This window comes from Thalassophryne amazonica, chromosome 3 (genome assembly GCF_902500255.1).
Source record: "Thalassophryne amazonica chromosome 3, fThaAma1.1, whole genome shotgun sequence".
Taxonomy (NCBI): Eukaryota; Metazoa; Chordata; class Actinopteri; order Batrachoidiformes; family Batrachoididae; genus Thalassophryne; species Thalassophryne amazonica.
Window position 1 is genome coordinate 17,746,677 of NC_047105.1, and position 144,179 is coordinate 17,890,855.

Sequence of the window (144,179 nt, forward strand, 5' to 3'; positions counted from 1 at the left end):
GGACGGTGATCACCTGGGAATTCGGGACTTGGCGGCTCCAGTATTCACCAGGTTCTGTGGCGGCGGAAATCGTGTGGTTCCGGCTCTTCTCAGGACAGACGTCTTCTATCCTCGAGCCTGCCCACACGTCACCTTTGTGGATGACTGTAATTATATTCTGAGATTGTCTGTATGTTCGTTGTGCACATTTCACAACATTAAATTGTTACCTTTTGGCTCATCTATTGGCCGTTCATTTGCACCCCCTGTTGTGGGTCCGTGTCACTACACTTTCACAACAGAGCCTTCAGCTTTCAGGCTCCTCTCCTGTGGATCCAGCTCCCAATTCGGATCAGGGAGACAGACACCCTCTCTACTTTTACGATTAGGCTTAAAACTTTCCTTTTTGCTAAAGCTTATAGTTAGGGCTGGATCAGGTGACCCTGAACCATCCCTTAGTTATGCTGCTATAGACTGCTGGGGGGTTCCCATGATGCACTGTTTCTTTCTCTTTTTGCTCTGTATGCACCACTCTGCATTTAATCATTAGTGATTGATCTCTGCTGTCTTCCACAGCATGTCTTTTTCCTGGTTCTCTCCCTCAGCCCCAACGAGTCCCAGCAGAAGACTGCCCCTCCCTGAGCCTGGTTCTACTGGAGGTTTCTTCCTGTTAAAAGGGAGTTTTTCCTTCCCACTGTTGCCAAGTGCTTGCTCACAGGGGGTCGTTTTGACCGTTGGGGTTTTTCTGTAATTATTGTATGGCCTTGCCTTACAATATAAAGCGCCTTGGGGCAACTGTTTGTTGTGATTTGGTGCTATATAAATAAAATTAATTTGATTTGATTTGATATCCCAGCATGCCTTTACCCAGCCACTACACCTTGCTATTGAAGTGGGCGCCATTAGTGAGGTTTTACCTAGATTTTACAGAATTGAGAGTATCTCCTCTAGACATGCTGATGAACTTGTAACGTCAACAAAAAGCACAAAATGTTTATTTGATCCTATACCAACAAAAACTGTTTAAGGACCGTGGCCCACTCTTGGGCCGACTGTGCTGGAAATTATTAATCCTTCTTTAACTCTTGGATCTGTTCCTAAATTTTCAAATCTGCAGTGATTAACCATTACTTAAGAAACCTAATCTTGACCCTAGTGGTTTGAAAAACTATCGGCTGATATCAAGTCTATCATTTGCTCTAAAATTCTGGAAAAAGTGGTTGTCACGGCAGCTTATGGACTATCTTGCTGAGAATAATCTTTTTGAGCCACTCCAGTCTGCTTTTAGAAAATATCATTCCACAGAGACGGCTCTCACTAAAGTGGTGAATGATCTTCTGCTTACAATGGATTTGGACACCACTACGGTTCTGGTGCTGTTAGATCTAAGTGCTGCATTTGATACCGTGGATCATCATATTCTACTTGATAGGCTGGAAAATCATTTTGGGATCACTGGGAGTGCACTTGCATTGTTGACGTCATACTTGACCAGTGGTTCTCACTGTGTTTTGTGCAGTAACACTACCTCTAACCTTAGTGACATGAAATTTGAGGTTCAACAGGGACAAAGTGAGGAATCTTGGGGTCATTTTTGATCCTACATTGTCTTTTGACCTCCACATTAGAGATATTACGAGGGCTGTGTTCTTCCATTTGCGAAATATAGCGAGGATTCTTCCTATCCTGTCTATGGCTGATGCTGAGATTTTGATACATGCATTTATCTCTGTGAGATTGGATTATTGTAATGCTTTATTTTCTGGTTTGCTGCAGTCCAGTACTAGGGTTTTCAACTGGTTCAAAATGCTGGTGCCAGACTCTTGACATGAAGCAGAAGTGTTGCTCATATTACCCCCATTTTTGGCATCCCTTCACTGGCTACCTGTCTCTGTGAGGTCAGATTTTAGGTTTTGTTATTGGCCTATAGAGTTGTTCATGGACTGGAAACAGCCTATCTGGCTGATTTAGTTAAACCTTATGTACCGGCCTGGGCTTTGCGTTCACGGGATGCAGAACTGCTCTGTGTCCCAGGGGTGAGGAAAAGGTCTGCGGGATAGAAAGCGTTTTCATGCCATGCTCCTGTTTTGTGGAATGCCCTCCCGGCCTCAGTGAGACTTTCAGATTCTGTGGAGACTTTTAAGAAAAGACTAAAGACACATCTTTTTACCCAGTCTTATGGCTAGCATTGTTTTTAATTCTTTTAAGTTCTTTTACTTTTTACTGTGTTTTATTGTGAACTTTTAATTGCATTTTTGATGTTTTAATTTTATTTTACATAGTTTTTAAAAATTATTTTATATTGTTTTTGAGCTAATTTTACGCGAGGTGCCTTGAGGCGACGTTGTCGTGATTTGGCGAAATATAAATTGAATAAATTTAATTGAATTGAAATATCCCCACTTTTGTAATAAATTATTACATGTTGCTGTGGTCGTTACAAAATAGGGGCGTTGCATTTTTTGGCGAACATGTAATAATATGGTACATGATGTAATAATCAACAAAACTGATGTCTTGATTGGTCAAAAAAGCTGCAATGATATGACAATTTTAAAACTCAAAATTTGTTTTTAAAATAGTGATGTAAAATGATGTAAATGTACTGTTCATGCATCAGGTATTGTGCACTTTTCTGTAATGTATATAGTATATGTATTATTTTTATATGCACATGTGCATGGGCATGATATTACAGCTGCATCAAATGTTTTTTGAAACTCCCACATTTTGTAATAACCACTGGAGTGTGTAATAATTTAATGCCGGGAAATGTATTACACATTGTGTTGAGGTAGTTTTATTACAATATGTGTCAGATTCAGCACAGTCTCACATTTTTATTTCATGCTCCCGTGACGAAATGAGTCAAATTTTTGTGACGGGGCTTTTTTCTATTACTAACCCTGCTCCCACCCCCAACCCTAACCTTAACCATAACCTAATCTTACTTCTGTTGGAGTTATTATATAACAAAGTAAAAATTTATTAAATTTTGTTATGTAATTACACAATGCAGTGTTATTACATAATGCAGTGTTGGACCCTTCTGCTAAACACACTCAAAATTTAGTGATCGAAATGCAAACTCTTGTTCTATCAAACTTGTGTGCTGACACATCGTGCAGTTGAGGGGTGACATTCTGGTATTTCACTTCAGCCTTAAGAAGAAGTGTTGACGAGCAGCATCACAGATAAAATCCTGACTTTACAATATGTAACATTCAAAAATGATCAGTTCTCTCATAAACAACTCAGACACTCATCTAGTATTTTTTTCTGTAAACTGTTTATACGTGTGACATACAGCGGATCCACACATAGACCACCAATTCCATTTGCTCTATGAGTGATCAGCATCCATGTCAGCAACACACAACACTCAAAGAATGGGACTGAAAATCAGTATGAAATATCAGTGTCAAAGGTCACCAATTAGGATCAAAGACTAGATGAAATACAGGTGAATAGGATCATAGACCAAGTTCAAATGTCAACAACCAGGATCAAAGATCAGGATGAAATATTAGTTAACAGGATCAAAGATCAATATTAAATGGTAAATAAATGGTAAATGGACTGCATTTATATAGCTCTTTTCCATCTGCGTCAGACGCTCAAAGTGCTTTACAAATTATGCCTCACGTTCACCCTGATGTCAGGGTGCTGCCATACAAGGCGCTCACTACACACTGGGAGCAATAGGGGATTAAAGACCTTGCCCAAGGCGCCTTAGTGATTTTCCAGTCAAGCGGGGATTTGAACCGAGGATCTTTTGGTCTCCAGCCCAATGCCTTAACCACTAGACCATCACCTCACCATCGTCATATTCATGATCAAATTATTTTTTCTTCTGCAGGCCTCCTGTCTTGTGCCACCAGCATGGACTCCCAAAATTTCTTGTATAATTTCCTGTATTGTCTATTGTGTTGGTAGCATGGCCCATGCAGAGGGTCACCCCTTTGAGTCTGGTCTGCTTGAGGTTTGTTCCTCAAATCATCTGAGGGAGTTTTCCCTTACCACTGTCGCCTCTGTGCTTGCTCTGGGGGTTGGTAAGGTTAGACCTTACTTGTGTGAAGCGCCTTGAGGCAACTTTGTTGTGATTTGGTGCTATATAAGAGAAAATAAATTGAAAATTGACTAGAAGACGAGTGTGAAATGTAAGTAAACAGGATCAAAGATCAAATTGACATGTCAACAACCAGGATCAAGGATGAAATACAAATGATCATGAGAAGAAGAAACAGCAAGATGTGTGACGCTGGCAGCTGCAGGTTTGGTGATTAAAACGGCTGCCGTTTTTCTCTTTTCTGAAAATATATGTACTTATGTCTCCATATACATTTCTACACGCTTTACTTTTTCCTTGTTCCCCCCCTTTTTAATATTATTATATTTAAGTAAATATTGGATGAGTGGGGTACAATTGGTTATACCTAACAGCTAATGTTAGCTTATCTAGCCGGCGTAGCTTACAAAATAGTTGGTTCTTTGTGTTTGATAACCCACATTAATTCCTACTTTTGCCCACATTTATTTATATGTATTTGTTAATACGTTACTGTAGGTTTGAACTACGTTATTATACTTTATACACTAATTACCGTTTTGTTTATCATGTTAGCTTGCTGGGTATGGTTGGCTTATTCATGGCTAATTTAGCTCTTATACTATAACTAGCTTATTTTCACCATTTACAATTTTATTTTACATGGTGTAGATTTTTAATGATTCATCAGTTTATGTGTTCCTCTAAAGACATCAACATATAGTACCTAAGTTCTTAGGTTTCCATTTGATAGCATAATAATTATACTTTTTATTTTCCTATAGTATGCTAAGAGAGTTACTTTAGATAGATACCAGTACACTTACACACTCATAGCTTCTGCTTCTATAATAAAATACTAGATTTATAGCTTAGCCTACTAACTATATTTGATTTTACTACTAGTCTACATACTAAATTACGTATACTACAATCTTCTCCTGTGATGTCTTATCCTTCTTATGTCTTATTACTTATTATATTATATATACCTTTTTCTTGAGCTGCTTGGGTGGGTAGGGAGAGTTCCCATGGATAAAAAAGCTTTTTAACCTACCATCCCTGGTTCTCAAGACCAGGCACCTAACGTGGCTCTACTCTACTCTTTTCTACTCTCCTATTTACTCTTCCTTTTTAGATATTTAGATATACCGTTGTATACTGGCATAGTTTCCACCTTAAAACTGGAATATAATATATAGATATACCTTCTGAATTTTCATGATCATAGATCAGTGTCAAGGGTTAACAGTCAGGATCAAACACTTGGATTAAATATAAGTGAAGTGGATCAAAGATCAAGTTAAAATGTTAACAATTGCAATCAAGGATCAGGATGAACTATTAGTGAACAGGATCAGAGATGAAAGTTGGTGCTATGGTGGACATACAAGCTACCCGAGTGTCTTTCTCGTTTAATATTTTTGATGAGTTACCTCATGGACCAATATCTTTCAATAATGTTCATATGAGCCTTAAGGTGCTTTTGTTGAGAAAGAAGACAAATCCTGTTATTTTCCCGAAGCTTTTGGCTGTTGAGTAACTCTTATCAATGTTGATAGATAAAAAGGCCTCAGTTCAAGTTTGATCTGCAGGATAGTGTTTTTGGAGAAGCCCATATCAGGCTCACCAGTCCTTGCCTTCCAGTAAATTTGTCAAATCTTTGTTCTTTATCCGGGGGATTGTGTCTGAATCTATCTGCCTTCACACACACAGCAGCGGTTTTCACAGATAACACTGAACCACTGTGACTTTGTCAGTCAGTTTAATTTTAAATATTGTGACAAAAGGACATCAAAAATGGCACTGAAAGCAATTTGGTCACCATATTAATTCTTTTATAATGTCATCATGACAGTTATAAAAGATTTATATGTTCATACCAAATTTATACCAAAGCTTATTGTAACCTCAGACTCACATTAAGCAATCTTATATAATCAGAAGCATGGACCAGTTGCTAGGTTTGGCAGGATTACAAAAGGACTATGGTGAATGCAGAATGAAATGACTGGAAGCAGGAAAATGAGCAAGAATGATACTTATTATTTTGTAGGAAAGTAAAAAAATAAAAAAATATGTACAATAATTAACAATAATAATAAAAACAATAATGATAACAATACTAGCCTGGCATATCAAATAACCCCAGTCTGTTTGAGGTCAAAAATTAGTCAGTCTTTTAGTTAGTAGCAGTGGTGGGCACAGTTGCTGCTAATTCCACTAATTAGCAAAGCTAACTTTCTTGTTAGCGGATTAGCTTTTCAACTAACTTCAAAAACCATCAGCGGACCAATTACGTCTGATAAATTTAGGTTCAATAACTTTTAGACTGCTAACATTTTTTTTTTACATCATTAACATTTATAAACCCTGTGACTCCTATCTGCTATGTATTTTGCAGCCGCAAGGCAGCTGAGCTCAGCTGATTTACCTTGACAGCATACAGTGGTCTAGCTATGAGGCAGATGACTTGAAAAGGAAAGCAGGTTTGACTTATGGTTTGATTTATAATCAAATTAATCCGGAAAGAATAACTACATTAATGTCAACTCTGTCATTTGTACAAAGTGAAAATATAACAGATATCTTTAATTTAACATAATGCACTAATTCAGAAGTTTGAACATTTAGCACACACAGATGCCCAAAGGGATTATGGGTAAACTGAGCTGTTTCCCACTGCCATCCAGTAGATGGGTCAAAATGCATAGAACACTGCCATCTGCTGGCGCTTGGTTAACACACGGTTGTCAATTACAACTTAACAAACAGACTTTTCGGTTTTGTTAATTCCTTTTTTTTTACAAATGAAAAAAAAGTCATATTTTGCAAAAGCATTTATTTGTAAACACCAACACCACTTACATTAACTTCTGTTGTTTTACAAAGAATGAGTGAGTCAACCAATCAATGTAAGCAGGGGCTCAGTTTACCCATAACCCCTTTGGGCATCTGTGTGTTAATGTTCAAAACGTCAGAATTAGTGCATTATTTTAAAATTAACATATATGTTAATGCCTCACGAAGGGACCGCAGTATGCTGTCAAGGTAAATGATACTTCCCTATAGCAGTGGGCAGGGTGCATAAAGACAGAAGTGCTGACTCATTGGCTGTGTTTGGGTTTATGATTGCCTTTGATTCTATCAAAAGCGTTGGTGGTGTTTAAACTCAAAATCAGCTTGTTAGTACCTGAGAGTGTACCGGGAGACAATACTGAAGGTTAGCGGTCAGCTGTAGCTTCTGATTACATTTTTTGTGGTGTTAGCATTATAAAAGACAAACTTTTCAGTTAGCTGATTAGCGGTTATCGAAGATAACTTTTTGGTTAACTGTGCCCACCGCTGGTCAGTAGTCAAGTCAAAGTCTTTTGATTCCGTTCCTTTTCCTTTCGTGCATGTTTGAGTTGTTACCAATTTGGTGTTTGACACTGTAGAGGATGAGGTTCCTCAGAGGGTTCAGTTCAGTTCTGGGCACAGACTCACCATCTACATCCGGAGAGAATCCAGTAAACCGATCCAGGTTCAAATCTGGAAACAACTTAGCCAAGAGGAGGTATCCATGTGAGCACAGCAAAGGACAAAACCACGCTGCCTCTCCAGCTCATGCTTCCATCAACAAATCAACCCAAATCTCACAGCACAGACCGCCTGCAGCCTGTCTGGTTCATGTTCCGAGTTGAAAATTTAACTACACTGCCATCGTTGAGTCCATCATCTCCTCCTCCATCACCATCTGGGACGCTGCTGCCACTGCTAAAGACGGGAGCAGACTGCAGCGTATCATCCCTGCAGCAGAGAAGGTGATCAATTGCAATCCGCCATCCCTTCAGGACCTGTACACCTCCAGGGCCCTGAGGTGAGCAAAGAAGATAGTGGCCAATCCCTCTCATCCAGGACACAAACTTTTTGTCACCCTTCCCTCTGGCAGATGGCTGAGGTACATCAGGACTAAGACCTCAAGACACAAAAACAGCTTTTTTCCATCCACAGCTAGACTTATAAATAATGCCAGAGACCTCCGCCATTTACCCTGCCCCCCCCCCCCCCACTCCCACCAAGTACAGCTGGATCATCCCTGTACTGTTCATCTGCATGCCTGCACAGCCCCATTCTACTATGTGATATTTATCTGACAGTGAACATAGTTTTGCCCATTTTGTCTATTTGACTCCTTCACTTCTTACAGTTTTTTCCCTGTTATTTTTTATTGTTGTTTATGCACCAATTACTTCTTACAGAAGTATTTCTTGTGAGAATTTACCTGACAGTAAATTTGATTGTGATTCTGATGGTGATGTCTTCATGTTTGAGACATCTAATGTCTAAGACATCTAATCAAAAAATGAGGTGGGCTTCATAGATATTGGCAAAGCTTCTGGGGAAAACCTGGTCTTGTTAGGAGAGACGGCATCCATCCCACTTTGGATGGAGCAGCTCTCATTTCTAGAAATCTGGCAATTTTCTTAATCCTCCAAAACCGTGACTATCCGGGTTGGGACCAGGAAGCAGAGTTGTAGTCTTACACACCTCTTTGCAGCTTCTCTCCCCCTGCCATCCCCTCATTACCCCATCCCCGTAGAGACGGTGCCTGCTCCCAGACCACCAATAACCAGCAAAAATCTATTTAAGCATAAAAATTCAAAAAGAAAAAATAATATAGCACCTTCAACTGCACCACAGACTAAAACAGTTAAATGTGGTCTATTAAACATTAGGTCTCTCTCTTCTAAGTCCCTGTTAGTAAATGATATAATAATTGATCAACATATTAATTTATTCTGCCTTACAGAAACCTGGTTACAGCAGGATGAATATGTTAGTTTAAATGAGTCAACACCCCCGAGTCACACTAACTGCCAGAACGCTTGTAGCACGGGCCGAGGCGAAGGACTAGCAGCAATCTTCCATTCCAGCTTATTAATTAATCCTAAACCCAGACAGAGCTTTAATTCATTTGAAAGCTTGACTCTTAGTCTTGTTTCATTACACTAGAAGTCTTTCAGAAAGCGCTGTAATTAGGTTTAAGGATATGATTCCTTCTTTATGTTCTCTAATGCCATATACCAACACAGTGCAGAGTAGCTACCTACCGTGATATAACTCACAAACTCGCAGCTTAAAGCAGATAACCCATAAGTTGGAGAGGAAATGGCGTCTCACTAATTTAGAAGATCTTCACTTAGCCTGGAAAAAGAGTCTGTTGCTCTATAAAAAAGCCCTCCGTAAAGCTAGGACATCTTACTACTCATCACTAATTGAAGAAAATAAGAACCCCAGGTTTCTTTTCAGCACTGTAGCCAGGCTGACAAAGAGTCAGACTCTACTGAGCCGAGTATTCCTTTAACTTTAACTAGTAATGACTTCATGACTTTCTTTGCTAATAAAATTCTAACTATTAGAGAAAAAATTACTCATAACCATCCCAAAGACATATCGTTATCTTTGGCTCTTTAAGTGATGCCGGTATTTGGTTAGACTCTTTCTCTCCGATTGTTCTGTCTGAGTTATTTTCATTAGTTACTTCATCCAAACCATCAACATGTTTATTAGACCCCATTCCTACCAGGCTGCTCAAGGAAGTCCTACCATTATTTATGCTTCGATCTTAAATATGATCAATCTATCTTTGTTAGTTGGCTATGTACCACAGGCTTTTAAGGTGGCAGTAATTAAACCATTACTTAAAAAGCCATCACTTGACCCAGCTATCTTAGCTAATTATAGGCCAATCTCCAACCTTCCATTTTCTCTCAAAAATTCTTGAAAGGGTAGTTGTAAAACAGCTAACTGATCATCTGCAGAGGAATGGTCTATTTGAAGAGTTTCAGTCAGGTTTTAGAATTCATCATAGTACAGAAACAGCATTAGTGAAGGTTACAAATGATGTTCTTATGGCCTCGGACAGTGGACTCATCTCTGTGCTTGTTCTGTTAGACCTCAGTGCTGCTTTTGATACTGTTGACCATAAAAGTTTATTACAGAGATTAGAGCATGCCATAGGTATTAAAGGCACTGCGCTGCGGTGGTTTGAATCATATTTGTCTAATAGATTACAATTTGTTCATGTAATGGGGAATCTTCTTCACAGACTTAAGTTAATTATGAGTTCCACAAGGTTCTGTGCTAGGACCAATTTATTCACTTTATACATGCTTCCCTTAGGTAGTATTATTAGACGGTATTGCTTAAATTTTCATTGTTACGCAGATGATACCCAGCTTTATCTATCCATGAAGCCAGAGGACACACACCAATTAGCTAAACTGCAGGATTGTCTTACAGACTGTCAGATCCCGCTTCATACATAAGACCAGCTCTCCGTCTCTGGGGTCCGACCTTCGTGTCTCCGCGGGTATTACCCGGCGGGGCTGCACAAAGGCTGTTTAAGCTGGTGGCGAGGAGATTCGTCTAGCCGCTCACTGCCTCCATCCGGACGTCCACCCCGCTGACGCTGATCTCGCACCCCGGTCGAATAGCCTCCTTCTGGAACCAGGATACGAGCCGGCCACGCCCGTTAACGGCAGCTCTCCTCTTATGGATCAGGGCTCTTGGAATGTTGCTAGATTTTAAATTTAGTGACTCGTACAGCGAGTCCCCAGGATGCGTTAATTTCGTTAAAAACCAGACTAACCTTTTAGAGCACTTTTTGATGTTATACACCCAAAAAACTTTAACTTTTACACCTTAAGAAGAATCAATAAATCCAATGTCCGAGCCTTAACACTTTAACTGCATGCTTGGAAATTTATTGCAGGTTTTGCAAGTGCTGACAACATAATCAAAATCGGTTATATGATAATAATTTCACAACAGTAATTCAAATATAATCAGAATAATAATTGGCAGAGATTTTTGTTTTTGATTCAATAATGCTATCTGATCTTACTCTGACTGGACTGGATTAACTTCTCAACAAATTTTCTAGGAGTGAGGGAAGGAGGTTTTTTGATGTTAAAATCCCCAGTTCGATGAACTTGGTCTCCTCTTCATCAGCTTTTAGTTGTTAGCTGACCACGATCCTTGTGATGTTGTAATCCTTCAGGAAATAATCCACATAAGCGTTTATTCCTTCTTCAATCAACCAAAAGTTGATTTAATCCATTCTGGAAAGATGTGATGCTCCATGAGAGAGAAAACGTTGAAACTTCCCCACTCAGACTTAAGGCCAGTGATTATTCTCCAATGCTCTGCTACTCCATGACTGGACGGCCTGAGTGGGAGTTGAAAACTCTCTCAAATAATCTCTTATGTCTCCAATCCTCTCGCTCCTCGATTCCAATTGCAGCTCACAAGATGGTCAAGTCTTGTGATCTCCTCGTAGCAGCGGAGAAGTGACAACAGCACCTCTCCCTGGAAGAATAACCCCGTTTCCTGTTGTTGTACAGTTTTTATACGAAAACTCTTGTTGTTGATGAGGTGATCTTGGTTACCATGGGGATGATGATGAGTCCAAACCTCCTCCCTTACCCCCTTCTTTTACTGGAAGCCATCTGGAGAACATTTCCTGACTGACGATAACTGATGTCCCGATTGTCAGCAAATCTATTGTGCAAGTTTCCTGTTTTTCTGTTTAACACATCTTTTCCGAGAAACACATCTTTTCTAAGTCATGTTACATCAATCACATTTAATCATATTCAATCATTTCATTTCAACTCTTTTTCACATAAAAGCAATTCATATGATCATATACAACATTTCATTCATTATTATTCCTTTCATATCTTATTACATCTTAATGTTCTGAACAGTTATTTTTATCATCAGCTCTTCTGGCCTCACTTGCGACATCATCAACTTCCTTTTCTGTCTCTGCCTCTGCACAAAAACAACTTCTTTCAGTTCCTCTTTTCTCTGTAGCTGCACCCTTTATGAAAAACAACACTTTCCTCTTTCTTGTGACTGCATGAAAAACAACTCATATAATCATTCATTTTACTTATTTGTAACATACATTTTCTAATCACTCTTACTGTTATTACATTAATAGTTCATTTGATCATACTTTGTCATTTTAAAATCATCTTAGACATATTCCATCGTCTTCACCACTTAGTTCATCCCGTGGGCCTCTCCATCTGCAATGGAAAAGTCCGGTATGACCTCACTTACTCCAGGAAAGTACCAAACACTGTTCAGTTTATTCCAACAACGTGTGTATTAATCCAACGGCACGTATTATATTCCAAGATGAAAACAAGCTGAAAGCAAGCTTAAAGTCATCTTTCTTGACACCCCCTCCATGACTTGAAGCTCTGCCGATCTCTTTTACACTTCCATAAAAACATCCCCGTCGTCGTCGATAGGGTGAAGGGTGAGCACTTCTTTCTCATCCACCATCGGAGACAGAACAGGAGGCGCTGGAGTTGAACGACACTCGTCCAGCACCACGTACTCCTCCTCGCCCATCTGTAGATTGCTGTCGCCGTCAGAAGGCTGCTCCTCCATCTGCGATGCTTGTGATGGTAAATCCGATGTAGATGGTGTTGCCTCATATTCCTGAGATGATAATCCGTCATAGAACGATGGTGCACATGGTGAAGCGGGGGTTACAGGTGTATAACACGGGGTAACTGGTGTATTCGGTTGTGGTGGTGATGCATCCTTCGATTGAGGTGAAGCTGCAGCGTGAATATCCTCAGGCTCGGGCTGTTGAAGGTGGTCCTCCAGGAACACCTGCGTGAGGGCCTCCAAACACCAGTTTATATCCTCGGTCTGCACTCCAACCTCCACAGTGTGCTGTGGAGATGAACTTGGAACTGGTGGTAGTGAAGGACCAATGGCCACGATCCGGCCATCGGCAAGATGAGATGTGGAAAATCTTATTCCCGTAGGGTACATCCACATTTTGGAAAACACGGGGCAATCCGTATATCCTTCTGAAGACACTATAGTGTCAGCTCGTATTTGATCAACCACAAGGGAATGCCAAATCACGGTTGCCTCAGCCTCAATTTTCAGGTATGTTGCTGTTGGTACCTGGGGCACAAAAGATGTATCCTTCCGTCCCATTATTCCTCGTGCCACTTGGACAGCGAAGCTGTTGCTGTAACACGTCGGGCACCACAGAGTCGGTGTTACCTCCCAGAGGTAGATCGCTTGTTCCAGGGTGGCTTGACAATTAATACATCTTATATCCCCCTACAGTGTAAGAGGAAACATTAGTCTTTTAATGATTATATTGCAAGCAAGCAAAAGAGTTTGTTGGGATTATTCAGATGCACGCCAAAGCTGCCTCTTCCCATGTCATATGCCCAGCTCGTAATCCGTCCACACATATCACCACTCGCTGATGCTGGCGTTCTTTGGCCATGTCAATAGCTATTCCCAGAGTTTTCAACATTTTCTCAGTGTATTCGATTGAATTTTCTCTCCCTGGGTAGCTTTCAAAAGGCACATGTATGAGTGCATGATAATTCATTCGTGGTGCACTTGTTATCACCATCAATTTTCCCTCCAGATTTCTCCTCTTTATGTCTTTAAGCTCCTCTTGGTACTCTTTGCCTGCCTTCTCCTTGAGTTGTGCTCGGAATTTTCGGTTGGCAATTTTCAATTTGGGATTTGTGAAGACAATGAGACTATCTCCATCTATATCCCAAGGACTGCCGAAATAATGATATGCCCGTCCTCCATCTTGGGTCACCATCTTTTTGGTTCCTTCGGGCATAGGGTTCAAGTCTTCCATGTAGTCAGATTCACTGTATACATGGTGGGTTTTTGCTTTGGCTTTTCTAAAGATTTCCTGCGAGGGCCCTTCCTCTTTACTATGGTAACTCGGTCCGGGAACACATTCTTCAGATTTAAACTGTCTCAAGCTTCTGGGCCCACATTCCGGCGACCGACGGAATATCTGTCCAGATACTCCCTGAAGGCTTCTTCGTCTTTTTTCCTGTTCAATCAGGCGTTCTGTATGTTTTTTAACTGTTGAGGTTGTTCCTCTCACACTTCCTAAGGGCAATTTTTGCCACTCTGGGTCGAAGCTTGTGAGGAGCTGGTCCGGGCTTTTATCTTCTTGACCATTTATTCCAAAATTAGGACCTCCCTGGGTTGTTAATTCATCTTCACTTTCTTCTGGCTTGTTTTCCTCATCACTTGGTTCAGAGTTGGCCTGGGAATCTGTTTTGCTCTTGTCTCCAGTGTTGAGGATCTGACTTCCATCCTTATCATCCATCATAGGATATTGTTCCTTAAGCATTCTTCCTACCCCTTTTAGTCGTTCTGCCACGGACTTACATTCGGCATATACGGACGCTGCTTTTGCCTTAACATCAACCAGGACCGTCTCTACTCCCAACAACCCAGCTGTCATTTTTACTACGGGGTCATAACTTTTCTCAGGACTTATTAAAGTGGTGATTTGTCCTCTTTGCCACCCTTCTTCGAGAATTTTGCACCACCACTCAAGCCAATCTCTGGTCCCCGCCTTGTCTTTTGGGACTGGTGGGCTTGCCAATACGGCCAGGATCTGCCCCTCTTTATGCTGACCTGGATAATATACCCCTAATCTGTGTACTGTGTCTGCCATAGCTTCCTTGAAACTTTCTTCATCAGTTTCTACACTTTGATCTCTGACATAATTTTGAACTGTTTCTGCCCAAAAATCATATCCTCGTCCATACAATACTACTCTGTGTGGTTGAATATTCACTTCTTTTCCCCCGTCTGGTTCGGATCCAGGGGTTGCTACAGGTCCTGACTCTTTTTCAGCCATATTTTTACTGCTTGTTTTACACTAACCTTACTGTTTCGTAATGATTATCCTTTCTTTACTCTCTTGGTTGCTGAGATTGTCGATTCCACCACTGTCGTCTCCTTGACTTCAGCTATGGTCCTTGTCGTCTCGAGTCGTCTGCCTCTCAAAGCCTCTCTTGGCGCCTTGAGTCAGGGATGAGTGACAGACTGCTTGGCTATTCAGCGCTAATTCCGGAGGTTAACTCCAAATCAGCTGCTCCTTTTCCCGCTTCTCCCCTCAGGAACCTCACGGGTTGATGATCCTACTCTCTCTTGTAGATCACCATTTTGCACGGTATACTCTCATACCTGCTCTCTTTTTGACGATCCGATCCAGCAGGCTCCCTCGTCTGCTTCCCTTCCAACATTTCATTCATTATTATTCCTTTCATATCTTATTACATCTTAATGTTCTGAACAGTTATTTTTATCAGCGCCTTGGGGCAACTGTTTGTTGTGATTTGGCGCTATATAAGAAAAAAGTTGATTGATTGATCATCAGCTCTTCTGGCCTCGCTTGCGACATCATCAACTTCCTTTTTTGTCTCTGCCTCTGCACAAAAACAACTTCTTTCAGTTCCTCTTTTCTCTGTAGCTGCACCCTTTATGAAAAACAACACTTTCCTCTTTCTTGTGACTGCATGAAAAACAACTCATATAATCATTCATTTTACTTATTTGTAACATACACTTTCTAATCAACTCTTACTGTTATTACATTAATAGTTCATTTGATCATACTTTGTCATTTTAAAATCATCTTAGACATATTCCATCGTCTTCACCACTGAGTTCATCCCGTGGGCCTCTCCATCTGCAATGGAAAAGTCCGGTATGACCTCACTTACTCCAGGAAAGTACCAAACACCATTCAGTTTATTCCAACAACGTGTGTATTAATCCAACGGCACGTATTATATTCCAAGATGAAAACAAGCTGAAAGCAAGCTTAAAGTCATCTTTCTTGACATGGATGACCTCTAATTTCCTGCTTTTAAACTCAGATAAAACTGAAGTTATTGTACTTGGCCCCACAAATCTTAGAAACATGGTGTCTAACCAGATCCTTACTCTGGATGGCATTACCCTGACCTCTAGTAATACTGTGAGAAATCTTGGAGTCATTTTTGATCAGGATATGTCATTCAAAGCGCATATTAAACAAATATGTAGGACTGCTTTTTTGCATTTACGCAATATCTCTAAAATCAGAAAGGTCTTGTCTCAGAGTGATGCTGAAAAACTAATTCATGCATTTATTTCCTCTAGGCTGGATTATTGTAATTCATTATTATCAGGTTGTCCTAAAAGTTCCCTAAAAAGCCTTCAGTTAATTCAAAATGCTGCAGCTAGAGTACTGACGGGGACTAGAAGGAGAGCATATCTCACCCATATTGGCCTCTCTTCATTGGCTTCCTGTTAATTCTAGAATAGAATTTAAAATTCTTCTTCTTACTTATAAGGTTTTGAATAATCAGGTCCCATCTTATCTTAGGGACCTCGTAGTACCATATCACCCCAATAGAGCGCTTCGCTCTCAGACTGCAGGCTTACTTGTAGTTCCTAGGGTTTGTAAGAGTAGAATGGGAGGCAGAGCCTTCAGCTTTCAGGCTCCTCTCCTGTGGAACCAGCTCCCAATTCAGATCAGGGAGACAGACACCCTCTCTACTTTTAAGATTAGGCTTAAAACTTTCCTTTTTGCTAAAGCTTATAGTTAGGGCTGGATCAGGTGACCCTGAACCATCCCTTAGTTATGCTGCTATAGATGTAGACTGCTGGGGAGTTCCCATGATGCACTGTTTCTTTCTCTTTTTGCTCTGTATGCACCACTCTGCATTTAATCATTAGTGATCGATCTCTGCTCCCCTCCACAGCATGTCTTTTTCCTGGTTCTCTCCCTCAGCCCCAACCAGTCCCAGCAGAAGACTGCCCCTCCCTGAGCCTGGTTCTGCTGGAGGTTTCTTCCTGTTAAAAGGGAGTTTTCCTTCCAACTGTAGCCAAGTGCTTGCTCACAGGGGGTCGTTTTGACCGTTGGGGTTTTAGATAATTATTGTATGGCCTTGCCTTACAATATAAAGCGCCTTGGGGCAACTGTTTGTTGTGATTTGGCGCTATATAAAAAAAAATTGATTGATTGATCACTTGACCCAGCTATCTTAGCTAATTATAGGCCAATCTCCAACCTTCCTTTTCTCTCAAAAATTCTTGAAAGGGTAGTTGTAAAACAGCTAACTGATCATCTGCAGACGAATGGTCTATTTGAAGAGTTTCAGTCAGGTTTTAGAATCCATCATAGTAGAGAAACAGCATTAGTGTTGTGTGGGCCGCTGAAGAGGAGGTACTGCTGGCCCACCACCACCAGAGGGCGCCCTGCTTGGAGTGCGGGCTCCAAGCACGAGAGGGCGCCAGACCCAGAAGAAGTGACAGCTGTCACTCATCCTCTGCACCAGCTGTCACTCGTTATCATCACTACCATAAAAGCCGGACTGCAACTCCACCTCCCCGCCGAGAAATCGACTACCAGAACCAAGGTAATTTCTCTGCTGACTAATACGCTGTCTAACTTTGTTCTGTGTGCAGTCGCATTCCTGTGGAGACCCAGAAGAGGGACAAACAGGAGCTGCACGAGTGTGTGTGATTTGGAGGTGGAGGTGCTCCCTCCTAACGGTATCTGGACTATAGATTACTGAGTGTGCGGACACACACTCACACATCATATTTCTGCTTTCTGCCAGCAGTACCAGGGTCGACAGTCGAAGACAGAGGCCACCTGGGGACTCGGGCCTTGGCGGCTCCGGTGTTCTTCAGGCCGTTGGTGGTGGAAGCCGTGTGGGACGCGGCTTCTCTCTCGTCGGGCGTCTTCTATCTTCGAGCCTGCCCACACTTCACCTGGTGTTTATTGACTGTGAAATTAAGACACGTTTCGTTGTGTAATATCACAACATTAAATTGTTACCTTTTGGCTTACTCATTGTCCGTTCATTTGCGCCCCCTGTTGTGGGTCCGTGCTACGACACCTTCCCAACAGGATTTCTCGGCCATCGTCATGGACTCCGAGGGGCGTCAACTCCAGCTTGAACGGCCAATGGAAGAGCCAGGAGCGCAGGCGTCAGCGGGAGGCGGGTTGAGTGAGCTGCAGCAGATCTTAACCACCTTCAAGGCCCGGTTAGAATTAGTGACCGAGCAGAGTGTCCTCCTTAATCGGAGGGTGGAGGCTCTCACCGCCAGGGTGGAAGTGCGCGATCAGGGCGCTGCTGCAGCCATTCCTCTGGCTGGTCCTGGGCCCGTATTAGACGTTCCACTGGTCGTTCAACGAACCCCCCACCGTCCCCTGAAGCATACATAAGCCCTCCGGAACCGTACGGGGGCTGTGTCGAGACGTGCGCGGACTTCCTCATGCAGTGTTCGCTCGTCTTTTCACAGCGCCCCGTCATGTACGCATCAGACGCTAGCCGGGTGGCTTATGTTATTAATTTGCTTCGAGGAGAGGCACGCGCATGGGCTACGGCGCTTTGGGAGCAGAATTCACGGCTCCTAACGTCTTATACTGGGTTTGTACGGGAATTCAAACAAGTGTTTGATCATCCCAACAGAGGCGAGACCGCTTCGAACGTGCTGCTGTCGATGAGACAGGGGCGTCGTAGCGCAGCTGAGTATGCAGTGGGCTTCCGCATCGCGGCAGCGAGGTCCGGTTGGAATAACGTTGCGCTCCGCGCCGCCTTTGTAAATGGACTGTCCCCGGTCCTCAAGGAGCACCTACTGGCCAAGGAGGAACCGCGGGAATTTGACGGGCTGATCGATTTGGTTATACGTTTAGACAACCGTTTAAGCGAGCATCGTCGGGAGCAGGCCGGGAGGCATGACCGGGCACGAGTCGTCCCTCCCCCTTCCGGTTCCGACAAGGTGACGTCGTCCCCACGCTTCACTGCCAGAGAGCTCCGTGTGGCTACAGCTCCCCCTGCTGAGGAGGCTAGGGACACGAGTAGGGCCAAATTAAAGTCAAACATCAGACAAAGGAGGCTGGCCCACGGGGAGTGTTTCGTCTGCGGCTCTTGCAAGCACATGCAGAAGGACTGCCCTAAAACGGTCAAACTACAACGCCCGTCCTTAGAAACTGGGCTAAGGGTGGGTCATAACACGCACGCGGGAAAACCCCACAAATCTGCACGAATCCCAGTAACAATCCTTTGTGGGGATTTAACCCTTCATGCCCCAGCACTGATAGACACAGGGTCTGAAGGGAATCTGCTGGACAGCAGATGGGTAAAGGAAGTAGGGCTCCCTCTGGTGGCTCTGCCGGCACCATTGCAGGTGCGAGCACTAGATGGCACCCTGCTTCCATTAATCACACATCAGACACAACCAGTGACTTTGGTTGTGTCTGGGAATCACAGGGAGGAGATAGTGTTCCATGTAACACCTTCTACCTCCCGAGTGATTTTGGGCTTTCCATGGATGGTGAAGCACAATCCCCGGATTGATTGGCCGTCTGGGGTTGTGACGCAGTGGAGCGAAACCTGCCACCGGGAGTGCTTAGGATCCTCGGTTCCTCCCGGCACTACGGCTAATGAGGAGGTCAAAGTTCCCCCCAATCTGTCGGCGGTGCCAAAGGAGTACCACGATCTTGCTGACGTTTTCAGCAAAGATCTGGCACTCACTCTTCCCCCGCACCGACCGTATGATTGTGCCATCGATTTGGTCCCGGGCGCTGAGTACCCGTCCAGCAGGCTGTACAACCTCTCACGTCCGGAACGCGAATCAATGGAGACCTACATCCGGGACTCCTTAGCTGCCGGGCTGATCCGGAACTCCACCTCCCCGATGGGTGCTGGTTTCTTTTTTGTGGGCAAGAAAGACGGCGGACTCCGTCCATGCATTGATTACAGAGGGCTGAACGAGATCACGGTTCGCAACCGATACCCGTTACCTCTGTTAGATTCAGTGTTCACGCCCCTGCATGGAGCCCAAATTTTCACAAAATTGGATCTTAGAAACGCGTACCACCTGGTTCGGATCCGGAAGGGAGACGAATGGAAGACGGCATTCAACACCCCGTTAGGTCATTTTGAGTACCTGGTCATGCCGTTCGGCCTCACTAACGCCACCGCGACGTTCCAAGCTTTGGTAAATGACGTCTTGCGGGACTTCCTGCATCGGTTCATCTTCGTATATCTGGACGATATACTCATCTTTTCCCCGGACCCTGAGACCCATGTCCAGCATGTACGTCAGGTCCTACAGCGGTTGTTGGAGAACCGGCTGTTTGTGAAGGGCGAGAAGTGCGAGTTCCACCGCACTTCATTGTCCTTCCTGGGGTTCATCATCTCCTCCAACTCTGTCGCCCCTGATCCGGCTAAGGTTGTGGCGGTGAGAGATTGGCCCCAACCAACAAGCCGCAGGAAACTACAGCAGTTCCTAGGCTTTGCAAATTTCTACAGGAGGTTCATTAAAGGTTACAGTCAGGTAGTTAGCCCCCTGACTGCCCTGACCTCCACCAAGGTCCCCTTCGCCTGGTCTGATCGGTGCGAAGCCGCGTTCCAGGAGTTGAAACGCCGGTTCTCGACTGCACCAGTTCTGGTGCAGCCTGATCCTGATCGCCAGTACATAGTAGAGGTGGACGCCTCTGACTCAGGGATAGGAGCCGTGCTGTCCCAGAGCGTGGAGGCTGATAAAGTCCTCCATCCTTGTGCCTTTTATTCCCGCAGGTTGACCCCAGCTGAACGGAACTATGACGTCGGCAATCGGGAACTTCTTGCGGTGAAGGAGGCTCTTGAAGAGTGGAGACACCTGCTGGAGGGGGCATCGTTGCCCTTCACGGTTTTCACTGACCATCGGAACCTGGAGTACATCCGGACCGCCAAGCGGCTGAACCCCAGGCAAGCCCGCTGGTCTCTGTTCTTCGGGCGCTTTGACTTCCAGATCACGTATCGCCCCGGGACCAAGAACCAAAAACCAGATGCATTGTCCCGGGTACACGAAGAAGAAGCCAAAGCGGGGCTGTCGAACCCCACCGAGACCATCATCCCCGAGTCCACTGTCGTGGCCACCCTCACCTGGGACGTGGAGAAGACCGTCCGGGAGGCCCTGACAAGGAGCCCGGACCCGGGGACTGGCCCCAAGAACAGACTGTACGTCCCACCAGAGGCAAGAGCTGCCGTATTGGACTTCTGTCACGGGTCCAGGCTCTCCTGTCATCCCGGAGTGCGTAGGACCGTGGCAGTAGTCCAGCAGCGCTTCTGGTGGGCGTCCCTGGAAACCGACGTCCGGGACTACGTCCAGGCCTGTACCATCTGCGCCAGGGGCAAGGCAGACCATCGGAGGACGACGGGACTCCTCCAGCCCCTGCCGGTGCCTCATCGCCCCTGGTCTCACATCGGCCTGGACTTCATCACGGGCCTCCCGCCGTCCCAGGGCAACACCGTTATTCTCACGATAGTGGACCGGTTCTCCAAGGCGGCCCACTTCGTGGCCCTCCCGAAGCTCCCGACAGCCCAGGAGACGGCAGACCTTCTGGTCCACCACGTCATGCGGCTGCATGGGATACCATCGGACATCGTTTCAGATCGTGGTCCCCAGTTCTCTTCGCAGGTGTGGAAGAGTTTCTGTAAGGAGCTGGGGGCCACCGTGAGTCTCTCGTCCGGGTACCACCCCCAGACCAATGGCCAGGCAGAGCGGGCTAACCAGGAGTTGGAACAGCCCCTTCGCTGCGTCACCTCCGCGCACCCGGCGGCCTGGAGTCACCATCTGGCCTGGATCGAGTATGCCCATAACAGCCAAGTCTCGTCTGCTACCGGCCTCTCCCCTTTTGAGGCATGTTTGGGGTTCCAGCCCCCATTGTTCCCGCTGGTGGAGGGAGAGGTCGGTGTGCCCTTGGTCCAGGCCCACCTCAGGAGGTGCCGCCGGGTGTGGCGGACCACCCGCTCTGCCCTGTTAAAAGCCCGGACGAGGGCCAAGACCCATGCGGACCGCCGACGTTCCCCGGCCCCAACATACCAGCCCGGGCAGGAGGTGTGGCTCTCGACCAAGGACATCCCTTTGTGTGTCGACTCCCCAAAACTGAAGGACAGATTCATCGGACCCTTTCGTATCCTCAAGATCATCAACCCGGCCACAGTGAAGCTTCAACTCCCGGCTTCACTGCGGATTCACCCTGTCTTTCATGTCTCCCGTCTCAAACCACACCACACCTCGCCCCTCTGTACTCCGGGACCTACGCCGCCTCCTGCCCAGCTCATTGACGGGGAGCCTGCCTGGACAGTCCGCAGGCTCCTGGACGTCCGTTGTAAGGGCCGGGGTTTCCAATATCTGGTGGACTGGGAGGGGTATGGACCTGAAGAACGCTCCTGGGTGAAGAGGAGCTTCATCCTGGACCCGGCCCTCCTGGCCGAATTCTACACAAGACATCCGGACAAGCCTGGTCGGGCACCAGGAGGCGCCCGTTGAGGGGGGGGTCCTGTTGTGTGGGCCGCTGAAGAAGAGGTACTGCTGGCCCACCACCACCAGAGGGCGCCCTGCTTGGAGTGCGGGCTCCAAGCACGAGAGGGCGCCAGACCCAGAAGAAGTGACAGCTGTCACTCATCCTCTGCACCAGCTGTCACTCGTTATCATCACTACCATAAAAGCCGGACTGCAACTCCACCTCCCCGCCGAGAAATCGACTACCAGAACCAAGGTAATTTCTCTGCTGACTAATACGCTGTCTAACTTTGTTCTGTGTGCAGTCGCATTCCTGTGAAGACCCAGAAGAGGGACAAACAGGAGCTGCACGAGTGTGTGTGATTTGGAGGTGGAGGTGCTCCCTCCTAACGGTATCTGGACTATAGATTACTGAGTGTGCGGACACACACTCACACATCATATTTCTGCTTTCTGCCAGCAGTACCAGGGTCAACAGTCGAAGACAGAGGCCACCTGGGGACTCGGGACTTGGCGGCTCCGGTGTTCTTCAGGCCGTTGGTGGTGGAAGCCGTGTGGGACGCGGCTTCTCTCTCGTCGGGCGTCTTCTATCTTCGAGCCTGCCCACACTTCACCTGGTGTTTATTGACTGTGAAATTAAGACACGTTTCGTTGTGTAATATCACAACATTAAATTGTTACCTTTTGGCTTACTCATTGTCCGTTCATTTGCGCCCCCTGTTGTGGGTCCGTGCTACGACACCTTCCCAACAATTAGTGAAGGTTATAAATGATCTTCTTATGGCCTCAGACAGTGGACTCATCTCTGTGCTTGTTCTGTTAGACCTCAGTGCTGCTTTTGATACTGTTGACCATAACATTTTATTACAGAGATTAGAGCATGCCATAGGTATTAAAGGCACTGCGCTGCAGTGGTTTGAATCATATTTATCTAATAGATTACGTTTTGACCGTTGGGGTTTTTACGTAATTATTGTATGACCTTGCCTTACAATATAAAGCGCCTTGGGGCAGCTGTTTGTTGTGATTTGGCGCTATATAAATAAAGTTGATTTGATTTGATTTGATCTAGTTCCATCAATGTTGCAGCTGAAAATGGTTCAGAGGTTACATGGGTTATTCCCCCAAATAAAAGAATATCGTAATATTGTATAAAATTTGCCACTTTCTGATATATTATTACAGGGTCAGAAATTTTACTTTGGCCTTTGACCTTAATCAGTGAGTGATCCTGACCAAATCAATTTGCTCTTCCCTATCCATAGACCCAGTATATGTGCTGAGATGGATCAAAATCAGGTTTGGCATTCCTAAGACATCTTGGTAAAATACATACAGTATAAACATATTTACACAGAGAACAAAGTGATTAAAATAGTGTACACCTCTCGCCGCATTGCTAATTATGTTCATTATCGTATAATCTTTCCTTTTTCTGTGTCCTAACTATATGACCATAGTACATGGCACATCATGGCACCATGCAAAATGTACACCATAGGTACACCCCTGGGATCTAGTTTTTGTATGGCGGATGGCAACAGTTTTTTATTTTATGTTTGTGCAATCCAGAGGTGTGTCATGAGCAGGACAGAGCAATTACATCTCAGTCAGAATCACATTCAGTTTCAATCTGCATCTGATGCGCAGTTTAATAACAAGTGTGCATCTGGGTTATATTAAAATATGACAGTGTATTATATTGTAAATTATCAATGTGTTTTTATGCTTGTTAAATGCTCTAGGTTTTATATTTTATGTCTGGGGACTATGGATGAAAATTAGGATTATGCTAAATCTGGCATACTTACATTAAATTGTGTGCCATATATATATATATATATATATATATATATATATATATATATATATATATATATATATATATATATATATATATATATATATATATATGAGGTCTGTTAGAAAAGTATCAAACCTTTTTATTTTTTGCAAAAACCATATGGATTTGAATCACGTGTGATTGCATCAGCCAAGCTTGAACCTTCATGCGCATGCGTGAGTTTTTTCATGCCTGTCGGTTGCATCATTCGCCTGTGAGCAGGCTTTGTGTGAGCAGTGGTCCACCCCTCTCGTCAGATTTTTATTGCGAATAAATGTCTGAACGATTTGGAGCTTTGCTGCATCAATTTTTTCCAGAAACTGTGAGAGACCTCCAGGTGGACACCATTCGGAAAATTCAGATGGCTTTCAGGGACCATTTTATGAGGATTACACAGATTAAGGAGTGCTCCAGCCGGTTTAAAGACCGCCCACAGCGTCTGAGAGTGCGGCGCACTCCAAGCGCCGATCGACAGGCTGACACACCACTGAAACAACCAGATCATTTCCAACGTGAAGGCTTTGTTGATCCGGGACGTCATCTGCCTTCCACAAAAAAGGCATAAGGCGTGGACATCAGCACTTTTTCAGCACATTCCACTGTTACAGGAGTTTTTTTCATGGAAAAAGAAGCGGACGGATGTGCCACCGTGCCGCTAATGGCGCGGGACAAAACCACCTCCGTGTTGGTCTCACAGGACGGCTTTGAGATGGATTTTAGACGGCTGTCGCTGGGTTTTTAGTCGTGTGACTATCCAAGAAATTGTGCATGAGCTGGACATGCCCCAAAATGTCCTGTGAGGCTTCATCACGACGTTGCTTTGCACCATGCGGCTCCGCCATGACGCGCGGAATTCCTCCGCGTGTCTGTCTCAATGTGCCGAAAAAGTTCTGATGTCCACGTCTTCCGCAATTCCTGTGCTTTCCCGGATAAAACACAGCGTCCAGTTTAGAAATGAACGGCACATTCCACTGTTACAGGAGTTTTTGTCATGGAAAGAGGAGCGGAGGAATTCCGTGTGTTGCGGCGGAGCTGCATGGCGCAAAGCAACGCCGTAATGAAGCCTTACAGGACATGTTGGAGCATGTCCAGGTCATGCACAATTTCTCGGATAGTCACACGACTAAAAAGCCACCGACAGCCATCCTGTGAGACCAACACGGAGGTGGTTTTGTCCCGCGCCATGAGCGGCAAGGTGGCGCATCCGTCCACTTCTTTTTCCATGAAAAAAACTCCTGTAATAGTGGAATGTGCTGAAAAAGTCTTCATGTCCACGCCTTGTGCCTTTTTTGTGTAAGTCAGACGACGTCCCCGACGTTTCAGCGGTGTGTCAGCCTGTCGATCGGCGCTTGGAATGCGCCGCGCTCTCAGACGCTGTGGCCGGTCTTTAAACCGGCTGGAGCACTCCTTAATCTGTGTAATCCCCATAAAATGGTCCCTGAAAGCCAACTGAATTTTCCGAATGGTGTCCACCTGGAGGTCTCTCACAGTTTCTGGAAAAAATTGATGCAGCAAAGCTCCAAATCGTTCAGACATTTATTTGCAATAAAAATCCGACGAGAGGGGTGGACCACTGCTCACACAAAGCTTGCTCACAGGCAAATGACGCAACCGACAGGCGTGAAAAAACTCAGGCATGCGCACGAAGGTTCAAGCTTGGCTGATGCAATCACACGTGATTCAAATCCATATGGTTTTTGCAAAAAATAAAAAGGTCTGATACTTTTCTAACAGACCTCGTATACATATATATATATATATATATATATATATATATATATATATATATATATATATATATATACAAAAAGCACAACAAAAAGCACGTCCGTGTTGGAAACCATTCGGAAGATTCAGACGGCTTTCGGTGGCTTTTCAGTTGAGTGAGTATCCGAGAAATTGTGTAACAGCTGGGCATGTAACAACTTGTCCTGTGAAACTTCCAACACGGACGTGCTTTTTGTTGCACGCCATGAGCGGCTCCATCCCGACGCGCGAATTCCTCCGCACGTCTTTCATTACAAAATCTCCTGTAACAGTGGAATGTGCCGCAAAAGTGCTGATGTACACCTCTTCTGTTATGTGTCGGACGCAGGCGGAGAACCGACCAGCGTTTGACAGGACCCAGTATAAAATAAGCAGAGCACGGTACAAAGGATAACAGAATTTAATAACATAACAGTAAGTGCTATTAATAACAAATGAGTGCGCGGTCTGGCGAGGTGGAATAACGGTGCGCTCCCAGCAGCACACACGGTCCGGAGCCAGAACAGTTCGGACCCAAGGACCCCGCCGACACCCCCCAGGTGGCCGCGACCAACCGAGTCTGTCAAAGAAGAAACCATCATGTGAGTCCACCACTCCACACACAGAGAGACCACTCAAAGGTGGTCTCATCAACAGCAAACACTTCCTGGCTTAATCACCAATCAGCTTCCCACCCTGCAGGCATGGAACACCCAGTTCAATTCTCCACTGCAGTGGAAGCTGATTAAACAACTAACATAACAGCTCAATATAATAAGGTGTGAGGGACACCACATCTATTGACTGTACTCATGTTAGTCACAAAACCTAAAGTACCTCAGGAAGTGTGCTGACGAGCGTGAGACCTCACCCCCTTCTCTTTCACAGACCATGGCATCAAACCTGGTACGGTCTCTGCGTCCATGATGATGAGATGGTTCTCCAAACGTCGATCTCACCCGTCTGGTCACAAGGTCGGATCTCTGGCAAATACACACTGTGTACTCCAGACTTAAATGCAACCATGCCCCAATCCATAAAGATGCACCACATGTGTGAGTCCTGACGAGCTGCACATGACAAGCTTCAGGTGATCAGGGTGAGGTCCTAATAACTCAGCCACACATCCACTCAGTCCTGAACGCATGCCACCTGGAAGGAAAAACAAAAGACAGAGAACAGAAGACAGAAACAAAAGGCAGCCAGGCACCCCAGCCATACAACACTCTTCCACAGTTTCTCTGGTAGTCAGACGACGTCCCGGATCAACACAGCCTTCACTTTGGAAACGATCTGGTCGTTTCAGCCTGTCGATGGCCGCTCAGAGCATGGTGCGCCCTGCGCCGCTGTGGGCCATCTTTAATCCGGTTGTAACACTCCTTAATCTGTGTGACGCCCAGAGTATCCTCACCGAAAGCAGTATGAATCTTCCGAATGGTTTCCACCTGGCTGTCTCTCACAGTTTCTGGAAAAATTTGATTCAGCGCTGCTCCAATCACTCAGCCATTTTCCTGACAATCAAAATCCAGTGAGGGGGGTGAACCAGTGCTCACTCAAAGCCTGCCCACCGGCGAATGATGCAACCGACAGGCATGAAAAAACTCACGCATGCGCACGAAGGTTCAAGTTTGGCTGATGCAATCACACGTGATTCAAATCCATATAGTTTTTTAAAGAAATAAAAAGGTCTGATAGTTTTCTAACAGACCTCGTATATGAAAAATTGTAGACTCCAGGCTGTCACAAACAAACAAACAAAGAGACAAACAAACAAACAGGGGCGATAACATTACTTCCTCCAACTTCATTGGCGGAGGTAATTCATTTGGCCTCTCTTGGATACCACTTGTAGTCACAAACATGTGACTTGTCCAATCAGATGCACAAAACTGCAGTTCCAAGAAACGTGTGAAAGATCATCACATATCCTTTCCAACTGGAACGCCTTCTGGTCAAACCTCTACCTTCTGAAACAAACAAGGTACTTCTTTTTTTTTTTTTTTTTTTGTTCATTGGAGCTGTGGCTTCTAGCAGCAGCTGAATTTCACATAAAGTGGAAATTGCACTTCGACAAATGGAGGATATCACATTTTATTATCAGTGTGACTAAACTGATTGTGGTTTCTCGTAATCCAGCCACGCACCACAATGTTTTGTTGTTCATCCCAAAATATGTTGTGCGCACACGCTGTGTGTTCTAACCTGTTTCCAACAGCAAAAGGTCATCTATATCTCACGTTCCAACAGATAAGACGAAGTGCAGATAAGACACAAAATTGCTTGCCATTTATCATCAAAGAAAATATCCAGTACGAGGGTATACTGCAGTTTCTGAGGCACATTATGGTGTTTTATGTTCTTTCTTCTCCATCTGACCTAGTTTCCCACCTTTTGTAACAAAATGTGTGACCCTCACCCTACTCTATTCCAAAAGGAAAATTATTTACATTCAAGGTCAAAAGAATGGAACATGTTCGCTTTCCTGTTCCAGAGCACAGCGGTGTTTTGCTGTATCTGTTAGCTGTTTAATCTGCGCAGTTAGATTGATCTAGATACCTAGATAACGATTTGTTTCACAGTGTTATCTTCACGTGCCTTAACTAAAGCACTCCCTCTGCTGAATCACCTCTAAATTATTTACACGTTATTCACTTTGCGTGTTTTTAGGAATCCGCTAGCTTAGCGCAGCTACTAGCTCTTAGCCGGTTTAGCATGGCGGCTTCTCCTGTCTCTCCCGCACTTTTCTGCTCTGGGTGTGAAATGTTTAGTTATTCCTCGGCCTCCTTTAGTAGTAATGGTACTTGTAATAAGTGTAGCTTATTCGTAGCTTTGGAGGCCAGGCTGGGCGAATTGGAGACTCGGCTCCGCACCGTGGAAAATTCTATAGCTAGTCAGGCCCCTGTAGTCGGTGCGGACCAAGGTAGCTTAGCCGCCGTTAGTTTCCCTCTGGCAGATCCCGAGCAGCCGGGAAAGCAGGCCGACTGGGTGACTGTGAGGAGGAAGCGTAGTTCTAAACAGAAGCCCCATGTACACCGCCACCCTCACATTTCTAACCGTTTTTCCCCACTCTGTGACACACTCGCCGAGGAACAAACTCTGGTTATTGGCGACTCTGTTTTGAGAAATGTGAAGTTAGCGACACCAGCAACCATAGTCAATTGTCTTCCGGGGGCCAGAGCAGGCGACATTGAAGGAAATTTGAAACTGCTGGCTAAGGCTAAGCGTAAATTTGGTAAGATTGTAATTCATGTCGGCAGTAATGACACCCGGTTACGCCAATCGGAGGTCACTAAAATTAACATTGAATCAGTGTGTAACTTTGCAAAAACAATGTCGGACTCTGTAGTTTTCTCTGGGCCCCTCCCCAATCGGACCGGGAGTGACATGTTTAGCCGCATGTTCTCCTTGAATTGCTGGCTGTCTGAGTGGTGTCCAAAAAATGAGGTGGGCTTCATAGATAATTGGCAAAGCTTCTGGGGAAAACCTGGTCTTGTTAGGAGAGATGGCATCCATCCCACTTTGGATGGAGCAGCTCTCATTTCTAGAAATCTGGCCAATTTTCTTAAATCCTCCAAACTGTGACTATCCAGGGTTGGGACCAGGAAGCAGAGTTGTAGTCTTACACACCTCTCTGCAGCTTCTCTTCCCCTGCCATCCCCTCATTACCCCATCCCCGTAGAGACGGTGCCTGCTCCCAGACTACCAATAACCAGCAAAAATCTATTTAAGCATAAAAGTTCAAAAAGAAAAAAATAATATAGCACCTTCAACTGCACCACAGACTAAAACAGTTAAATGTGGTCTATTAAACATTAGGTCTCTCTCTTCTAAGTCCCTGTTAGTAAATGATATAATAATTGATCAACATATTGATTTATTCTGCCTTACAGAAACCTGGTTACAGCAGGATGAATATGTTAGTTTAAATGAGTCAACACCCCCGAGTCACATTAACTGCCAGAACGCTCGTAGCACGGGCCGAGGCAGAGGATTAGCAGCAATCTTCCATTCCAGCTTATTAATTAATCAAAAACCCAGACAGAGCTTTAATTCATTTGAAAGCTTGACTCTTAGTCTTGTCCATCCAAATTGGAAGTCCCAAAAAACAGTTTTATTTGTTGTTATCTATCGTCCTCCTGGTCGTTACTGTGAGTTTCTCTGTGAATTTTCAGAACTTTTGTCTGACTTAGTGCTTAGCTCAGATAAGATAATTATAGTGGGCGATTTTAACATCCACACAGATGCTGAGAATGACAGCCTCAACACTGCATTTAATCTATTATTAGACTCAATTGGCTTTGCTCAAAATGTAAATGAGTCCACCCACCACTTTAATCATATCTTAGATCTTGTTCTGACTTATGGTATGGAAATTGAAGACTTAACAGTACTCCCTGAAAACTCCCTTCTGTCTGATCATTTCTTAATAACATTTACATTTACTCTGATGGACTGCCCAGCAGTGGGGAATAAGTTTCATTACACTAGAAGTCTTTCAGAAAGCACTGTAACTAGGTTTAAGGATATGTTTCCTTATTTATGTTCCCTAATGCCATATACCAACACAGTGCAGAGTAGCTACCTAAACTCTGTAAGTGAGATAGAGTATCTCGTCAATAGTTTTACATCCTCATTGAAGACAACTTTGGATGCTGTAGCTCCTCTGAAAAAGAGAGCTTTAAATCAGAAGTGCCTGACTCCGTGGTATAACTCACAAACTCGCAGCTTAAAGCAGATAACCCGTAAGTTGGAGAGGAAATGGCGTCTCACTAATTTAGAAGATCTTCACTTAGCCTGGAAAAAGAGTCTGTTGCTCTATAAAAAAAGCCCTCCGTAAAGCTAGGACATCTTACTACTCATCACTAATTGAAGAAAATACGAACAACCCCAGGTTTCTTTTCAGCACTGTAGCCAGGCTGACAAAGAGTCAGAGCTCTATTGAGACGAGTATTCCTTTAACTTTAACTAGTAATGACTTCATGACTTTCTTTGCTAATAAAATTTTAACTATTAGAGAAAGAATTACTCATAACCATCCCAAAGATGTATCGTTATCTTTGGCTGCTTTCAGTGATGCCGGTATTTGGTTAGACTCTTTCTCTCAGATTGTTCTGTCTGAGTTATTTTCATTAGTTACTTCATCCAAACCATCAACATGTCTATTGGACCCCATTCCTACCAGGCTGCTCAAGGAAGCCCTACCATTATTTAATGCTTCGATCTTAAATATGATCAATCTATCTTTATTAGTTGGCTATGTACCACAGGCTTTTAAGGTGGCAGTAATTAAACCATTACTTAAAAAGCCATCACTTGACCCAGCTATCTTAGCTAATTATAGGCCAATCTCCAACCTTCCTTTTCTCTCAAAAATTCTTGAAAGGGTAGTTGTAAAACAGCTAACTGATCATGTGTAGAGGAATGGTCTATTTGAAGAGTTTCAGTCAGGTTTTAGAATTCATCATAGTACAGAAACAGCATTAGTGAAGGTTACAAATGATCTTCTTATGGCCTCAGACAGTAGACTCATCTCTGTGCTTGTTCTGTTAGACCTCAGTGCTGCTTTTGATACTGTTGACCATAAAATTTTATTACAGAGATTAGAGCATGCCATAGGTATTAAAGGCACTGCGCTGCGGTGGTTTGAATCATATTTATCTAATAGATTACAATTTGTTCATGTAAATGGGGAATCTTCTTCACAGACTAAGGTTAATTATGGAGTTCCACAAGGTTCTGTGCTAGGACCAATTTTATTCACTTTATACATGCTTCCCTTAGGCAGTATTATTAGACGGCATTGCTTAAATTTTCATTGTTACGCAGATGATACCCAGCTTTATCTATCCATGAAGCCAGAGGACACACACCAATTAGCTAAACTGCAGGATTGTCTTACAGACATAAGGACATGGATGACCTCTAATTTCCTGCTTTTAAACTCAGATAAAACTGAAGTTATTGTACTTGGCCCCACAAATCTTAGAAACATGGTGTCTAACCAGATCCTTACTCTGGATGGCATTACCCTGACCTCTAGTAATACTGTGAGAAATCTTGGAGTCATTTTTGATCAGCATATGTCATTCAAAGCGCATAGTAAACAAATATGTAAGACTGCTTTTTTGCATTTACGCAATATCTCTAAAATTAGAAAGGTCTTGTCTCAGAGTGATGCTGAAAAACTAATTCATGCATTTATTTCCTCTAGGCTGGACTATTGTAATTCATTATTATCAGGTTGTCCTAAAAGTTCCCTGAAAAGCCTTCAGTTAATTCAAAATGCTGCAGCTAGAGTACTGACGGGGACTAGAAGGAGAGAGCATATCTCACCCATATTGGCCTCTCTTCATTGGCTTCCTGTTAATTCTAGAATAGAATTTAAAATTCTTCTTCTTACTTATAAGGTTTTGAATAATCAGGTCCCTTCTTATCTTAGGGACCTCATAGTACCATATCACCCCAATAGAGCGCTTCGCTCTCAGACTGCAGGCTTACTTGTAGTTCCTAGGGTTTGTAAGAGTAGAATGGGAGGCAGAGCCTTCAGCTTTCAGGCTCCTCTCCTGTGGAACCAGCTCCCAATTCGGATCAGGGAGACAGACACCCTGTCTACTTTTAAGATTAGGCTTAAAACTTTCCTTTTTGCTAAAGCTTATAGTTAGGGCTGGATCAGGTGACCCTGAACCATCCCTTAGTTATGCTGCTATAGACTTAGACTGCTGGGGGGTTCCCATAATGCACTGAGTGTTTCTTTCTCTTTTTGCTCTGTATGCACCACTCTGCATTTAATCATTAGTGATTGATCTCTGCTCCCCTCCACAGCATGTCTTTTTCCTGGTTCTCTCCCTCAGCCCCAACCAGTCCCAGCAGAAGACTGCCCCTCCCTAAGCCTGGTTTTGCTGGAGGTTTCTTCCTGTTAAAAGGGAGTTTTTCCTTCCCACTGTCGCCTAGTGCTTGCTCACAGGGGGTCGTTTTGACCTTTGGGGTTTTTACATAATTATTGTATGTCCTTGCCTTACAATATAAAGCTCCTTGGGGCAACTGTTTGTTGTGATTTGGCGCTATATAAATAAAATTGAATTGAATTGAAATTGAATTGAATTTTTAGAATAACTGTGGATGAATGGTTGAACAATCAAAGTAATTTTGAAAAATTACACAGAATAGTGACTGTTGTACTTTTGTGCACTGATGTACCCAATAAAAGTCATTCAAAATGTTTATTTTTCTCTTCATTTTGGAAGGTCAGTCCTCTCACCCATCATCACTCTGAAGTACGGTTGGTTAGCATGCACAACAAATCCCGGCGAATGTGACATTTAGCAAGACGTGTTCACAGGTGGGTAATTCAACAGTAACACAGTTACAATAATAGCAAATTTATAACTGTTAAAATATGAGCAGTTATTGCTGTCATGAAATTGTGTTACTGTAGAACTGTCCAGGTAACCTGGTTCAACAACACTTGTATTATTTACGGCTACTCTTACAAAGGCAGTACTTACCCTAACCTACATCTCCGTAGCCTACTTTGAACTTGTGCAAGGTCTTATCCCGGTTGATCGCAACTCATGTGTAAGGTTTTGTTGACGTGACCTTGTTGACAAAGTTTCATCAACATTGTGGGCTCTTCCACAGTGCATCGTTCCTTCCCATTTAATCCCGAATAGCCAATCGGGACATGTTTTAAAGCATCATAGTAACTTCTCGATCCATCTTTGTGAATCTTGAACAAACTTGGTATACATAGTAGTTAAGACCATGATAGACTGTGCATGCATCATTAGTCACGGTTCATGGATTATCACATTGTTTCTGCTTCAAACTGCACTCCAGTCATCATATATCTCAGCAACAGATATGAAGCTTTGGTACAACAATCATTTCCACATAAATTCAGCATTATTTCATCAGAAAAGACAAAGGAAGTGATCAGAGCGCCACGGCTACATGAGCTGCTAGGTGATGTGTTCAATGCGAGTCGGTCATTTCAAAGTGTCACAGAGTACCGCCTTTTTTCTGGTTGAAACGGCCTTGTTTCTGCTTAAAATTGACTTTAGAATGATTTAAGAGGTTTTACCTTGTCATCTGATGGTTAATAATCCCATGAATCCATTTCATCGGTTTGGGTGTAGAGAGCCTGTCTCAGATGACCAACTGAGCTCCAAAAAGATATATGCGCAGTGGAGGCAGGGCAGACCGATTTTTAGATGGGACCGTTTGGTCTGCGACACCGGATTAAACTGTTTAATCCCATTTTTTTTTTCACTTTTTTGGATTGTGGGTAATCGCAATAGAATGGTGCCCAATGCAATAGGGGTGTTATATTAGAATGCCTTTGAGACTCTGCCCCCTGGTGGCTACAGTTAGAATTGAAACACAGTGTTTTTACTTGTCTGAAATCGCGAAGTGAAATTCTAGACCAAGTTTCACCTTAATATACAAAATCTTTGTTGAGATATTATAAACACAAGGTTTCCATGACTTTGGCCTCTGATGGCCACAATTTGAATTGGAACACACAGTGTTTAACTTGTGAAATTGTGGACCACGTTTCATCTTGATGTACAAAATCTTTGTCAAGATATCACATGTACGTTTCCTAGACTCAGGTCCCGGGTGGCCACAATGGATGATTTTCAAGTTGCCGCTAGAGCAGTGCCTACGTGCACGCGTGATGACGTCACAACTCTTTCCGATTAGCGAGACGCGGTTTCGTTCAACAACAAGAACTGTCAAGAATCTTTCTGGTCACTGTTTGGAGTTGTGTGGAGGTAGGAATAGCCTTTTGAATGCTTGAATAACGGTGTCAGTTGCACAAAGAAATCAAATAATAGTGAAAACATGTTCATTGCACCCAGAATACTGTCCTAGCTACAAATGTAAAACCCCGGTTACACAGCACTAATGAAGGACACCGAAGCCAAAACGAAACAAGAAATCTGGATTTACGTTGACTTTCGGAGACATCGTTTAACCCACGTCCAGCTTCGATCGATCAGCCGCTCCATGAGGCGTCATAACATCCAATCGATCAGCCGCTCCGTGAGGTATCATAACAACCGATCGGTCACCCGCTCTGTGAGGCGTCATGACAACCAGTCGCTCAACCGCTCCGTGAGGCATCATGACATCCAATCAATCAGCTGCTCCGTGAGGCGTCATGACATCCGATCGATCAGCCGCTCTGTGAGGCGTCATGACAACCAGTCACTCAACCGCTCCGTGAGGCATCATAACAACCGATTAGTCAACCACTCTGTGAGGTGTCATAACAACCGATTGGTCAACCACTCGGTGAGGCGTCATAACATCCGATCAATCAGCCGCTCCGTGAGGTGTCATAACATCCGATCAATCAGCCGCTCCGTGAGGCGTCATCACATCCGATTGATCAGCCGCTCTGTGAGGTGTCATAACAACCGATCGATCAGCCGCTCCATGCGGCATCATAACATCCCATCGTTCAGCCACTCCATGAGGCGTCATAACAACCGATCGATCAGCCACTCTGTGAGGCGTCATAACAACGATTGATCAACCGCTCCGTGAGGCGTCATAACATCCGATTGATCAACCGCTCCGTGAGGCATCATAACATCCGATCAATCAGCCGCTCCATGAGGCGTCATAAAATCCGATCGATCAGCCGCTCCATGAGGCGTCATAACAAGCTGTTGTTTCTAATGATGCCAAACACACAAGTGAGAGGCTCCCTAACCAGAAGTCTTGGTTTCAAGATGGCGCCGCAACTTGAAAATGGTCCATTAGAATCGACACATGCCTAACGTTGAACTTGTCTGAGATCTTAGTCCAGTGAAATTTTGTACCGTTTCACCTTCACGTGTAGAAAAAAGATATGGCATACACATTGTCACAGTGCATCAAGACAGTGATGGCGGCCAAGCTGTTACGTGTGCTTGTTTCCAGTCCTGGTTGAAACCCAACCTTACCCATTCTGCATGTAATAAGGATTTGTTTCAGGAAGGCAATCCAGCATAAACCTTGTGTCAAGTCAAAATGCCTATCTACCTCGGTCCTGCTGTGGCGACCCCGAGAAGGGAGAAGGAAAAAACAACATAAAAAAAAACAAGGTAGCAGCCAAAGGGGCCACTTATTCAAAGGATTCAAAAGGATTCAAAAGAATTTTATTGTCATATGCACAAAGGAACATGTTCCCTGCACAATGAAATGTGTTTACTGCATTTAACCCATCCTAATTGCCAGTTAGGAGCAGAAGTCGCCTTTAGGCGCCTGGGGACCAGTTCGTATGACCTGCCTTAGGTCAACAGCAGGGCTGAGCAAACCATGACCGGCCTCATGACAACAGACGACACACACAAACAACACACATAAGCCGGCCCGGTACATGAACACATATAAAAAGCACACACAAGGTAAATTTTCACAATATTTATATTTTAAAAATTATATAAATATAAAAACATTATAAATATAAATATGTATATTTATATTTTCACAACCACGGCCCCCTGGTGGCCAGAATCGGAATTGAAACATACCCAACTTACAAAGCACAACGTGCCAGAAACATTTTATAATTTATTTTTAAATCTTGTTTTCTTATTTGTTTTGTTTGTTTTTTATCCATCCTATGATGCTTTGACATGGGCTGTAGTTATCTAGTGTGGAATATATGCCTGTCTTAGTGAGACCCTAATTTGCAGGCAGAACATGGAGATGCAGGAGATCAAAGCTTGGTCCAAAACACATCAGCTGCTGTCCCCTATACAGTGACTCAGTGTGCCTTCTTTTCTGGGCCTGGGGATAAGGGGAAGAGATTTCTCTGCTTCATTAACAGCTGCCTGGAGTGGGAAAATAAAATCTTGAAATAGTTATCTATGAATGTTTGACAGGTGCATCATGAATCTCCAGTCCAATGTGAATGTGTGCCGATACAGTGGGGCAAATAAGTATTTGATACACTGTTGATTTTGCAAGTTTTCCCACCAACAAAGAATGGAGAGGTCTGTAAGTTTTATCGTAGGTACACTTCAACTGTGAGAGACAGAATCTAAATTCAGAAAATCAGATTGTATGATTTTTAAATAATTAATTTGCATTTTATTGCATGAAATAAGTATTTGATCACCTACCAACCAGCAAGAGTTCTGGTTCTCACAGACCTGTTAATTTTTCTTTAAGAAGCCCTCTTATTCTGCACTCTTTACCTGTATTAATTGCACCTGTTTGAACTCATTACCTGTATAAAAGACACCTGTTCACACACTCAATCAATCACACTCCAACCTGTCCACCATGACCAAGACCAAAGAACTGTCTAAGGACATCAAGGACAAAATTGTAGACCTGCACAAGGCTGGGATGGACTACAGGACAACAGGCAAGCAGCTTCATGAGAAGACAACTGTTGGCGTAATTATTAGAAAATGGAAGAAACACAAGATGACTGTCAATCTTTCTCGGACTGGGATTCCATGCAAGATCTCACCTCGTGGGGTAAGGATGATTCTGAGAAAGCCAAGACTACAAGGGAGGATCTGGTCAGTGATCTGAGGAGAGCTGGGACCACAGTCACAAAGATTACATTAGTAACACACAACACCGTCATGGTTTAAAATCCTGCAGGGCAGCAAGGTCCCCCTGCTCAAACCAGCACATGTCCATACCTGATTTGAAGTTCATCAGTGACCATCTGTATGATCTAGAGGAGGCATGGGAGAAGGTCATGTGGCCAGATGAGACCAAAATAGAGCTTTTTGGTATCAACTCCACTTGCCATGTTTGAAGGATGAGAACAACCCCAAGAAAACCATCCCAATTGTGAAGTATGGGGGTGGAAACATCTTTTTTGGGGGGACTTTTCTGCAAAGGGGACAGGACGACTGCACCGTATTGAAGGGAGGATGGATGGGATCATGTATTGTGAGATTTTGGCAAACAACCTCCTTCCCTCAGTAAGAGCATTGAAGATGGGTCATGACAATGACCCCAAACACACAGCCAGGGCAACTAAGGAGGGGTTCCGTAAGAAGCATTTCAAGGTTCTGGAGTGGCCTGGCCACGCTCCAGACCTGAACTCAATAAAAAAATCTTTGGAGGGAGCTGAAACTCCAAACCTGAAAGATTTGGAGAAGCTCTGTATGGAGGAGTGGACTAAAATCCCTGCTGCAGTGTATAAACTGGTTCAAGAACTACATGAAATTGCAAACAAAGGTTTCTGTACCAAATATTAAGGTCTGTTTCTCTATTGTATCAAATACGTATTTCATGCAATAAAATACAAATGAATAATTTAAAAATCATACAATGTGATTTTGTACTGGTGATCATGTTGTTGCTAGTTGTTCTATCAACAGCTGATGGTGGGAAACATTTTTGTGGTCACCACATCCAAAAAATAAAATGAAAGTGGCCTCTGTGTGTTTGTGTATCCGGAACATCAATTGAAATCCAGAAAGAGCCGACTTTTATCCTTTGGAATACTTACTTAATATGTATTTGTCACGACTATTCAAGTCATGAAAACAGCAAGGTGATAGGACCAATATTTTTTGAGAAATTGTTTAAAGAAAATTTGACTTAATTTTTGTCTAAGTAGAAAAATAGTCATGTCAATTTTTACATAAGAAAAAATGTCTCATTTTTGGGAAAATGTACCTCACATTTTCTTAAGTTTTTCCAACTAATATCAACTAATAGACATTTTGCTAGTTTTTAGAATTCTAACCAAGTAAATTTTTCTTACCCCATTGGCAGATTTTTTTTTTTTTGCTTAATACAAGACAATTTGGCTAGAATTTGTTTTATTTGGCTTATTTTGAGAGGGACAGTTTTTGCGGTGCAAATAACAATGTGGATCTGTTGTGGCGACCCCGAACAAAACAGGAGCAGCTGAAAGGACAGCAAGTGATGATATTATGCTGTCATTCCATGAATGAGCAGACTGCTTAATTGTGATGAATGAGACCCCCCCAACAAAAAGTTTCTTGATCTGCCCCTGGTTAGGATAGCCATATTCCCTTAATATCTCATAGTGTTAGTGTTGAAAAGGTGAATCGTTGTAGGCAGAAACACAAATCAAAACTCTTCTGACGATTTTGTGCACATGTGCACGCCACATTGCATTATGGGTAATGAAAAAACACTGGATTTATGAGTTGCCAAGGAGTCAGGCGGAGTCGGGCACAGTCTTTTAACATAAAAATTTAAAAAATGTCTTTAATTTCATATGACATCCATGTGCTGCTTGAAGCAAGGCTCATGTGCAGCGGAAGAAGAGTTAAAATTGCTCAGTCACCCCGAAATAGAGCAGTAATGCTTCAGTTCCCAACATATTAAAATCACACTGACACATCTTTCAATCAGTCCAAACCTTGGAGCTGTCAGTCTGTTTTACACTCTGTTTTATTCTCTTGTACAGTAAATCTTCTTTCCAAGCAGCTGAGAGAAATTGCTGCCTATCACAAAGGCTGTGAACAAAAGTGTTATCAGTCTTCTCGGATGCTCAGGCCATCTGTTAGCAAATAACTCCGCTCACACTTGTCTGACTGACACTTTTTTTTCCACGATGCTGATTTATTTGCAAACAAATGCACGCAGAAAATCAGGAGCTCAAGCAAATCTTGTGGTTTTTTTTTCTTTCTAAAGCCGCGATAAATCATCTGGCTCATGATTGAAAATGAGAGCGAGAAGGATGAATGAACCTGAGGTTAACAAAAAGGAGGAGGAGCTTCAGAATAATGATGCAGAGGAAGAGAGGATGATGTTCAGCTACACACACTCATCATGGTCATGAATGTCATGGCAGTTTTGGGCGGTTAATGATGCCGATGAACTGCCTTTTGTCAGGGTGGAATGATTGTGCAGCAGACATCAGTAATGACTATAAAAAAAAACAAGAATTGGGTGCAAACATTGAAATTTATTTTGGATCTTCTCTCATCTACACAGAGTCAAAATTATACATACATGCTCAAACATATACATGCATTCAGTTCAATCTTTTAATAAGTGGTGCAGAAGGTTCTCCATTGTTCTACAATGTCTTTTAACGTGACAAGGCCAAGATTTATTAACTACACTGGGTCTGGGAGAAGATTGAAACTGTCGCCCTCAGATGAAAGGAAATTGAAGTTTTACATCACTATGGACTGAGAGGGTGCAGATCAAGAAAGAAGCCCCTGCTGCAAAACTGACACCTTCAAGCTAGTCTGAAATTTGCAGCTGCCCATGTGGACAAGGTTTTATAGTCAGATGAGACAAAGATTGAGCTATTTGGTCACAATGACAAGAGGTATGTTTGGAGGAGTAAAGGCGAGGCTTTCTCTCTGTTTAAGGTGCAGCTCCATCCAGAGATGAGTGTGGTATTTGTGCTGGAGACCCTCCTGTCCTGTGCACCAACAGCATTTCCTGTATATTTGTTTTGTGAATTGTTCTGTAATTTATGTCTGTAGCATGGCCCAAGCAGAGGGTCACCCCTTTGAGTCTGGTCTGCTTGAGGTTTCTACCTCCTGGGGAGTTTTTCGTTACCACTGTTGCTCTGGGGGTTGGTACGGTTAGACCTTACCTGTGTGAAGCACCTTGAGGCAACTCTGTTGTGATTTGGTGCTATATAAATGAAAATAAATTGAAATTGAAATTATATGGCTATTATATGTATAAACACGTGACCTTACGGTATGGGCCGAATATGAAAGCTGCTGACGACTCATAGTAAGACCTGTTCGCTTTCTCCACCTCCATGAAGAACTTGCTAACAGATGCTCCAGTCGTGATTGTTGTGATTTGGCGCTATATAAATGAAAATAAACTGAAATTGAAATTCAAAGCATCATACTATGGCGCTGGTGTGCTGTCATTTGTATGGGTGCATTGCAGAAAGTTGACGGAATAATGAAGAAGGAGGACTACCTCCAAAATCTTCAACTTCACCTCAAATCAACAGCTTGAAGACAGTGATCCCAAACACACATCAAAACTGGTTCTGCTTTGAATAAAGTAGAAATCTGGAATGGCCTTCCCAAAGCCCCAAGGTCAGCCTAATTGAAAATTTGTGGGCTATGCTGAAAAGCCGGGTCATGCCAGGGAATCAACCTATTTAACCCTCTGGGGCTGATGCCATCATATACAGCGGCTGAGACCAAGTTTTACTAAATTATAAATAACTTTTTAATGATATGAGAAAGAAACTTACTTTTTTTTTTTTTGCTGAAAAGTTAACTCTGCGGACGTTCGAGCCAGCCGTTCATCATCTTTGTACTCCTCATAGAAGCTATGTGATGATGTGCACAATGTGAGCGTCCAATCAGGAATTGGTTCATCGTCACATGGTTTTCCAAAATCCAATTGTAGGGCAGATTTATCTCATGTAATAAACCAAAGATTGTTTTTAGGAGTGATGTTTTACTAGTTGGCCCATTTGAATAGCCCCCTGCCTCCTGGCTCCAATGTGCCCTGCGCCATTACAGACAGCAATCAGTGAAAGTGAGCAGATGGAGGGTCTATGATGACAATCTCACGTGCTCAAACAAAGAGTGTGTGAGAATCCGGATTGCTCCACTAATTTGCCTGTGAATGTTATTGGATAAGCCTGTGGCAAGCTCTCTCGCTCCGGCATAAAGCACTGTTTACCATATCAATGGAGCGAGGGGGAGGGTCGCTCCTCAGAGTGTAAATGGCACTCAAAGTGTGAAAAGCTGCTTTCAGAGCAGGAGAGAACAAACACACAGTCAACTTAGAAGTTTGTGATGAGACCTTTATGTAATAACAGACAGAAATTGCTTTGAGATGAAGACAAACAAAATGCATAGACCATTCTGTGTCTATTGTTCAAAATCTGCATTTGTGTTTATTGTTTGAGCCTTTTTGTTGTACAGTCTTTCACACAAGACTTCAAATTACCTTTATAAAGTGTCAAAACAGTTGTTTATTATAGTTTGCTGTGTGGTTTGAATAAATGTGTGTGGAAAATTAGTTCCTGCTTTACTTTTTCCTTTCTTATTTCTGATTGTAAACCTTTATTACACTTATAAAACACTACTATTGCATATATATTCTGAAAGTACAGGTTGTCCTGAAAAAAGAGACATAAAACTTGATTGTGGGATGTAGGGAGAGCTGTTAACAGCAATAATAAAACATTTATGGCAGGCGAGTGAACTGTCCGAAAAATGCCCTTGGACCCCATAGGGTTAAATAAACTCTACCAATTCTACCAAGAAGAGTGGTCAAATATCCAGCCAGAAGTATGCCACAAGCTTGTTGATGGTTTGCAAAAGGGTCTGGTTGAGGTACAGCTTGCTAAGTGACATATAACTAAATATTAGTGGGGTGTATGTATGTAGCCTTTGTTGTCATTGTACATATAGTACATACAACAAAATTTGTCCTCTGCATTTAATCCATCCTAATTACAGTTAGACACAATCCAACCACTAGGAGCAGTGAGCAGCCATAGTTCGGCGCCCAGGGATCAACTCCCAGAGACTGCCTTGGTCAGAGGCAGAGAAAGGAGCAGATCCTAAATAAGCATGTTTTTGAGCCTGTATGTATAATTTTGACCCTGTGTGGAATAGAGAAGATACCACATGAATTCAACACTTCTTATTTTTTTAAAGACATTAATGATGTCTGCTGTACAATCATTCCAAGGACATCATTAAAAGCCCAAAATTACAACAACATTCATGACCATGATGAGTGTATGTAAACGTCTGACCCCAACTGTATTTATAGAAATGTCAGAGTAGGAGAAAAAACATAAAAACAAAAACATTTTACATCAAAACGGTGCAGACAAGCTCAATTTTACTTCCCCCGTAATATCCTGTTCACCTATTTGTCTATATAGTATTTGTATGTATTACTTTAAACAATATACACTCAACAAAAATATAAACGCAACACTTTTGGTTTTGCTCCCATTTTGTATGAGATGAACTCAAAGATCTAAAACTTTTTCCACATACACAATATCACCATTTCCCTCAAATATTGTTCACAAACCAGTCTAAATCTGTGATAGTAAGCACTTCTCCTTTGCTGAGATAATCCATCCCACCTCACAGGTGTGCCATATCAAGATGCTGAATAAACACCATGATTAGTGCACAGGTGTGCCTTAGACTGCTCACAATAAAAGGCCACTCTGAAAGGTGCAGTTTTATCACACAGCACAATGCCACAGATGTCGCAAGATTTGAGGGAGCGTGCAGTTGGCATGTCAGCAGGAATGTCAACCAGAGCTGTTGCTCGTGTATTGAATGTTCATTTCTCTACCATAAGCCGTCTCCAAAGGCGTTTCAGAGAATTTGGCGGTACATCCAACCAGCCTCACAACCGCAGACCACGTGTAACCACACCAGCCCAGGACCTCCACATCCAGCATGTTCACCTCCAAGATCGTCTGAGACCAGCCACTCGGACAGCTGCTGAAACAATCAGTTTGCATAACCAAAGAATTTCTGCACAAACTGTCAGAAAACACCTCAGGGAAGCTCATCTGCATGCTCGTCGTCCTCATCGGGGTCTCGACCTGACTCCAGTTCGTCGTCGTAACCGACTTGAGTGGGCAAATGCTCACATTTGCTGGCGTTTGGCACATTGGAGAGGTGTTCTCTTCACAGATGAATCCCGGTTCACACTGTCCAGGGCAGATGGCAGACAGTGTGTGTGGCATCGTGTGGGTGAGCGGTTTTCTGATGTCAATGTTGTGGATCAAGTGGCCCATGGTGGCGGTGGGGTTATGGTATGGGCAGGCGTCTGTTATGGACAAAGAACACAGGTGCATTTTATTGATGGCATTTTGAATGCACAGAGATACTGTGACGAGATCCTGAGGCCCATTGTTGTGCCATACGTCCAAGAACATCACCTCATGTTGCAGCAGGATAATGCACGGCCCCATGTTGCAAGGATCTGTACACAATTCTTGGAAGCTGAAAATGTCCCAGTTCTTGCATGGCCGGCATACTCACTGGACATGTCACCCATTGAGCATGTTTGGGATGCTCTGGACCGGCGTATACGACAGCGTGTACCAGTTCCTGCCAATATCCAGCAACTTTGCACAGCCATTGAAGAGGAGTGGACCAACATTCCACAGGCCACAATTGACAACCTGATCAACTCTATGCGAAGGAGATGTGTTGCACTGCATGAGACAAATGGTGGTCACACCAGATACTGACTGGTATCCCCCCCAATAAAACAAAACTACACCTTTCAGAGTGGCCTTTTATTGTGGACAGTCTACGGCACACCTGTGCACTAATCATGGTGTCTAATCAGCATCTTGATATGGCACACCTGTGAGGTGGGATGGATTATCTCAGCAAAGGAGAAGTGCTCACTATCACAGATTTAGACTGGTTTGTGAACAATATTTGAGGGAAATGGTGATATTGTGTATGTGGAAAAAGTTTTAGATCTTTGAGTTCATCTCATACAAAATGGGAGCAAAACCTAAAGTGTTGCGTTTATATTTTTGTTGAGTGTATATAAGAAGTCCTATTCAGATCATGATCAAACTTGGCAGCAGGCTTGTAAAGCATGGTTTACACATAGACGGTTTTGTCGGCGGAGTACGTAGACCGAAGTTCGCGGTAGTTCCGGCTGTTTTCGCGGTGGATTGGGCGGAGCATTTCGCCGGCGTTTTGACCGCCGTAATAGCCGCAAATACGTGGATAAAACGCCCCTAAATCCGTCGAATAAAGCGGCGTTTTGATGCCGTAGCATCCGGCACACGTCAGGCAACGGGGGTTAATACCCAGTTCTGTCCTTTACAATCACAGGTTAAGACGCGCTTGAGAACGGCGGTGTTCTGCTGCTGCCAATAATGCCCTGTGTATCGCTGGATTTATCCAGGCAAATCCTGCATTACTCCAGGAACTTTTGCATATAGGCACCGCCCCCAGAGTATAATAGGCTGAAGCAGCAGGAATACATGCCTCTGTCACTGCAGGGGGAGGGAGATACTCAGCCTTTTCTTCTCTTTCCTTTTTCCCCTCCTCAACGTGTTGCTCCGTCTCCACCACAGGGCTACCCTCTGCTTCTGAACCAGACCTCTTGGTAAGTCCTTGCCGCTGCCAATTTTCTTAGGAGGCATACTGGAGCTTCTCTGCAAAAATATCTGGAGCTGGCCGCGAGTGAGAGGCCTGCATGCAGCGCGTTAGCATTTTTATATTGACTGCCGCCTATCGGCCGTTTGGAACGCCGGGAGGTGGCGTTTAGAACGGCGTACTGTCCTCTAGCGCCGCCATTTTGTCTGCCTCTGTCACCGGTTAAAACACCCTTGAGGACGCCGATGTGGGCTCTATCGCTGTTTTACACGCCGTTGATTAGGGATACAATGCCGGCAGCCAATTACGGCGGTGTAAACTGCGGCACTACAGGAAGGGGCAGGATGAAATGATGATTAAAAAGTATCAAACGCCGTTGTTCGCGTTGTCTCCATCGTCACGCGAATTCTCCGGGAGCGCTCCTGGAATTATTCGACATGTTGAATAATTTTTTCAACGATTCCCGGTAAAGCCGGAACTAAGCCACGCCCCCAGTGCTGGCGTTAACAACGGCGTGTGATCCTTAAGACGGCCAAAAACTCTTCCGGGACACTTCCGGGAGCTCCGTCTATGTGTAAACGGGGCTTAATTCTGCATCCTGTTTGCTGCCTCTCTTTAAAATTCACAAACGACAATGTCATGGTTAAGAGTAGGTATCCTCTGCCTCTCATCGCCACCGCTTTCGAACTGCTAGAAGGTGGTACGGTGTTCACTAAATTAGACTCACGCAACGCCTGCCATTTAGTGCGCATAAAGCAGGGAGATGAGTGGAAAGCCTTCAACACCCCTATGGTTATTATGAGTACCTAGTGACACCATTTGGGTTAACCAATGCACCAGCGGTTTTTCAAACCTTGGTTATGATGTACTATGTGAGATTCTTAACAAGTATGTGTTTCTTTATTTGGATGACATTCTGATTTTCTCACCCGATGAAGAGACTCACATGCAACACATACAAGCCGTGCTGGAAACCTTGTTACAAGACCATTTATTTGTTAAAGCAGAAAAATGTGAGTTCCATAAGTCTACAGTATCATTTTTGGGATTTGTGATAGTGTAGGGAGAAATCAGGATGCACCCGGAGACGGTTACGGTGGTATGAGATTGGGCTGTACTGAAAAATCGGAAAGAAGTGCAAAGATTTCTGGGATTTGCTCATTTTTACCGGATATTCACCTGTAACTTCAGTGCTATTGCCGCACCTCTTCACAACGGGTACTCTGCGGGTACTAAAGCAATGTTTCATAGCGGTCCCCGCACTACTTCTTCCTGATCCCGACCGACAGTTCATGGTTGAAGTTGATGCTTCCGACGAAGGCGTTGGAGCAATCCTGCCACAAATGAATCCAATTGAGGCTACATCCCTGTGCGTATCTATCCAAGAAATTGTCTGCTGCAGAGCGCAGCTATAACATTGGTGACCGGGAACTATTGGCAGTTAAATGAAATGATAAAAAATGCCAGATCTGAATATTTTCGTCAGCTTATCATCTTAAATAAGAAAAAAACCCAGGTGCTGTTTGACACTATCAGCTCTATTGTGTGTCCTGTTGCTCCATTAACACCTGTATCCTGCAAAGCTGAAAGCAATGGTTTTCTTAAGTTTTTTTGTCTGCAAAATTCAGGACATCAAAGCTAATCTCCCATTACACATGTACTGTGTCTCTGATGTTGTTGAGCCTGCTCCTCGTACATGGTCCTTTTTTAATCCTGTAACACAGGCTGATATCTCAGCTTTGATAACCAGGAAGAAGCCCTCTGTGTGTCCTTCTGATGTTCTACCATGTCGACTCCTTGTTAATGTGTTTGATGTCATTGGCCCCTGTGTTACCAAGTTGATAAATGTCTCCCTGTCTTCTGGTATATTCCCCAGCTCTTTTAAACATGCATTTGTGGAACCACTTCTCAAAAAGTCTAATCTGGACCCTCTGATCTGAAAAACTTCCGACCTATCTCCAAACTTCCATTCCTGTCCAAAGTCTTGGAGAAGGTTTTTTATGATCAGCTAATTTCCTTCTTAGTGACTTCCAACATGTTTGACACCTACAAGTGTCAGTCTGGTTTCTGCAGGCATCACTCTACTGAGACCGCCCTATTCAAAGTATCTAGTGATATTTTGATGTCTGCAGATTGTGGAAAATGCACCGTTCTAGTCCTAGGAGATCTCCGCATTTGACACTGTCGATCATAAAATCCTGCAAACAAGACTACGCAATTCGGTCGGCTTGTCAGGGACTGTTCTGGCCTGGTTCATCTCTTATTTGTCAGGTCGTAGCTTTAGTGTTACTGCAAATCAGATCATTTCTGACTCTGCCAGTTTGATGTGTGGTGTATCCCAGGGTTCTGTTTTGGGCCCAATTTTGTTTTTGTTCTATGTTTTCCCCTTGGGAAAGATTATCCAGGAGTTCATTGATGTTTCTTATCATTTATTTGCTGATGACATCTAAATTTACTGCTCATTTAAAGCCTCTGAGATCCAGAAATTGGACTCTCTACTGAGCTGCCTTGAGAAAATAAAACAATGGCTCGGCGCAAATTTTCTGCAGTTAAATTCGGATAAAACCAAGGTGCTGGTGGTTGCCCCTGATAATGTCATTCCGGGGATTAAACAGTATTTAGGTCTTTTGAGCTCATCTGCAAAATCTAGCCTGAGAAACCTAGGTCCAAACTCAGATCAACTGTTTCAAAAGATGATCTTGAGTTGATTATTCATACCTTTGTATCTTCTTGTTTGGACAACTGCAACAGTTTGTTTTCCTGTCTAAACAAAAAGGAGCTGTCCCGTCTGCAGCAGGTCCAAAATTCTGCAGCAAGGCTGCTGTCTTGCTCAAACAGAAGGACTCTTATTTCTCCTATTTTATAGTCCCTTCATTGGCTCCCAGTGTCATTGTGTTTCCATTTTAAAATCCTAGTGTTGACTTTTATTATATCTAATAGATTACAATTTGTTCATGTAAATGGGGAATCTTCTTCACAGACTAAGGTTAATTATGGAGTTCCACAAGGTTCTGTGCTAGGACCAATTTTATTCACTTTATACATGCTTCCCTTAGGCAGTATTATTAGACAGCATTGCTTAAATTTTCATTGTTACGCAGATGATACCCAGCTTTATCTATCCATGAAGCCAGAGGACACACACCAAATAGCTAAATTGCAGGATTGTCTTACAGACATAAAGACATGGATGACCTCTAATTTCCTGCTTTTAAACTCAGATAAAACTGAAGTTATTGTACTTGGCCCCACAAATCTTAGAAACATGGTGTCTAACCAGATCCTTACTCTGGATGGCATTACCCTGACCTCTAGTAATACTGTGAGAAATCTTGGAGTCATTTTTGATCAGGATATGTCATTCAATGCACATATTAAACAAATATGTAGGACTGCTTTTTTGCATTTGCGCAATATCTCTAAAATTAGAAAGGTCTTGTCTCAGAGTGATGCTGAAAAACTAATTCATGCATTTATTTCCTCTAGGCTGGACTATTGTAATTCATTATTATCAGGTTGTCCTAAAAGTTCCCTGAAAAGCCTTCAGTTAATTCAAAATGCTGCAGCTAGAGTATTGACAGGGACTAGAAGGAGAGAGCATATCTCACCCATATTGGCCTCTCTTCATTGGCTTCCTGTTAATTCTAGAATAGAATTTAAAATTCTTCTTCTTACTTATAAGGTTTTGAATAATCAGGTCCCTTCTTATCTTAGGGACCTCATAGTACCATATCACCCCAATAGAGCACTTCGCTCTCAGACTGCAGGCTTACTTGTAGTTCCTAGGGTTTGTAAGAGTAGAATGGGAGGCAGAGCCTTCAGCTTTCAGGCTCCTCTCCTGTGGAACCAGCTCCCAATTCGGATCAGGGAGACAGACACCCTCTCTACTTTTAAGATTAGGCTTAAAACTTTCCTTTTTGCTAAAGCTTATAGTTAGGGCTGGATCAGGTGACCCTGAACCATCCCTTAGTTAGACTGCTGGGGGGTTCCCATGATGCACTGAGTGTGTCTTTCTCTTTTTGCTCTGTATGCACCACTCTGCATTTAATCATTAGTGATTGATCTCTGCTCCCCTCCACAGCATGTCTTTTTCCTGGTTCTCTCCCTCAGCCCCAACCAGTCCCAGCAGAAGACTGCCCCTCCCTGAGCCTGGTTCTGCTGGAGGTTTCTTCCTGTTAAAAGGGAGTTTTTCCTTCCCACTGTTGCCAAGTGCTTGCTCACAGGGGGTCGTTTTGACCGTTGGGGTTTTTCCGTAATTATTGTATGGCTTTGCCTTACAATATAAAGTGCCTTGGGGCAACTGTTTGTTGTGATTTGGCGCTATATAAATAAAATTGATTTGATTTGATTTTAGAGCTTTGCATGGTCAGGCTCCCCCCTACATTAGAGACCTGTTGTGTCCCTATGCTCCCGCTCAGAGCCTGAGGTCAGTGGATCAGAACCTTCTGAGGGTCCCTCGTACCCACTTTAAGACCTGAGGAGATCGCTCTTTCCAGGCCGTTGCGCCGAGGCTCTGGAATGATCTCCCTTTGTCTCTTCGTTTGCTGGAATCTGTTGATGTTTATAAAGAGCAAACTTAAAACCCATCTGTTTCTCCAGGCATTCAAACCGTAGTAGTGAGAGGGCTGTTTTCTGAATACTGTGTGTGTCTTAGTGTTATTTTATTGTGATGTACATTGTATTTTATTCTCAGAATTTTTATCAGTGTGTATCTTTTGTGAAGACAAGTGACTTTCCTTGTCTGTGAAAGGTGCTATATAAATAAACTTACTTACTTACTTTACTTACTTACTTAAAGTGGCCTTGGAAGACTGCCCAGGAAACGTGCTCCCAGGTTCATTGGTTGGAAATGACTCCCCCTTTCCAAGATTATTAACCGTCTGCATTCGTCTGCATCTTCCAAGGTCCGTGAGAATCCACCCCACTTTCCATGTCAGCCATATTAATTCTGTCCAGTCCAGCCCTTTATGCTACACACATGCTACACATTTGATATGCACTCCCTGAGGTATGAAGATATGCAGAGAAGAAGGACCAACAATGTGACACTTCTGTGATATCACAGTTCTGTGCTTGGTGTGCTTGAAGTATTTTCAGAAAAGCCCAAAACAAAAACAAAAACTGTCCATATCAATCTCAGCTGTTCTGCATATGTAGTCAGGCGATGAATGTATTTGCCAATCCAATCACAGTTTCCCAGGGGGAAGACGGTTTAAAAAATAAAAATAAAAAAGAGTGCAATCCCCAAATGAGCGAGGTGGAAGTGATAAAGAGAAGGAAGAGCAGGAGAAAAAGAAAAGAACTTACAGAGCTCGGAGCCATGGACACCTGTGGCTCTGTGGACCTCGTCGAGCCGGGCCAAACACTTACAAACACACAGCATGGTGCGCATGTGGACTCACAAACAATTACATAAGCACAAGTAAACAAGTTTAAATACAAACTGACACAAGCGTGTGGCACAAACTGCGGTGTCGCACAGCGGCGTGATGGAATCCAAAAGAGCTGGGCTGTGAGCGGCGGCAGATTGTCTGCCTCCCTGTTAACTGACTCAAAGCAGAATCATTGTCGCAGTGCATTACAGCGGCTCACGTCACTTCACAACACACATATACACACGTGCACACACACACACACACACACAGGTGTGGTGTCGGCTCACAAGTACCTGCTCACAGGGCCGTGAAGCCCATGTTCTCTTCTCATATCAGCTTTCTATTCTCACAATAAAATGCCATTTTGGGAGAAAAAATATCTCAGTCGATCTGCAATATCTTTTAGGTTTCACTTATTTTGATAACCAAAGATGTTAAATTCTTGGAAAAGTCCCCTCCACAACAGACTTGCACACACAGTTCCCTCAAAAAGTGCTGGAACAAGTCATTTATCAAAAAGGTGAGTATTTGAACAGAGACACATTTTGTAATTTGGTCTCATGCAATTCCAGATCTTCACAGAGAAATAATCTAATGTGTGGCAGAAGCACACCGCTGATCAAAAGGGAAATGAACCTGCCTGGACCACACCTGCTGTGGGCTCCTGTAGTCCGGATGGTCGCACGCCCGGGTTGACTGAGGAACTCACGTGAGCCTCCTCTGTTGGCTGTGGACTCCTGTACATAATATAATTGCAAATATGTTAAAAATACATGAATGATGCAAGAAAGTGAAAAACACTTATTTCCTTTGTGGTTCATTTAAAAATCAAATGATAAAATAGAAGTAGTGATAAAATAAAATAATAATACTGATAATAATACTACTACTAATAATGATAATAATAATAAAGGATTATTATTCGAGTGCGAGGTCAGTACAGGAAAATATCAGACTGAGGTGTTGACAGTGTGAAAAACACAGACTGAGCAAGTGAGGTTAATAATTCATTAGCAGGCTGACCTCGTTAAATAGGTGGCTGGTGCAGTTTTGTAGACAGCAAGGCTTTAGCTTTACTGATAACTAGCCTTCATTCTGGGGCCGCTGTGACTTGCTGATGCCGGATGGCCTCCACCCTACTGGGGAAGGGGTCACCATCTTGTCTGCGAACATGGATAGAGCTCTACAGGGAGGGTAACATTAGGAATTTACAGAAAGCCACAGAGCAGGTGATTAGAGACCCTGCAAGGCTTATGACAAATGTGGGTATGGAATCCATTAGCGTAGTGGGGAAATTAGTGCAGAAAATCCAGTATGGTGATTTTCTGCACCCGGGAGGGAAATTCAACAAGTTGAGACTGTGGCCTGCTTCCATAGACGTGTCCATAAAAATCATAGAGGGATATGCTTTGCAAACTTAATACCCATTACTACACTGGATGATGTTGAAATTGAGGATGGCCCAATGGATGTTCCAGCAATATCAAATATTTCATGTCTGCTACCTACAATGCATGTGGAATGTCTCAAACCTAAACCTACTTCTAGGCATCTTATATATGCTACTCTGGAACCCCCACCTAAACCGAAACAATTCAACTGTCAACCCCACCGAGGTCCTTAGTCTGGGTCTCATTAACATAAGATCACTATCCTCAAAATCATTGTTGATTAATGATCTAATTATTGATCATCGCTTAGATATGATTGAGTTTTGTGAAACCTGGCTTAAACCTACAGCTGTCCACCCCTTAAATGAGGCCTACTCACCAGCATATACATTTAGTCATGTCCCTCATGATTCGAAGCAAGGCGGGGTGTTGCTCTTATTTATAAATCTAGGTTTAGCTTATTAGCTGTTGGGGTCACAAATATAACTCGTTTGAGCATCTGATTCTCTGCTCTGCTCAGGATATTATGCATTGCCAAGGTCATAAGAAAAAAATCAGCCGTATTACTTTTTGTCACTGTATATAGGCCTCCTGGCCCATATTCTGAATTCTTACATGAATTTGGTGTGTTCATCTCTAACTTGTCAGCTAGTGCAGATAAAATTTTGATCATTGGTGACTTTAACATTCATATAAATAGGCCTTCTGATCCACTCTGCAAATCATTTATGAAAATTGTGGATGCATTAGGATTTTGGCAATGCATTTGGGACTCGATGCACATGAGTGGAAATACCCTGGATTTGGTTCTCGCACGTGGTATTGCTGTCACGAATATTGACATCATGCCTCTTACATCAGTGATCTCTGATCACTCACTTATTAAGTTTACAGTTTTGCTGCCGTGTTTACCGGAACAACAACCTTGTATATCACTATGGTGATGCATCAACTCCTCAACTAAGACTGAACTTGAAGCTAGACTGCCTGATGTCTTAGCTTCACATTTGGCAAATAACCCAATCAGTAGACAGTCTTGTGGACAGTTTAAACTCAGTGCTCAAAACTACACTTGACATGATTGTGCCACCTTTGTTAAAACTGCACTTCCCAAAACACAGTCACCTTGGTTTAATGATTACCTGTGTGACCTCAAGCATAAGGCTAGAGTCTAGAATGGAAATGGTGTAGTTAAAAATTGGAAGTATTCCACCAAGCATGGCGTGATGCTATCTTATACTATAAGCATGCATTACTGGCTACAAAGCGGACTTATTACTCTGATTTGATCAACAAAAACAAGCATAACTCAAAGTTCTTGTTTGACACGGTGGCAACACTTATTCATGGACAACCACCTGTAGTTCACTCTCCTTTTACAGCACAAGATTTCCTGGATTTCTTTGAGAAGAAAATAGAAGACAGGTTAAACATATCCCAGCATGCCTTAACCCAGCCACTACACCCTACTATTGAGGTGGGTGCCATTACTGAGGGATTACCTAGATTTACAGAATTTGAGAGTATCTCTCTAGGCATATTGACGAAACTCATAACGTCAACAAAAAACACAACCTGTTTATTTGATCCTATACCAACAAAACTGTTTAAGGACCTGTGGCCCACTCTTGGGCCGACTGTGCTGGAAATGATTAATCTTTCTTTAACTTCTGGATCTGTTCCTAAATGTTTTAAATCTGCAGTGATTAAACCATTACTTATGAAATCTAATCTTGACCCTATTGTATTGAAAAACTATCGGCTGATATCAAATCAATCGTTTTGCTATAAAATTCTGGAAAAAGTGGTGTCACGGCAGCTCGTAGACTATCTTACTGAGAATAATCTCTTTGAGCCACTGCAGTCTGCTTTTAGAAAATATCATTCCACAGAGACGGCTCTCACTAAAGTGGTGAATGATCTTCTGCTTGCAATGGATTTGGACACCACTATGGTTCTTGTGCTGTTAGATCTCAGTGCTGCATTTGATACCGTGGATCATCATATTCTACTCGATAGGCTGGAGCTGGCGTGCCCAACTAGTCGATCAGGCTGAGTTCCAATTGATTGCATGAAAAAAAAAAATTGTCCCTGGACTCGAAAGGATTTAGTGCTGCGATAACAGACTGATGAAGCAGATGGCAGCAATGCACCAACAAGGACACCGGCTGCTGTTAAACGCCAGAGATGAAGAAGAGCTCTTCTTCTATGGTGGATAACAAACTAAAAATGATCATTTTCATCTTGGATTATTTTGTCATTTTTTTTGAATGGCAAATCCATCTGTCTTATCTGCAATGTAAATGTGGCTTTACTGAAGAAAGGGAATTTGGAGCGGCATTTCAGACGATTCACAAGAAATACGATGCTAACGTCTAATGCTAACCAGGCTAAATCCCCTCTGCTCGCTCTAAAAATCCAGGAATTGAAAAGTCGGCGAGCAGCACAATGATTCATGATCCATAAATATGAAGAGTGATGAATGTGGTGAACAAGATTTCAGTGTTCTGTTCTGGCCAGGAGTCTGAGGACGTCGCAGCTGGAGGAGACACACATATCCTGCACACAGACGTTAGGTGACTCAGCAGAGGTCTGGTGGCTGCTGTATCACTGTATTACGTTACTAAGCCATATATATTGATTTATAACACAAAACTGTCAAAATGGGTAATAAATATAAGTGTAAAGATGCTTGAATATATCATCAGAGCAGTAAATTGATCAGGCCGCCTGAACACGGCCGAGATTTCTGCTGCGTTCACGTACTCTTGGAAATTATAGCTTGTTTGCTTGGATTATTTTTTATGTGGGTGGGGGGTCTGCTTCACTGGTCTCAGTCACCTTATATAGGCCAGAATTAATACAATGATTTTTTTTTGATTTTTTTTTACAAAAAATAAAACAAAAATGACACTGTTATAAATCTATACATATATATCTATATATATGGCTTAGTAACATAATACAATTGATACAGCAGCCAACACGGCACACAGGTGGGTTTTTTCAGGTCTTCTGCACAGTCCTGTGAGCTTTTCGGCTCCTGCGCATCCTGCGCCTTTCAGTCCAGCCCGTTCTGGAACGGACTTCTGCCTGAAATTAAAGAATTTCTGAAACGTTCAAATAATGCTGAATATGCACAGCTTTTGGATTTGAAAGCAAGTTTAAAAGCAGATTACATGTGCTATCAAGCAGGTTGTAACAGTGTGACCTACAGAACTTTCCACACATGGACACAGAACTTAATCACCATGACAAAGACCGTGAAGCCTGAGAGTGCATGTTATGATGATCACGTGCAGAGCATCTTGTCAGAATTTGACAGGTGCTTTACTACAGTTTTCTCTGTTTTCCATTTGGGGAAAATATAGATGTGGACTGTATATCGTTCAAAGTGGCATCACTCTTCAGTTTGGATCCTCACATTGAAAAATGACATTGAGCTCAAATCCAGAGTAACACCTGACATGAATGTCCAAATCTGGAATCTAATGCAGACAGAGAGTGACTGAGTGTCTGCTTATGGCTGCTCTCAGCTCCTACTGTCCAGACTATGAGAGACGAGCTTCCTCCTCTCGGGGCCAGAAGTCCCACTAAGGCAGGGAACAACGTTTCCAACTTGAGACCAGTCCTAGGCCTACTTGTGCTTATTCCAGCATGCACATTTACTTCAATGATGCATAATTATTAAAACCTGCCAGAAAATTGTGTTATTATATTGGTGCACAACATATTGCAGCTACACTGTGGTGTTCCATATGGCTTGGTAGATCTCGATACAATGTCAACTTTAAAAGTAGATCTCGGTTCAAAAAAGGTTGGGTACCCCTGGGCTGGAGAATCATTTTTGGATTACTGGGAGTGCCCTTGCGTTTTTGACGTCATACTTGACCAGTCGTTCTCACTGTGTTTTGTACAGTAACACTACCTCTAACCTTAGTGACATGAAATTTGAGGTTCCAGGGGTCCATCTTAGGACCCCTGCTTTTCTCCCTTGTGCTTTGGGATTACCTTTCATTGCTATGCTGATGATCCTCAGTTATACATGCTGATAACTGCTGGTAATCTCATTCACATAAAATCCTTAGAAGATGGCCTTGCATCACTGAGAAATTGGATGTCTAGAAACTTCCTACTTTTAAACTCTAACACTGAAATGATGGTTCTTGGTCCAGTGAGACATCGGCATCAATTTGACCAGTTAACGCGTAGCCTAGGCTGATGTGTCATCCATTAGACTGACAAAGTGAGGAACCTTGGGGTAATGTTTGATCCTACATTGTCCTTTGACCTCCACACACAAATATTACGAGGACTGCTTTCTTCCACTTGCGAAATATAGTGAAGATTCATCCCATCCTGTCTATGGCTGATGCTGAGACCCTGATACATGTGTTTGTCTCTTCTAGATTGGACTACTGCAATGTTCTATTTTCTGGTTTACAGCAGTCCAGCATTAGGGCTCTCCAATTGGTTCAAAATGCTGCAGCCAGACTTTTGACATGAAGCAGAAAGTTTGACCACATTACACCCATATTGGCATCCCTTCACTGGCTTCCTGTCCCAGTAAGATCAGATTTTAAGGTTCTGCTACTAGTCTATAAAATTGCTCACAGACTGGCACCTCCCTACCTAGCTGACCTAATTAAACCTTACGTACCGGCTTGGGCTTTGCATTCTCAGGGTGCAGAACTACTTTGTGTCCCTCGGATGAATAAGACGTCTGCAGGTCATAGAGCTTTCTCTTATCGTACCACTGTTCTGTGGAATGATCTCCCTGCATCAATAAAACAGTCAGATTCTGTGGAGACTTTCAAGTCCAGACTTAAGACGCGCTTATTTCCCCTTTCGTATGGCTAGCATACTGGCATAGTATATTTCTATGCTTTTTACTCTTTTAATTCATTTTATTAGGAAACGGACTGTGCCGCGGCCTCAACTTTACATAAATTCTGGGTCTTTAAGTGAAGCTTAGGGCGAGTGGCCAGCAATCACCTTAGTATTTCCTGTTTTTTCTTGTTGTTTAATGCTGACAAATTATACTGTATTTCTTGTCTTTCTGATGCCTGATTCTGTTTTTTTCTCTCTGTTTAAGGTGCAGCTCTATCCAGAGATGGGTGTTGTATTTGTGCTGGAGACCTTCCTGTCCTGTGCACCAACAGCATTTCCTGTATATTTGTTTTGTGAATTGTTCTGTAATTTATGTCTGTAGCATAGCCCAAGCAGAGAGTCACCCCTTTGAGTCTGCTCTGCTTGAGGTTTCTTCCTCAGAGGGAGTTTTTCCTTACCACTGTTGCTCTGGGGGTTAGTAAGGTTATTTACTTGTGTGAAGCGCCTTGAGGCAACTTTTTGCAATTTGACGCTATATAAATGAAAATAAATTGAAATTGAAATTACGAATATCGTATATGGCTATTATATGTATAAACACGTAAACCTACGGTATCGGCCGAATACGAAAGCTGCTGACAGCTCATAGTCAGACCTGTTCGCTTTCTTCACCTCCATGAAGAACTTGCTAACAGATGCTCGGGTCGTTAGCTGGTAAGCTTTCAATGTGTGTGTTTCTTCCGATGCTGTTTAGATATTTATAGAGTATGTTAATGTCCAACTTGGTTTTTCTTATCGTGTTTTTTGCTTTTGGTTTGTAACAAATCTGATACGTGATCTAGACCGATTGTCATGGTAACCGTCTGATATGGGAAAATATCAGACTGGAACTCAGCCAATCAGAGCGCATGTAGCAATGTAGCCATATAATAATAGCGTGTATATGATAACACAAACCTATGCAGGGGTGGTGGTCAAATGTTTAGTGTGCTTGCTTTCAGTGTAGAAGGTTCCTGGTTCAAACTCCGCCCCTGCCACATTTCTCCATGTAATGTGGAGTTGCATCAGGAAGGGCTTGAGTTCTTCTAAAAAATTGTTGAGGTCTAAGGTTCTAAGAACATTCTAGACTCACACACCATTCCGACTCATTATAACAGAAGATTTGATTTGGACCGGCTGTCCCAGACTACACTTCACACTCAGCCAGTGCAAGTTTCTACAGCAATTTCACTTTTCCCGGCGTTGACTAGGAAAGCAGACCTTGCCCTTTTCTTTCAGTAATTCTCCTCTGATTCACTGCAGCACCTTTTTCCTCGTAACTTTTCACTTCAAAAATGTTCAGGCTTCCCTCTTCCTTGCCCTTATCAGCATTAAATATCACAGACAGTGTCGGCAGAAAAATTGATTTTAGAGTCCTGGTTACTTTTGAAGTAAGTTCAAAAGTATTTTACTGGTAAAAGTAAAGCACAGTAAAAGTAGAGGGGAAGTCAGGGAAAAAAGCACCTAGTTCTCTGTGTGTGTGGGGGGGGGGGGGGGGGGGGTGTTACGGTCATGAGGGGATCACTTCGAGACTCAAAATCTGCTGCCTGCCTGAAACTGTAAATATGTAGTACACACACGTTCATACATTCATGCACCAAAGTGCGTGCAGTGTGGACCTCCTGTTTATATACTTCTAATGATGTCATTATTTTGCCATTCATTCAGTCCTGTAAAAAGATATGTTCACTTTTTAGAACCCGAGTCATACTGATACGAGATTAGAGATTAGATTCTTTATTGATCCCTTGGTAAGACACCCTCAGGGAAATTGAGGTTCCAGCAGCATTGTATAGTAGCACCCAGGGTAAGAAGAACACGGAGCATCAAAAATGAAAACGAAAAACAGTTTGCAAAAATATAAATATAAATACAAGTACACAATATAAATACCCAACCTGGTCTCACGGCAAGTCGTGCTTCAGCAGCACGAAATATACATTAATCTATTGGTTCGTGATATTGTCACGAAAAGCGCCACATTTTTGTCACGGCAGCACAAATTCATTCTAATACCTTTCGTGATGGCTGCATGAAATTAAAAGTGAAGCAGTGGGGTGGGGGGGGGGGTATGGTTCGGACTGGGGGTAGGAGTAGGGTTAGGAATAGTGAGTTAAAAAAAGCCGTTGCGAAAATTTGAATCATTGAGACTGGGCTGAAATATCAGACATACTGATCAATACTGGTTTCCTCGCTACCACTGTTGTTCCTCTCCTTCTCCTTCCCGTCCTCTGTCTTCCTGTTACTCCTCCTCACTCCGAGTAAGGAGCTGTACAGTCTGATGGCCTGAGGGAGAAAGGACTTTTTCAGTCTGTTGGTCCTGCACTTGGGAAGGAGCAGTCAGTGGCTGAAGAGGCTCCTCTAGTTGCTGATGATGATGTGCTGAGGGTGACTGCAGTGTCCAGCAGTTTGTCCAGTGTTCTTTTCTCTGCCACTGTCACCAGAGATCAAATCAAGCCTCTGAGTACTACATTCATTTTGGATGTCTGCTTTGTTTGTAAGAAAAAGTGTGTGTGTGTGGGGGGGGGATCAGAAAAGAATGAATGAAAGTCAATTGGATTGACTTGTGTTGCAAAAATCCATCATTCATTCTAAAATAACACACTTTGTAACAAGTGGTTTCTTTGTGGTACAAAATCTGAATATACATGATTAGCCATCGTGTGTATTTTCTCAAATTCTGCAAAATATCATGTGTTGCAGTACAGCCAACACAGATCTTACATTTTAAATGAACTCTCATTGACCATGCACTATCACAAATACCAGGATAAAATCAAAATCCAGCTAAAATTAATAATACATGTCTCACATACAAATGTTGAGAACTGAAGTAGAAGTGACACTTGTTTCCGGTTAGCAAAACCAGGTAATACATAGATTAATTTTTTTCACATTATACTGAACAATGCTCAACAATTCCACAAATACTTAACAAGCCAAGTAATCAATGGATCAAGAAAACAAGCAGTATATTTACCATCCACAGCTAAGTGAGACAAATATGGCACAAATCAGACAGAAATTCAGTTCATTTTTTAATTTATTTCATTTATATAGGACCAAATCACAACAAAGCTGCCTCAATGTGATTCACAGAAATAAGGTCTAACCTTACCAACCCCTACTGTGAGCACACAGGCGACAGTGGCAAAGAAAAACTCCCTCTGATGATTTGAGGAAGAAACCTCAAGCAGACCAGACTCAAAGGGGCGAGCTTGGGCCATGCTACCAACACACTTGACAACACAAATATAGAGGAAATTTTGGGAGTCAAGTCCCCATTGATAATGCTAAAATATTTGCAAACAGTGACCTCTATTTTGTTAATAAAGAAATTAATAAAATCATGTGGTGAATATTTTGCACAATCCATGGATTTGTCGCTCGGGGTGAGTTTTGCAACAGTATCAACCCAGAATCTAGGATTTTGCTTGTATGATGAATTAGGGCAGCATGGTGGATTAGTGGTTCGCACTGTTACACTCACAGCAAGAAGGTCATGGGATCGATTCCCACCTGTGGCCTTTCTGTGTGGAGTTTGCATGTTAGTTGAGTTGGAAACTTTAAATTGTCCATAGGTGTGCATGTGGTTGTGAATATGTTTGTTTGTCTATATGTGGCCCTACGACAGACTGACGTCCTGCCCAGGGTGTACCCCACCTCATGCCCTATGACTGCTGGGATAGGCTCCAGCCCCCCATGACCCAATCTTGGATAAGCGGTTGAAGATGAGCGTGTGTGTGTGTTTTGAATTAATTTGTCCTACAATATCTCAGAGATCATCATGAGGTCAGGGACTCAGGGATTTGAATGTGTTTAACTGAGTCCAACAGATCCTTTAGTGCTGAATTAAGATTATCAGTAAGAATATCAATAAGCCCATCTGATAAAAGAGTGAGTCAAGAACATCTGGGATTCCAGTACTCAATTCTGTTAAGGCTGTGGGCCCAATTTATCATGTTGATGAGACAGCAGTTGCAACATTCATCAGAAAATAATGTTAAATTACAAATTTAACAACAAAATGATGAGAAAAGGCAGTTGTGACTACATAAGCAGAAACCTTTATATTTTAAGTCACCTATACCCTGAGACAAAATCAAAGTCCAGAGTGGGTCCACTGAGTGTAACCCTCCTGAAGCTGTATAACTGAGGATACAAAATGCAAAACATGTACTATGCACAATATCACAGACACAGAAGCCTATAACTTATTCTGAGTTGTCTGGGTGTCTTGGTGGCTTTCCTCACTCTTCTCCTTCTTGTAAAGTCACTCAGTTTTTGAGATCTGTCTCCTCCACACAGATTTACCATAGAGTGTCATACTGTTTGCATTTCTTCATAACTGATGTAAATAAAGTTCAGTCATAATCAGTGACTTGGAAATGTTCATGTATCCATCCCCTGACGTGTCTGAAGAAAACTGGCAATTAAACTGATTATTTACAGGTATTATACCAAAGGGGCTGATTACTTATGCAACCCATCATCTTGGCTTTTATATTTTTAATTAATTTATATCAAGAAGGAGAGATTTACTTTCACTTTGAGTCTAAGGAAGATAATTTTAGAAATTTTTATATTGATAAGTCTGATTTACTTTTTGTATTTGAAATGCCATCAACAAATTAAAATGTGTGAAATACCAAGGGGCTGAATACTTTTGCAAGCCAGTGTATCCAGCTGCTACAAAAGCTTGACAAAAAGGATCAAGTGATAATTATGTTCCTTAAAATGATCCACAATCAGAACCTTTTCAGTATGTATCAATACTTCCCAAACAAATAACTTCAATAAACCTCACATAAGGCTCACATAATTTAGAAGTCATTAAAACAAAATCTGAAATGAGCTGGAATTAAAACCCAATTTAGCTGCTATGCAGAACCCCAACCAGTAAATCACAGCCATTCCTCCATCTGGCCTTGTGTCTTCGGCAACCTGAACACAACAAAACCATTTGAGAGGCCTCATTAAATGTTTAATACACATTGGACATCGACCATATCTCACATGAACGTATATGGTGCATCCCTCCGAATGAACAGTTGTACAGTCTGATGGCCAAGGGGAGAAAGGAGTTTTTCAGTCTGTTGGTCCTGTACTTGGGACGGAGCAGTCTGTGGCTGAAGAGGCTCCTCTGGTTGCTGATGACGGTGTGCAGAGGGTGACTGGCATCGTCCATAATGTCCAGCAGTTTGTCAAGTGTTCTCTTCTCTCCCACCATCACCCGAGAGTCCAGCTTCATGCTAACTACAGAGCCAGCCCCCCTGATCAATTTGTTTGTACAGCCCCCGCAGCACACCATGGTGTAAAAGAGGACGCTGGCAACTACAGACTGGTAGAACATCCACAGGAGTTTCCTCCAGATGTTAAATAACCGCAACCTCCTCACAAAGTACAGCCTGCTCTGTCCCTTCCCGTACAGGTGGTTGCTGTGGATAACTGGACTGGACAACCTTTGTCAGCAATTACAGCCTCAAGTCTTCTTGAATATGATGCCACAAGCTTGATGCACCTATCTTTGGGCAGTTTTGTCCATTCCTCTTTGCAGCACCTCTCAAGCTTCATCAGGTTGGATGAGGAGCGTCGGTGCACAGCCATTTTGAGATCTCTGCAGAGATGTTCAATCAGATTCAGGTCTGGGCTCTGGCTGGGCCACTCAAGGACATTCACAGAGTTGTCCTGAAGTCACTCCTTTGATATCTTGGCTGTGTGCTTAGGCTGTGTGCTCATTGTCTTGTTGACAGATAAACCGCTGCCCCAGTCTGAGGTCAAGAGGGCGCTGGAGCAGGTTTTCATCCACGATGTCTCTGAACCAGGGATGTCGGTAACATGTTACTTTGTAACGCGTTACTCTAATCTGACTGCTTTTTTCAGTAATGAGTAATCTAACGTAATATTTCCAAATCAGTAATCAGATTAAAGTTACTTCTCCAAGTCACTGTGCATTACTATTATTTTTGTATCTTTGTATAGTATAAATCAGGGGTGCCCAATACGTCAGTTGTGTTCGACGTGGGCAGAGCAGCTTTGAGTTGAAAAAACAGTTGTCGTCTCGGAAAACGCGGTAATAGCAGCACACCTGCACTGAGCCATATGACATTTTTACAGTTTTTTTCTTTAAAACTCTTTGCCACTCTGTGAGTCTCCACGCTCAAACCAGCTGAAGACCCGCGCGATGTATTAACAACAATTTCTAACACTCTTTTTCCACCCAAATCCTCTTTCTGAGGATGACATGAGGTAAAGAAATGCAGCTAAAACTTTCTTACCTGTCAATCTGGTCATGCTTTCTGCATAAATACATGTTACCCATCCTTGTATAATACATGTCCCCCCACAACACCCTTAGATTAAAGGTCCACTTTTGAAGACCTTTTTTCATACTACTACTATTACTACTTACAACCCAAATTCCATTGAAGTTGGGACGTTGTGTAAAATGTAAATAAAAACAGAATACAATGATTTGCAAATCCTCTTCAACCTTTATTCAATTGAATACACCACAAAGACAAGATATTTAATGTTCAAACTGAGAGCCTTTGTTGTTTTTGTGCAAATATTTGCTCATTTTGAAATGGATGCCTGCAACATGTTTCAAAAAAGTTGGGACAGTGGTATGTTTATCACTGTGTTACATCACCTTTCCTTCTGACAACACTCAATAAGCGTTTGGGAACTGAGGACAGTAATTGTTGAAGCTTTGTAGGTGGAATTCTTTCCTATTCTTGCTTGATGTACGACTTCAGTTGTTCAACAGTCCGGAGTCTCTGTTGTTGTGCCTTTTGGCAAACATCCAGGTGGGCTGCCTGGATGGAGTCTCGCCACACTCAGAGGAATGCTGGAGCTCTGACAGAGTGACCATCGGGTTCTTGGTCACCTCCCCGACTAAGGCCCTTCTCTTCCAACTGCTGGGTTTAGAAGTGCAATTTCAGTTAAATATACCATATAGCAGACAAACACAGTGATATTTGAGAAGTGAAATGAAGTTTATAGGATTTACAGAAAGTGTGCAAACAAAATTAGGCAGGTGCTTAAATTTGGGCACCCCAACAGAAAAAATACATCAATATTTAGTAGATCCTCCTTTTGCAGAAATAACAGCCTCTAAATGCTTCCTATAGCTTCCAATGAGAGTGTGGATTCTGGTTGAAGGTATTTTGGACCATTCTTCTTTACAAAACATCTCAGGTTTGTTGGTTTCTGAGCATGGACAGCCTGCTTAAAATCACACCACAGATTTTCAATAATATTCAGGTCTGGGGACTGAGATTGTACTTGTTCCTCTGCATGAATGCTTTAGTAGATTTTGAGCAGTGTTTAGGGCCATTATCTTGTTGAAAGATCCAGCCCCGGCGCAACTTCAAGTTTGTCACTGTTTCATGAACATTGTTCTCAAGAATCTGCTAATATTGACTGGAATCATAGCCGGCGCCACGAGGGGGCATTTGGGGGTGACGCCCCCTCACGTCATCAACCTTGCCCCCTCGGATGTTAGAGTTAGCAAAAAAATAAAAAAGAAAGAAAAAGAAATACTGGAAAATATAGCAAAATATTAGTTATTCAATAATATCACGTATTTAACAAATAAACCAAATTAATTAACTAAAATATTTAATTTTAAAACAAACGGATATGGCGTGTGTCTGTGTTCAAAGGATTTGATAGGTTGAGGGTTGCGCTTGTCAGTGCGGCAGAGGGCAGTGCATTTCCAACGCGTCGTGACGTCAGACGCGTCGCTTCGGAAGTGGCAAGGGGGCAGAGATTGCTACATCACACTCTGGCTGTTTCCACAATCTGAAACAAGTTCAGCAATTGCCGTCTTGAACTTCGGTCGCCTGAACCACAAAAAAACCTTTAGAAAACAGCAGTAAAACAATTCTCCCATCACTCTGCTGGGAGAAGCTTTTTTCAGCTACTTTTCGGAGTGACACCGACCGAGGGAGGACTGTCGACTTGGTGGGATATCGATCGAACCGCGGCAGTGGGCCGACCCGCACGGAGAAGCCGGCCTTCAGGAATCATCACTGGGCAGAGCGATACAGGCCGCCGGGGTGATGGAGCAAACCCACTCAGTCCGAAATCTCCCACTTTTTGGATATATGCGAAGTCCCAGTTTGCCCAACAGAGTTTAGTTCTGCAGCTTTACTGAGGTGAGAATAATGTAAAAATAAAACGTGACGTTTACTGAACTGTGAAGGTTTAATGATCGGCTAACGTTAGCTTAGCCTTTTAGCACAGTTGATCTGAGTGAACACTTTAATTTGTAAATGGTTCAGTCTTTTGTATTTTTACCAAATAAAGCTACAGCATTTTTCAGACACCACAAAAGCTCAAATTGAAATAACTTATTTTTTCGGGCGTTTTTTTCCATCGTTTTTTGCCGCCGCCCCCCCCCCCCCCCCCTTTTTTTTATGTATAAACTGTTTAGTATTTCTTTATATTAAAGAAATATTTTTATTTGTCCCAATCAGGAACATTTGCTGTGCAGAAAACCAAACTTCCATTGATGAGCTGAACACCACGAAGTCCAGTCAAAAGAAAACATCTCTGCTTTTCAGCAACACCACCAGAGTTAAAAGCTGCAGAAGAGACCTTCATCTGCTCCCGAGAATCCAGCAGAACACCTGCTTCTAAATAAAAGGCTCTTGGAACAGCAACTATTTTATTATTTTTAAAAAAGCTGTTTCATTTTATATTTTAACAATAAATGAACAGATCATTAAAAATGTCCACGAATCAAAGTCAAAAGACATTTACACAAGTAGAAGCTCTCCACTTATTGTGCTCAAATTCATATTTTAGAAATGACTCTGTCCTGATAACATTAAAGGCAATTACATATTTTTGACAAAATTACAAGTTTAAATGACTATATAAAAATTCATCATGAGGTTTATGTCACAGAAATCCTACTTTACAATCACACTGCAGTCATTGTTAAATTATTTCCTTTTGCATTTATAATAAACATTTGTATTTATTTAGTGTTTGTTTTTCTGGTTGAAATGAGATATAAATAATCTACCAGACTTAAAAAATATGTTATGTTTCCATGTTATTTTATTTGTCTAAAAATAAATGTCTGAGGTTCCTTATGTTAAACAAGAAATTATCTAATATGAAATAACAGGTGGTTTTAATTTACAGATGAAAGGTTTCTAAAGAACCATTTATTGATTTATTTAGCTATTTTAAGTGTTCTAAACTTTTTTTAACAGTAATCAGAAATTTTGAGGTAAGAAACAACAACAAAAAAACATTTCCAATGATTTTTCTTCAGAAAATTGCTCTATAAATGAGCAGTCCTGTCACTCATTAATGTTTTGTACAGATCAGCGGTTTCTGCACCAATCGGATTGGTCCAATCCATTTTGTACAGATCAGTGGTTTCTGCCACGAGTCTTCCGTGTTTTGGCCCGACACGTCATTCCTATTGGACAACACGAAGGTACGTCACAGCTCAGAGTGTCGAAAGTTGGCGCACCTCATCTCGACAGAACACCGGCTCTGTGTGGTATGTAGGAGATCACTTGACCGAGGGTCTATACGTTCAAATAATAATTTAAAAAATACTGTCATCACTCTTTACTCTTACAAAGTCAGTCTCTTACAATGGTGTAGCCTAAATACACGAGCTTTCCAGGAGCGCACCCAATTCATTACACACGCTCAGAGGCACGGCTCCTCCGGTGCGCACTTTTTTTTGGGGGGGGGAGGGGGAGCGACCCCGCCCCCTATGATAAACTCATCACCCCCTTAATATTTTTTTCTGGTGCCAGGACTGACTGGAATCCATGTGAACCTCAACTTTAACAAGATTCCCAGAACCACCTCCAAAGTTTACTGTAGGTAGCAACTGTTTTTCTTGGAATGCTGTGTTCTTTTTCAGCCATGCATACCGCCCCTTGTTATGTCCAAATAACTCAATTTTAGTTTCATCACTCCACAGCACCTTATTCCAAACTGAAGTTGGCTTGTCCAAATGTGCTTTAGCATACCTCAAGCGAATCTGTTTGTGGCATGTATGCAAAAAATGCTTCCTCTGCATTACAGCATCATACAGCATCTCTTTGTGCAAAGTGAGCTGTATAGTTGAACAATGCACAGAGACACTATCTGCAGCAAGATCATGTTGTAGGTCTTTGGAGCAGGTCTGTGGGTTGACTGTGACTGTTCTCACCATCCTTCGATCCAGCTTATATGAGATTTTTCTTGGCCTGCCACTTTGGGCCTTAACTAGTACTGTGTCTGTGATCTTCCATTTCCTCGCTATGTTCCTCACAGTGGAAACTGACAGCTAAAATCTCTGAGACAGCTTTTTGTGTCCTTCCCCTAAACCATGATGTTGAACAATCTTTGTTTTCAGGTCATCTGAGAGTTGTTTAGAGGCTCCCATGTTGCCACTCATTAGAAGAGATGCAAAGAGGAGAAATTTTTGCAAATGGCCACCTTAAATACCCTTTCTCATGATTGGATTCACCTGTGTAAGGTCAAGGGTCATTGAGCTTATCAAATGAATTTTGTGTTCCAATAATTAGTGCTAAATGTATTCAAATCAATAAAATGACAAGGGTGCCCAAATTTATGCACCTGCCTAATTTTGTTTAAATAATTATTTCACACTTTCTCTAAATACTAGAAACGTCATTTCAATTCTCAAATATCAGTGTGTTTGTCTGCTATATATTTAACTGAAATTTCTGATCCAGACAACCAATGATTTATAAAGGAAAATCATGAAAAATATCAGGGGTGCCCAAACTTTTGCATACAACTGTATCTCACCACAGATGGTGCACTGTCAAAGATAAGTAGAGTACTCATAGTCTTGATTGTTAATGTTTGAATATATCAAACATTATAAAAAAGTGAACTTGTTCTTTAACATTATCAAGTCTTTCATGTGTTTCTGCAAAGTACTGTAATTTGTTGTGGGGAAAGTTTACATGCCACCATGATATCAATAACTACTTTCGTGGTACTTCCAAATATAAGAGTTCTACAGCCAGCAAAACTGGTACACCAGTCTTCCATTAATGGAGATAGAATAGAATAGAATAGAATAGAATAGAATAGAATAGAATAAAATAATCTTTATTGTCTGTTCTACAAAGGTCACAGAAATTCTTCAACTGGCTCATAAAACACATAAAATACTCACACAAAACTTCACTGAGAAGAAGAAGAAAAAAATTGATTGATTGATTGACAACACAAATGACAGCACAAGTGTCTATCCGGTCTTATTAAGGGCTACTACAGCGGAGGGGATGAAAGTTTTCTTCTAAACATTTTTGCGGGCCAGAGGAACTCTATACCGCCTGCCTGATGGCAGTAACTGGAAGTAGTGGTGGAGGGGGTGTGAGGGGTCCTCAGTGATCAGGGTGGCTTTCCTGATCACCGAACAACTGTATAGTTCAGACAGAGGGGTTTAGGGTGAGCCAGTTATTTTGCTTGTATGACTGATAGTGCGAAGAAGCTTATTTCTTTGTTTGATAGTGAGGAAATTGTACCAGGATGAGATATTAAAAATAAGAAGTGATTCAATGAGGGATTTATAGACCAGAGTTCAAATGTCCTTAATGATGTGGAAAGTCCTCAGTTTCTTCAGCAGGTGGAGACGCTGTTGTGCTTTTTTATAGACAGGCTGGTGTTGATCTCTGTTCTGAGGTAATTTAATGACTGAACCTGCTCCACCATCTGACCCTGGATGCTGCTGAGTGGCTGGAACAGTAAAGATGGAGTTTTGTTTCTGCCCCCACAGCACAGCTCCTTGGTCTTAGAAATGTTCAGTTCCAGGGAATGTTCAGAAAATGTCTGGACCAAATTGCTGACTGTGAGCTGGTTGTGGGACAGAGCATCAGTGTCAGTCAAGTGTGCCACCAGAGCCATGTCATCTACGTATTTAAAAAGAGTCATTCCTTCACTGCTGTAGGAGATGTTATTGGTATATACAGAGAAGAGAATGGGAAATAACACACAGCCTTGTGGGAGTCCTGTTTTTAAAACCAGCTTAGTTGACTTAAAACCATTTAAAAACACCAGCTGTGGTCTATCCAATAAAAACTCTTAATCCATAAAATCAGTGTGGGATGAACCTATATAGGTCTGTATATACATCGTAATACATCGTACAAACATTGATTAATTCAAACCACTTCATCAACTTGATGAACAGATGGTGATGAAGATGACAGATCACTAATGGAGTATGCTCTGATCAGAATAAAAGATCTAAGTACTTTGTTATAAATTGCTGGTTTTAAATTATTTTGACCATCTGAATCTCATTTGTAACAAAACTACATCCACTACACCAGTCTGGCTAATGTTGTCATGGTAACTGCAGTTTTGTCAGATCTATTCATTTGATAATTGAAGAAGAGGCTACGCAGAGACTGAACTATGAATGTTTATAAGTATCGAACACACAGTATTGAATAACACAGTTAATCACCACTAAGTTATTTCACATTATCACAGATTTAATTTACATTATAGTTGAACTTATTTAACACTGTTTTGATTGGGACCATATGCACTTGCTGCAGTGTTAATTAAGCTGAGCAAAATTTACTATGTAGGGACTTAGTACTAAAAGTATTTTAAAGAACACTTCACAGACCTCTTGAACACCAACTCAGTCGATGAGGAGGAAGTGCTCAGTCATCGACCAAACCAAGATATCGTTAAGGAACTCAGCCAAATCCCAACTCTCCAAGAAACCCATCACCAAAATTAAAGGCATGAAAAACAACGAAGCACCCGGTGAAGGAAGGTGGAGGAAACCAGCCACGATCCGGACCGATTGTCATGGTAACGGTCTGAGATGGGAATATATCAGACTGGAAATCAGCCAATCAGAGTGTGCATAGCATTGTAGCCATATAATAAATGTTTTTTTTTTCTCTTCCTTTAACCCTCTGCGGTCCAAGGGCATTTTTTGGACAGTTCACTCGCCTGGCATAAATGTTTTATTATTGCTGTTAACAGCTCTCCCTGCATGCCATAATCAAGTTTTATGTCTCTTTTTCAGGACAACCTGTGCTTTTAGAATATATATGTTTTTGTTGTGTTTTATAAGTGTAATAAAGGTTTACAATCAAAAATAGGCAAGGAAAAAATAAAGCGAAGAATAATTTTCCACAAACATTTACTCAAAACACACAGCAAACTATAATAAACAACTGTTTTGACACTTTATGAAGGTAATTTGAGGTCTTGTGTGAAAGACTGTACAACAAAAAGGTTCAAACAATAAACACAAATGCACATTTTGAACAATATATACAAAATGGTCTATGCGTTTTGTTATTTTGATATGGTAAACAGTGCTTTACGCAGAGAAAGCAACAGAGTTATCCAATAACATTCACATGCAAACTAGTGGAGCAATCCTGATAGTTACACACTCTTTGTTTGAGCATGTGAGATTGTCATCAGAGGCTCTCCGTGTGCTCCTGCTTTTCATTGATTGCTGTGCGTAATGGCGCAGGGCACACTGAGTATGTACTAATAGTATGTACTCATTGGAGCACCCAGGGGGCTCTTCAAATGGGCCAACTAGTAACATATCACTCCTGAAAATGATCTTTGGCTTTTCACGTGAGGTAAATCTGCCCTACGATTGTTTTTTGGAAACCCATGTGACGGTGAACCAATTCTGATTGGACACTCACATTGCGCACGTCATCACACAGGTTCTATGAGGAGTACAAAGATGGCTGATGGCTGGCTCGAACGTCCGCGGAGTTACCTTTCCGCAAAAAAAAAAAAAGTAAGTTTCTATCTCATATCATTAAAAAGTTATTTATAATTTAGTAAAGCTTGGTCTTAGCCATCGTATACAACAGCGTCGGCCCCAGAGGGTTAATATTTTTGCTTCATGGTGTGCCAGAATTATGTCTCAAGCAGTGATGCCGGTAACACATTACTTAGTAACGCGGTACTCTAATCTAACCACTTTTTTCAGTAATGAGTAATCTAACACGTTAATCTTTCCAAATCAGTAATCAGATTAAAGTTACTTCTCCAAGTCATTGTGCGTTACTATTATTTTTGCATTGTGGGTCGATAGCAGCATTAAACTTGGTCTGTGGGCAGGGGGTCGGGGTTCGACTGAACTGCCCACTTTAAACGAGCTGTGAGCTTTTCATCCATGGTTGTCGGCAGCAGCTCGACTCGTCCTCACCTCTTAAAGCGCAGTGACAACAGCACACCTGCACTGAGCTTTACAAAGACATTTTTATGCTTTTTTTCTCCTTTATTTAGAATTCTGAGCTGAGCCGCTCCGTATCTGCTCGTTAAAAACAGCTGATCCTCCGTGACGCGTCAACAACTAACACTATTTTCCACTCAAATGCACCTAAACTCTCTTTCTGAGGACCACATGATGTGAAAATGCAATAAAACTTTCTTACCTGTAAATCTGGTCATGTTTTCTGCATAAATAAATGTTATCCATTCTTTGTGCTCAAACGCCAAAGCAGGGGCGAATCCAGATGGAATGGGGGTGTGGGGCAAGGATGTGCCCCCCCCACCACAACACATCTAGATTAAAGGTCCAGTTTTGAAGCCTTTTTTACTACAACTACTAATACTACTTATAATAATAATAATAATAATTTCGACAAGTAAAATGTTTAGAGAAAATTTAAATATTAGAAAGAATTTAATAGTTACATTTATAAACAATGTAGGTTAGAAATTGCAAATTTTACTGTTACAGTGCTGTCAACAGTTAAATATGAGGTCAAGAAAGAGGTCTTTATTTTACTTTTTATAAAACAAGTATTTATTTTCATTGAAGTCAAGAAAGGGTGACTACAAAATGATTTTTGGCAAAACAGGTATCATTGTCATGTTGAGGTGGCAGAGGGTTGCTGTCAGCAGCTGGAGAAAGTAACTAAAAAAGTAACTAGTAATCTAACTTAGTTACTTTTACAATTGAGTCAGTAAAGTAACTAAGTTACTTTTTCAAGGAGTAATCAGTAATTGGATTACTTTTTCAAAGTAACTGTGGCAACACTAGTCTCAAGGTAATATTGCCAGCATTTGCCACCGCGGAGGTGTTTTCCTGTCCTCCTTCACCTCTGATGTTGATTGAAATGTAGCTGCTTGGGAGGTTCTGGACTGAAGTCTGTTCCCTGATTGTTCCCTGATCCTTCTGTAAAAACACTGACAGCTCCTGATGCGGACTTTCTGTTGTGTGTGAAGCTGTGTGGCACCTACAAACCGCTGTGTCTCTGTTATTCATATTCATGATGTGTAGTTTTGCATTAGCGGTGACTGCAGCGGCCTGTCCGTTTAAAAGCGGACAATAAGACAGTCACTCGGTCCTGTTCTGTCACCGGCTCGGGGAAGAAACCCACTCTGTTTCTCTGTGCGGTCCCCATCCATCACCAGCAGCCAGCAGGTGCCTGGGCGACATTGTGTTTATGCAACTTAAAGAGCCTTTCTCTGAGCCGCCGCCGTGATGTATGGCCCAGGAGCCCAAAACAGATGATGTGTGCACCAGGACGATAGGAAAATGGATGAGGGGGCCACAGCCGTCGGCGACCTGGATGCACCTCGCTGAGAGAATCTGTCAATATTCATGTTAAAAACCCAAAACAAAAAAGAGTGATGAAATGGGGTTGGCTGATGCTGTGGTTTTGTTGTGAGGTTTAAAAAGCTTTAAAAGGAAATTGGCAGCATCACTTTTTTGGATGTGGCACAGTAGGAACAAAGTCTGTCAATATTAATGTTCACAACAAAAAGTGTTTTTGGAACGAAATGGGCTCGCTTGTGGCTTTAATGTGATGTGGTTTTACTTTGGCCTTTAGAGGTTGTGTTGAAAGCAGCAGCACTGACGGTGAGTATCATTTCAGTGCCAACGTTTTTCTGCTGCACATTTAAAGAAGAAAGACTCACTGAATATTGCTTATTTTGGCTCTTTATAAAATCTGCTAATGAGAAGACTTTTTAGTCTTTTATGTCACCATTAGCTGTGGAAGAGAGAATGAAAGGATGGCAGGGGATTCATTTAAAATGTCCATTTGGAGCTCGTGCACATTTGTGCGTGGGAGATTTGTTTGCCACATGTGAGGACAGACGGTCTTACGCAGTGTTCAAAACCAACTGAGACATTCTTTGTACCCCTCAGCCTATAATGGGCTGAAGGGGCATTGTCAGCCCCACAGTGGCTGGGCGGGCTGGCATTGTGTGGCATCAAGAATTGGCTTGTTAGCGCGATTGATTTGGAGTGGAGAGGCCTAGGGTCACCAAACTTACAGGAAAGGTGCATCAGGTCAAGACCTTGGCCAGGTAAAAAACAATGGATGGCCTTAACCTTACAGTTCACATCACATTTTTGCAAATCAGTTTTGATCTGAAACCTCAAATGGGATTCCACGTGTGTTTTGAGCCTCGTCCACACAAGAACAGATTTAGGTGTCTCTGCATAACAGTGGGGCAGATATGTGAAAAAGTGTCAAGTGAAAAGTGTAAAATTTTGCATACAGGAGTATTTTCCAAATTCTGAATTCAAAAATTGCTGGATCCAAGAGATTTAACCACTGCGTTGGCTGCCATCTTGAATTTCAATATGGCTGCTTTGTTGAAACATTGATAGCCACTATCTTGGGACACAGGTTACTAAATTTTGGCACACAAGGTTATTTTGTTTTGCTGAATTAATAATACAGTTATTAATATATAATAATGAATGCAGTAATTATTCATACATGAGTTATTAATTCATAATGCAGTTAATTTAATTCTACTCTACATTTCTCCTGCCACCAGATACCATCACCACAAGTCCTGAAAAATAAAGAACATAAGTTAAGAAATTATTGGAAAGAAGAGAGTCAGGCCTTTTGTTATCCAAAGCTTCTGTTGCCTTCAAAAATATTATTGTATTATCAACAACCTGAAATAGACTCTTTAACAAGCCTTTCACATAGGAACAGCCACCTGAAAATTGAGAAAAGTGTAAAATAAGCTTAAAAGTGTAAACTATCTGTCAGGATCTGCTCCGGCCCGGGGTTCATGTCTGGGTTTTCTCCCTATTTTGATCTAGGCTTCCACTGAGGGTTTTACAGTTTTACTTTTCATATTATTATATGCTGTCATGTAAGTCTTGCTTTGGTTCTGTTCATTTCTGTACTTTATGTAATGCTTCTGTTACCGGTTTTATTCTGTGTATCATTTATTTATGGTTTAGTCATTCATTGCATTACCTAGTCCCTGGTTTTGATTTGTTCATAATTTATTTCCTATTCTGTCAATAGTTTGTTTTGTCATGTTTAGTGTATTCACTTTCCTGTGTCACGTCCTCTCTTTTTAGTTATTATCACTGGTTTTCCACTCCTCGACTCGCCACCTTAGTTTTAGTTTCGCCCCATCTGTTTTGTTCATGTTTATTATGGTTAGTCAAACACGTCACATTTTGCACTGTTGGTTTTTCTATCATTTAATTATCTTGCCCCAGTTCACTTTGCTTTTGCCTTACTGCACTCTCTTGCACTTACCTTTGTCGTCCCTGGTAACGCCCGCTTCCAGCACTCTTATTTCACACTCTGATTCATCCACTAGTACAGTAGTGTTCAGAATAATAGTAGTGCTGTGTGACTAAAAAGATTAATCCAGGTTTTGAGTATATTTCTTATTGTTACATGGGAAACAAGGTACCAGTAGATTCAGTAGATTCTCACAAATCCAACAAGACCAAGCGTTCATGATATGCACACTCTTAAGGCTATGAAATTGGGCTATTAGTAAAAAAAAGTAGAAAAGGGGGTGTTCACAATAATAGTAGCATCTGCTGTTGACGCTACAAACTCAAAACTGTTATGTTCAAATTGCTTTTTTTAGCAATCCTGTGAATCACTAAACTAGTATTTAGTTGTATAACCACAGTTTTTCATGATTTCTTCACATCTGCGAGGCATTAATTTTGTTGGTTTGGAACCAAGATTTTGCTCATTTACTAGTGTGCTTGGGGTCATTGTCTTGTTGAAACACCCATTTCAAGGGCACGTCCTCTTCAGCATAAGGCAACATGACCTCTTCAAGTATTTTGACATATTCAAACTGATCCATGATACCTGGTATGCGATATATAGGCCCAACACCATAGTAGGGGAAACATGCCCTCATCAGTCCACAAAATATTCCTCCATTTTTCTTTAGACCAGTTGATGTGTTCTTTGGTAAATTGTAGCCTCTTCTGCATGTCTTTTATTTAACAGAGGGACTTTGCGGGGGATTCTTGCAAATAAATTAGCTTCACACAGGTGTCTTCTAACTGTCACAGCACTTACAGGTAACTCCAGACTGTCTTTGATCATCCTGGAGCTGATCAATGGGTGAGCCTTTGCCATTCTGGTTATTATTCTATCCATTTTGATGGTTGTTTTCCATTTTCTTACACGCGTCTGTTTTTTTGTTTTTTTTGTCCATTTTAAAGCATTGGAGATCATTGTAGATGAACAGCCTATACTTTTTTGCACATGCGTATAAGTTTTCCCCTCTCCAATCAACTTTTTAATCAAACTACGCTGTTCTTCTGAACAATGTCTTGAACGTCTCATTTTCCTCAGGCTTTCAAAGAGAAAAGCATGTTCAACAGGTGCTGGTTTCATCCTTAAATAGGGGACACCTGATTCACACCTGTTTGTTCCACAAAATTGACGAACTCACTGACTGAATGCCCACCTACTATCATTGTGAACACCCCCTTTTCTATTTTTTCTTTTTTTTTTACTAATAGCCCAATTTCATGGCCTTAAGAGTGTGCATATGATGAATGCTTGGTCTTGTTGGATTTGTGAGAATCTACTGAATCTACTGGTACCTTGTTTCCCATGTAACAATAAGAAACATAGTCAAAACCTGGATTAATATTTTTAGTCACATAGCACTACTATTATTCTGAACACTACTGTATTTAAGCCCTCACAGTCTCACAGTTGCTCGCCAGATTGTTGCATTTCGCACTCTCCCACCTCACGTTGTGCCTTGTTGTATTTCTGACCTTGCTAGTGTTACTGACCTCCGCCTGGTCTTATCCCCAAACTCTGCTTCTTTTTTTACTTTGCCTCTGCCTCAGCCCTGTGAACTCCTTGACACCGTGTATTTGGAACTTTGCTTGTTTTTTGGACTCTGCCTCAGGTTGCTACCTGCCTGTACCTCCACCACGTTGATTGATTCCCTGTGTACCAAACCTGTTGCCTGCGTATCAGATGAAGCCATTTTTCTTGATCTACACCTGTGTCTGTGAGTCTGCATTTGCATCCTACAACCTTCAGGGCCAAGCCACCACAAGCCATGACAATATCTGTCTAATTTACCTGTAAATGACCCAAAGATATTCTACGCCATCAAAATTAGCGGATCAACACTCTAACCACTGAGCTATCCTGACTCCTACTGACAAACTGTCCTACTGACATTCAAAGGTGATGATGTGTCAAAGATTGCAGTATGCAATCTAATTAATCAACAATGTTGGCGGCCAGCTTTAGTTCACATTTTACTTCTGGATCCATCTGAAATCTGCATACTTCACACGAATATATCATACACCAATATTGACATCATGCCTCTTACATCAGTGGTGTCTGATCACTCATTAAGTTTATAGTTTCACTGCCGTGTTTAGTGGAACAACAACCTTATATATCATTACGGCGATGCATCAACTCCTCAACTAAGACTGAACTCGAAGCTAGACTGCCTGATGTCTTAGCTTCACATGTGACAAATACCCAGTCAGTAGACAGACTTGTGAATAGTTTAAACTCAGTGCTCAAAACTACACTTGACATGATTGCACCACCTGTGTTAAAACCGCGCTCCCCCAAGTCACAGTCACCTTGGTTCAATGATTATCTGCGTGACCCCAAGCATAAAGCATGAGGTCTAGAACGGAAATGGCGTCATTCAAAATTAGAAGTATTTCACCTTGCATGGCGTGATGCTATCTTAGACTATAAGCATGCATTATTGGATACAAAGCGGACTTACTACTCTGATTTGATCAACAAAAACAAGCATAACTCAAAGTTCTTGTTCGACACGGTGGCAACACTTTTGCATGGACAACCACCTGTAGTTCGCTCTCCTTTTACAGCACAAGATTTCCTAGATTACTTTGAGAAGAAAATAGAAGACATCAGGTTAAACATATCCCGGCATGCCTTAACCCAGCCACTACACCCTGCTATTGATGTGGGCGCCACTACTGAGGTATTACCTAGATTTACAGAATTTGACAGTATCTCACTAGGCATGCTGACAAAACTTGTAACGTCAACAAAAAGCACAACCTGTTTATTTGATCCTATACCAACAAAACTGTTTAAGGACCTGTGGCCCAGTCTTGGGCTGACTGTGCTGGAAATTATTAATCTTTCTTTAACTTCTGGATCTGTTCCTAAATGTTTCAAATCTGCAGTGATTAAACCATTACTTAAGAAACCTAATCTTGACCCTAGTGTACTGACAAACTATCGGCCGATATCAAATCTATCATTTTTCTCTAAAATTCTGGAAAAAGTGGTATCACGGCAGCTCGTACACTGTCTTACTGAGAATAATCTCTTTGAGCCACTGCAGTCTGCTTTTAATCAATCAATCAATTTATTTATATAGCGCCAAATCACAACAAACAGTTGCCCCCAAGGCGCTTTATATTGTAAGGCAAGGCCATACAATAATTACGTAAAAACCCCAATGGTCAAAACGACCCCCTGTGAGCAAGCACTTGGCGACAGTGGGAAGGAAAAACTCCCTTTTAACAGGAAAAAACCTCCAGCAGAACCAGGCTCAGGGAGGGCAGTCTTCTGCTGGGACTGGTTGGGGCTGAGGGAGAGAACCAGGAAAAAGACATGCTGTGGAGGGGAGCAGAGATCAATCACTAATGATTAAATGCAGAGTGGTGCATACAGAGCAAAAAGAGAAAGAAACACTCAGTGCATTATGGGAACCCCCCAGCAGTCTAAGTCTATAGCAGCATAACTAAGGGATGGTTCAGGGTCACCTGATCCAGCCCTAACTATAAGCTTTAGCAAAAGGAAAGTTTTAAGCCTAATCTTAAAAGTAGAGAGGGTGTCTGTCTCCCTGATCCAAATTGGGAGCTGGTTCCACAGGAGAGGAGCCTGAAAGCTGAAGGCTCTGCCTCCCATTCTACTCTTACAAACCCTAGGAACTACAAGTAAGCCTGCAGTCTGAGAGCAAAGCGCTCTATTGGGGTGATATGGTACTATGAGTTCCCTAAGATAAGAAGGGACCTGACTATTCAAAACCTTATAAGTAAGAAGAAGAATTTTAAATTCTATTCTAGACATTAACAGAAGCCAATGAAGAGAGGCCAATATGGGTGAGATATGCTCTCTCCTTCTAGTCCCCGTCAGTACTCTAGCTGCAGCATTTTGAATTAACTGAAGGCTTTTCAGGAACTTTTTAGGACAACCTGATAATAATGACTTACAATAGTCCAGCCTAGAGGAAATAAATGCATGAATTAGTTTTTCAGCATCACTCTGAGACAAGACCTTTCTAATTTTAGAGATATTGCGTAAATGCAAAAAAGCAGTCTTACATATTTGTTGACATATCCTGATCAAAAATGACTCCAAGATTTCTCACAGTATTACTAGAGGTCAGGGTAATGCCATCCAGAGTAAGGATCTGGTTAGACACCATGTTTCTAAGATTTGTGGGGCCAAGTACAATAACTTCAGTTTTATCTGAGTTTAAAAGCAGGAAATTAGAGGTCATCCATGTCCTTATGTCTGTAAGGACGGGTGGGTGTGCGAGTTTGGGGGTGGATTCGTTGGGCCAGTAGTGGGCTGGTCCAGAGGAAAAATGCCAGGGCCGAAATCTGTTCCCAGTCCGACCCTGCCTGCATATGTGTGTGTGATGCAAGTCCAGCATGACACTTGTAGTGTGTTTCAGACTTAATAATACATGGATGCATCCTTGGTCATTCAATGTTTCAGACATATATTTTGAGTGTGTCTGGTACCACTCACTGGAAGTGAAGTGAGACATGCTGAGAGATTAAGGTGATACTTTGTTTTTTTTTTCCAAACTGCTACTACATACTCTACTCACATGCACTGCAGGTGCTATTTCATTATTATAGCAACCAATGTGGATAAGAAAATGACAATTGCTACATGGGCACACAGATAATGTCTGGTCACTTGCTATATATAATGTGGACAGTCAACCAGTGAGATGAGATTTGAAATAGATAAGTAGTAAATCTGACATGAACTGGCAGCCTGATCATAGCCTTTGTGCCAGAAAAGTGTTAAAAATACAAGAAATTTATAAGAATTGCATTAAGAGTGTTATATCAACAACAACAAGGTAACAAATTACTTTGTTACATTGGACAAAGTTCATTCCAGTGCTTGATACACCCATCAAAAGAGACAGACAACAAGGCGAGTTGTGTGATATCTAAATTTAAGGAAATTGTTACTTTTGGCATGTGCGTGTGTTAACCGACACAATCAGACCTCATTCTTTAAGGCATCTAAGCAGGACAAGATGTCAGTTATCACATTGTTCTTCTGTTCAGTCAACCAGATTTTATTACAATTTACATAATGTGTTACTACTACTTTGGTCGATGGGTATGTGAGCAGCGGTGACAGTAATTCATCCTTTGTTTAGTTGGAGTCGTGTTCACAGCAGCCTAATTACTATGAGTGTTTACAAAAAATGAGAGAAAGAGGACACAAGATTTAATTTGAATGAATTTGCAAAATGTGGTTTCAAGTTGCAGGAAAATTGGTTTGATTAATACACAATGTGTGGTAGCAATGACAGTCATTTTACATGTTTTACTGTGTGTTAAGATGAAAAAAATTCATAGTGTCATTTAGGAACACTGCAGACAATCATGACACATCTCAATCTAAAATTCTTATGTTTTCACACTTTCACAATATGAGCATAATTGTGCAAGGATGGTATCCTGTGACAGTGTTAAGACAAACCCAAAAAACAACAATGGTTTTGTTTTCCCTGTGAATAAATGCATATAAAACTGATGAAACCCATAATACGTATATAAAAAAGAAAAGAAAATTAGCCGTTTTCAATGTTAATAATTTCATACAATCCATAATTACAGCACTTCTAAATTATAATAATAAAATATGATGATCATTATCCACAAAAAGGCTGTATCAGGCCAGATACCCTGATACTGTGGACAACTACAGGTGTGTGAATAACGTTGATTATGTCATTACAATGGCACCTGTTAGTGGGTGTAATATATTAAGCAATAATTTAACATTTTGTCCTCAAATTTGATGTGTCCAAAGCAGGAAAATTTGGGACACATAAAGATTTGAGTTTTTTTGGCAGGGCCAAACTGTGATGGCAAATTACACAGTGCCAGAGCATCTCCAAAACTGCAGCTCTTGTGGGATGTTCCCAGTCTGTAGTGATCCGTACCTACTTAAAGTGGTCCAAAGAAGGACAATTTGTGTGCCAGCGACATGGTCATGGGGTGGCTAAGGTTCACTGATGTTGCATGGGGAACGAAGGTTGACCCAATCCAACAGTCTTGGTGCCAGATACCACAGCACAACCTTCAGAGGTCTAGTGACGTCCATGCCTCGATGAGGCATATTTTGTTGCAAAAAAGGGACCAACACAATATTAGGCCAACAGTCACAATGTTATGGCTGATTGTTTATATCCTGGTGTGTAAAATAACCCAGGCTGGTTTATGCATGTGGGTAATTTTGGTCTACGTAAAGACCCTGGGGTATAAGCTGGACTAGCCCAGAATGTACCTGGGATGTAAAACAGGCTAATCCACATTGACTCGGGGCATAGTCTGGGCAGGGTGGACAGTATATCTTTGGCTTTTACTCTTGGAACCTCACTGCATTTGCATCTCTTGTGGCCTGGATCAGCTCTGGTGTTGTTTGGACACCTGCAGCTGATATACTGTCAGGTCCCTTTGGTTTGTCTTCTCATTGGACAGCATCGGACCCTTTGGACATGACTTTGCTGCATACTGTCAACATGTTGAAGGCAGCATGACTGTCTAAGGTTAGGAGTAGTTTTTTTTACATTCAAAAAGTAAGAAAACCCATTTCACCAGTGTCACACGCAGACATCAAAGGATACCTTTGGTGTTGTATAATGAAGCCAATATTGTTGCAAGTTTGGTACCTGAGAGATCACAATGAAGTCTACCTCGAAGATTTGGCACCGCCAGTCCTTATCATGATCTCACATGGTGCAAGGTTCTCACTGTAAGCTCACGGAGAGATAACACTTGCATAGGCCACAAGAGTCATCGCTAATTGCGAAAGATCAAACTAAGAATGTCTTTATAGTCAGGACCTAAAGGAGATAATTACTGATTTTTTTTTTTCATCATCAGATTTCTTTGACGCTTGCTGTGCTTCTGACAGAGACTAATTTGGTTGTTCTGAGACAATATGGCACAAAAGCTGCAGCAGAGCAGCAGGTTCTCTGACATTTTCATGAGCGCACAAAACACCTGTAAGCCATTAACACAGATACTGTACCTTCAGCAAGAAAATGAATTTTCAGCTGTCAAATTCCCTCCTCTTGCCTTGGACGCACAATGAAGACATTCTGCAACGTTTCCTTTAGGACTGTCTTATTAGGTCTTTGGTTATGTCCACAAAGACCACCTACCCCTTTCCCAACAATTAACTTGGTGGGAACAGTTCAGCTAATAAGCTAATAACTAATTAGGTAACTTTTTCACTATGCTGCCATTACACATAACGATGACAAGTCACGAATGCCACGAAGTATACATTCCTGGCCGCTGATCACGAATGTGATGATTTGAGGCAGAGGCGTCAGGTGTCCTCAGGATCTGCTGCAACCTGTTATCACGAGTTACGAGATTAATGGTATGTTGCTGGAGAATTATCATGAACCATTATGCACGGTCAAGAGTAATGCTGTTGCGTGTAACAGTGCATCATTACATTCTGTCATATTGTGAATGAGGCGAATTGTCTCCACACACACCCATATTCATCCATCACCTGCTGAACAGTTTAGATCGCTCCAGTTTGCTCCTCAAAATCCACAGCAAAGAGAACTTTGTGATTGCATGATTAGTTGGGCTCTGTGCCATGGAGTGGCGCAGAGAGGAGGAGGAGACCGTAGAGGCAGATGCGTGGCTCCACGCGGATCTCGTCTTGTGCATTTTCCCATTTCCCATTTTCCCAACATCAGGCCCAGCAGCAGCAGGTGGAACACCTGCAGGAGCGCACTGAGGAGCATTGGAACAAGACTTTTAGCCGACTTGGCATCACTGTCCTTCTTCAGCATACTGCAGCAATGAAACTGAATGCGGTGCAGCAGGGTTTAATTGTGCGCACGTCAGAGAAGAACACTGTCACGCTCTATTAAGGATCACCACTAATCAAGACGGATTAACAAGCTCAGTTGCGACCTCCATGACATGAGGCGAAATGAGGGTGGTGCGTGACATTTGTGGAAGATTTTTTGACAGCCAAAAACATGCTCCATGAAAATCTTGAATCATGCACCAACATGCACTATTATGAAACCTATTCAGGTGCGTTAAGTCATGTTAAGAATGTCAGGAATGTGCCAAGAATGATGCAAATATGACATTCCTAATGCGTCCTGCCTATGTGTAAATGCAGCATTAGCCGATTAGCTTTTTAGCCAATTTTGGAAAGTTTTAATGCCCCTTCACATTTAACACAAAGTTGGGTGAAAGAAGCAGAAACCGGGCGAAAAATGGAGGAAAAAAAATGAAATGTCAATCCACAAAAATTTCCGCCTGCTGTCGGGAGGGACACACAGTCACACAGGCTTCACAACGATTTCATGCATGCTTGTGTGAGCGTGCACAAAACCATCGCCGTGAGTCCGAGCATGTGGAAAGTGTGACACCACATCACACTCACACAGCATTGGAGCAATTAGATCCATCCATCCATCCATCCATCCATTTTCTTCCGCTTTATCCAGAGTCGGGTTGCGGGGGCAGCAGCTCAACCAAAGCTGCACAGACCTCCCAACCACACACACCTCCTCCAGCTCCTCCGGGGGAACCCGAAGGCGTTCCCAAGCCAGCCGAGAGATATAGTCCCTCCAGCGTGTCCTGGGTCTTCCCCGGGGACGTGCCCGGAACATCTCTCCAGCGAGGCGTCCAGGGGAGGAAAAGATGCCCGAGCCACCTCAACTGACTCCTTTCGACATGGAGGAGCAGCGGCTGGACTCCGAGCTCCTCCCGAGTGACCGAGCTCCTCACCCTATCTCTAAGGGAGCGCCCAGCCACCCTGCGGAGGAAACTCATCTCGGCCACTTGTACTCGCAATCTCGCTCTTTCGGTCATGAGCTAAATCTCATGACCATAGGAGGATCGGAATGTAGATCAATCGGTAAATCGAGAGCTTTGCCCCCCTACTCAGCTCTCTCTTCACCACGACGGTCCGATACAGCGACCGCATTACTGCAGATGCTGCACCGATCCGTCTATCGATCTCACGCTCCATCCGTCCCTCACTCGTGAACAAGACCCTGAGATACTTAAACTCCTCCACTTGAGGCAAGGACACTCCACCGACCTGAAGAGGGCAAAGCACCTTTTTCCGGTCGAGAACCATGGCCTCGGATTCGGAGGTGCTGATTTTCATCCCGGACGTTTCACACTCAGCTGCAAACCGCCCCAGTGCACGCTGAAGGTCCTGATTTGATGAAGCCAACAGAACCACATCGTCCGCAAACAGCAGAGACAAGATTCTGTGGTTCCCAAACCAGACCCCCTCTACACCCTGGCTGCACCTAGAAATTCTGTCCATAAAAATAATGAACAGAACCCGGTGACAAAGGTTAGCCCTGGCGGAGGCCAACGTGCACTAGAAACAGGTTTGACGAACTCCTCCCAGACCCGAGTTTTTGCCTCTGCGACCACACGGGCTGCGGCACGCTTGGCTTGCCGGTACCTGTTAGCTGCCTTTGGGGTTCCACCTACCAACAAAGATAAGTAGGACTCCTTCTTCAGCTTACTTCCTTACTTCCGGTGTCCACCACCGGGTTTGGGGATTGCCACTGCGACAGGCACCAGAGACCTTGTGACCACAGCTATGAGCGGCCACATCGACAATGGAGGTGGAGAACATGGTCCACTCGGACTCCATGTCTCCATCCTCCCCCGGGATCTGGGAGCTCTCCCGGAGGTGGGAGTTGAAGACCTCGCTGACAGAGGGTTCCACCAGTCGTTCCCAGCAGACCCTCATGATACGTTTGGGCCTGCCAGGTCTGACCGGCTTCCTCCCCTCCCAGCGGATCCAACTCACCACCAGGTGGTGATCGGTCGATCACCACCAGCATCGGTCCAGCAATTAGATGCTGGACATATGTACATAAATCAATGACAATATGTAAGCACAAAATAATGTGAGAGCACACTTTCAGAACATTGTAGGAACAATGAATGTACTGTTTAAATGTAACACATGTTACTGGTCATGAATCTGCAATTTCTAATATTTAATTCCTGTTATAAAGAGCAGACGATACAAGTATCATCCTCCTGTTCCTCTGTACATGACCAGTGGTTATGGTCGTAAACAAGCTAATGGACTGACATGAATGAAGCTGTGCGCTCATATCATGTCCACATCAGCCAGCTTACGTCTTCAGTTGTCCAGCAAGCAGCTCACTGAAGGACACCACATAATGTGGACCATAACTCATGTGGTGGACATGACATTCAGATCGCCAGCTGAGTCTTCACATGATCAACGGATATTTTCAAATCGGGCAGCCTGGCTGGTGATGTGCATGGTGACGCGATCGCTGCTGACCGTGTTGCAAAGGCGATATGTATTTTACGTATTTCCACATGAGGACAGCATGCCGATGCATGCGCCTCATGGTGGAGTGTTATGAGGTGATATTCTGCATAGCACGATATGTTTTCCCTAGCTGTGACTTGCAAGTACACAGTGCTCAACGGGTGCTGCTGCTGCTGCATATGGGCCCACCTCTGCAGACCAATTCAGCTCACAGTCTCACTCACTGTTCCTTTGTTCTGTGACTATTTATTTTATGTACACTCAACAAAAATATAAACGCAACACTTTTGGTTTTGCTCCCATTTTGTATGAGATGAACTCAAAGATCTAAAACTTTTTCCACATACACAATATCACCATTTCCCTAAAATATTGTTCACAAACCAGTCTAAATCTGTGAGTGAGCACTTCTCCTTTGCTGAGATAATCCATCCCACCTCACAGGTGTGCCATATCAAGATGCTGATTAGACACCATGATTAGTGCACAGGTGTGCCTTAGACTGTCCACAATAAAAGGCCACTCTGAAAGGTGCAGTTTTGTTTTATTGGGGGGGGATACCAGTCAGTATCTGGTGTGACCACCATTTGCCTCATGCAGTACAACACATCTCCTTCGCATAGAGTTGATCAGGTTGTCAGTTGTGGCCTGTGGAATGTTGGTCCACTCCTCTTCAATGGCTGTGCAAAGTTGCTGGATATTGGCAGGAACTGGTACATGTTGTCGTATACGCCGGTCCAGAGCATCCCAAACATGCTCAATGGGTGACATGTCCGGTGAGTATGCCGGCCATGCAAGAACTGGGACATTTTCAGCTTCCAAGAATTGTGTACAGATCCTTGCAACATGGGGCCGTGCATTATCCTGCTGCAACATGAGGTGATGTTCTTGGATGTATGGCACAACAATGTGCCTCAGGATCTCATCACGGTATCTCTGTGCATTCAAAATGCCATCAATAAAATGCACCTGTGTTCTCATCCACAACAGACGCCTGCCCATACCATAACCCCACCGCCACCATGGGCCACTCAATCCACAACATTGACATCAGAAACCTGCTCACCCACACGACGCCACACACACTGTCTGCCATCTGCCCTGAACAGTGTGAACCAGGATTCATCCGTGAAGAGAACACCTCTCCAACGTGCCAAACACCAGCGAATGTGAGCATTTGCCCACTCAAGTCGGTTACGACGACGAACTGGAGTCAGGTCGAGACCCCGATGAGGACGACGAGCATGCAGATGAGCTTCCCTGAGACGGTTTCTGACAGTTTGTGCAGAAATTCTTTGGTTATGCAAACCGATTGTTTCAGCAGCTGTCCAAGTGGCTGGTCTCAGACGATCTTGGAGGTGACATGCTGGATATGGAGGTCTTGGGCTGGTGTGGTTACACGTGGTCTGCGGTTGTGAGGCTGGTTGGATGTACTGCCAAATTCTCTGAAACGCCTTTGGAGACGGCTTATGGTAGAGAAATGAAGATTCAGTACACGAGCAACAGCTCTGGTTGACATTCCTGCTGTCAGCATGCCAATTGCACGCTCCCTCAAATCTTGCGACATCTGTGGCATTGTGCTGTGTGATAAAACTGCACCTTTCAGAGTGGCCTTTTATTGTGGGCAGTCTAAGGCACACCTGTGCACTAATCATGGTGTATAATCAACATCTTGATTACCCCATTACATATTACCCCATATTACCCCATTAGAGCGCTTCGCTCTCAGACTGCGGGCTTACTTGTAGTTCCTAGGGTTTGTAAGAGTAGAATGGGAGGCAGAGCCTTCAGCTTTCAGGCTCCTCTCCTGTGGAACCAGCTCCCAATTCAGATCAGGGAGACAGATACCCTCTCTACTTTTAAGATTAGGCTTAAAACTTTCCTTTTCGCTAAGGCTTATAGTTAGGGCTGGATCGGGTGACCCTGGACCATCCCTTGGTTATGTTGCTTTAGACGTAGACTGTGTTTCATAATTATTGTATGGCCTTGCCTTGCAATGTGGAGCGCCTTGGGGCAACTGTTTGTTGTGATTTGGCGCTATACAAGAAAAAAGTTGATTGATTGATTGATCTTGGTATGGCACACCTGTGAGGTGGGATGGATTATCTCAGCAAAGGAGAAGTGCTCACTATCACAGATTTAGACTGGTTTGTGAACAATATTTGAGGGAAATGGTGATATTGTGTATGTGGAAAAAGTTTTAGATCTTTGAGTTCATCTCATACAAAATGGGAGCAAAACCAAAAGTGTTGCGTTTATATTTTTGTTGAGTGTATTTGTTATGTAAATATGTATGTAGTTTTGTTCTATTTATTTATTTGTCCTGCCTCTCTCTGTTTTTAAGTTAATCCTCTGGGGTCTGAGGGCATTTTTGGACAATTCACTCACCTGGCATAAATGTTTTATTATTGCTGTTAAAAACTCACCCTGCATCCCACAATCAAGTGGTATATCTCTTTTTTTCAGGACAACCTGTATTTTCAGAATATATATATGCCATAGTAGTGTTTTTAAGTGTAATAAAGGTTTACAATCAGAAATAAGAAAAGAAAAAATAAAGCGGGAAATAATTTTCACACATATATGTTCAAAACACAGAAAACTATAATAAACAACTATTTTGACACTTTATAAAGGTAAGTTGGGGTCTTGTACAAAGACTGTACAAAAATAAACATTCTAAAATAAACAAATGCACATTTTGAACAATATATACAAAATGGTCTATGCGTTTTGATAGTCTTTATGCCACATCTCAAAGCAATTTCTGTCTGCTATTACACAAAGCTTACAACAGCATGTAAACAACCTCTCTTCACAGTTGGAAGGATGGATGAGATTTATTGTTATTGTCATTACAAGTGCAACAACAATGAGATTATGTCCACACTCACATTTCCACAGACAAAACAGCAATTAATCCACAATTATTAATGTTTACCATAATAATGGGACACATCAAAGGTACAACAGCTTGGGACTCCGACGAGGGCGGTCGCATCTCCTCCTCTCTCCTCTATCTCTGCTCCAACCTTCAAAGTCTCTACTTCACCAGGCTGTGAATTCTTCAAACTACATTGGATTAATCATGGAATTGATCAGCTGGTCTGTGAAAGCTATTGACACCATTTTTTTTTTTTTACAAGAGATCAGGGCCGGGGACCCCGTGTTCTCGGATGGAACTTACCCTGCGGGCTATGTTCTTGACACCTGGGAGACTTGGCGGTTGCATGCTTTCCACCTTTCTCTGTGGAGGACGTTGAGGATTTATTCATATTTGGATTCATAGTAGGAGGGCTGGTACTTATTGGCTTATGTGCTGCCCTGAGGAAGACTGGCAAGACGGCTGCCGCTAAACCACGACCCCTTGCTAGTCCGTCATGAATTAATGAATGGGCAAGGCGATGCATTCTCAGACTGCATTAACCTTTGAACTCAGACACAAATTGGACAACATCTTGGAGCAAATGTGTGCCTTGCAGGAAAAATTTCAGAGGCCGGGGAATTTTTCATAATTGGGTTTTGGTTTGTTCATGTGAAGCTAGAAAAGTGTTTTTCACTGCTCGGCCACAAACACGGCATTCTTATCAGCCTGTCAAGGATAAAATGCCCATCGTTTATCCTCCAGAAGAACTTCTTTGGCCTTGGGAAGATTGGCTGCCTCCTTATCTTTCTTACTCCAGTACACAAGGACAGACAGACTCACACTGGACAAAACTGAAGCATGCTCTATTTTTACCTTTTACCTTTCCTCCTGTCCCCCATCATACACCCGATCCTGGCCACTGCTCACGCTACCCCTTTCCCCTTTGGGGGCTACGCAGTTTTAGCTATGGCAGGTCCCCGTTCCCCCCAAGCTGGTGGTGGCGCGACTCTAGTTGCAGCGGCTACCACACACTCACATCACCTCAATTTGGACACACATCATTTGAGGCCCTGTTAACACCCCTCCCCCTCCTTTCATTCAAATGCGTAAAAGATCTTTGGTATACCATGTGAGACTGTTCTGCCCTACGATTGGATATTGGAAAATCATTTGATGGTGGAACCAATTCCAATTGGAAACTCACATTGCGCACATCATCACAGCTTCTCTGAGGAGTAAAGAGATGGTGGATGGCTGGCCGAAAGTCCGTGGAGTTAACTTTTCAGCAAAAAAAAAAAAAAGCACGTTTCTATCCTATATAATTACAAAGTTATTTATAACTTCGTAAAACGTATACCTAGCTGTCGTGTACGACGGCGTCGGCCCCAGAGGGTTAAGATGTCGTTTACACTGCCTCACTCTCAGTTCCAGCTGACAGTGAGTCGCTGGCCGATGATAGGCTGAAATGCTCCATGTGTCCACAGCAGTATAAGCAAAGTGATCACATGAATGAGTTCATGTCTTTCTTCTTATTGTATATATGTCTTTGTTTATTTTTCACTCTTTCTGTCTTGTCATGTGAACTACAGTTTATGTGGTGGAAGGTTCATTAGCCTGGCCAGCAGGCTGGTATCTAAATTCACACCATGGCGTGTGTGCTCAGACATTGCTGGCCGGTCCCCATGTCATCTTGTCTGTACGTAATTATCAGCATGTCACGAGAACATGAGCACCCACCTATACATGTGTATTGCGTGGAGTGTTATTCATGTTGTTCATGGCATGATATGTTCTCCAGGTGAGTTGTGAGTACACAGCGGTTAGCTGTTCCAGCTGGACATTACAGCCATCCAGATGTACACTGCACTGGACAGCGATCGCACTCCTGCCACCTCAGCCGCACCTGACAATGTTGATTCATGGTGTGTGTGTGTGTGCGTGCGTGTGTGTGTGGGTGGGGGGGGGGTTGCACACTTGCATGCCATTTGTGTTGCTTGGTAATGGCACGCTCATGGGGCACTTAGAAAATGTGGGGCCATGCTTGAATGTGGTCTCCTGCACTCTGCACGAATAGCCCTACCTTTTATAAGTGCCCTGCAAGTGGTGTTGGATGTTCGTGGGTGGCACCTGACCTGTTGCCGACTCCGGCTGAGTGTGGGTCGAATAGCCATTCATTCAGGATTTGCCATCATTTGGCTGCTGGTGTGAAAGCTGCCTCGATTGCGCCATTTGGCCACGGTTCGCACTGGCCGATGATTTCATGCAGCTCCTTGACCATGGCACGACCTGCATGCAACATGCCATGCAAATGCTGCGAACATGATCAGATGGCATTGCGACCTCATCTTACCCACTGTTCGAATGGGTTTCTGCTGTGAGTGGCACGTGAAAGTAGAGTGGTTGTGGTAACCGCTGTATGAGACGATCAAGGTGGCTCCGATTTTTCATGAGTGGCATACGATTCCTCCTTCATGCATCAGTTGGCTTCAATCATGTTGTGTTAAGGGGCTCTTAGCAAACCAGTTGGCTCTCACAAATTCCTCAAATTTAGTTCCACAAATGAAATTAAACAGTGGTACTGCTTATTCATAGTACAGAAAGTATTAAGAAAAAATATTAAATTAATGCATTTTCTCTGTCTCGACCTGAACTGGACGATATTTCGCTGTACGCAGCAGCAACAAAACGGCAGGTTGCGCTGTTTGCTGGCCGTCTAAATTTATTCACTATGGATGGAATGGAACGGCCGTGGTCGGGTGGGAACTTAAAGGCGATCAGAGTTTAAGATCTCATTTCACATTCATGATAGTAGCTCAATATTGGTGGTTTTCGTTATTGAAAATTGCCACATTTTACCATTTACTATTTTCAGGGGTGGACTGATTGACGGTTTTGCAGACATGACGCTGACAGAGAAAAAACAGGATAAACACCTGCCGATGTGGACTTCTGTATTTCTGTTTACCATGGCATTTTGAATGTTTTATCACGTTAGCTGCACAAAATGAGGCCACTTAAGGCCAAATAAAAATAAGTTGTTTATCATCCCCGTCCGACACAGAAAATTACCAAGACTGCAAAAATTATTTCCACCGTGCCCGAAATTATTTCCACCGTGTGGCGAAAAGCGCCGGTGGAAATAATTTCGGGCACAGCGATGGAAATAATTTTTGCCACACGGTGGAAATAATTTCGGGCACATCTATCCCACATTTTGAGCTGCTTTTAGCGATGGCAACCAAAACAGCATAGAATCCCTCTGCCAGTTGGTGATTTTCTGTTCCGATTCAAACGATTTTATGGCTGGTGGAAATAATTTTGGGCATGGCTATGCCACGTTTTGAGCTGCTTTTACCGTCCGAGAATCCCTCTGCCAGTAAATAATTTTCTGTTCCGAGTCAAAGGACTTTATGGCACCCAAAACGGCATAGAATCCGTCTGTCTTTATGGCACCCAAAATGGCATTAAAAGATGAAAAATTAGCACCAGCACTCAATGCTGAAGGCGCCACCATGTTGAAATAAACTCTTTGATGACATTATTTGAACTAGCGAATCAGTGAGGAGATCCGGTCAAATAGTGCTAGGTGCGTGTTTGCCGTATCTGGCAAAATATCCACTTCGTAAAAACAAGCCGTTAAATGCATATAATACAAAAGTATTGTGGTTAGCCATTATGAGTAGCTTCCGCTAAATATTTTAGCAGTTTATGGGTTTAGGGTTATCACAGTTAACTTTTCAGAGAGGAAATTAAAGTATTATTAACCAAGCAAGTGAGGTTAATAGAAGACCCTCAAAGGCCAGCTTCAGAGTCTTGAGGAGGTTAACACACTTGTAACATGCAATGATGTCATTTCCTCAGTTTTAAATTCCAGCCTGGGTGAACTTTGCTGCATGCCTCTACCCACCTCTTTGTCCTCATTTCCTGTCACAATTAAAAATAAAGGCCATTCTGATTGAATGATTTCTTCTTGTTCTCTGGCTTTGGTCCCTCTTGCTTACATCTGCCCGGGATCTGCATATGAAAATGGAGAATGTAGTCAAAGGGGAGCCACTAGGTAAGGTGGGTTCATCCAGTGCATGTCTGTGTCATGTCTGGGGGTCTTTTCATCCATCTGTCTCATCCATCCATCTATACATCCAACCACTTAGATTCTTCCAGGACTAGGACATGTGGGGTGTAGGGACCTGTTGAGATCTGGAGCATGCCTCGGGATTAGGGGATGAAAACTATGGAATGTCCTTTTATGAATGACCTGGCATCACAACAAACTTATTTGCCAGCTGTATTCCATATCACTGAAATGTCGTTTTTCACTTTTTGTTTGTCTTTTAAGCCATTGCTTGTTGAGATAACTATGGATATGGTTGCTTAGCTGCAACATTTACCCTTTAAAAATGGTATAAGCATTCTGAAATCAACTTGGAAACTTGGTACAAGTCATTGTTATAGCTTGTAAATACACATATTTTCATTCATTTTATTTCATCATTTTGTTTTTGTTATTATGTCCAAAGCACATGGTAACCTCATTGAGCCTGGTCTGATTAAGGTTTCTTCCTATAAAACACCTAAAAAACATCAGAGAGACTTTTGTCTTACCACTGTTGCCAATGTGTTTGCTCAAGGGGTGGGTAAGGTAACCTTACTCATGCTGAGCACCTTGGGATAACTTGGTGTGATTTGGTGATCTAGAAATAAAATTGAATTGGTCAAAGATGATTACACAATGGAGAGAGAAAGGTCTGTCCATCCTCCTTCTAGTAAATTATTTTGTGTCAGAATGACTGACAGTTTGCCCCTTTCAACAAGTAATTAACTTCGTACATTGCTATTTATAGTTTGCCCCTTTCAACAAGTAATTAACTTCGTACATTGCTATTTATAGTCCATGGCTTTGCTTCACTGTCTCGGTCCCAAAATAAGAAAAGACAAAGGCAGACACAAGTCTTTGGCAAGCGGGTTAATAACTTGCTTTGCTCTGGATGCCTTGAATCGGTTTCCATTGACACCTGCTATCTCTCGGCAGATAGCTGAGAGGACCTCATCAAGTGAAAGATGTTGATGGCGTGGAGCCAAATAACCCGCTACAAAGCAGTAACTGCCATTTCATACACGTACACACTATGCTACTTTTATCACCAATGTGTCAAATCCCGGAGTTTTGTCCCTCCTCTGGTGATGATGTCGCCTGGAGCTCTGTCACTTTTAAACTGCCCGGGATGCCTCGCTAAGATAAAGCATTCATTTCCATTCATGCATTTTAATTGCCTTGACATGAGCTTGGGCTTATCTCAAATTAAACATTCAAATATTGACACATTTGTCATGACCGGGATTCGTTTCCGTCAGAAGAGAATGATAACCCAGTGCGGGTCAGCACATACAGAATTAGATATCTGCCGAGGAAGGAAAGTGAGAAATAAAGCAGGAATGAGGAAGATTTAGCCAAATGCTGAGTGCAAGATTGGAGGGGTAAAAAAAACATGTCAGCATACGTGAAATGTGAGGGGGATGGATAAAGAAAAACCTGAGAGCTGCTATATGCCATGTAAGTGGAAGCTCAATGCAACCAAGTGATGAATCTTCAGTAGTTTTCCTCCAAATTCCCCCATGTCCTCCTCATACATTCCTGTTGGATCCCCTCTGTGTTGTTTCTTACGGCAAGATGCAATCCAATCAATGTGTGACAGCTTGGCGTTCAGAGCGAGGCGGCAAGACAGAAAGTCGGCAAGTGAATGGGCTTTGATGTAAGAGCTGCCATCATTCAGCGACTATAAAGTGCAACAGAGGCAGAGAAAGTAGAAGCTTGTAGTTTGGTAACCGCAGCAGGTCCAACTCAGTCACCCAGGACACGGTTTTCATTTGGTTAGACTGCATCGTTCTCATTATCCTGCATGTCGGCGAAGTGGCACTAGCAGGGTATTTTCCCCGGTGTGTGTGTCTGTGGATTAGATAACTCAAAAAAAGATGGACAGATTTCCTTCAAGCTTGGTTGAAATATTACGACAGAAGTGCCGCGGTCATAATATTTGTCGTAATAGTGGCGTGAAGCTCGCTTATGGTCCCAAACAGGAAGTGTCAAATTTTGACTCCACAGTGAAACAGGAAATGTCAAACACTTCCTGGATTGACAGATGAGATCCCATGGAATCTCATGGGAACTCAGTGGCAAGTTCATATTGAAACAGGAAGTGCCAAATTTTAAGTCCACAGTGAAACAGGAAATGTGAAATGTTGAACACTTTCTGGCACGGGTGGAGCTACAGCAGAGGCCGGGGTTTTACTGGACTCCCCTGAAATCTGATAGGACACAGATGATTGACATGTCACGGCAGCGCATGTCTGGTTGAAAAGAGCTGCATTTTGAAATCATGAGTCACATTTATTTAGTTATATTGGTGACTAAACGGTCTATGTTGTTAAAAGCGGCATTTCTCCTTTAATTCGGGTTGCCTTATATACTGGAAATTTTGCTGAGTAAAATTTACTCTGCTGGGTTAGCATTTGATCCCGGTCTAAATAGAGTAAATTACACTCTATCATAGAGTGAATCAGCTCAACAGTTGTTGCAGACTGAACGGTCCACCCCCTAAACATCGGTCTGCCCTGCCTCCACTGTGCATGTGTCATGCTGGAGCCCAGCTGCCCGTGTGACACAGAGTCTCTCGACCCAAAGCGATCAAATTAATTAATTAATAATTAATGGTATTATTAACCACCAGGTGACAAGGTAAAACCTCTTGAATCATTCTAAAGTCAGTTTTAAGCAGAAACGAGGCCATTTTAAGCAGAAACGTGGATTTAAATGATGACGCATTGAAATGTCCGACACACAGTGAATGCATCAGCTAACAGCTTGTGCAGCTGTGCTCTGATCACTTCATCTGTTATTATGGAATAATGCTGAATTTAAGCAGACATGATTGTTGTACAAAAGCTTCAGATATCTGTCGCTGAGATAGATGATGACTGGAGTGCAGTTTTGAGCAGAAACGAGGTGATTATCAATGAACTGTCGCTGATGACGTACGCGCAGTGAAGGCAGGGCGGATGGAGGACCGTTCAGTCTGCGATACCATCTGCTCATGCAAGTGGTTTTACTCCAATAAGAGTTTATTTTACACTGTTTTGAGGTGATTTAGTTTGTGATAGAGTATATTTAACTCTGTTTGGACTGGGATCAAATGCTATCCCAGCAGAGTAATTTTACTCAGCAAAATTTCCTGTGTCATGTGTCTCCAGTGATTTTTAAACGAGCAGGCAGCTGTTGATGAAATAACCTCTTAATTTTGCTGTCTGAAGGAATTAAATAACCTCTTAATTTTGCTGTCTGAAGGAATTAAATAACCTCTTAATTTTGCTCTCTGTGACACCAGGATGATGCATTTCACTTAATAATACACATGTCACAGAGTGTTTCACAAATGTACTCAAAAGTATTGGAACACTTGGTATTTCACACATTTTAATTTGTTTATGCCATTTTAAATACAAATAAATAAATAAATGAAGTTATTTTCCTTAAACTCAAACTGAAAGCAAATGTCGACAACTTGATACAAATTCATTAAAAATATAAAATCCAGCTTCCTGATGAAGTGGTGTAGAGGAGGATTTTCTTAAAAAGAAGACCCAAAAGTTCAGCTACAATTTGCCAGAAAGTACATTTGAGATGAAAGTCTTGATTTGATGTTTTGGTGAAATAAACTTGTATTTCTTCATAATTGATGTAAATAAAGTCCAAGACATATTCAGTGACTTGGAAATGTTCATGTTTCCATCCCCTGACTATTTTTAATTTTTTAATTACAGCACTTCTGAAGTAAGTCACTTTGGTTGCACTTGCGGTCACCACAGCAAAGCCCAGGTGGATCTGCATGTTGAATTGGCACAAGTATTACACCGGATGCCCTTCTTGATGCAACTCCACAGGGTGGGGTTTGAACCAGGAACACACATGGAAAAACAGATATGAACCTTCTGCTCTGAAACCAAGTGCACTAACCACTTGGCCACCACCCTTGCCATAATTACAGCACTTGTACATCAGAATAATAAATATGATGACAATTACCCACAAACAGAGTGTATCAGGCCTGATTCACACCTGCCAAACTATACCAATCTACCCTGATATTGTGACAACCAACAGTTGTAGTGAATAACATTGATTACTGTAGTCAAAAAGATGTATATTTACTTGTACATTTAAATTATGGTGTGTAGAATGCACAGGGTATGCATATTAGGGTTGAGCCGGATACTCGTTTCAGATGAGTATCCTGTATGTATAAAGCATTTTTGACGAGCATGAGATGAGTAAAACCCGTCAATATCTGTGCTCGTGCTGAAGGAAAATCCTGATTGGGTAACTGACTGTCTTCACACTCTGTGACTGGCCAGTCACACACAGCGCCCGTCCCTCCCTGCACAGACACATCTGCACCCAGACCTCACGCTCATGCACACACGCAGACAGGAACTGATCTCTCTCTCTCTGTGCTTGGCTTGACTCTACTCATATTGCTTTCTCAGTACTCCTTAGGGTTTCTTCAATTCACCTTTTTTTGGTTTGTATGGTATTTAAAGTTACTTGGTGAACTTGTTTCATAATGTACGTGGTGCATTTGACAAGAAGGAGCTGAAAATGGCTTGTGTTGTGTTGGTCACCGCCTACACTCCGGGTTGTTTTTTTTTTTTTTTTTTTAACCGTTTGCTTGCTCTTAGTTTGACTGGTGATATAAAGTCAGTTGGAAAACTTTGCTTGTACTGAACGTGGTGCTCTTGAGAAGAATACAGTGAACAAGGCTAACATTATTTTGCTGTAATTTGCCATTACTGGATGTTTGGATGAATCACCAAGTTCACACAGATCATTAAAAAATAAACAGTCTTAGAGCAACCTCTCTCTCCCTCTCCACTCAGTCACACACACATGCACACAGACACACATGCACAGACACCTTAAAGTGGATATGACACTTAAAGACAACATAGTTTTATTACATGTAACAAAAGTTATATAATTTGGTCAACCTAAACGTTGTAGGAAAGTGTGTGCGGTTCTCCTGTTATAATAACATTTGAACGGCCCGCCACTGAAAAATGTGCACGCCCCGTGATCAGCTTCCTGCTGAGCACCAAGCCTAAAATACGTCACTACGTGTAGACGGTATCGGCTTGTGCACCTGGCGGCCGTTGTTTACACTTTGTTTAGCGGCAGAAACTTTGATTAAACACAGCTCTCAGGGACTTGTTTGTCGATATGCCTGACCAGTGTGCAGCATATTGCACAAACACAAGGGCGAAAGGTTTTAGCCTTTTCAAGTCCAGGCAGATTGATAGAAAGCCGCGCTGTTGTGTGATGCACGAACTGTCCGGCTGCCGCTCGCTCCGCTCGCACACACGCATTTGCTCCAGACCGTCTCCATGTTCTCGCACCGCTCACAGGAACACATAAAATGTCAACCCCAAATAATATGTTCACAATAATCTTGAAATGGTCAAGGAACTTATGTAGTAAACAAGACGTAAACACGGCGTAAACACGGCGCTGGCACGTAACAGCCCCGGCACGTAAACACAGCGCCGGCATGTAAACACAGCGCCGGCACGTAAAAACAGCACCGGCACGTAAACACAGCGCTGGCACGTTCACTGTTGTTATCGGCGATCTTTTTGAAACTTTCGCCGTTTATTTCCTATTCTTTCGTGGAAATAACATAACTAAACATGGATGAATGCAATGTCAGGCACTCGAAAACGGCAAAAACCCAAAGGTAATGACGGTGGTCCGCAAGTAATAGCTACACTGTCGCGGCTCCGGAACAATAACAAAGGCAGTAAACAGACGCTCAAATCGAAAATGCTATACAGTAATTAGAGTGTTATAAACAGCAGCAACAAAAATCAAAGCCTCCCTTACCATTCCATATTCTGCAGCCTTTCAAAATCCATCAGAATTGGCACGTCTCTTGCCTCTGCTTCGGCTCCGCCATAAACACCGTCGGCATTATTTTCGCTGCCAGAATGCTCCTGGTTTGAATGTTCGTCAATCTGCAGGGTCTAATCACTGCTGCGACAATCAGGATCCGAGTCAGAAATAATCCACACTTGAAGAGGAGTCAGAAAAGTTCTTGATCTCGTCACTGTCCATGCTGAGGTCCATCTGTTCCTGTTGTCGATCGAACAGACAAAGACGGGACTCTCCATTCGCTGATGTCACGGCATCATTGGACCGCTGAAGGAGCGCTGCAAGCGCGCTTTCCAATAAACACACATTTGAGAAGCTGTACAAACTTTATTTTTCAGTGATAATGAATAAAAACACTTTCAACTCTCTATACTGTATGTATATTTTGCTATTTATACCAGTTTTTCCTTAATTTTTGAAGTGTCATCTCCACTTTAATCAACATTGTTTAACTTTGTGTGGGGAAAAATGCCAAGAAACTTAAAAAATAAATAACTGAAAAAAATCACAGTTTGATCATAAAATTAAAAAAAATAATCATAAAAAAAAGTTGTGTTGAGTATGACAACACTTCAAATCAAATCAAATCAATTTTATTTATATAGCGCCAAATCACAACAACAGTTGCCCCAAGGCACTTTATATTGCAAGGCAAAAGCCATACATAATTACAGAAAAACACCAACGGTCAAAACGAGTCCCTGTGAGCAAGCACTTGGCGACAGTGGGAAGGAAAAACTCCCTTTTAACAGGAAAAACCTCCAGCAGAACCAGGGTCAGGGAGGGGCAGTCTTCTGCTGGGACTGGTTGGGGATGAGGGGAGAGAATCAGGAAAAAGACATGCTGTGGAGGGAGCAGAGATCAATCACTAATGATTAAATGCAGAGTGGTGCATACAGAGCAAAAAGAGAAAGAAACACTCAGTGTATCATGGGAACCCCCCAGCAGTCTAGGTCTATAGCAGCATAACTAAGGGATGGTTCAGGGTCACCTGATCCAGCCCTAACTATAAGCTTTAGCAAAAAGGAAAGTTTTAAGCCTAATCTTAAAAGCAGAGGGTGTCTGTCTCCCTGATCTGAATTGGGAGCTGGTTCCACAGGAGGGAGCCTGAAAGCTGAAGGCTCTGCCTCCCATTCTACTCTTACAAACCCTAGGAACTACAAGTAAGCCTGCAGTCTGAGAGCGAAGCACTCTATTGCGGTGATATGGTACTATGAGGTCCCTAAGATAAGATGGGACCTGATTATTCAAAACCTTATAAGTAAGAAGAAGAATTTTAAATTCTATTCTAGAATTAACAGGAAGCCAATGAAGAGGCCAATATGGGTGAAATATGCTTTCTCCTTCTAGTCCTCGTCAGTACTCTAGCTGCAGCATTTTGAATTAACTGAAGGCTTTTCAGGGAACTTTTAGGACAACCTGATAATAATGAATTACAATAGTCCAGCCTAGAGGAAATAAATGCATGAATTAGTTTTTCAGCATCACTCTGAGACAAGACATTTCTAATTTTAGAGATATTGCGCAAATGTAAAAAAGCAGTCCTACATATTTGCTTAATATGTGCATTGAAGGACATATCCTGATCAAAAATGACTCCAAGATTTCTCACAGTATTACTAGAGGTCAGGAAGTCTGTGAAATGACCAAGGGAGGAAAACATCAAGGAAGAGAAACATGGTGGTGGAGCAAGGAAGTACAGGAAACAATAAAGAACAAAAAGGAAGCATACAAGTCCTGGCAGAGATCAGGAGGAGATGACAGGAGAAATGCATACAGGAGGCAAAGGGAGAAGCAAAGAGAGCAGTAGCAAAAGCAAAGAAGGAAGTGTGGAAAGACTGGTAAGACAACTTGGAAACAAAGGAGGGAGCGAAGAAGATATACAAGGTGGCAAAACAACGGCTAGAACCAGACAAGATGTTGGAGAAGTTGCAGGCATCAAGAATAAACGGAGTGCTACTAACAGACAAGGAGAAAATTAAGAGAGGAGAGGTGGAGAGAGTACTTCAACAACCTGCTGAATGTTGAAAATGAGAGAGAGCAGCTTGAAGAATGCCCACCCGTAGAAGGCCCTGTACAGGAGATATCACACAAGAGGTAAGAGAGGCCATAAAGAAAATGAAAATGGCAAGGCTGCAGGGTGCTCGGACTACCCATTGACCTACTTAAACACCTAGGAGAAGATGGGGTGAAAATGGTGACGTCATTACTTCAGAAAGTTTGGGCTGAAGAAGAAATGCCATCAGACTGGGAGCTCAGTGAATTGGTCACAATCTATAAGAGAAGGCAGAGCCTCTAGACTGTGGAAACTACAGAGGCAGCAAGCTGCTAGAGCAAGTAATGAAGATTCTGGAGAAGATCATAGATAGAAGACTCTGCATGCTAATGAACATAGATGACATGCAATTTGGCTTTAGCCCAGGAAAAGGGACTACAGATGCAGTTTTTATCATCAAGCAGCTGCAGGAAAAACATCTAGAAGTGAACAAAGAGCTCTTCTATACCTTTGTGGACCTGGAAAAAGCCTATGACCGGGTCCCGAGGGAGCTGGTATATTGGTGCCTCAGAAAACGACAGGTCCCAAAGAAACTGGTACAAATGGTGATGACAACCTACCGTGGGGCAAGAACAGTAGTTAGGACCAATATGGAAGGATGAGTTCAACATGGGAGTGGGTCTCCATCAAGGATCGGGACTAAGCCCATTTCTGTTTATTATCATACTAGATGTGATAAGTGAATCATTTAAAACTGGCTTGCCCTGGGAGCTGCTGTTCACTGATGATCTGGCCGTAATTGCCGAAAATGAGGTAGAGCTCCAGAGGATGTGGTTGAAGTGGCAGATCGGTATGGAAAGGATGGCCTGAAGGTGAACACCGGAAAGACAGAGATGCTTTGCCAGCAGCATCTCTCCTGCTGCTTGCCAGCAGGAGAGATGTGAAGGTGAACATCAGAGACAGAAACAACACAACCCTGAAGCAGGGCAGGGATTTAAGTACCTGGGAGTAACAATACCAGAGAATGGAGGAACCGAATGTACAATCAGAGCAAGATCTAAAACTTTTTCCACATACAAATATCACCATTTCCCTCAAATATTGTTCACAAACCACTCTAAATCTGTGATAGTGAGCACTTCTCCTTTGCTGAGATAATCCATCCCACCTCACAGGTGTGCCATATCAAGATGCTGATTAGGCACCATGATTAGTGCACAGGTGCCTTAGACTGTCCACAATAAAAGGCCACTCTGAAAGTTGCAGTTTATCACACAGCACAATGCCACAGATGTCGCAAGATTTGAGGGAGCGTGCAATTGGCATGCTGACAGCAGGAATGTCACCAGAGCTGTTGCTTGTGTATTGAATGTTCATTCTCTACCAGAAGGCGTTCAGAGAATTTGGCAGTACATCCACCATAAAACACATAAAATACTCACACAAAACTTCACTGAGAAGAAGAAGAAAAAAATTGATTGATTGATTGACAACACAAATGACAGCACAAGTGTCTATCGGTCTTATTAAGGGCTACTACAGCGGAGGGGATGAAAGTTTTCTTCTAAACATTTTTGCGGGCCAGAGGAACTCTATACCGCCTGCCTGATGGCAGTAACTGGAAGTTGGTGGAGGGGGTGTGAGGGGTCCTCAGTGATCAGGGTGACTTTCCTGATCACCAACAACTGTATAGTTCAGACAGAGGGGTTTAGGGTGAGCCAGTTATTTTGCTTGTATGACTGATAGTGCGAAGAAGCTTATTTCTTTGTTTGATAGTGAGGAAATTGTACCAGGATGAGATATTAAAAATAAGAAGTGATTCAATGAGGGATTTATAGACCAGAGTTCAAATGTCCTTAATGATGTGGAAAGTCCTCAGTTTCTTCAGCAGGTGGAGACGCTGTTGTGCTTTTTTATAGACAGGCTGGTGTTGATCTCTGTTCTGAGGTAATTTAATGACTGAACCTGCTCCACCATCTGACCCTGGATGCTGCTGAGTGGCTGGAACAGTAAAGATGGAGTTTTGTTTCTGCCCCCACAGCACAGCTCCTTGGTCTTAGAAATGTTCAGTTCCAGGGAATGTTCAGAAAATGTCTGGACCAAATTGCTGACTGTGAGCTGGTTGTGGGACAGAGCATCAGTGTCAGTCAAGTGTGCCACCAGAGCCATGTCATCTACGTATTTAAAAAGAGTCATTCCTTCACTGCTGTAGGAGATGTTATTGGTATATACAGAGAAGAGAATGGGAAATAACACACAGCCTTGTGGGAGTCCTGTTTTTAAAACCAGCTTAGTTGACTTAAAACCATTTAAAAACACCAGCTGTGGTCTATCCAATAAAAACTCTTAATCCATAAAATCAGTGTGGGATGAACCTATATAGGTCTGTATATACATCGTAATACATCGTACAAACATTGATTAATTCAAACCACTTCATCAACTTGATGAACAGATGGTGATGAAGATGACAGATCACTAATGGAGCTCTGATCAGAATAAAATCTAAGTACTTTGTTATAAATTGCTGGTTTTAAATTATTTTGACCATCTGAATCTCATTTGTAACAAAACTACATCCACTACACCAGTCTGGCTAATGTTGTCATGGTAACTGCAGTTTTGTCAGATCTATTCATTTGATAATTGAAGAAGAGGCTACGCAGAGACTGAACTATGAATGTTTAAGTATCGAACACACAGTATTGAATAACACAGTTAATCACCACTAAGTTATTTCACATTATCACAGATTTAATTTACATTATAGTTGAACTTATTTAACACTGTTTTGATTGGGACCATATGCACTTGCTGCAGTGTTAATTAAGCTGAGCAAAATTTACTATGTAGGGACTTAGTACTAAAAGTATTTTAAAGAACACTTCACAGACCTCTTGAACACCAACTCAGTCGATGAGGAGGAAGTGCTCAGTCATCGACCAAACCAAGATATCGTTAAGGAACTCAGCCAAATCCCAACTCTCCAAGAAACCCATCACCAAAATTAAAGGCATGAAAAACAACGAAGCACCCGGTGAAGGAAGGTGGAGGAAACCAGCCACGATCCGGACCGATTGTCATGGTAACGGTCTGAGATGGGAATATATCAGACTGGAAATCAGCCAATCAGAGTGTGCATAGCATTGTAGCCATATAATAAATGTTTTTTTTTCTCTTCCTTTAACCCTCTGCGGTCCAAGGGCATTTTTTGGACAGTTCACTCGCCTGGCATAAATGTTTTATTATTGCTGTTAACAGCTCTCCCTGCATGCCATAATCAAGTTTTATGTCTCTTTTCAGGACAACCTGCGCTTTTAGAATATTATGTTTTTGTTGTGTTTTATAAGTGTAATAAAGGTTTACAATCAAAAATAGGCAAGGAAAAAATAAAGCAAAAAATAATTTTCCACATACATTTACTCAAAACACAGCAAACTATAATAACTGTTTTGACACTTTATAAAGGTAATTTGAGGTCTTGTGTGAAAGGCTGTACAACAAAAAGGTTCAAACAATAAACACAAATGCACATTTTAAACAATATATACAAAATGGTCTTTGCGTTTTGTTATTTTGATATGGTAAACAGTGCTTTACGCAGAGAAAGCAACAGAGTTATCCAATAACATTCACATGCAAACTAGTGGAGCAATCCTGATAGTTACACACTCTTTGTTTGAGCATGTGAGATTGTCATCAGAGGCTCTCCGTGTGCTCCTGCTTTTCATTGATTGCTGTGCGTAATGGCGCAGGGCACACTGAGTATGTACTAATAGTATGTACTCATTGGAGCACCCAGGGGCTCTTCAAATGGGCCAACTAGTAACATATCACTCCTGAAAATGATCTTTGGCTTTTCACGTGAGGTAAATCTGCCCTACGATTGTTTTTTGGAAACCCATGTGACGGTGAACCAATTCTGATTGGACACTCACATTGCGCACGTCATCACACAGGTTCTATGAGGAGTACAAAATGGCTGATGGCTGGCTCGAACGTCCGCGGAGTTACCTTTCCGCAAAAAAAAAAAAAGTAAGTTTCTATCTCATATCATTAAAAAGTTATTTATAATTTAGTAAAGCTTGGTCTTAGCCATCGTATACAACAGCGTCGGCCCCAGATTAATATTTTTGCTTCATGGTGTGCCAGAATGTCTCAAGCAGTGATGCCGGTAACACATTACTTAGTAACGCGGTACTCTAATCTAACCACTTTTTTCAGTAATGAGTAATCTAACACGTTAATCTTTCCAAATCAGTAATCAGATTAAAGTTACTTCTCCAAGTCATTGTGCGTTACTATTATTTTTGCATTGTGGGTCGATAGCAGCATTAAACTTGGTCTGTGGGCAGGGGGTCGGGGTTCGACTGAACTGCCCACTTTAAATGAGCTGTGAGCTTTTCATCCATGGTTGTCGGCAGCAGCTCGACTCGTCCTCACCTCTTAAAGCGCAGTGACAACAGCACACCTGCACTGAGCTTTACAAAGACATTTTTATGCTTTTTTTCTCCTTTATTTAGAATTCTGAGCTGAGCCGCTCCGTATCTGCTCGTTAAAAACAGCTGATCCTCCGTGACGCGTCAACAACTAACACTATTTTCCACTCAAATGCACCTAAACTCTCTTTCTGAGGACCACATGATGTGAAAATGCAATAAAACTTTCTTACCTGTAAATCTGGTCATGTTTTCTGCATAAATAAATGTTATCCATTCTTTGTGCTCAAACGCCAAAGCAGGGGCGAATCCAGATGGAATGGGGGTGTGGGGCAAGGATGTGCCCCCCCCACCACAACACATCTAGATTAAAGGTCCAGTTTTGAAGCCTTTTTTACTACAACTACTAATACTACTTATAAATAATAATAATAATTTCGACAAGTAAAATGTTTAGAGAAAATTTAATATTAGAAAGAATTTAATAGTTACATTTATAAACAATGTAGGTTAGAAATTGCAAATTTTACTGTTACAGTGCTGTCAACAGTTAAATATGAGGTCAAGAAAGAGGTCTTTATTTTACTTTTTATAAAACAGTATTTATTTTCATTGAAGTCAAGAAAGGGTGACTACAAAATGATTTTTGGCAAAACAGGTATCATTGTCATGTTGAGGTGGCAGAGGGTTGCTGTCAGCAGCTGGAGAAAGTAACTAAAAAAGTAACTAGTAATCTAACTTAGTTACTTTTACAATTGAGTCAGTAAAGTAACTAAGTTACTTTTCAAGGAGTAATCAGTAATTGGATTACTTTTTCAAAGTAACTGTGGCAACACTAGTCTCAAGGTAATATTGCCAGCATTTGCCACCGCGGAGGTGTTTTCCTGTCCTCCTTCACCTCTGATGTTGATTGAAATGTAGCTGCTTGGGAGGTTCTGGACTGAAGTCTGTTCCCTGATTGTTCCCTGATCCTTCTGTAAAAACACTGACAGCTCCTGATGCGGACTTTCTGTTGTGTGTGAAGCTGTGTGGCACCTACAAACCGCTGTGTCTCTGTTATTCATATTCATGATGTGTAGTTTTGCATTAGCGGTGACTGCAGCGGCCTGTCCGTTTAAAAGCGGACAATAAGACAGTCACTCGGTCCTGTTCTGTCACCGGCTCGGGGAAGAAACCCACTCTGTTTCTCTGTGCGGTCCCCATCCATCACCAGCAGCCAGCAGGTGCCTGGGCGACATTGTGTTTATGCAACTTAAAGAGCCTTTCTCTGAGCCGCCGCCGTGATGTATGGCCCAGGAGCCCAAAACAGATGATGTGTGCACCAGGACGATAGGAAAATGGATGAGGGGGCCACAGCCGTCGGCGACCTGGATGCACCTCGCTGAGAGAATCTGTCAATATTCATGTTAAAAACCCAAAACAAAAAAGAGTGATGAAATGGGGTTGGCTGATGCTGTGGTTTTGTTGTGAGGTTTAAAAAGCTTTAAAAGGAAATTGGCAGCATCACTTTTTGGATGTGGCACAGTAGGAACAAAGTCTGTCAATATTAATGTTCACAACAAAAAGTGTTTTTGGAACGAAATGGGCTCGCTTGTGGCTTTAATGTGATGTGGTTTTACTTTGGCCTTTAGAGGTTGTGTTGAAAGCAGCAGCACTGACGGTGAGTATCATTTCAGTGCCAACGTTTTTCTGCTGCACATTTAAAGAAGAAAGACTCACTGAATATTGCTTATTTTGGCTCTTTATAAAATCTGCTAATGAGAAGACTTTTTAGTCTTTTATGTCACCATTAGCTGTGGAAGAGAAATGAAAGGATGGCAGGATTCATTTAAAATGTCCATTTGGAGCTCGTGCACATTTGTGCGTGGGAGATTTGTTTGCCACATGTGAGGACAGACGGTCTTACGCAGTGTTCAAAACCAACTGAGACATTCTTTGTACCCCTCAGCCTATAATGGGCTGAAGGGGCATTGTCAGCCCCACAGTGGCTGGGCGGGCTGGCATTGTGTGGCATCAAGAATTGGCTTGTTAGCGCGATTGATTTGGAGTGGAGAGGCCTAGGGTCACCAAACTTACAGGAAAGGTGCATCAGGTCAAGACCTTGGCCAGGTAAAAAACAATGGATGGCCTTAACCTTACAGTTCACATCACATTTTTGCAAATCAGTTTTGATCTGAAACCTCAAATGGGATTCCACGTGTGTTTTGAGCCTCGTCCACACAAGAACAGATTTAGGTGTCTCTGCATAACAGTGGGGCAGATATGTGAAAAAGTGTCAAGTGAAAAGTGTAAAATTTTGCATACAGGAGTATTTTCCAAATTCTGAATTCAAAAATTGCTGGATCCAAGAGATTTAACCACTGCGTTGGCTGCCATCTTGAATTTCAATATGGCTGCTTTGTTGAAACATTGATAGCCACTATCTTGGGACACAGGTTACTAAATTTTGGCACACAAGGTTATTTTGTTTTGCTGAATTAATAATACAGTTATTATAATAATAATGAATGCAGTAATTATTCATACATGAGTTATTAATTCATAATGCAGTTAATTTAATTCTACTCTACATTTCTCCTGCCACCAGATACCATCACCACAAGTCCTGAAAAATAAAGAACATAAGTTAAGAAATTATTGGAAAGAAGAGAGTCAGGCCTTTTGTTATCCAAAGCTTCTGTTGCCTTCAAAAATATTATTGTATTATCAACAACCTGAAATAGACTCTTTAACAAGCCTTTCACATAGGAACAGCCACCTGAAAATTGAGAAAAGTGTAAAATAAGCTTAAAAGTGTAAACTATCTGTCAGGATCTGCTCCGGCCCGGGGTTCATGTCTGGGTTTTCTCCCTATTTTGATCTAGGCTTCCACTGAGGGTTTTACAGTTTTACTTTTCATATTATTATATGCTGTCATGTAAGTCTTGCTTTGGTTCTGTTCATTTCTGTACTTTATGTAATGCTTCTGTTACCGGTTTTATTCTGTGTATCATTTATTTATGGTTTAGTCATTCATTGCATTACCTAGTCCCTGGTTTTGATTTGTTCATAATTTATTTCCTATTCTGTCAATAGTTTGTTTTGTCATGTTTAGTGTATTCACTTTCCTGTGTCACGTCCTCTCTTTTTAGTTATTATCACTGGTTTTCCACTCCTCGACTCGCCACCTTAGTTTTAGTTTCGCCCCATCTGTTTTGTTCATGTTTATGGTTAGTCAAACACGTCACATTTTGCACTGTTGGTTTTTCTATCATTTAATTATCTTGCCCCAGTTCACTTTGCTTTTGCCTTACTGCACTCTCTTGCACTTACCTTTGTCGTCCCTGGTAACGCCCGCTTCCGCACACTCTTATTTCACACTCTGATTCATCCACTAGTACAGTAGTGTTCAGAATAATAGTAGTGCTGTGACTAAAAAGATTAATCCAGGTTTTGAGTATATTTCTTATTGTTACATGGGAAACAAGGTACCAGTAGATTCAGTAGATTCTCACAAATCCAACAAGACCAAGCGTTCATGATATGCACACTCTTAAGGCTATGAAATTGGGCTATTAGTAAAAAAAGTAGAAAAGGGGGTGTTCACAATAATAGTAGCATCTGCTGTTGACGCTACAAACTCAAAACTATTATGTTCAAATGCTTTTTTAGCAATCCTGTGAATCACTAAACTAGTATTTAGTTGTATAACCACAGTTTTTCATGATTTCTTCACATCTGCGAGGCATTAATTTTGTTGGTTTGGAACCAAGATTTTGCTCATTTACTAGTGTGCTTGGGGTCATTGTCTTGTTGAAACACCCATTTCAAGGGCATGTCCTCTTCAGCATAAGGCAACATGACCTCTTCAAGTATTTTGACATATCCAAACTGATCCATGATACCTGGTATGCGATATATAGGCCCAACACCATAGTAGGGAAACATGCCCTCATCAGTCCACAAAATATTCCTCCATTTTCTTTAGGCCAGTTGATGTGTTCTTTGGCAAATTGTAACCTCTTCTGCACGTCTTTTATTTAACAGAGGGACTTTGCGGGGGATTCTTGCAAATAAATTAGCTTCACACAGGTCTTCTAACTGTCACAGCACTTACAGGTAACTCCAGACTGTCTTTGATCATCCTGGAGCTGATCAATGGGTGAGCCTTTGCCATTCTGGTTATTATTCTATCCATTTTGATGGTTGTTTTCCATTTTCTTCACGCGTCTGTTTTTTTTTTTTTTTTGTCCATTTTAAAGCATTGGAGATCATTGTAGATGAACAGCCTATACTTTTTTGCACATGCGTATAAGTTTTCCCCTCTCCAATCAACTTTTTAATCAAACTACGCTGTTCTTCTGAACAATGTCTTGAACGTCTCATTTTCCTCAGGCTTTCAAAGAGAAAAGCATGTTCAACAGGTGCTGGTTTCATCCTTAAATAGGGGACACCTGATTCACACCTGTTTGTTCCACAAAATTGACGAACTCACTGACTGAATGCCACACTACTATCATTGTGAACACCCCCTTTTCTATTTTTTCTTTTTTTTTTACTAATAGCCCAATTTCATGGCCTTAAGAGTGTGCATATGATGAATGCTTGGTCTTGTTGGATTTGTGAGAATCTACTGAATCTACTGGTACCTTGTTTCCCATGTAACAATAAAAACATAGTCAAAACCTGGATTAATATTTTAGTCACATAGCACTACTATTTATTGCTGAACACTACTGTATTTAAGCCCTCACAGTCTCACCAGTTGCATCGCCAGATTGTTGCATTTCGCACTCCTCCCACCTCACGTTGTGCCTTGTTGTATTTCTGACCTTGCTAGTGTTACTGACCTCCCGCCTGGTCTTATCCCCAAACTCTGCTTCTTTGTTTACTTTGCCTCTGCCTCAGCCCTGTGAACTCCTTGACACCGTGTAATTTGGAACTTTGCTTGTTTTTGGACTCTGCCTCAGGTTGCTACCTGCCTGTACCTCCACCACGTTGATTGATTCCCTGTGTACCAACCTGTTGCCTGCGTATCAGATGAAGCCATTTTTCTTGATCTACACCTGGTGTCTGTGAGTCTGCATTTGCATCCTACAACCTTCAGGGCCAAGCCACCACAAGCCATGACAATATCTGTCTAATTTACCTGTAAATGACCCAAAGATATTCTACGCCATCAAAATTAGCGGATCACACTCTAACCACTGAGCTATCCTGACTCCTACTGACAAAACTGTCCTACTGACATTCAAAGGTGATGATGTGTCAAAGATTGCAGTATGCAATCTAATTAATCAACAATGTTGGCGGCCAGCTTTAGTTCACATTTACTTCTGATCCATCTGAAATCTGCATACTTCACACGAATATATCATACACCAATATTGACATCATGCCTCTTACATCGTGGTGTCTGATCACTCATTAAGTTTATAGTTTCACTGCCGTGTTTAGTGGAACAACAACCTTATATATCATTACGCGATGCTCAACTCCTCAACTAAGACTGAACTCGAAGCTAGACTGCCTGATGTCTTAGCTTCACATGTGACAAATACCCAGTCAGTAGACAGACTTGTGAATAGTTTAAACTCAGTGCTCAAAACTACACTTGACATGATTGCACCACCTGTGTTAAAACCGCGCTCCCCCAAGTCACAGTCACCTTGGTTCAATGATTATCTGCGTGACCCCAAGCATAAAGCATGAGGTCTAGAACGGAAATGGCGTCATTCAAAATTAGAAGTATTTCACCTTGCATGGCGTGATGCTATCTTAGACTATAAGCATGCATTATTGGATACAAAGTGGACTTACTACTCTGATTTGATCAACAAAAACAAGCATAACTCAAAGTTCTTGTTCGACACGGTGGCAACACTTTTGCATGGACAACCACCTGTAGTTCGCTCTCCTTTTACAGCACAAGATTTCCTAGATTACTTTGAGAAGAAAATAGAAGACATCAGGTTAAACATATCCCGGCATGCCTTAACCCAGCCACTACACCCCTGCTATTGATGTGGGCGCCACTACTGAGGTAGTTACCTAGATTTACAGAATTTGACAGTATCTCACTAGGCATGCTGACAAAACTTGTAACGTCAACAAAAAGCACAACCTGTTTATTTGATCCTATACCAACAAAACTGTTTAAGGACCTGTGGCCCAGTCTTGGGCTGACTGTGCTGGAAATTATTAATCTTTCTTTAACTTCTGGATCTGTTCCTAAATGTTTCAAATCTGCAGTGATTAAACCATTACTTAAGAAACCTAATCTTGACCCTAGTGTACTGACAAACTATCGGCCGATATCAAATCTATCATTTTTCTCTAAAATTCTGGAAAAAGTGGTATCACGGCAGCTCGTACACTGTCTTACTGAGAATAATCTCTTTGAGCCACTGCAGTCTGCTTTTAATCAATCAATCAATTTTATTTATATAGCGCCAAATCACAATAAACAGTTGCCCCAAGGCGCTTTATATTGTAAGGCAAGGCCATACAATAATTACGTAAAAACCCAATGGTCAAAACGACCCCCTGTGAGCAAGCACTTGGCGACAGTGGGAAGGAAAAACTCCCTTTTAACAGGAAAAAACCTCCAGCAGAACCAGGCTCAGGGAGGGGCAGTCTTCTGCTGGGACTGGTTGGGGCTGAGGGAGAGAACCAGGAAAAAGACATGCTGTGGAGGGGAGCAGAGATCAATCACTAATGATTAAATGCAGAGTGGTGCATACAGAGCAAAAAGAGAAAGAAACACTCAGTGCATTATGGGAACCCCCCAGCAGTCTAAGTCTATAGCAGCATAACTAAGGGATGGTTCAGGGTCACCTGATCCAGCCCTAACTATAAGCTTTAGCAAAAAGGAAAGTTTTAAGCCTAATCTTAAAAGTAGAGAGGGTGTCTGTCTCCCTGATCCAAATTGGGAGCTGGTTCCACAGGAGAGGAGCCTGAAAGCTGAAGGCTCTGCCTCCCATTCTACTCTTACAAACCCTAGGAACTACAAGTAAGCCTGCAGTCTGAGAGCAAAGCGCTCTATTGGGGTGATATGGTACTATGAGTTCCCTAAGATAAGAAGGGACCTGACTATTCAAAACCTTATAAGTAAGAAGAAGAATTTTAAATTCTATTCTAGAATTAACAGGAAGCCAATGAAGAGAGGCCAATATGGGTGAGATATGCTCTCTCCTTCTAGTCCCCGTCAGTACTCTAGCTGCAGCATTTTGAATTAACTGAAGGCTTTTCAGGGAACTTTTTAGGACAACCTGATAATAATGAATTACAATAGTCCAGCCTAGAGGAAATAAATGCATGAATTAGTTTTTCAGCATCACTCTGAGACAAGACCTTTCTAATTTTAGAGATATTGCGTAAATGCAAAAAAGCAGTCTTACATATTTGTTGACATATCCTGATCAAAAATGACTCCAAGATTTCTCACAGTATTACTAGAGGTCAGGGTAATGCCATCCAGAGTAAGGATCTGGTTAGACACCATGTTTCTAAGATTTGTGGGGCCAAGTACAATAACTTCAGTTTTATCTGAGTTTAAAAGCAGGAAATTAGAGGTCATCCATGTCCTTATGTCTGTAAGGACGGGTGGGTGTGCGAGTTTGGGGGTGGATTCGTTGGGCCAGTAGTGGGCTGGTCCAGAGGAAAAATGCCAGGGCCGAAATCTGTTCCCAGTCCGACCCTGCCTGCATATGTGTGTGTGATGCAAGTCCAGCATGACACTTGTAGTGTGTTTCAGACTTAATAATACATGGATGCATCCTTGGTCATTCAATGTTTCAGACATATATTTTGAGTGTGTCTGGTACCACTCACTGGAAGTGAAGTGAGACATGCTGAGAGATTAAGGTGATACTTTGGTTTTTTTTTCCAAACTGCTACTACATACTCTACTCACATGCACTGCAGGTGCTATTTCATATTATAGCACCAATGTGGATAAGAAAAATGACAATTGCTACATGGGCACACAGATAATGTCTGGTCACTTGCTATATATAATGTGGACAGTCAACCAGTGAGATGAGATTTGAAATAGATAAGTAGTAAATCTGACATGAACTGGCAGCCTGATCATAGCCTTTGTGCCAGAAAAGTGTTAAAAATACAAGAAATTTATAAGAATTGCATTAAGAGTGTTATATCAACAACAACAAGGTAACAAATTACTTTGTTACATTGGACAAAGTTCATTCCAGTGCTTGATACACCCATCAAAAGAGACAGACAACAAGGCGAGTTGTGTGATATCTAAATTTAAGGAAATTGTTACTTTTGGGCATGTGCGTGTGTTAACCGACACAATCAGACCTCATTCTTTAAGGCATCTAAGCAGACAAAGATGTCAGTTATCACATTGTTCTTCTGTTCAGTCAACCAGATTTTATTACAATTTACATAATGTGTTACTACTACTTTGGTCGATGGGTATGTGAGCAGCGGTGACAGTAATTCATCCTTTGTTAGTTGGAGTCGTGTTCACAGCAGCCTAATTACTATGAGTGTTTACAAAAATGAGAGAAAGAGGACACAAGATTTAATTTGAATGAATTTGCAAAATGTGGTTTCAAGTTGCAGGAAAATTGGTTTGATTAATACACAATGTGTGGTAGCAATGACAGTCATTTTACATGTTTTACTGTGTGTTAAGATGAAAAAATTCATAGTGTCATTTAGGAACACTGCAGACAATCATGACACATCTCAATCTAAAATTCTTATGTTTTCACACTTTCACAATATGAGCATAATTGTGCAAGGATGGTATCCTGTGACAGTGTTAAGACAAACCCAAAAAACAACAATGGGTTTTGTTTTCCCTGTTGAATAAATGCATATAAAACTGATGAAACCCATAATACGTATATAAAAAAGAAAAGAAAATTAGCCGTTTTCAATGTTAATAATTTCATACAATCCATAATTACAGCACTTCTAATTATAATAATAAAATATGATGATCATTATCCACAAAAGGCTGTATCAGGCCAGATACCCTGATACTGTGACAACTACAGGTGTTGTGAATAACGTTGATTATGTCATTACAATGGCACCTGTTAGTGGGTGTAATATATTAAGCAATAATTTAACATTTTGTCCTCAAATTTGATGTGTCCAAAGCAGGAAAATTGGGGACACATAAAGATTTGAGTTTTTTTGGCAAGGGCCAAACTGTGATGGCAAATTAACAGTGCCAGAGCATCTCCAAAACTGCAGCTCTTGTGGGATGTTCCCAGTCTGTAGTGATCCGTACCTACTTAAAGTGGTCCAAAGAAGGACAATTTGTGTGCCAGCGACATGGTCATGGGTGGCTAAGGTTCACTGATGTGCATGGGGAACGAAGGTTGACCCAATCCAACAGTCTTGGTGCCAGATACCACAGCACACCTTCAGAGGTCTAGTGAAGTCCATGCCTCGATGAGGCATATTTTGTTGCAAAAAAGGGACCAACACAATATTAGGCCAACAGTCACAATGTTATGGCTGATTGTTTATATCCTGGTGTGTAAAATAACCCAGGCTGGTTTATGCATGTGGGTAAATTTTGGTCTACGTAAAGACCCTGGGGTATAAGCTGGACTAGCCCAGAATGTACCTGGGATGTAAAACAGGCTAATCCACATTGACTCGGGGCATAGTCTGGGCAGGGTGGACAGTATATCTTTGGCTTTTACTCTTGGAACCTCACTGCATTTGCATCTCTTGTGGCCTGGATCAGCTCTGGTGTTGTTGGACACCTGCAGCTGATATACTGTCAGGTCCATTTGGTTTGTCTTCTCATTGGACAGCATCGGACCCTTTGGACATGACTTTGCTGCATACTGTCAACATGTGAAGGCAGCATGACTGTCTAATGTTAGGAGTAGTTTTTTTTACATTCAAAAAAGTAAGAAAACCCATTTCACCAGTGTCACACGCAGACATCAAAGGATACCTTTGGTGTTGTATAATGAAGCCAATATTGTTGCAGTTTGGTACCTGAGAGATCACAATGAAGTCTACCTCGAAGATTTGGCACCGCCAGTCCTTATCATGATCTCACATGGTGCAAGGTTCTCACTGTAGCTCACGGAGAGATAACACTTGCATAGGCCACAAGAGTCATCGCTAATTGCGAAAGATCAAACTAAGAATGTCTTTATAGTCAGGACCTAAAGGAGATAATTACTGATTTTTTTTTTTTCATCATCAGATTTCTTTGACGCTTGCTGTGCTTCTGACAGAGACTAATTTGGTTGTTCTGAGACAATATGGCACAAAAGCTGCAGCAGAGCAGCAGGTTCTCTGACATTTTCATGAGCGCACAAAACACCTGTAAGCCATTAACACAGATACTGTACCTTCAGCAAGAAAATGAATTTTCAGCTGTCAAATTCCCTCCTCTTGCCTTGGACGCACAATGAAGACATTCTGCAACGTTTCCTTTAGGACTGTCTTATTAGGTCTTTGGTTATGTCCACAAAGACCACCTACCCCTTTCCCAACAATTAACTTGGTGGGAACAGTTCAGCTAATAAGCTAATAACTAATTAGGTAACTTTTTCACTATGCTGCCATTACACATAACGATGACAAGTCACGAATGCCACGAAGTATACATTCCTGGCCGCTGATCACGAATGTGATGATTTGAGGCAGAGGCGTCAGGTGTCCTCAGGATCTGCTGCAACCTGTTATCACGAGTTACGAGATTAATGGTATGTGTTGCTGGAGAATTATCATGAACCATTATGCACGGTCAAGAGTAATGCTGTTGCGTGTAACAGTGCATCATTACATTCTGTCATATTGTGAATGAGGCGAATTGTCTCCACACACACCCATATTCATCCATCACCTGCTGAACAGTTTAGATCGCTCCAGTTTGCTCCTCAAAATCCACAGCAAAGAGAACTTTGTGATTGCATGATTAGTTGGGCTCTGTGCCATGGAGTGGCGCAGAGAGGAGGAGGAGACCGTAGAGGCAGATGCGTGGCTCCACGCGGATCTCGTCTTGTGCATTTTCCCATTTTCCCAACATCAGGCCCAGCAGCAGCAGGTGGAACACCTGCAGGAGCGCACTGAGGAGCATTGGAACAAGACTTTTAGCCGACTTGGCATCACTGTCCTTCTTCAGCATACTGCAGCAATGAAACTGAATGCGGTGCAGCAGGGTTTAATTGTGCGCACGTCAGAGAAGAACACTGTCACGCTCTATTAAGGATCACCACTAATCAAGACGGATTAACAAGCTCAGTTGCGACCTCCATGACATGAGGCGAAATGAGGGTGGTGCGTGACATTTGTGGAAGATTTTTGACAGCCAAAAACATGCTCCATGAAAATCTTGAATCATGCACCAACATGCACTATTATGAAACCTATTCAGGTGCGTTAAGTCATGTTAAGAATGTCAGGAATGTGCCAAGAATGATGCAAATATGACATTCCTAATGCGTCCTGCCTATGTGTAAATGCAGCATTAGCCGATTAGCTTTTTAGCCAATTTTGGAAAGTTTTAATGCCCCTTCACATTTAACACAAAGTTGGGTGAAAGAAGCAGAAACCGGGCGAAAAATGGAGGAAAAAAAATGAAATGTCAATCCACAAAAATTTCCGCCTGCTGTCGGGAGGGACACACAGTCACACAGGCTTCACAACGATTTCATGCATGCTTGTGTGAGCGTGCACAAAACCATCGCCGTGAGTCCGAGCATGTGGAAAGTGTGACACCACATCACACTCACACAGCATTGGAGCAATTAGATCCATCCATCCATCCATCCATCCATTTTCTTCCGCTTTATCCAGAGTCGGGTTGCGGGGGCAGCAGCTCAACCAAAGCTGCACAGACCTCCCGAACCACACACACCTCCTCCAGCTCCTCCGGGGGAACCCGAAGGCGTTCCCAAGCCAGCCGAGAGATATAGTCCCTCCAGCGTGTCCTGGGTCTTCCCCGGGGACGTGCCCGGAACATCTCTCCAGCGAGGCGTCCAGGGGAGGAAAAGATGCCCGAGCCACCTCAACTGACTCCTTTCGACATGGAGGAGCAGCGGCTGGACTCCGAGCTCCTCCCGAGTGACCGAGCTCCTCACCCTATCTCTGAGGGAGCGCCCAGCCACCCTGCGGAGGAAACTCATCTCGGCCACTTGTACTCGCAATCTCGCTCTTTCGGTCATGAGCTAAATCTCATGACCATAGGTGAGGATCGGAATGTAGATCAATCGGTAAATCGAGAGCTTTGCCCCCCTACTCAGCTCTCTCTTCACCACGACGGTCCGATACAGCGACCGCATTACTGCAGATGCTGCACCGATCCGTCTATCGATCTCACGCTCCATCCGTCCCTCACTCGTGAACAAGACCCTGAGATACTTAAACTCCTCCACTTGAGGCAAGGACACTCCACCGACCTGAAGAGGGCAAAGCACCTTTTTCCGGTCGAGAACCATGGCCTCGGATTCGGAGGTGCTGATTTTCATCCCGGACGTTTCACACTCAGCTGCAAACCGCCCCAGTGCACGCTGAAGGTCCTGATTTGATGAAGCCAACAGAACCACATCGTCCGCAAACAGCAGAGACAAGATTCTGTGGTTCCCAAACCAGACCCCCTCTACACCCTGGCTGCACCTAGAAATTCTGTCCATAAAAATAATGAACAGAACCCGGTGACAAAGGGCAGCCCTGGCGGAGGCCAACGTGCACTAGAAACAGGTTTGACGAACTCCTCCCAGACCCGAGTTTTTGCCTCTGCGACCACACGGGCTGCGGCACGCTTGGCTTGCCGGTACCTGTTAGCTGCCTTTGGGGTTCCACCTACCAACAAAGATAAGTAGGACTCCTTCTTCAGCTTACTTCCTTACTTCCGGTGTCCACCACCGGGTTTGGGGATTGCCACTGCGACAGGCACCAGAGACCTTGTGACCACAGCTATGAGCGGCCACATCGACAATGGAGGTGGAGAACATGGTCCACTCGGACTCCATGTCTCCATCCTCCCCCGGGATCTGGGAGAAGCTCTCCCGGAGGTGGGAGTTGAAGACCTCGCTGACAGAGGGTTCCACCAGTCGTTCCCAGCAGACCCTCATGATACGTTTGGGCCTGCCAGGTCTGACCGGCTTCCTCCCCTCCCAGCGGATCCAACTCACCACCAGGTGGTGATCGGTCGATCACCACCAGCATCGGTCCAGCAATTAGATGCTGGACATATGTACATAAATCAATGACAATATGTAAGCACAAAATAATGTGAGAGCACACTTTCAGAACATTGTAGGAACAATGAATGTACTGTTTAAATGTAACACATGTTACTGGTCATGAATCTGCAATTTCTAATATTTAATTCCTGTTATAAAGAGCAGACGATACAAGTATCATCCTCCTGTTCCTCTGTACATGACCAGTGGTTATGGTCGTAAACAAGCTAATGGACTGACATGAATGAAGCTGTGCGCTCATATCATGTCCACATCAGCCAGCTTACGTCTTCAGTTGTCCAGCAAGCAGCTCACTGAAGGACACCACATAATGTGGACCATAACTCATGTGGTGGACATGACATTCAGATCGCCAGCTGAGTCTTCACATGATCAGACGGATATTTTCAAATCGGGCAGCCTGGCTGGTGATGTGCATGGTGACGCGATCGCTGCTGACCGTGTTGCAAAGGCGATATGTATTTTACGTATTTCCACATGAGGACAGCATGCCGATGCATGCGCCTCATGGTGGAGTGTTATGAGGTGATATTCTGCATAGCACGATATGTTTTCCCTAGCTGTGACTTGCAAGTACACAGTGCTCAACGGGTGCTGCTGCTGCTGCATATGGGCCCACCTCTGCAGACCAATTCAGCTCACAGTCTCACTCACTGTTCCTTTGTTCTGTGACTATTTATTTTATGTACACTCAACAAAAATATAAACGCAACACTTTGGTTTTGCTCCCATTTTGTATGAGATGAACTCAAAGATCTAAAACTTTTTCCACATACACAATATCACCATTTCCCTAAAATATTGTTCACAAACCAGTCTAAATCTGTGATAGTGAGCACTTCTCCTTTGCTGAGATAATCCATCCCACCTCACAGGTGTGCCATATCAAGATGCTGATTAGACACCATGATTAGTGCACAGGTGTGCCTTAGACTGTCCACAATAAAAGGCCACTCTGAAAGGTGCAGTTTTGTTTTATTGGGGGGGGGATACCAGTCAGTATCTGGTGTGACCACCATTTGCCTCATGCAGTACAACACATCTCCTTCGCATAGAGTTGATCAGGTTGTCAGTTGTGGCCTGTGGAATGTTGGTCCACTCCTCTTCAATGGCTGTGCAAAGTTGCTGGATATTGGCAGGAACTGGTACATGTTGTCGTATACGCCGGTCCAGAGCATCCCAAACATGCTCAATGGGTGACATGTCCGGTGAGTATGCCGGCCATGCAAGAACTGGGACATTTTCAGCTTCCAAGAATTGTGTACAGATCCTTGCAACATGGGGCCGTGCATTATCCTGCTGCAACATGAGGTGATGTTCTTGGATGTATGGCACAACAATGTGCCTCAGGATCTCATCACGGTATCTCTGTGCATTCAAAATGCCATCAATAAAATGCACCTGTGTTCTTCATCCACAACAGACGCCTGCCCATACCATAACCCCACCGCCACCATGGGCCACTCAATCCACAACATTGACATCAGAAACCTGCTCACCCACACGACGCCACACACACTGTCTGCCATCTGCCCTGAACAGTGTGAACCAGGATTCATCCGTGAAGAGAACACCTCTCCAACGTGCCAAACACCAGCGAATGTGAGCATTTGCCCACTCAAGTCGGTTACGACGACGAACTGGAGTCAGGTCGAGACCCCGATGAGGACGACGAGCATGCAGATGAGCTTCCCTGAGACGGTTTCTGACAGTTTGTGCAGAAATTCTTTGGTTATGCAAACCGATTGTTTCAGCAGCTGTCCAAGTGGCTGGTCTCAGACGATCTTGGAGGTGACATGCTGGATATGGAGGTCTTGGGCTGGTGTGGTTACACGTGGTCTGCGGTTGTGAGGCTGGTTGGATGTACTGCCAAATTCTCTGAAACGCCTTTGGAGACGGCTTATGGTAGAGAAATGAAGATTCAGTACACGAGCAACAGCTCTGGTTGACATTCCTGCTGTCAGCATGCCAATTGCACGCTCCCTCAAATCTTGCGACATCTGTGGCATTGTGCTGTGTGATAAAACTGCACCTTTCAGAGTGGCCTTTTATTGTGGGCAGTCTAAGGCACACCTGTGCACTAATCATGGTGTATAATCAACATCTTGATTACCCCATTACATATTACCCCATATTACCCCATTAGAGCGCTTCGCTCTCAGACTGCGGGCTTACTTGTAGTTCCTAGGGTTTGTAAGAGTAGAATGGGAGGCAGAGCCTTCAGCTTTCAGGCTCCTCTCCTGTGGAACCAGCTCCCAATTCAGATCAGGGAGACAGATACCCTCTCTACTTTTAAGATTAGGCTTAAAACTTTCCTTTTCGCTAAGGCTTATAGTTAGGGCTGGATCGGGTGACCCTGGACCATCCCTTGGTTATGTTGCTTTAGACGTAGACTGTGTTTCATAATTATTGTATGGCCTTGCCTTGCAATGTGGAGCGCCTTGGGGCAACTGTTTGTTGTGATTTGGCGCTATACAAGAAAAAAGTTGATTGATTGATTGATTGATCTTGGTATGGCACACCTGTGAGGTGGGATGGATTATCTCAGCAAAGGAGAAGTGCTCACTATCACAGATTTAGACTGGTTTGTGAACAATATTTGAGGGAAATGGTGATATTGTGTATGTGGAAAAAGTTTTAGATCTTTGAGTTCATCTCATACAAAATGGGAGCAAAACCAAAAGTGTTGCGTTTATATTTTTGTTGAGTGTATTTGTTATGTAAATATGTATGTAGTTATTGTTCTATTTATTTATTTGTCCTGCCTCTCTCTGTTTTTAAGTTAATCCTCTGGGGTCTGAGGGCATTTTTGGACAATTCACTCACCTGGCATAAATGTTTTATTATTGCTGTTAAAAACTCACCCTGCATCCCACAATCAAGTGGTATATCTCTTTTTTTCAGGACAACCTGTATTTTCAGAATATATATATATGCCATAGTAGTGTTTTTAAGTGTAATAAAGGTTTACAATCAGAAATAAGAAAAGAAAAAATAAAGCGGGAAATAATTTTCACACATATATGTTCAAAACACAGCAAACTATAATAAACAACTATTTTGACACTTTATAAAGGTAAGTTGGGGTCTTGTACAAAGACTGTACAAAAATAAACATTCTAAAATAAACAAATGCACATTTTGAACAATATATACAAAATGGTCTATGCGTTTTGATTGTCTTTATGCCACATCTCAAAGCAATTTCTGTCTGCTATTACACAAAGCTTACAACAGCATGTAAACAACCTCTCTTCACAGTTGGAAGGATGGATGAGATTTATTGTTATTGTCATTACAAGTGCAACAACAATGAGATTATGTCCACACTCACATTTCCACAGACAAAACAGCAATTAATCCACAATTATTAATTGTTTACCATAATAATGGGACACATCAAAGGTACAACAGCTTGGGACTCCGACGAGGGCGGTCGCATCTCCTCCTCTCTCCTCTATCTCTGCTCCAACCTTCAAAGTCTCTACTTCACCAGGCTGTGAATTCTTCAAACTACATTGGATTAATCATGGAATTGATCAGCTGGTCTGTGAAAGCTATTGACACCATTTTTTTTTTTTTTACAAGAAGATCAGGGCCAGGGGACCCCGTGTTCTCGGATGGAACTTACCCTGCGGGCTATGTTCTTGACACCTGGGAGACTTGGCGGGTTGCATGCTTTCCACCTTTCTCTGTGGAGGACGTTGAGGATTTATTCATATTTGGATTCATAGTAGGAGGGCTGGTACTTATTGGCTTATGTGCTGCCCTGAGGAAGACTGGCAAGACGGCTGCCGCTAAAACCACGACCCCTTGCTAGTCCGTCATGAATTAATGAATGGGGCAAGGCGATGCATTCTCAGACTGCATTAACCTTTGAACTCAGACACAAATTGGACAACATCTTGGAGCAAATGTGTGCCTTGCAGGAAAAAATTTCAGAGGCCGGGGAATTTTTCATAATTGGGTTTTGGTTTGTTCATGTGAAGCTAGAAAAGTGTTTTTCACTGCTCGGCCACAAACACGGCATTCTTATCAGCCTGTCAAGGATAAAATGCCCATCGTTTATCCTCCAGAAGAACTTCTTTGGCCTTGGGAAGATTGGCTGCCTCCTTATCTTTCTTACTCCAGTACACAAGGACAGACAGACTCACACATGGACAAAAGACTGAAGCATGCTCTATTTTTACCTTTTACCTTTCCTCCTGTCCCCCCATCATACACCCGATCCTGGCCACTGCTCACGCTACCCCTTTCCCCTTTGGGGGCTACGCAGTTTTAGCTATGGCAGGTCCCCGTTCCCCCCAAGCTGGTGGTGGCGCGACTCTAGTTGCAGCGGCTACCACACACTCACATCGCCTCAATTTGGACACACATCATTTGAGGCCCTGTTAACACCCCTCCCCCTCCTTTCATTCAAATGCGTAAAAGATCTTTGGTATACCATGTGAGACTGTTCTGCCCTACGATTGGATATTGGAAAATCATTTGATGGTGGAACCAATTCCAATTGGAAACTCACATTGCGCACATCATCACACAGCTTCTCTGAGGAGTAAAGAGATGGTGGATGGCTGGCCGAAAGTCCGTGGAGTTAACTTTTCAGCAAAAAAAAAAAAAAAAGCACGTTTCTATCCTATATAATTACAAAGTTATTTATAACTTCGTAAAACGTATACCTAGCTGTCGTGTACGACGGCGTCGGCCCCAGAGGGTTAAGATGTCGTTTACACTGCCTCACTCTCAGTTCCAGCTGACAGTGAGTCGCTGGCCGATGATAGGCTGAAATGCTCCATGTGTCCACAGCAGTATAAGCAAAGTGATCACATGAATGAGTTCATGTCTTTCTTCTTATTGTATATATGTCTTTGTTTATTTTTCACTCTTTCTGTCTTGTCATGTGAACTACAGTTTATGTGGTGGAAGGTTCATTAGCCTGGCCAGCAGGCTGGTATCTAAATTCACACCATGGCGTGTGTGCTCAGACATTGCTGGCCGGTCCCCATGTCATCTTGTCTGTACGTAATTATCAGCATGTCACGAGAACATGAGCACCCACCTATACATGTGCATTGCGTGGAGTGTTATTCATGTTGTTCATGGCATGATATGTTCTCCAGGTGAGTTGTGAGTACACAGCGGTTAGCTGTTCCTGCTGGACATTACAGCCATCCAGATGTACACTGCACTGGACAGCGATCGCACTCCTGCCACCTCAGCCGCACCTGACAATGTTGATTCATGGTGTGTGTGTGTGTGCGTGCGTGTGTGTGTGTGTGTGTGTGGGGGGGGGTTGCACACTTGCATGCCATTTGTGTTGCTTGGTAATGGCACGCTCATGGGGCACTTAGAAAATGTGGGGCCATGCTTGAATGTGGTCTCCTGCACTCTGCACGAATAGCCCTACCTTTTATAAGTGCCCTGCAAGTGGTGTTGGATGTTCGTGGGTGGCACCTGACCTGTTGCCGACTCCGGCTGAGTGTGGGTCGAATAGCCATTCATTCAGGATTTGCCATCATTTGGCTGCTGGTGTGAAAGCTGCCTCGATTGCGCCATTTGGCCACGGTTCGCACTGGCCGATGATTTCATGCAGCTCCTTGACCATGGCACGACCTGCATGCAACATGCCATGCAAATGCTGCGAACATGATCAGATGGCATTGCGACCTCATCTTACCCACTGTTCGAATGGGTTTCTGCTGTGAGTGGCACGTGAAAGTAGAGTGGTTGTGGTAACCGCTGTATGAGACGATCAAGGTGGCTCCGATTTTTCATGAGTGGCATACGATTCCTCCTTCATGCATCAGTTGGCTTCAATCATGTTGTGTTAAGGGGCTCTTAGCAAACCAGTTGGCTCTCACAAATTCCTCAAATTTAGTTCCACAAATGAAATTAAACAGTGGTACTGCTTATTCATAGTACAGAAAGTATTAAGAAAAAATATTAAATTAATGCATTTTCTCTGTCTCGACCTGAACTGGACGATATTTCGCTGTACGCAGCAGCAACAAAACGGCAGGTTGCGCTGTTTGCTGGCCGTCTAAATTTATTCACTATGGATGGAATGGAACGGCCGTGGTCGGGTGGGAACTTAAAGGCGATCAGAGTTTAAGATCTCATTTCACATTCATGATAGTAGCTCAATATTGGTGGTTTTCGTTATTGAAAATTGCCACATTTTACCATTTACTATTTTCAGGGGTGGACTGATTGACGGTTTTGCAGACATGACGCTGACAGAGAAAAAACAGGATAAACACACCTGCCGATGTGGACTTCTGTATTTCTGTTTACCATGGCATTTTGAATGTTTTATCACGTTAGCTGCACAAAATGAGGCCACTTAAGGCCAAATAAAAAATAAGTTGTTTATCATCCCCGTCCGACACAGAAAATTACCAAGACTGCAAAAATTATTTCCACCGTGCCCGAAATTATTTCCACCGTGTGGCGAAAAGCGCCGGTGGAAATAATTTCGGGCACAGCGATGGAAATAATTTTTGCCACACGGTGGAAATAATTTCGGGCACATCTATCCCACATTTTGAGCTGCTTTTAGCGATGGCAACCAAAACAGCATAGAATCCCTCTGCCAGTTGGTGATTTTCTGTTCCGATTCAAACGATTTTATGGCTGGTGGAAATAATTTTGGGCATGGCTATGCCACGTTTTGAGCTGCTTTTACCGTCCGAGAATCCCTCTGCCAGTAAATAATTTTCTGTTCCGAGTCAAAGGACTTTATGGCACCCAAAACGGCATAGAATCCGTCTGTCTTTATGGCACCCAAAATGGCATTAAAAGATGAAAAATTAGCACCAGCACTCAATGCTGAAGGCGCCACCATGTTGAAATAAACTCTTTGATGACATTATTTGAACTAGCGAATCAGTGAGGAGATCCGGTCAAATAGTGCTAGGTGCGTGTTTGCCGTATCTGGCAAAATATCCACTTCGTAAAAACAAGCCGTTAAATGCATATAATACAAAAGTATTGTGGTTAGCCATTATGAGTAGCTTCCGCTAAATATTTTAGCAGTTTATGGGTTTAGGGTTATCACAGTTAACTTTTCAGAGAGGAAATTAAAGTATTATTAACCAAGCAAGTGAGGTTAATAGAAGACCCTCAAAGGCCAGCTTCAGAGTCTTGAGGAGGTTAACACACTTGTAACATGCAATATGATGTCATTTCCTCAGTTTTAAATTCCAGCCTGGGTGAACTTTGCTGCATGCCTCTACCCACCTCTTTGTCCTCATTTCCTGTCACAATTAAAAATAAAGGCCATTCTGATTGAATGATTTCTTCTTGTTCTCTGGCTTTGGTCCCTCTTGCTTACATCTGCCCGGGATCTGCATATGAAAATGGAGAATGTAGTCAAAGGGGAGCCACTAGGTAAGGTGGGTTCATCCAGTGCATGTCTGTGTCATGTCTGGGGGTCTTTTCATCCATCTGTCTGTTCATCCATCCATCTATACATCCAACCACTTAGATTCTTCCAGGACTAGGACATGTGGGGTGTAGGGACCTGTTGAGATCTGGAGCATGCCTCGGGATTAGGGGATGAAAACTATGGAATGTCCTTTTATGAATGACCTGGCATCACAACAAACTTATTTGCCAGCTGTATTCCATATCACTGAAATGTCGTTTTTCACTTTTTGTTTGTCTTTTAAGCCATTGCTTGTTGAGATAACTATGGATATGGTTGCTTAGCTGCAACATTTACCCTTTAAAAATGGTATAAGCATTCTGAAATCAACTTGGAAACTTGGTACAAGTCATTGTTATAGCTTGTAAATACACATATTTTCATTCATTTTATTTCATCATTTTGTTTTTGTTATTATGTCCAAAGCACATGGTAACCTCATTGAGCCTGGTCTGATTAAGGTTTCTTCCTATAAAACACCTAAAAAACATCAGAGAGACTTTTGTCTTACCACTGTTGCCAATGTGTTTGCTCAAGGGGTGGGTAAGGTAACCTTACTCATGCTGAGCACCTTGGGATAACTTGGTGTGATTTGGTGATCTAGAAATAAAATTGAATTGGTCAAAGATGATTACACAATGGAGAGAGAAAGGTCTGTCCATCCTCCTTCTAGTAAATTATTTTGTGTCAGAATGACTGACAGTTTGCCCCTTTCAACAAGTAATTAACTTCGTACATTGCTATTTATAGTTTGCCCCTTTCAACAAGTAATTAACTTCGTACATTGCTATTTATAGTCCATGGCTTTGCTTCACTGTCTCGGTCCCAAAATAAGAAAAGAGACAAAGGCAGACACAAGTCTTTGGCAAGCGGGTTAATAACTTGCTTTGCTCTGGATGCCTTGAATCGGTTTCCATTGACACCTGCTATCTCTCGGCAGATAGCTGAGAGGACCTCATCAAGTGAAAGATGTTGATGGCGTGGAGCCAAATAACCCGCTACAAAGCAGTAACTGCCATTTCATACACGTACACACTATGCTACTTTTATCACCAATGTGTCAAATCCCGGAGTTTTGTCCCTCCTCTGGTGATGATGTCGCCTGGAGCTCTGTCACTTTTAAACTGCCCGGGATGCCTCGCTAAGATAAAGCATTCATTTCCATTCATGCATTTTAATTGCCTTGACATGAGCTTGGGCTTATCTCAAATTAAACATTCAAATATTGACACATTTGTCATGACCGGGATTCGTTTCCGTCAGAAGAGAATGATAACCCAGTGCGGGTCAGCACATACAGAATTAGATATCTGCCGAGGAAGGAAAGTGAGAAATAAAGCAGGAATGAGGAAGATTTAGCCAAATGCTGAGTGCAAGATTGGAGGGGTAAAAAAAACATGTCAGCATACGTGAAATGTGAGGGGGATGGATAAAGAAAAACCTGAGAGCTGCTATATGCCATGTAAGTGGAAGCTCAATGCAACCAAGTGATGAATCTTCAGTAGTTTTCCTCCAAATTCCCCCATGTCCTCCTCATACATTCCTGTTGGATCCCCTCTGTGTTGTTTCTTACGGCAAGATGCAATCCAATCAATGTGTGACAGCTTGGCGTTCAGAGCGAGGCGGCAAGACAGAAAGTCGGCAAGTGAATGGGCTTTGATGTAAGAGCTGCCATCATTCAGCGACTATAAAGTGCAACAGAGGCAGAGAAAGTAGAAGCTTGTAGTTTGGTAACCGCAGCAGGTCCAACTCAGTCACCCAGGACACGGTTTTCATTTGGTTAGACTGCATCGTTCTCATTATCCTGCATGTCGGCGAAGTGGCACTAGCAGGGTATTTTCCCCGGTGTGTGTGTCTGTGGATTAGATAACTCAAAAAAAGCTGGACAGATTTCCTTCAAGCTTGGTTGAAATATTACGACAGAAGTGCCGCGGTCATAATATTTGTCGTAATAGTGGCGTGAAGCTCGCTTATGGTCCCAAACAGGAAGTGTCAAATTTTGACTCCACAGTGAAACAGGAAATGTCAAACACTTCCTGGATTGACAGATGAGATCCCATGGAATCTCATGGGAACTCAGTGGCAAGTTCATATTGAAACAGGAAGTGCCAAATTTTAAGTCCACAGTGAAACAGGAAATGTGAAATGTTGAACACTTTCTGGCACGGGTGGAGCTACAGCAGAGGCCGGGGTTTTACTGGACTCCCCTGAAATCTGATAGGACACAGATGATTGACATGTCACGGCAGCGCATGTCTGGTTGAAAAGAGCTGCATTTTGAAATCAGTGAGTCACATTTATTTAGTTATATTGGTGACTAAACGGTCTATGTTGTTAAAAGCGGCATTTCTCCTTTAATTCGGGTTGCCTTATATACTGGAAATTTTGCTGAGTAAAATTTACTCTGCTGGGTTAGCATTTGATCCCGGTCTAAATAGAGTAAATTACACTCTATCATAGAGTGAATCAGCTCAACAGTTGTTGCAGACTGAACGGTCCACCCCCTAAACATCGGTCTGCCCTGCCTCCACTGTGCATGTGTCATGCTGGAGCCCAGCTGCCCGTGTGACACAGAGTCTCTCGACCCAAAGCGATCAAATTAATTAATTAATAATTAATGGTATTATTAACCACCAGGTGACAAGGTAAAACCTCTTGAATCATTCTAAAGTCAGTTTTAAGCAGAAACGAGGCCATTTTAAGCAGAAACGTGGATTTAAATGATGACGCATTGAAATGTCCGACACACAGTGAATGCATCAGCTAACAGCTTGTGCAGCTGTGCTCTGATCACTTCATCTGTTATTATGGAATAATGCTGAATTTAAGCAGACATGATTGTTGTACAAAAGCTTCAGATATCTGTCGCTGAGATAGATGATGACTGGAGTGCAGTTTTGAGCAGAAACGAGGTGATTATCAATGAACTGTCGCTGATGACGTACGCGCAGTGAAGGCAGGGCGGATGGAGGACCGTTCAGTCTGCGATACCATCTGCTCATGCAAGTGGTTTTACTCCAATAAGAGTTTATTTTACACTGTTTTGAGGTGATTTAGTTCTGTGATAGAGTATATTTAACTCTGTTTGGACTGGGATCAAATGCTATCCCAGCAGAGTAAATTTTACTCAGCAAAATTTCCTGTGTCATGTGTCTCCAGTGATTTTTAAACGAGCAGGCAGCTGTTGATGAAATAACCTCTTAATTTTGCTGTCTGAAGGAATTAAATAACCTCTTAATTTTGCTGTCTGAAGGAATTAAATAACCTCTTAATTTTGCTCTCTGTGACACCAGGATGATGCATTTCACTTAATAATACACATGTCACAGAGTGTTTCACAAATGTACTCAAAAGTATTGGAACACTTGGTATTTCACACATTTTAATTTGTTTATGCCATTTTAAATACAAATAAATAAATAAATATGAAGTTATTTTCCTTAAACTCAAACTGAAAGCAAATGTCGACAACTTGATACAAATTCATTAAAAATATAAAATCCAGCTTCCTGATGAAGTGGTGTAGAGGAGGATTTTCTTAAAAAGAAGACCCAAAAGTTCAGCTACAATTTGCCAGAAAGTACATTTGAGATGAAAGTCTTGATTTGATGTTTTGGTGAAATAAACTTGTATTTCTTCATAATTGATGTAAATAAAGTCCAAGACATATTCAGTGACTTGGAAATGTTCATGTTTCCATCCCCTGACTATTTTTAATTTTTAATTACAGCACTTCTGAAGTAAGTCACTTTGGTTGCACTTGCGGTCACCACAGCAAAGCCCAGGTGGATCTGCATGTTGAATTGGCACAAGTATTACACCGGATGCCCTTCTTGATGCAACTCCACAGGGGTGGGGTTTGAACCAGGAACACACATGGAAAAACAGATATGAACCTTCTGCTCTGAAACCAAGTGCACTAACCACTTGGCCACCACCCTTGCCATAATTACAGCACTTGTACATCAGAATAATAAATATGATGACAATTACCCACAAACAGAGTGTATCAGGCCTGATTCACACCTGCCAAACTATACCAATCTACCCTGATATTGTGACAACCAACAGTTGTAGTGAATAACATTGATTACTGTAGTCAAAAAGATGTATATTTACTTGTACATTTAAATTATGGTGTGTAGAATGCACAGGGTATGCATATTAGGGTTGAGCCGGATACTCGTTTCAGATGAGTATCCTGTATGTATAAAGCATTTTTGACGAGCATGAGATGAGTAAAACCCGTCAATATCTGTGCTCGTGCTGAAGGAAAATCCTGATTGGGTAACTGACTGTCTTCACACTCTGTGACTGGCCAGTCACACACAGCGCCCGTCCCTCCCTGCACAGACACATCTCTGCACCCAGACCTCACGCTCATGCACACACGCAGACAGGAACTGATCTCTCTCTCTCTGTGCTTGGCTTGACTCTACCTCATATTGCTTTCTCAGTACTCCTTAGGGTTTCTTCAATTCACCTTTTTTTGGTTTGTATGGTATTTAAAGTTACTTGGTGAACTTGTTTCATAATGTACGTGGTGCATTTGACAAGAAGGAGCTGAAAATGGCTTGTGTTGTGTTGGTCACCGCCTACACTCCGGGTTGTTTTTTTTTTGTTTTTTTTTAACCGTTTGCTTGCTCTTAGTTTGACTGGTGATATAAAGTCAGTTGGAAAACTTTGCTTGTACTGAACGTGGTGCTCTTGAGAAGAATACAGTGAACAAGGCTAACATTATTTTGCTGTAATTTGCCATTACTGGATGTTTGGATGAATCACCAAGTTCACACAGATCATTAAAAAATAAACAGTCTTAGAGCAACCTCTCTCTCCCTCTCACTCAGTCACACACACATGCACACAGACACACATGCACAGACACCTTAAAGTGGATATGACACTTAAAGACAACATAGTTTTATTACATGTAACAAAAGTTATATAATTTGGTCAACCTAAACGTTGTAGGAAAGTGTGTGCGGTTCTCCTGTTATATATAACATTTGAACGGCCCGCCACTGAAAAATGTGCACGCCCCGTGATCAGCTTCCTGCTGAGCACCAAGCCTAAAATACGTCACTACGTGTAGACGGTATCGGCTTGTGCACCTGGCGGCCGTTGTTTACACTTTGTTTAGCGGCAGAAACTTTGATTAAACACAGCTCTCAGGGACTTGTTTGTCGATATGCCTGACCAGTGTGTCGCAGCATATTGCACAAACACAAGGGCGAAAGGTTTTAGCCTTTTCAAGTCCAGGCAGATTGATAGAAAGCCGCGCTGTTGTGTGATGCACGAACTGTCCGGCTGCCGCTCGCTCCGCTCGCACACACGCATTTGCTCCAGACCGTCTCCATGTTCTCGCACCGCTCACAGGAACACATAAAATGTCAACCCCAAATAATATGTTCACAATAATCTTGAAATGGTCAAGGAACTTATGTAGTAAACAAGACGTAAACACGGCGTAAACACGGCGCTGGCACGTAAACACAGCCCCGGCACGTAAACACAGCGCCGGCATGTAAACACAGCGCCGGCACGTAAAAACAGCACCGGCACGTAAACACAGCGCTGGCACGTTCACTGTTGTTATCGGCGATCTTTTTTGAAACTTTCGCCGTTTATTTCCTATTCTTTCGTGGAAATAACATAACTAAACATGGATGAATGCAATGTCAGGCACTCGAAAACGGCAAAAACCCAAAGGTAATGACGGTGGTCCGCAAGTAATAGCTACACTGTCGCGGCTCCGGAACAATAACAAAGGCAGTAAACAGACGCTCAAATCGAAAATGCTATACAGTAATTAGAGTGTTATAAACAGCAGCAACAAAAATCAAAGCCTCCCTTACCATTCCATATTCTGCAGCCTTTCAAAATCCATCAGAATTGGCACGTCTCTTGCCTCTGCTTCGGCTCCGCCATAAACACCGTCGGCATTATTTTCGCTGCCAGAATGCTCCTGGTTTGAATGTTCGTCAATCTGCAGGGTCTAATCACTGCTGCGACAATCAGGATCCGAGTCAGAAATAATCCACACTTGAAGAGGAGTCAGAAAAGTTCTTGATCTCGTCACTGTCCATGCTGAGGTCCATCTGTTCCTGTTGTCGATCGAACAGACAAAGACGGGACTCTCCATTCGCTGATGTCACGGCATCATTGGACCGCTGAAGGAGCGCTGCAAGCGCGCTTTCCAATAAACACACATTTGAGAAGCTGTACAAACTTTATTTTTCAGTGATAATGAATAAAAACACTTTCAACTCTCTATACTGTATGTATATTTTGCTATTTATACCAGTTTTTCCTTAATTTTTGAAGTGTCATCTCCACTTTAATCAACATTGTTTAACTTTGTGTGGGGAAAAATGCCAAGAAACTTAAAAATAAATAAATAACTGAAAAAAATCACAGTTTGATCATAAAATTAAAAAAATAATAATAATCATAAAAAAGAAAGTTGTGTTGAGTATGACAACACTTCAAATCAAATCAAATCAATTTTATTTATATAGCGCCAAATCACAACAACAGTTGCCCCAAGGCACTTTATATTGCAAGGCAAAAGCCATACAATAATTACAGAAAAACACCAACGGTCAAAACGAGTCCCTGTGAGCAAGCACTTGGCGACAGTGGGAAGGAAAAACTCCCTTTTAACAGGAAGAAACCTCCAGCAGAACCAGGGTCAGGGAGGGGCAGTCTTCTGCTGGGACTGGTTGGGGATGAGGGGAGAGAATCAGGAAAAAGACATGCTGTGGAGGGGAGCAGAGATCAATCACTAATGATTAAATGCAGAGTGGTGCATACAGAGCAAAAAGAGAAAGAAACACTCAGTGTATCATGGGAACCCCCCAGCAGTCTAGGTCTATAGCAGCATAACTAAGGGATGGTTCAGGGTCACCTGATCCAGCCCTAACTATAAGCTTTAGCAAAAAGGAAAGTTTTAAGCCTAATCTTAAAAGCAGAGAGGGTGTCTGTCTCCCTGATCTGAATTGGGAGCTGGTTCCACAGGAGAGGAGCCTGAAAGCTGAAGGCTCTGCCTCCCATTCTACTCTTACAAACCCTAGGAACTACAAGTAAGCCTGCAGTCTGAGAGCGAAGCACTCTATTGCGGTGATATGGTACTATGAGGTCCCTAAGATAAGATGGGACCTGATTATTCAAAACCTTATAAGTAAGAAGAAGAATTTTAAATTCTATTCTAGAATTAACAGGAAGCCAATGAAGAGAGGCCAATATGGGTGAAATATGCTTTCTCCTTCTAGTCCTCGTCAGTACTCTAGCTGCAGCATTTTGAATTAACTGAAGGCTTTTCAGGGAACTTTTAGGACAACCTGATAATAATGAATTACAATAGTCCAGCCTAGAGGAAATAAATGCATGAATTAGTTTTTCAGCATCACTCTGAGACAAGACATTTCTAATTTTAGAGATATTGCGCAAATGTAAAAAAGCAGTCCTACATATTTGCTTAATATGTGCATTGAAGGACATATCCTGATCAAAAATGACTCCAAGATTTCTCACAGTATTACTAGAGGTCAGGAAGTCTGTGAAATGACCAAGGGAGGAAAACATCAAGGAAGAGAAACATGGTGGTGGAGCAAGGAAGTACAGGAAACAATAAAGAACAAAAAGGAAGCATACAAGTCCTGGCAGAGATCAGGAGGAGATGACAGGAGAAATGCATACAAGGAGGCAAAGGGAGAAGCAAAGAGAGCAGTAGCAAAAGCAAAGAAGGAAGTGTGGAAAGACTGGTAAGACAACTTGGAAACAAAGGAGGGAGCGAAGAAGATATACAAGGTGGCAAAACAACGGGCTAGAACCAGACAAGATGTTGGAGAAGTTGCAGGCATCAAGAATAAAGACGGAGTGCTACTAACAGACAAGGAGAAAATTAAGAGAGGAGAGGTGGAGAGAGTACTTCAACAACCTGCTGAATGTTGAAAATGAGAGAGAGCAGCTTGAAGAATGCCCACCCGTAGAAGGCCCTGTACAGGAGATATCACACAAAGAGGTAAGAGAGGCCATAAAGAAAATGAAAAATGGCAAGGCTGCAGGGTGCTCGGGACTACCCATTGACCTACTTAAACACCTAGGAGAAGATGGGGTGAAAATGGTGACGTCATTACTTCAGAAAGTTTGGGCTGAAGAAGAAATGCCATCAGACTGGGAGCTCAGTGAATTGGTCACAATCTATAAGAGAAAGGCAGAGCCTCTAGACTGTGGAAACTACAGAGGCAGCAAGCTGCTAGAGCAAGTAATGAAGATTCTGGAGAAGATCATAGATAGAAGACTCTGCATGCTAATGAACATAGATGACATGCAATTTGGCTTTAGCCCAGGAAAAGGGACTACAGATGCAGTTTTTATCATCAAGCAGCTGCAGGAAAAACATCTAGAAGTGAACAAAGAGCTCTTCTATACCTTTGTGGACCTGGAAAAAGCCTATGACCGGGTCCCGAGGGAGCTGGTATATTGGTGCCTCAGAAAACGACAGGTCCCAAAGAAACTGGTACAAATGGTGATGACAACCTACCGTGGGGCAAGAACAGTAGTTAGGACCAAATATGGAAGGACTGAGGAGTTCAACATGGGAGTGGGTCTCCATCAAGGATCGGGACTAAGCCCATTTCTGTTTATTATCATACTAGATGTGATAAGTGAATCATTTAAAACTGGCTTGCCCTGGGAGCTGCTGTTCACTGATGATCTGGCCGTAATTGCCGAAAATGAGGTAGAGCTCCAGAGGATGTGGTTGAAGTGGCAGATCGGTATGGAAAGGATGGGCCTGAAGGTGAACACCGGAAAGACAGAGATGCTTTGCCAGCAGCATCTCTCCTGCTGCTTGCCAGCAGGAGAGATGTGAAGGTGAACATCAGAGACAGAAACAACACAACCCTGAAGCAGGGCAGGGAGTTTAAGTACCTGGGAGTAACAATACCAGAGAATGGAGGAACCGAATGTACAATCAGAGCAAGATCTAAAACTTTTTCCACATACAAATATCACCATTTCCCTCAAATATTGTTCACAAACCACTCTAAATCTGTGATAGTGAGCACTTCTCCTTTGCTGAGATAATCCATCCCACCTCACAGGTGTGCCATATCAAGATGCTGATTAGGCACCATGATTAGTGCACAGGTGTGCCTTAGACTGTCCACAATAAAAGGCCACTCTGAAAGTTGCAGTTTTATCACACAGCACAATGCCACAGATGTCGCAAGATTTGAGGGAGCGTGCAATTGGCATGCTGACAGCAGGAATGTCAACCAGAGCTGTTGCTTGTGTATTGAATGTTCATTTCTCTACCATAAGGCGTTTCAGAGAATTTGGCAGTACATCCAACCAGCCTCACAACCGCAGACCACGTGTAACCACACCAGCCCAGGACCTCCACATCCAGCATGTTCACCTCCAAGATCGTCTGAGACCAGCCACTCGGACAGCTGCTGAAACAATCGGTTTGCATAACCAAAGAATTTCTGCACAAACTGTCAGAAACCGTCTCAGGGAAGCTCATCTGCATGCTTGTCGTCCTCATCGGGGTCTTGACCTGACTCCAGTTCGTCGTCGTAACCGACTTGAGTGGGCAAATGCTGACATTCGCTGGCGTTGGGCACGTTGGAGAGGTGTTCTCTTCACAGATGAATCCCGGTTCACACTGTTCAGGGCAGATGGCAGACAGCGTGTGTGGCGTCGTGTGGGTGAGCGGTTTTCTGATGTCAGTGTTGTGGATCGAGTGGCCCATGGTGGCGGTGGGGTTATGGTATGGGCAGGCGTCTGTTATGCACGAAGAACACAGGTGCATTTTACTGATGGCATTTTGAATGCACAGAGATACCGTGACGAGATCCTGAGTCCCATTGTTGTGCCATACATCCAAGAACATCATCTCATGTTGCAGCAGGATGATGCACGGCCCCATGTTGCAAGGATCTGTACACAATTCTTGGAAGCTGAAAATGTCCCAGTTCTTGCATGACCGGCATACTCACCGGACATGTCACCCATTGAGCATGTTTGGGATGCTCTGGACCGGCGTATATGACAGCGTGTACCAGTTCCTGCCAATATCCAGCAACTTCGCACAGCCATTGAAGAGGAGTGGACCAACATTCCACAGGCCACAGTTGACAACCTGATCAACTCTATGCAAAGGAGATGTGTTGCACTGCATGAGGCAAATGGTGGTCACACCAGATACTGACTGGTATCCCCCCCCCAATAAAACAAAACTGCACCTTTCAGAGTGGCCTTTTATTGTGGGCAGTCTAAGGCACACCTGTGCACTAATCATGGTGTCTAATCAGCATCTTGATATGGCACACCTGTGAGGTGGGATGGATTATCTCAGCAAAGGAGAAGTGCTCACTATCACAGATTTAGACTGGTTTATGAACAATATTTGAGGGAAATGGTGATATTGTGTATGTGGAAAAAGTTTTAGATCTTTGAGTTCATCTCATACAAAATGGGAGCAAAACCAAAAGTGCTGCGTTTATATTTTTGTTGAGTGTATATATATATATATATATATACATATATATATATATATAGTCATTTAAACTTGTAATTTCGTCAAAATATGTAATTGCCTTTAATGTTATCAGGACGCCCCCTCGTGGCGCCGGGTCCGTGTTTTGTACTATGATCAAGGTGAAGTGACAGTGAAAGTGTGTGTTTAGGTGTGTGTTCATGGTGTTTAGGTGTATAGTATTTGTTCATTGGGGGTTCGGTATGGACGGGTGGGTGTGCGTGTTTGGGGGTGGATTCGTCGGGCCAGTAGTGGGCTGGTCCAGAGGAAAAATGCCAGGGCCGAAATCTGTTCCCAGTCCGACCCTGCTCTACGGCGTGTCTGCGTGTGTCTGCGTGCTCCTAAATTCGTACTGAGGCAGTACGTACGACGTACAGATCTCCAAATTTAGCCCACGTTTTTGCAAGTAGACTGCACACACGTGCAAGTACGGCGAGTTGTGACCACGGCTTTACTGGACACAGTTCAAACGTACAAAAATATTTAGAAAATTGTTGATTTGAAAAATTAAAGTTTATGATCTGAATACTTTCCTTCCATCACTCTTTCCATTCCATCACCATCTCCAGTGAGAGGGTGATGGGACAAAACTTTAAGTGGCCTGATCACCCACATTTTAAAGACGATCTTATCTTTGCTTTTTTGATTTTCACCTTTCCACTCACGCGGCCCTTTCCTGTCCTCCAAATACTCCTCACCCTTTGATATCCTCTGGATTGTCCTCTGGATTGTCCTCTTTCATCTCCTTCTCTGTTTCTGAGCTTCGTTTTGAGCAGGAGATAAGAGGAGTGTAAGGCGGATCGGTTCTGTTTGGATTCACACAGTCAGTGTCCAGTTAGATTAGTTATCACCAAACCAGTTCGGGTGTCAGGGGATGAGATGCAACCAGTCAAATTAGACTGCTGATATTAGAGCAGTAAAACATGCTGACAAAACACTTCACTGACCACTGCAGTGGAAAAATATGCACCCCCCCCCCCCCCCTCCCCCACCCCTGGCCCAACGTTATAATAAATAGTGAGAGTCATAACTTTTACTTTGAAAAGGTGCCAAGAGAAAATTTGGTTTGAAGGTCCCTTGACATTATTTTGTCTAAAGGATCAAAAATCAATTTTTACTTTTCCCCTTTTATTTATTTATTTTTAAACAGAATTCTTTGCATTTGCAGCTGTTGAATCAATATTTCCTTGAGACTTTCAGTTTCACGATGTGAGCTGATTCATAGTTGTGAATGTTGAGTGTGACTTTGGCGTTCATTTTTCATGTCAGCTCACTGTCAGCTTGGTGGTCCTTTTGTCTTCTTCTTTGTTTCACCTTTCTTATTCCGTCAGCAGAATATGTCACATGCAGAACAAGTCAGAAATCTGGAAAACTAGTCGAGGCTGTTCATTTTTTAATTTATTAATTTATTTTTACTGTATTGTTAACAGTTTGTTCATCAGAGCCGGTGTTCTGTCGAGATGTGTGGGTTTGTCGATTTACAAAAAATCAAAAGTCTATTTTTTTCTGAAAAGATCAGATGTTTTAGGCCATATCGTCCACCCCAACTACCTTCCACTGTAATGCACTTTGGATGTCTTGAAAAGTGCTGTAGAAATGTAAAGTTGTTAAATATGACTCAGTTTGCTAGTTAGTTACAGGACATGAGTTGATGGGTTGTTAAATTAGGCTATGCAACTTTTTTCCACTTTATCTTGCCAAAGGTACATTCAGGTTCAAATGATAAGATAAAGACAAACAGACACAACAACAGTCAGAAGAAAGAAAAATAACCATATGACAGTGTATGGACAATAAATAAATAATTCCGTCACACCAATCTAGCCTTCTGACAGAATTGTACACTGTATTGATATTGTGCAAATGAGGCAGGCATATACAGTGGCTTGCAAAAGTATTGAGCCCCTTGGTATTTCACGCATTTTAATTTGTTTATGGCATTTTAAATACAAAAAATAAATCAGGCTTCTCAATATAAAACTTCCTAAATTATCATCCTTAGACTCAAACTGAAAGTAAAACTCTACAACATGAGATAAATTAATTAAAAATATAAAAGCCTGATGGGTAAGTAAGTAAGAAGTAATCAGCCCCTTTAGTATAATATCTTTAAATAACACTATGTAACACAATTTTTGTTCCTGGCTTCTACGTGTTATATTTCAACTGCTTATGTCTAAAGTCTATGGAAAAATGACTACATTCAGCACAAACTTTGATTTTATTTTCTTTAACGTTCTACAAAGTTCTAAAAGTTTCTTGAAATTTCTAGATAATTCTGGAAATTTCTAGAAAATTCTTGACAGTTCTAGCAGTTAAAGAATATTCTAGAAGACTACTCAGTAGTAGTGAAGGCGAATCGAGAATATTCTTGAAAACAGACAAATTTCAAAATATCATTGTCCTGATCACAGAAGCAAAGTTTCTGTGGAATAACAGCTATTTTCTATTTATTTAAGGCATAAGAGGTTAGGAAAACACACTGTGTACCCAGGAACAAAACAAAAATAAAAATTTATTACATAGTGATAATCAGTTTAATTGCCATTTTTTTTTAGACAAGTTAGGAGATGGATACATGAACATTTGCAAGTCACTGAATATGTCTTGAACTTTATTTACATCAGTTATGAAGAAATACAAACAGTGTGACACTGTATGGTAAATCTGTGTGGAGTAGACAGTTCTCAAAAACTGAGTGACTGTGCAAGAAGGAGAAGAGTGAGGAAAGCTACCAAGACACCCAGACAACCCAGAAGAAGTTACAGGCTGCTTTGGCTGTGGTTGGAGAAATTGTGCACAGTGCAAGTTTTGCATTTTGTATCCCCAGTTATACAGCTTCATGATGAAGTGGCACAGAGGAGGGTTTTCTTTCACCAAAACATTAAATCTAGCCTCGCATCTCAGATGTAGCTTCTGGCAAATTGTAGCTGAACTTTCAGGTCTGCTTTTTAATAAAACCCTCCAAATTAGTCATTTATCAACCAGGTCTAATGTAGACTACTTGTGTAAATTTTTTGCAGGAGCGTTGTTGAAGTATTTTGGAGCCAAAACCACTCTACTAGACCAAACGAACGCCGGTGTCTCCTCAGTTGATGATGATGGAGCGAGTGAGTACTGAACTGTACAGAGGTTACTCCCAGATTATGGATAAACCACGTTTCTTAGACTTTAGTGGTTGAAAGACTGTTACTTTTATTTTGAATATGACATGATACATTTAACATGGTGAACTTCATTTTGTGACATTATTTAAGTATATTTATTTTTATTACAACTGACAACTGAAAGATGCATCCTAAGATGCACTGGGACACATCTTCAGTGATGTTCCAGAGCTCATCAGACATTTTGTGTTTTCCAACATCATACGCCCTCCCTCCGGCGACCTAGCCAGGGTTGATCAGGCTGTCGCTCTTCTGTCCCAGTAGCATTTGCCCACAGATCACTCCTCCTGATCCAAAGTCATCTGGAGGCTCTCTCTCCTGCCTCCATGGTGGACTTGATGGCTTTCCTTTTTGCAGCACCCATGATGCCAAGCAGCAAGTACACCTTGCACAGTGAGCAGCCATCAAAACCCCTACACCCCACTTCAATAGGCTCGCAGCGTGCTTTCCAGCCTCCTCTTTGGCATTGCTCGACCAGCTCCTGGTCCTTTGTCCGCTTTGGCTCATTTGCCTCCTCTATGCGATCCTCCCAGGGAACTGTCAGCTCAATCAATAGCACCTGCCTTGAGGAAACTAATGAAAGCACAATGTCTGGCCTCAAAGCAGTTGTTGCGACATGATCTGGGAACTTGAGCTGCTTGTCCAAGTCCACTCGTAGATCCCAGTCCACTGCTGAGGTGAGAAGGCCGGCTGCAGGTTTGTGGTGTGACTGTGGCTGCCCCCCCCAGCCCTGACAAAGGTGATGCTCCTTTTGCCCTGTTGTTGCTTGGTGCTGTTGTTTTTATCCACAGACTTCAGCACCTGGTCGTGCCGCCACCAGTATCGGCCCTCTCCCAGGGCTATGGAGCAGCTGCTCAGAATGTGTTCCAGTGAGCCTCTCCTGGAGCACAGCACACAAGCCGGACAGTCACTGGTTATTTTTATGTAAGAAGATAATGTAAATGTCATTTGGTTTTATTTTGTCTTGGAAGGTTGTACGTTTTGCACACTCTTGCACATTCCAAATTTAAAAAAAAAAAATAGATGAAACTGGTTAACTTGTTTACTGTAAATGCAGTATCTTGTCTGCTGATGTTACTTTCAAGTACTTAAAGTAATATGCCACACTTATACACCACTCTGCATTTAGAAGTTACTTTGAACATTTGTGCAAGTTTGCTACCCCTGTAAGGTTAAAAACAATAGCCAGAATGACACTGGTATGATGAAACTAATTACAAATAAATCTAATGATAGTGGGTATATTACACACAGTGTAGCCTATGGAATAATGAGACATCTGGTGCTGAGGTGGTGGTAGTTGGGGGGGCGGCAGATGAAATTCTGCTTTGGGCCCCATAAAGGCTTGGGGCCGGCCCTGTTGTTCATCCTTGATGATGAAGTTGACTTTGAAGTTTGATCCTGAAGTTGAGGCTGTTAATTTTCTACTTATTTATTTATCTTACTGGATTATTAACAGTTTGTTCATCCTTGATGATGAAGTTGACATTGGAGTTTGATCCTGATTTCTAAATGTTAACCTGATTTTTAATCTGTGATTGTCGTCCTGACTTTCTGATCCTAACCTCTTTTCTTAATTGAAATTTGATTCTGATCTGTGAATCTGGATCCTGATTGCTGTACATTGAGCCTGATATCTAATCTTTAATCATTTTCCTGATTTTGGATCGTGATCTACATTTTTTTTTTTTTATAATGATCACCAAACTATGATCTTGGTCTTCACCTATGATCCTGATCATTGGCATTACATCCTGATTGCTGGAGTTTTATCTTGGCCATTAATGTGTTACCCTGAATGCTGAAATTTGATCCTGATTTCTCAATGTTAACTCTGATTGTCAATGACGATATGAAAATGACATCTGATCCTTATGTCATCTTTGATACCATTTGCCAACCTTTGGTCCTAATCTGTGAATTTTTATCTTGATCTCTGATCTTTCATACTGAACATCAATCTATGATCCTGGTTTTCACTGTTGATTAAAAGTATATGCCCGATATAGCAGTTGGGCAGTGAGATTTTCTGATGTGAGCCTTTCACAAACATATTGGTATCGGTGTTATTTCTGCTGATGTGACAACTTTTATTTTACCAAATAAACAACACAGAAAAACACTTGACGTCATTGTGTCATTTGTCCAGGAGATCTGATGGCATTGTTTACAATGCTGTCCAGCATGGATGGGACTCCCATCACCCCTTGGTCACATTAGCTGCCAGTCATTTTCGGTTAGAGCAGGTGTTTTACATATAGATACGAGACAAGTAGCCACTCGGCCACAAGCTGGGCACAGCGAAAATAGGTTGTTGGTTATATTTATAACAGTGTTTCTTGAACCTTTTTAGACCAAGGATCACTTAAATGAATAATAATAATAATAATAATAATAATAATCCTGCCGACCACCTAATCCCTCAAGTATCCAAAAACAATGCTAATTTACATTTGAGTTAATAATGAAAATAACACATATATTCAACAATATATTAGACATTGGAGTTGTTTTTAGACTTCAGTTGTTTTTAAACAGTCTGAGAAACACTGAGAAACATACGCATGGACTACTAAGAGTCATTCATGGACTGCCAGTGGTCCAGGGACCAGTCTTTAAGAAATGATGGTATCTAATGTTTAAACTGTAAAACTTCAAGCCTCAATTATATTGCTTTGTCATACGGGTTTGAAAATGAAATGTTAAGAATTATTGCCATTTTTATCTGTATACTGATGTATCATAAATTGTTTACTCCCTAGTATTGGTATCAGCCTCCAGAAAATCCATATCGGTCAATTCTGCCCGAGTACCTAAACAGTAAACAGTGAACATTGTTTTTTTTTTTTTTTTATTTTCCCAATAAGTGCAACAAATTTATGTGAAATGACTGGAAGACATTTGCACAAAATGTTAACCAATATTTCACATACGTAACTCTGAATAGCTCTGTTTATGTATTCTTCCTGCAGAAGAGGGAGGAATTATGCAGTCTGATTGCCACAGGCAGGAAAGACCTCCAGTGGCTTTCTGTGGTGCACCTCAGTGGTCTCACTCTGTGGCTGAAGGTGCTCTGACAGGACGTCAGTGTGGCATGCAGGGGGTGGGAGGTGTTGTCAGGGCTGGCCCAAGCCTTTATGGGGCCTTAAGCAGAATTTCATTTGGGGCCCCCCCTACCATCACCTCAGCACCAGATGCCTCATTATTCCATAGGCTACACTGTTATGTGTGTAATGTACCCACAGTCATTAGCATTATTTGTAATGATCTTACATCATACAGGTGTCATTCATGTTTTTAACCTTAAAGGGGTAGCAAACTCATAAATATGTTTTAATTAACTTCTACATACAGAGTGATGTATAAGTATGGCTCATTAATTTAACTATTTGAAAGTAACATCAGCAGGCAGGAGACTGCATTTATAGTAAACACGTTAAATAGTTTAATTTCTTTCAGATGTGCAATGGTGTGCAAAATGTTCAATATCCAAATACAAAATAGAATCAAATGACATTCACATTATCTTACAGAAAAATAAAGTTGTAATCAAAATTAAATACTTAAATAATAAATACAATACTTAAATAATCTCCAAAATGAACATAGAAATCCACAACATAACAGCAATGTTTGTGCATAGCGATGCACAAACATTGCACTGGTGGCTAATGCTTTAACTTTGGCCTGCAAACCATTGACAGCTGAGCTACTTTTCCCCACCTTTTGCACCAAATTAATCTGAGGAGTTGATCTGCCCTGCTGTTTAACTCTAAGTTTTTCTTCGTAAGGAAGACTATCAAATGGCTTCGCCAAAATCCGGTCCACAACATTCAAATTGTCTGCCATTATGTGCAGCTTGCTACCTAGCTAGCTGGGACTGGCGGGAGGCTAGTGTGAAGTTTGTCCGCCTGTGAGTGCTTTGTGACGGTGGAGGAGCTCAGCAGCACCCGCTGCTCGGTAGGGACAGAAACTGCGATAGAAGTCAGAAAGAGTGATAGACGTCAGTCTCCAAACACAAGCAGCTACAAAAAAAAAACAAAACAAAAAACACCAGAAATAGAAGCTCGATTTGTCGCTAGTCGTTTTTAACAAAGAAAATGCTGCTAAGAGGATTAGGAAAGTCTCCGGTTCAACTCAGAACAGAATGAAAAATGCTCCCCTTGAAGTCTGTCACACTGTTTAAAGCACTGTGAAGCTGCGGGTTTGAGTGAGAGGAAAGCCGCGTCATTACCAGTGATAAGAAGCTGATTCTGAACAAAAGTTGAGTGTGTTGTAGCGCATATTTAGTCAATGCCATGTACACACAACAGTATATATTTGATCACTTATTTTTTGACATTTTAGGGGAAGCTGAGCTTCCTTTGCAGTCTTAGAGCAATCACCTCTGACTTTAAGACACCTAAAGCACTTTTCAATTTCAATTTACTTCCTTTATATAGCGCCATAATCACAACAGAGTTGCCTCAAGGCGCTTCACACAGGTAAGGTCTAACCTTACCAACCCCCAGAGCAACAGTGGTAAGGAAAAACTCCCTCTGAGGAAGAAACCTCAAAAGCACTTTACACTAAACGAACGGAGCATTTCGTAAATAATGACAACAAAAATTGTAATATTGGACATGCAAACCTACCTTTGTCTTGTTGTTTTTTCTCGTCTTCCAACTTCTTCTTTTTTCTTTTCTCCGCTCCAGAGGGATAATATCTTTTCTGAGACATGACTTGCACTCACTTCATTCCTCACGATTAGTCATCGACCACCTGACCCAAGCGGTGCATCTAAATTTGCCCAATGGTGGCAGCAGCCACGTATCAGTTAACTTAGTATTGATATTTTGTCAAAATGAATTCATTTTTTTGGGGTGTAATACAATTTCATTTAAATTATTAAATATTATTTTAATTTCATGTATATATTTACTTTTTTATCACAACGTCTCGGTGCTCTCGGCGCCCCCTGGTGGCGTGGAGGCCCTAAGCGACCGCGTAGTTGGCGTATGGATGCTGAGCAGTTTCCTCAACATCCTCCTCTCCACTCCAGAGCCAACTCCCCTAATGAGCTTGTTGAGTCTGTTATGAGCATTGGCCTTTGATTGCTAAGCTTTAATGTTGATCTCTAGCATTCTGAAACTTGAACCTAATTTCTAAATGTTAGTACTATAGGTCAGGTATCAGAATATGTTGGTGCCATGCATTACCACCTATCACGCGATGGAGCCACCTTAAGTCATGGATTTCATCCATCCAGACAGACAACTGTTGACATGGAAATCTTAAGCCTCACTGTGAATCTGTGACCTTGGCCCCATCTTCTGATCCTCAAATCTCATTTCTTGATACTCACCTTCAGTTTTGTTCCCTGATGTTTGATGTCAACCACTGAACTTCAAACCTCATCAATGACCATTAGTCCTGATTGCTGTGGTTTGATCCTGATTGCTGTCCTTTGACCTGCCAAAATCTAATACATCTTCACTGGCCCATACCCCAACCCACCACAAAGTTTAATTTAAATAATTTTCTGTGCAATCATGTTAACAAGTAACCAGAGGCTGGTGAAAAACCCCTGTTTGACTGAAGTCACAACAAATGTTTATGTGTAATAAAAGTTGAAGGCAACAAACGTACCAAGAAACATGGTTGTCTCCAATGTCAAGATGCCCTCCTTCCCATTTCAATTTGCCCAGCAGCATCTTTTGAAAAGTCTGCTGTGATTAATGGATTTGTGCACTGCCCAGCGCATCACTGAAAAGCATCATCAGATCAAGAGGACCCGCATTGTATCAACAAGGTCAAACTATGAGCAGATCTGATTAATTCCAGATATCCGGGAGTAGATTTCAGAGGGTCTTTTTTCACCAAGCTCAACACTGCAGCTCATCTTTATTTCTGTGGATGCCTTTGAGATGCCTGGCTGCTTGCTCGTGGGAGGCTGCAGGAGAAGGCTGGAGCTCTCGATATTTATTCTACTCGTGAAATGGCAACGAGCCTTTGGATAATGATTTTTAGAATGGTACAAGGGTCGGATAAATGCAAAAGCAGCTGCAAACACTTTTAGAGTTATCTGCGCTCGACATCCAGTTATTAGATTTTGCCTGACTGATGATACGGAGTGTGAAGTCTTTTGCATCATTAAAAAATGTACACACACAGTGGTTCGGTTCCTGAATATCACCCATGTGATGTGCTTTATGCTCAGGTGGGTTTGTTTAGTGCATCTACCGAAAGCAATCGATTTCAGCAAAGTTTTTTTTCTCAGCTAAATT